Genomic DNA, 136569 nt, shown 5'->3' with positions numbered 1-136569 from the left:
CAAACTGGTTCTAATAGACAAAGAGAAGTTGTTTTGTGATGTGATAAACTTATAGTAACCTCCAACATACCAGTGTTATCTTAAGATATGGGCTTGTGTAAGGAAGTGAACCTAGCTTTAAGATCCATAAATTTAAGATAATTTGAAAGAAAGAGGCCTCACTGTCATATCTTGTTTCAGCCAAGGCCAAGAAAGAGGTCAACCACAAACTGGCCAAAACCTGTTTTTTGTAAAGGTCATTAAGACATCACTTGTTTGTTACACTGTATAAAAGAACCAGGCTTGCTAGGAGTATTTATCAGATTCTTTCTGATACGCTGGAGCAAGCCAGGATAAGAGGGTTATCTCTGGGACTTATCCTTTTGTGAGTATTCTGATCAAATGCTTATGAATGTTTGTTACTGTTTGGGTGTAGTAACTGCTTATTATTTAGGCTTTTAGACATGTTCAGAGCAAGTGTATAAATACCATTGGGCCTTTGGATTTAATAAAGGAATTGATGGTTACATTTATGTCTGGTGGTATCCTATATTACTATTATCTATAACAATAATTCCAACAGCCATATATTGTCATTATATAGCGCTTTTAATGCAGAAGGATCCCACAGTGCTATATAAACATTACCAATAGATTTACAAACTATATACAGGATTTTTTTCACCCAGCACTGAAGTGGAGCAACTGTTTAACATTGCACAGCAACATTACATAACAGTTTAAGAAGTCCTTGAAGGAGAGGAAACTGAAACTGCAGTTGATATCAATGGGAGTTGTGTGTATATCTTGAATGCCATAGATCAGTGTTTCCCAAACTTGGGACGCCGCTTGTGTAGGGAAAGCCCCTGGCGGGCTGGGCCGGTTTGTTTACCTACCGCGTCTGCAGGTCCGGCCAATCGCGGCTTCCACTGGTTCACTGCTCCAGGCCAATGGGGGCTGCTGGAAGCGGCGTGGGCTGAGGGACGTACTGGCTGCCGCTTCCAGCAGCTCCCATTAGCCTGGAGCAGTGAACTGCGGCCAGTGGGAGCCGCGATTGGCCAGACGTGTGGATGTGGCAGTAAACAAACCAGCCCAGCCCGCCAGGGGCTTTCCCTACACAAGTGGGTTCCCAAGTTTGGGAAACACTGCCATAGATCAATGGTTTTCAAACTTTTTTTCTGGCGACTCAGTTGAAGAAAATTGTTAATGCCCGTGACCCAACAGAGCTGGGGATGAGGGGTTTAGGGTGTGGGAGGGGGTTAGGGCTGGGGCAGAGGGTTGGGGTGAGGGCTGCGAGTTGGGGCTGGGAATGAGTGGTTCAGGGTGTGGGAGGGGACTCTGGGCTGGGGCAGGGGGTTGGGGTGTGGGAGGGGGTCAAGGCTCTGGGCTGAGGGTGCAGGCTCTGGGGTGGGGCCAGGGATGAGGGGTTTGGGGTGCAGGAGGGGACTCTGGGTTTGGGGGGGGGACCTCAGGACTCAGGCAGGGGATTGGGGCGTGAGCTTACCTCGGGCAGCTCCTGGTCAGCGGCGCAGCAGGGGTGCTAAGGCAGGCTTCCTGCCTGTCCTGGCACCGCAGACAGCGCTGCACCCCAGAAGTGGCCAGCAGCAGGTCCAACTCCTAGGCAGAGGCACGCATGCAGCTCTCACCTGCAGGCCCGATTCTCCCAGCTCCCATTGGCTGGTTCCCGGCCAATGGGAGTGCAGAGCCAGTGCTAGGGGCGGGGGCAGCACGCAGAACCCTATGGACCTTCCTCCCCCACCCCGCCTAGGAGCTGGACCTGCTGCTGGCTGCTTCCGTGGCACAGCGTGGTGTCAGAACAGGTAGGAACTTGCCTGCCTTAGATGGGCAGAACCACCAATGGGACTTTTAACAGTGCAGTCGGCGGTGCTGACCAGAGCCGCCGCGACCCAGTGCCTTCCATTCTGTGACCCCGGTACTGGGTCGCGACCTGCACTTTGAAAATCACTGCCATAGATGGCTCTAATTTGAGGAACTTTATATATTACCCTGAAATATACTTGTTACAGGGGACCAGGACATAAAGTCCAAAAACTGAACAGTGTCCTGATCAGTGAAAAAAAATTACAGAACAAAGCCAGTGGACAGTAATTTATTTATCAGATGCTTTTCTTTTATTTTCTCTGGATAGCTAGAAGACTTGGTGATATCTTTTCCTTTGGGTCTTGCTGTCTAATTAAGGGCCTCTGCATACAGTCTCATTAAAGACAATGGGACTACTCACATGCATATATGTTGGCAGAGCTTTTCTAAAATGCTCATCATCATGGCTGTAGCCCATAGCCACAGAAATAATATTCTGAGATAACTTTTGTCATCAGAAGGTATGTTACAGTTTCAGTGTTGTTTTGTTTTGAACTGTGCAGAGAAAAGTAGTTCTTAAATCTTCTACCAACTGCTCCTATAATGCAGTAGTTATAAATGTTTGAGTAACTTCTTACTAAACATTCTACTTCTAAATATTCAAATCACTATCCAGAATGTTATGGTTTATTAATATATCATTCGTAGTAACAGAATGCTGTCTTAATGTGTTTTTACTGCACTCGTCTTGTTAGGTTTTATTTGATAACAGATTTCCATGTCCTCCTGAGTTTAACTCTTTGTTTATTTTTCATAACTTAGTAGGTTACTGAACACAGATTTGCTTTCCTCTCACTAAAGGAAGAAAATTAAAATTAATTTACTCTGCAGTTGTGCACTCACGTGGTGTCTCAACTGCATTTCAAGCTGGACAGAAACTGCTTTGCTTTGGAAAGATTATGTACACAGCCTGTGCGCTCTGTTGTTTTATCTTGAAGTTTCAAGAAGGCTTTTTCTTTTCTTTGGGGTTTTAGGAAATGCATTTTCTGACCGTTTTCACAGATCAAATACCACATTTGTTCTTTTTCCCAAGAAATAAAATTAAAATAGAAATATCATGTGTTAATTAATTTAAAAATGCATCTGTACTGGAATACTGCATCCTGGCCCTGTTCCTAGAACTCAGGAAGTTTGAATTATGACCCTGGTCTATGAGTTGAATGTATCGCTACAATGAGTTAATTAGAACGCTGATTTCAAATATCATGATATAACTACATCCATACCAAGGGGATATAGTAATTATACTAGCATAGTTAAAGTGTCACAGTTTTTGTATGTAGACAAAGACTAAAGGAGAATCAGCCCCCCTGAATCTATCTCTAATTTAAATTAGTTTGTGGAAGTACTAAGTTCTTAGATCATTTACTTAATTGCATGTGTACTAGAAAAGCTTTTTCATTCTTTATTAAATATGTTAAATTTATATGTGTGTATTAATATTGTTTATTGATTATTTGTAAAATCATAATTAGGGCCGTACCAAATTCATGGTCCATTTTGGTCAATTTCATGGTCATGGGATTTTAAAAATCGCAAATGTAATGATTTCAGCTATTTAAATCTGAAATTTCATGGTGTTGTAACTGTAGGGGTCCTGACCCAAAAAGGAGTTGTGGGGTGGGGGGGTCGCAAGGTTATCGTAGAGGGGGTTGCAGTACTGCTACCCTTACTTCTGCACTGCTGCTGGCGGCGGCGCTACCTTCAGAGCTGGACAGCTGGAGAGCGGTGGCTGCTGGCCGGGAGTCCAGCCCTGAAAGCAGGGCCGCTGCCAGCAGCAGCAGCGCAGAAGTAAGGATGGCATGGTATTGTCGCCCTTACTTCTGCGCTGCTGCTTGCAGAGCTGGGCGCTCGGCCAACAGCCGCTGCTCTCCGGCCACCCAGCTCTGAAGGCAGCAGTGCAGAAGTAATGGTGGCATGGTATGGTATGTTATTGCCATCCTTCTGCGCTGCTGGTGGTGGGGCGCTGCTTAGAGCTGGGCACCCGGCCAACATCTGCCTTTCTTTAGCCGCCTAGCTCTGAAGGCAGTGCAGAAGAAAGGATGGCAATACCGTGACCCCTTGCAGCTCCCTTTTTGGTCAGGACCCCCAATTTGAGATACGCTGGTCTCTCCTGTGAAATCTGTAGGGGGAGACCAGATTTCACTGTCTGAGATGCATTTTTCATGGCCGTGAATTTGGTAGGACCTTAATCATAATGCTTTTTCAAAATAAGGAAGTTTGCCAGACGTGACTGGTTTAAAACATTCGTGTGTGTCACCTACTGGCTTCTTGAGAAAGTGCACCCTCACTCTGCATGATTGCATTTGACCTACTTTCATGTATATTTTGAATAACTGAAAGGCTGAAAATTAAATAAGGGATAAGGGGCCCAAGCCTACAGTCTTTTCTCAGACAAAACTCCCATTGACTTCAGATAGACTATTACCTGAGTAAGGAATGCAGGATTGGGTTCAAGGTACATGGGAACATGTAGGAATTAAAAAAGAAGGGGAAAGAGAGGTTCCAAGTGATGCCTATGCCTAATAAATTGTCAGACACTCACTACTCCATCTAAGGGGGTTTGTGTAATCCAGAACTCGATCTGAGTCAGCCACCATTTGAATTCTTATTTCCTGTTTCTTGAATAAGGAATACATGGTGGGGCCAATAGCCAGAAATCCGGTCAAATTCTGCATAAATAAGGGTCTGCTTCTGCAGTCATTCCATGGAAATTTTGTATGTGAAAAGACTTTGGCATTGGCTCCTCAAGATTAACAGTTTTCCGTTATATTTTAGTACCTTTAAAAAAAAATTACCTGAATTAAACGGTGACACCTTATTTAAATAAAAGAGGCAGGTGCTCAGCCTTTACAAAGATCAGGCCCCATAGACAAGTGTGTTTGTGAAGCTAAGATAATTGATGTTTGTAAGGCACTTTGAGATTCACAGATGGAAGCTGCTACAGAAGAGCAAAATATTATGTTAATTTATATTTTTCAGAGAAAAAATGATAGTATTTGAGAGTTTTGATCCCAATCTGACCCAAATTTTGACCCAGATCTGTTTACTTTATTCATACAGGTAATGCCACTGAAGGTAATGCAAGTTCTCTAATTACTAAAGTGATCATGATTTGTATCTTGATCATGATTTTTAATCACTCTAGCTAGGTTTAATTAGCACTGTGAATCAAGCAATATAGGTTTATGAGGGAGAGCAAAAATAACTAATTAACTAGTATATGTAAAAAAACCCCTCTAAAATTATCTACAACGGTTTCTAAAAAATAGTTAATGCCATGATTTTAAAATCCAGTATCTGACAGTCATCTAAGTCTAGAAAAAGAAGTTTCATTCCACTGAGACCAGTATTCCACTGGTATAAAAAAGCAGTTTCTAGGCTTTCTGGTTCAAAAGGTTTTGACTATAACGGTGACCCTGGTTCAGCACTGAATATTACTCATCTTCTCTATCTATGTCGGGTTTTGTATGGGTGCCCACCACTATATTAGTATCTAAGCACCGTCCAGCTTTACAGGTTGGTATTGTGAGCTTTCTAGTGGGTCCCATACTAAAGATATGAGAGGAACTGTGTGATGGAGTAAAGGGGCCAACACAGAGACAGGCAGGGAAGTAGTTAAAAGCCTTTCCCAAACAGTCATTAGCCTTTGAATTCTGTAAATAAGGATAGGTTACTTGCTCATTGCATGAATGGTGATTAATCTTATTGGAATCAGGCAGCTGATTTCCCTACAAGATGGGGAGGAATAAGAATAAGAAGGAAAGATTATATATAGTACCTGGGAATGAACTGAAAAAGGGTAGAAGTGAGCTTACAGAAGAGGTGAGGTGCTGGTTGTGATTGTGCCAGCAAGGATTACTGTGGACATGGCTGAGAGAAACTGTTGGTGTGTATATTTGGTCCCTAAAAGACAGGATACTTTTTGTTGTATTTTAGCTTTAAATGAAGTATGTGTTGAAGGTCCTTGAGCTCTAGCTGAGGTGTACATTGTGTAATTTGCTTTGATGTATTATTATCATTGTTCTTGGAGGCTCAGCTAATATCAAGACCCCATTGTGCTAGGCACGGTACAAACGCATAGTAAGAAACAGTTTTTGCTGTAAAGAATTAATTTGTAAACAAGACGGGGCAAAAAGATGTATTATTATTGCCATTTTAATGGACTTGCTCAAAGTCACACAGGAAGTGTATGGTAGAGCTGAAAATTGAACACACATCTAAATCCTAATCTAGTCCCATAGTCACAAAATAATCTGTTACAACTGTATTCATGGTGATTCTAAGTAATAGAACTTGGAACATGATTTGGTATCTGCTATTTTCTGTTTAAAGTATCCATATAGTTCAATTTTTGTTTGTGGATTCTTGAGTCTCTTCTGTTCATTATGAGCTTTTACCTTTAGCTCTCATGATGTTGGATTGCTGCTTTTGGCTTTGCAGTCCAAGAAAGCTTTTCTAAAAAGGAAGAAAATGCATTTTTGTGGTTGAGTACGTGGGTCCATGTTGAACTTTTGTTTCTTTCAGACGCTTTTTGTCTTTTAATGCCACAACTAAATAGTAATTCCTTCTCCATTGATTTCATTCCATGAATTGTCATATAAACAGTTTCTCAGAATTGTAGTAATGCACCCCCTAGTTGGTTGATGCAAGTCTGTCCCTTGATGCAGTGTTATTTCAAGTAGACCTCAAGTTGATTATGAAACACAGCAATGCAGATTTAAAGTCACATTCTGTTGTTCACCTTGTCTGTTCATTTATACTTGTGCAAAGTGAGTGTAAAAGACTACCACTCAGAGTTGGTAGGGTTTTGCACCAGGATAAAGGACTATAGAAGGGGCATGATGAATCCAGTCCCTTGTTATCAGAATTCATGTCCCTGGGAAGTGCGATTTCCCTGTTCAATAAATAGCTGTTTCAATCAAGTGAAAAGCCTGGCTAGGTAAAGGAGTTCAAGTAGGATTCTCATCTTTCATTGGGACCAAATTCCAGTGATTATATCCAATTTATCTGAAGAAGTACTTCCACCACCCCTTGCCAGTCAGCTCTTATTACATGTATTTTTACATGTAGTTAGTACTTAAAACAAAATATATATTTACCAATATAGTCTTCTCCACAGTGAGCATGTTCAGAAGACAAAATGGAACCAGAGTACTACTTTCATTTTTTTTTTTAAATATCTGGCATAAAAATACTAGTAAGTATTGCAGTCCAACCCACCAATACTGTAGGTCAGTCTACATTAGAAGAATTTTCATCAATGTCGCTACTGATGCATACCTCTACCATGGCTGTGCTGCACTGCCGCAAACCAGGGCTTGCATTGCAGTGGTTCAACATGTCTACATCCGAGATTTGCACTGGTGCAATGTAGACAGATCCTATTATTTACATAGCATTATATCTTTTTTTTTTTCTACACCTGTATACCAAACCTACTGTTACCTGAAAAAAGTTTTTAAAAGCCCATTGCCAAATATATATATATTTGTTAAAATTTTAGCGAGCATAATGAAAGAACATTCAATAAAATTAATGTTTTTTTTTAAATAGCAGAGTCATATGATCTTCAATCTAGTGGGTGGGACAATTATACAACTAGCTGCTTTGTAAACCCTCATGATTCAGGTCATAAGCCAACCTCTAATTAGTGGTGGTCAGAATGAAACTTTTCTTGTGGATGCTTTATTCAGCAATTGCTTGCTTCTTGCACCTGTCTCTGAAGCAGCTGGTACTGGCTGCTGTGGGAGACAGAATACAAGACTAGATGGACCTCTGGTCATTTGTTATGGCAATTCCTATGTTAATTAACAAGAGCTATGAAAGGCAACCTATTTAGAGACAAACTGTCTTGTCTGTCTTGATCTTGCTGTTAGAGTTCTTCTGTTCCTGCTGTTTTTTTCTTTGGTTAAATTAATCATGTTAGTGACATTTTCATTGAGCTCAATTGCCATGTAAAACAGATGAATAACACCTTCTAGTGGGAAATAAGCGGCAAGAGGTTTTTTGTTTTTTTTTTTTAAATGTATACAGAGTGCCACATTTATTATAAACCAAGTCACTTTGAGAGAAACAGCCTTGAAATGATGTCCTGCAGGAAGTTTGATGTAAGCTAATGAGTGTATCGGATCAGTTTGGGCTGTTCCCTAGATCCCTGCAAATCTGCGGATATCTGCTGACCATGTTTGTGGATCAGACGTGGATACAAATTTTTGATCTGTGCATGGCTCTTCTGCCCCCTGTGCCTTGATAGCATGTAGCTGTAGGGATTTGGGCCTTCATCCTGCACATACCGGTGCCAAGTTGTGCCTGTATGATGGACCTGCTGCTCCCCTGAGTATAGCTACGCCTGGTTCCAAGCCCTTCAGGTGATGGTGTTACTGCTTTGCTGTAAGGGTGCACAAGTCAGCAAGAGACCAACTTGCGTGAACACAGGTGCGGGTGTAGGGTGACCAGATGTCCCGATTTTATAGAGACGGTCCTGAAATTTGAGGCTTTTTCTTATATAGAAGCCTATTACCTCCCACCCCATCCCGATTTTTCACACTTGCTGTCTGGTCACCCTAACCTAAGGCAACTTTGACCGAACTTTGTCCTGTAGGCCTGCCACTTTGTGGGCCCAGGGCCTGTGGTGAATGGGGGTGCGCGTTTGGAGCCTGGGTTCCAGCTCGGAGCTGGCGCCGCAGAGGCTAGTGGGGAGATGTGTGCGGTACCCCGCTGGTCCGTGCAGCCGGGCTCGGAGGCCCGGCCGCGGGGCTGTGGGTTTAGTTTCCCGACGCTGAACTTGGCTCAGGGCGGAAAACCCCGGCACGGCTGACAAGGCCAGAAACCACTGTCCGCCCGGCTGAGGGCAGAGCGCAGCAGCGCCCCGCCGCCCCCCGGAGCTGCTGCCGCCGCCTGCTCCCCGCAGAGCTGCCCCGGGAGGGAAGGACGGACGGAGGGAGGGAGGCTGCCACGCCGGGCGGGCGGGAAGTGAGCTCAGCGCGCAGGAAATCCCGCCCGCCTGGCCTGTGTTGTGCTGCCGAGGGGCAGAGAAAGGAGCCTAGCGACCGAGCGGGGCTGGCGCCGGAGACCACGGGCAAAGCCATGTCTGACCAGGTAGGGGCCCCCCGCGGCCGGCTGGCCGGGCTCAGGGGCCCGTGGCGGAGGGCGCGAGACTCCGGAGCCAGCCCGGCGGCCTCCCCGCCGCTTCTCCATAGCCCGCAATGGAGACTGGAGGAGGAGGGGGGGGGAAGAGGCGCCGGGGTAGGGGGGCCCTGCAGGCTCTTGAGCGGCGGGGTTTGGCCCCGTCTAGTGCACGGGCGCAGCCCCCCCCTACCCCGCGCCTCCTCAGCGGGGCTCCGCCTCGCACCCCCGGGAGAAGGGCCCGGACAGCGCCCCCCCCCACACTCCGCGATGCCCCCACACTCCACTGCTCCCTCTCCGGCTGGGGCTGGGAATCCCCTCCCGTGACTGCTTGGCCCGGCCTCCCACCCTGCCTAGGCCCCAGGTCATACAATGGAAGCCTTCCTTGGCCTGCTTTAAGGGGGGTCGTTCGCTGGTGCCCCCGGCTCTGGCCTGCCCCATGAGCCCCCTGCTCGGGGCCGGAGGAGGGAGAGGCAGCCCCAGGGTTTGCAACCTGGCTCGGATCTGACAGCAGGAGATGAGGGCTGATAGCTGCAGCCAGGGTTTAAGCTTCTTTCCTGTTCAGGCCTATCCTCATGCTGGGGTGTTTTGATTGTGTTTAGTGCCCCTAATTCAGATCACATCCTGGCTACGTTATTTCATTACCAAGATTTGTTCAGGAAATATTAATGACGTTCATTAAATTGTAGTGTGTGTGTATATATTCTATCTTTAGATGACATTCTCAACTAGTATTGGCATGAAAAATGTGAATTTTTCATAGAAGTTTTTTGAAACCTAACGAACAATGTGTGGTGGGTTTTTTTTGTTTTTGTTTTTAAATTTGGAAATGCTCTAAAATGCTTCTGTAGTGTTGAGAAATCAAGCACTGTTGGTATATGAGAATCAGTAAGTAAAACTGGCTAGAAGGGAAAGTGAAAATTAGGCCCTGACATATCCCCAGTATGGACCCCATTACAGCTATTAATGTAGCTAAGGTATAAGAAATCCTTAGTGTGGACAAGAAAAGTCACTATTTACACTGGTGGACTTTAACCCTGAGTTCAAGCAGAAGTAGACTTAACTAGTGCAAATAATGGCATTGCCTGTTGCTGCTAAGGGTTTACACTAGTGAAGCTCTGCAGGTGTCTGGCAACCGATGGCTGTCATCAGAATAAGTCCCCCAACAAGTAGACAAGGCTTAAATAAAATACAGAAAGTAAACTAGCAGTATCAATGGAGGAGGGGGAGAGGAAACTTTGGACCAGATCCTGCAGATCTTTGCTCACATAATTGCCCTTATTGATGTAAGTAGTGCTCTTTGTCATAAATTGAACTACTTGCCTGGGTAAGGACTATTCAAGTTGTTAATAGTTTGCAATATAATGCCCTTTTTCTAAGAACTCTTTCCATTTGAATCTAATGTGATGACAGTAATAGAGATAAGGAGAAGTTGTTCAATGAGGTGACCGTGTTCCATAATAACTAATCAGATTCCAACTAAATCTGTTCAGAATGGCAGTCCTGGGATAAGAGGGAATGTCCTCTCATGGATCAGTAACTTGTTGTAAGACAGGAAACAAAGGGTAGGAATAAACGGTCTGTTTTCACAATAGAGAGAGGTAAATAACGTGGTTGTCCAAGGATCTGTACTGATACCAGTGCTGTTCAACATATTCATAAATGACCTGGAAAAAGGGGTGAGCACTGCAGTGACAAAGTTTGCAGATGACATAAAATTACGCATGATAGTTCAATCCAAAGCAGACTGTGTAGAGTTACAAAGGGATCTCATGAAACTGGGTGATTGGGCAAGAAAATGGCACACAAAATTCAGTGTTGATAAATGCAAAGTAATGCACATTGGAAAATATAATCCCAACAATACCTATAAAATGATGGGGTCTAAATTAGCTGTTAGCACTCAAGAAAGAGATCTTGAAGTCATTGTGGATAGTTCTCTGAAAACATCTGTTGAATGTGTAGCAGCAGTCAAAAAAGCTAACAATGTTAGGAACTATTAGGAAAGCATAGATAATAAACAGTAAATGTCATAATCCCACAATATAAATCCCTGGTACACCTACACTGTGAATACCGCGTGCAGTTCTGGTCACCCCATCTCAAAAAAGATATATTAGAATTGGAAAACATACCGAGAAAGGCAACAAAAATTATTGGGGATGTGGAACAGCTTCCATACCAGGAGAGATTTAAAAAGTCGGGGACTGTGCAGCTTGGAAAAGAGATGACTAAGGGGGAGTATGATGGAGGTCTATAAAATCATGAATGGTTCAGAAAAAAATGAATATGGAAGCATTATTTACCCTGTCCCATAACAGAAAAACCAGGGGTCACCTCATGAAATTAATAGGCAGCAGGTTTAAAACAAACAACACACAATGCACAGTCAACCTGGGGAACTTGTGGCCAGGGGATGTAGCAAAGGCCAAAAGTATAACTGGGTTCAAAAAAGAATTAGGTAAGTTCATGGAGGATAGGTCCATCAATGGGTATTAGCCAAGATGGTCAGGATTATTCATAGATTCATAGATTCTAGGACTGGAAGTGACCTCGAGAGGTCATCTAGTCCAGTCCCCTGCCCCCAAATACTGTCTAGGATGCAACCCCACGGTGTGGGTGTCCCTGACCCTCTGACTGCCAGATGCTGGGACTGGACAATGGGATGCACTTCTCAATGATTGCCCTGTTTTGTTCATCTCCTCTGAAGCAGGGGTTCTTAAACTGGGGGTTGGGACCCCTCGGGGGGGTCGCAAAGTTATTACATGGGGGGGTCGTGAGCTCTCAGACCTCCACCCCAAACCCCGCTTGCCTCCAGTATTTATAATGGTGTTAAATATATAAAAAAGTGTTTTTAATGTATAAGGTGGGTCGTACTCAGAGGCTTGCTGTGTGGAAGGGGTCACTAGTATAAAAGTCGGAGAACGTCTGTAGCATCTGGCATTGGCCACTGTCGGAAGCTAGGATACTGTGCTAGGTGGACCATTGCTCTGACCCAATATGGCCATTCTTATGTTGAATTAAGCCACATGTCTCTTACAAAAAGCAGCCTTCAATAAGTAATCCTTTGTTATGCCTCAAATCTGCAAAGATTTATGCATATGCTTAACGTTATGCACTTTGAGTAATCTCATTGACTTGAGTGGGAGCTCTTGCGACCCATAAAGTGTAGCATGCATGTAAGCTCTTGAAGATAAGGGCCTTACAGTGAAACAAACGTAAACACATGCTTAACTTTTACTTCCACAGTTAGTTCCATTGAAGTCAATGACTAGTTGACTAGAGTTAAACATTCATAAATGATAGTGGGAATGGGATCTAAGATGATATTAGTGCTCATCTTTCTATGCAAATAAATTTTCTTGGAGTTAGCCATGTTGCATGGAAAAACTACAGATTCTTTTTCTCCTATCTTGTGCTGGAAATAGTTGTTTCAGAGGACATTGTTCTCCAGGGATATAATCATTTGTTGTTGATGGCAATTACAGCTGTTTTAATATAAACAGTGAACATAAGAACAGCCATACGGAGTCAGACCAAAGGTCCATCTAGCCTAGTATCCTGTCTTCCGACAATGGGCAATGCCAGGTGCCCCAGAGGGAATGAACAGAAAAGGTAATCATCAGTTGATCCATCCCCTGTCGCCCATTCCCAAAGTGGGATATAATCAGTTTAGTTTTCATTAGGATGAGATAAAAAAACATCTTACTGATAATAAAGAAAAAAAGGAGGGGAATACAAAAAGGTCATGGGTCCTAGGTAACAATCCCAGAATATGGGGAACAGACAAAGTCACAGGAGGGGTAGGTGTCTAGATTGGTTTAATAAAGGGGGAAATTGTAGAATCTAATAAAGCAAATTTAACTTCTAATTAAATATAGAAGAATGAATCAGCATAATATTGGCTTCATGTAGCATTTCTTTTAGCTAAAATATTGCAAACTGTTAGGCGAATAGGCAGAATACATAAATTAGCACCACTTGTTTGCTAAATGTCAGCACTGGTCGTTTGTGTACCAATCATCTTATAATCATGATTCTAAAATCTTATTGCATATTATGTTCTTGAAAATTGAAGCTCAAAATCTATAAAAAATTAGGTAACTAATTTATTGTTATAAGCAAATTACAATGCAGCATTTGGAGTGTTTTGTTTTGTGGTTCTGTTAATTGCAGTAATAAATACTTGGCCCTTTCAGCACCTTTCATCCAAGGACTTCAAAGTGTTTTACAAGCACTAATTAATTAAACCTCATGACATAAGTGTGAGGTAGGTATTGGAGAACATGTTTTATGCTGCTTAGGAGCTCTTTCTGTAAAACAGTGGCTGTAGGAACTTTTTATGGCCCAATGAAAAGTCAGAATCTGATTCAGAAGCGGTTTTATTTAAAATTTTTCTTTTTAACCGCTAAGTAAAAAAACGTTCTTTTCCGAGTATGATAGTAAATACCAGTCTTTTAACTGCATGTTAAGTGGTAGGGACTTGCACATGATCTGTTTGTGAAATGTTTAATTTACAAATGAGTGATTGTAACTTAGGTGCCATCAAGTCTACCTAACTCTGTGCATTTGTTCTTTAACTTCTTCTGGTGGCTTTCCCATCCATCCATCCATATTTTTTTCCCCCTTAAACCTGCAATAGGGGGATCTCTTTCAGTTTTGCCTGCCTTGTTTGGAGCCAGATTACTGGGATTTTACTTTTTAAACTTCAGTTGTTGGCAATGCCATTCTTGACTCTAACCCATTTCAGTCCCTCTCCCCCTCCCCCCTCAAAAACAAATTCCAGCTCTGCTTTTGCTCCAGTTTGGTGTATAGTGGGGTTACCTAAGGCTTTGTCTCAAAGATGAAGATTATACTGATATTTTGATCCCAGTAATTCCCTTTTTATCTTCCTACTATCCCCCTTTCTCATTGCATTTGGCTTGCACTGCCTGAGTTTCCTGGAATTGAGGACAGGAATCAAGCCCCCTATGGGTCATTGCTTTCCACTCCTATCAACCAAGGAGGGCTGTCATAGTAGTGATGCTCTGCTTTAGACTCAAGAGCATGAACTCTGTGATACCCCACACAAGCTCAGAAACTCTGGTGAGGACAGCTAGATGGATAGAACAATGACAAGAGTTAATCGGAATCCTCTGCATGGTAGTGAAGTCTTCTCTTATTAGGACAGCAGGCTGGCTTGCAAATTGGTTCTCTTGCATAGTGAACAGAGATGGTGACTACATACACTTAGAATTTAAATACCTCTTGTAGTGATGGCTTGCGCATGTGTTAGCAAAGCAAATGACTAATCAGCATGAAGTTATGTTATACTTCAGTGGGTGTGCAGAAATTAGTCTCTCTCCTCTTTTGGAGAATTAGTCTATCCAGTGCGCAAATGCTAAAAATGTTGTTTCTGCAAACCCTTTCTATACTCACAGGAGAGCAATCGGCCATTAGATGAAAGAGGTCCATGATCTAGGTCTCCAGAAAATGTCTGTTTTTTGGTCCTTTTCTAGCCAAGAATGTGATCCAAACTATCCTCTCACTCCTACAAGTGGTCCCTTGAGATTTGGGCTGAGGCATGTTAATATGGCAGGACAGTGGAGGGGGAATGGCAGGGAGGGTGGAAGTCTTTATTGTCAAGAAGAAATTCTGGCATTGGGGAGCTATAACAGCTTTGATGATCTTGTTCATCTTGCTGGGCAACAGCATGCTGAAGAAAGGTGATGGAAACATGACCTGTAGTTTGGTGAGATCCTCCTCTCTGAAGACTTTTTTTTTTAAAGATTTCTCTATCCAGCATCTGCTTAAATGTATGCAGTGACTAGAGATGTAGGTGTAACCTTGTTCAATGCCATAATACACCACATCCATCAAAATGTACAAAACTGTAAGTCTAACCCAAAATATGCAATGACAGGTAGGATGGGGCTAGATGTAACCAAATCTTTGACTTGTGTCTAATCTATCAGTAATTAATATGAAAGCTCTTCTGTTTAATGCTCTCAGTTCATGTATTATTCAGCGTATTTCACTCCTGTAGAAGACCTTATTGCTCAAGAGTTCATACATCAAACTTGCCTATAAAATGTATCCTGATCTAGTTAAGGTAGACATTACAATTCTTAACTATAACATATTTATACAATGGTTTTAAAATTGTAAAAGTTACTTAGATACTTAGTCCCACACAGTGTTTTATAAAATGGTTTATATCTAAGGCAACGTTTTAGTCACAGGTATTTTTAGTAAAAGTCACGGACCGGGGATGGGCAGTAAACAAAAATTCACGGCCCGTGACCTGTCCATGACTTTTACTAAAAATACCAGTGAATAAAACTTGGGGGGAGGGGGACTTCCTGGGGGCCCCGCTGGTGCTGGGGGAGGGCGACCCGCCTGCTTGGAGGGCGGGCGTGGGCGGCAGTACGCAGCCCGGGACCCCCGCTGGTGCTGGGGGGAGGGGGGAGGTTGGTGGGGCCAGGAAGCTCTCTACCTGGCTCCGTGCCTCCCCCGCAGGCAGCAGCAGAGTTTGGATGTGGGAGAGTGCAGGGGGTCGGGGCATGGGACGGGGTGAGGCGGGCTCTGCGTGGTGCTTACCTGAGGGGCTCCCCCGGAAGCGGTGACAGCAGCAGAATTTGGGTGTGGGAGGGGGTAGGAGCACCAGATAGGGTTGCGCTTACCTGGGGATCTCCCCAGAAGCAGCGATATCCCCTTCACTCAGCTGCTAGGCAGAGGTGTGGCCAGGCAGCTCTGCGAGCTGCCTCCGCCTGCAGGCACCGCCCCCGCAGCTTCCATTGGCCGTAGTTTCCAGCCAATGAGAGCTGCAAAGCCAGTGCTCTGGGCGAAGGCAGCCCGCAGAGCTGCCTGGCCATGCTTCCGCCTAGCAGCCGAGTGAGGGGGATGTCACTGCTTCTGGGGAGAGCACCAGGTAAGCGCCACCCCGTCTGGTGCCCCTACCCCCTCCCACACCCAAACTCTGCTGCTGGGGTGGGAGGGTGTGGGGGCCCAAGAGACTGCCCCAGCAGCAGCCTGGCACAGGGGCTGCCTGAGTTGCCCCTGAGCCAGGCGACCGGCCGCTGCAGAAGTCGCGGAAAGTCACGGAATCCGTGACCTCTGTGACAAACTCGCAGCCTTACTTATAACAAACATACCATGACGCAAGCTATTAATTGGGGATGCTATTTACACATGGGAGTGAGGGGTCTGCTCATTCTTTGAAAGTGGTAGTGACTTGTGGTGCATCTTTACACACTGATGCTATTACACACAACAAAATCGGTTTACTTCTGCCGCTATTCTACCATCTAGGACAGCGTAAGATCTAGTACTGCTTTCTCCATATTTCTATTTTTGAGCTTATTTCAATGGAGTTAAACTGGTGTAAAACAAAGAATGCAATGTTTATATCTATCTTCTAATACATCCCTTCTCTCATCTGTTCCTCTTTCGAAGATGCTGTTAGTCACTGGTATAGTGCCGAATCACTGGTGTAGTGCTGATTCATTGTAATAAGGGAGAAGTTGTTGTACTGTCCAATGAAAGTTAAGAAGTGGGATTTATCAATATCCCTGTGGAATGTTTTTCTTTCAGGAAGCAAAACCTTCAGCTGAGGACTTGGGAGATAAGAAAGAGGGAGAATACATTAAACTCAAAGTCATTGGGCAGGTGAGTTCTTTTACATAATCAGTTACTGGTGGATATTTCATAGTTGTCCATATATATAGCTTGCAGATGGATCATTTCTCTTAATTACACACATGAACAGTTGAATTCTGGTACCCTAACAATTCTTTGATCTGGATTTCCCCCCCCCCCCCCCAATTACCCTCCTACTTACCAGTTGCCAATGGTGGTTCTCAGTACAGCTCTAGGTGTCTCAAAACATTAATTGTTATCCTTTCAACTCCTTTGTGAGTGAATGGATTAGTAGTATCCCTGTGTTACAGATGAGGGATTGATGAACAGAGAGACTAAGTGACTTGCTTGCGGTCATACCGGAAGTCTGTAGCAGCTGGTTTTAGATAGCCTGAGTCCCTATCCAGCATTAAGCAAAAGACCATCTTTCCTCCTAGACAGGAATGGGGTGAAGGTGCCATTGGTTGTTTACTTAACAATTTGTGGAGGGGAGCCCAATTCAGACTGTAGCCATCAACTTCTCTTTGGCGATAAAGGCTATAATTTTCAGTAGTGCAGGGAATGAGAACTTCAAGGCCTTCCTTCATGAGCTGAAGTAATTCTGTGTAGAACCACAGAGTACTGCAGGAGCTACTGGTTCACTTGCACTCTCTTAATATTAGGAATGTTAAGACTTTATTAGCCTGGCAATTTGGTGCTGGTTGGAATCTGGGGACCAAATTCAGTCTAGGCATAAGATGGTGCAGTTCCAATTAGCTTCAGTAGATATTGTAATCACTTAGATAAGGGCTGAATGTGGCCCAGTGACACAGAAGATATTTCAAACACTTGCATTTCTAATCATTTTGTCACCTCTTGCAGTAATGTACCTTTTTGTAGGACAAGGGACAAGTCCTTTACAGCTTCACTTTAACTTACTATTGTATTGCTGAGACAGCATGTCTACAATGATAGACACTCTCTAAATGAGCAGGGTTTTATTATGTATTTTGAAGTGCGAGCTTAACTTGCCTCTTCTGGAACTTGAAACCAGAGATCTGCTGGGTATGATGATATTTTTATTAGGCAGATAAGAGGATAAAGATGGAGAGACAGACTATTAATATTTTTTTAAATTCAAAATGTCTTTAGCAAACCATATCATACCATCTATTTTTAAGCAGAACTCCCCATGGAATTGAATGGTGAGTTCTGCTTAATGTGTTGTAATATGAATCTCTAGTAGGATTACTTATCAGACGTTACTGTAAGCACATCGATGGTCCAGCTGTCCGGTAAAGCTGGTGTTGGATACACTTTGTAATAATAAAGTCTAAAAATTAAAACCTGCTTCAAACAAAACAAATAGTTATTACAAAGAGGGGTAACTTCTTCCTGTTCTGTTCTTAGGACAGCAGTGAAATTCACTTCAAGGTGAAAATGACGACACATCTCAAGAAACTCAAAGAATCATACTGTCAAAGACAGGTTTGTGAAACAATGGCACTATCCTATTGCAAAAGCACTTTAACCTCTTCTTCCTCCCTTCCTCAAGTAAAGCGATCTGCTTGGACAGGTGAACTCATGTCAAATCTCTGTTCACCAGAGGGATAGACCCAACAACCACAGAACAAGTACAGTGGACCTCCTAATTGAGTTTGACAGTCATTAGCATTTATGCTGGATTGCATGGTGTGGACCTTGTCCTGTTATAATGTGTTCAAATTATTGGTTGAAATTACAAGGTAGCTGTTAAAAGCAACTGCTCCCTTTTTTAATATGCTCATGCATGTACTTATGGGTACTGTAAAAGACGCTTTACCTCTTACAGCTCAAAGTGAAATGCACTTAGAATTGTGGAATACTTTCACTACTATGTGGGAGCAGAATTAGACTTACAACTGCCAATACTGTTAATATGGTGGTAAATTGACAATATGTGACTACTAAATTCATTGCATTAACACTTTGGTAGAAGGGGTAAACAGTGAGGTGGCAAAGTTGGGGATGATGCAAAATTACTCAAGGTAGTTAAGTCCAAAGCAGACTGCAGAGAGTTACAAAGGGATCTCACAAAACTGGGTGACTGGCAAGAAAATGGCAGATGAAATTCAGTGTTGATAAATGCAAAGTAATACACATTGGAAAACATAGTCACAGTGTTACATACAAAATGATGGGGTCTAAATTAGCTTTTACCATTCAAGAAAGAGATCTTGGAGTCATCGTGGATAATTTTCTGAAAACATCCACGCAATGTGCAGTGGCAGTCAAAAAAAAAGCTAACAATGTTAGAAACCATTAGGAAAGAGACAATAAGACAGTAAATATCATAATGCTGCTATATAAATCCATGCTACACACACACTTTGAATACTGCATGCATTTCTGGTCACCTCATCTCAAAAAAGATACATTAGAAATGGAAAAGGTACCAAGAAGGGCAATAAAAGTGACTGCTCAGCTTAGAAAAGAGGTGACTAAACGGGGATATGATAGAGGTCTATAAAATCATGAATGATATGGAGAGAAAGTGAATAAGGAAGTGTTCTACCCCTTCACATAACACAAGAAAAATGAAGTTAATAGGCAGCAGGTTTAAAATAAATAAAAGGAGGTACTTCTTCACATGATACACAGTCAATGGGTGGAACTTGTTGCCTGGGGGATGTTGTGAAGGTCACAAGGTTAAAAACTGGGTTAAAAAATGAATTGGATAAGTTCATGGAGGATAGGTCCAGCAGTGGCTGTTAGCGAAGATGGTCATGGATGCAACCCCGTGATCTGGCTGTCCCTAAGCCTCGGACTTCAACATGCTGGGACTGGACAATTGCAGATGGATCGCTCAATAATTGCCCGGCTCTGTTCACTCCCTCTGTAGCATCTGGCATTGGCCACTATCGGGAGACAGGATATTGGGCAAGATGGAACATTGGTCTGCCCAATATGGCCATTTTTTGTGCTCTAAATACTAACTGCTGATGCAAGGGATCAAATTTATCTTCCACATCAAATTCTGTTAAAACTACCAATGAACACTTCTCTTGTTTGCCTGTTCTGTGTTGGATCAGTAGCGGCCTTTTATGTGGCCCTTCCTTCAGGGTTTCTTCAGATTCACCCTACCAACTGTGACCATAAGCAACGATGGCTAACATATTTGTTTTTATAGAGACAAACTAAACTTGTCGACAAATAGCTTTGTAGTGAAGCTTTTTTTATTCTTTGGTCATATGATGTCTTCATTTTTCTGTGTCCTTGTCATTGTGTGATTTGCTGCTGTGTACAGAAAGAAAGTATTAGTGTTTATTGCTTACATCGCATTGAATGTATGCTGGGTCTTTTTCAGATGAATGAGAGAACACTGCCATGATGAGCTTAAAATCTTAGGGCCTGATGCTGTGAACCTTTTCACACAAGTTTTGTGTGTGTGTGATACATACATCTATAGGTTACTCTGTATATCTAAGGGCTTGTCTACACTGGGGGCGGGGTCGATCTAAGATATGCAACTTCAGCTATGCTATTCGTGTAGCTGAAGTTGAAGTATCTTAGTTCGACTTACCTGTCCGTCCTCATGGCGGCAAGTCGACCGCCGCGGCTCCCCCATTGACTCCGCTTACTCCTCCTGTCGAGGTGGAGTACGGGTGTCGATTCGGGGATTGATTTATCGCGTCTAGACGAGACGCGATAATTTGATTCCCCGATAGATCGATTACTACCTGCCAATCCGGCAGGTAGTTTAGATCTGGCCTAAATAACAAAAGCTCATTCTATAGCAGTTTGAATGGATACCGCTGTAGTATGTGTCTACTATAGAATGAAGGTTTGTTTGTTTTTTTTTATTTCTTACCTGGGCTATAACTTGGTGAACAAAGTAACCATGCTTCTATGTCACATTAATCTTCTTCTGGGAGAGGGGTCTTAAGGTGGCTTCTTCCAGGGCCATAAAAAATCCCTCTTACAGTTGGGAAGCATTACTAGAGGACAGTGCAAGAAGGTCTTCCTTTTTCCTATGGATTTGCCTGCCTGGTTAACTTGCAAGCCATTTGTCTTTGAGGTGCAATACACTACAGATTTTGGGTGCTTCAGAATAACTCATCTTAAAAATGACACTGCAAGTTATTTAGTTTAGAAGAGTTTACTGTAAGTGACAGTAGCTGTGTATGCAGACAATTTAATATGGATTTAATAACCTGGAACTACTTACCTTTTGCTGATGGCATAAAACAAGATGAGAGTATGGGTTTGGTTATCTGGTGTAGCTATATTGGCATATTTAGAGAGCAGCAGTATTAACTGCACAATTAAGATTGGGTCTTATTTTGCACTTGAAGTGGGAGTTGAACCTGTAATGTATGAAAGATACAGTACATCTGGCCCAAATTTTCAAGCAGATTATCAAATATATCTGTTAATTAGACTGAATTCTAATCACTTTAAATTGGCATTTAAAAGTTCTTATTCTGTTTCTTGGTGGTTGCTGTGGGGTGGTGTTTTTTTCCACCCCCCCACCTTTTCTAGCTTAACTCCAAACTATAGAATGTCAAAAACACATACATAGTGAGTGTTTGAGGTCTCTTTGGAGTAATGTAATTCTTTTTTTTTCTTTTAAATATTAGTATTATTCACCATAACTGATCCCATGTGTGCTGCAGGTAGCAGATGAATAACATTTATGTCAGCTACTTCCATTCTTCAACATGGGGTGCAAAAGCCTTTTTGAATGGTTCAGGAAAGAATACAACACGGCCTTCTAATGTATGCCCCCAGTAATTTCCTTACATCCATAATTGTGGCTAACGTGGTACATAGGGAATGAATTTTGCTAATCTCAGGTCTGGTCTATACTACCCGCCTGAATCGGCGGGTAGAAATCGACCTCTCGGGGATCAATTTATCGCGTCCCGACGGGACGTGACAATCGATCCCCGAATCGGCGCTCTAACTCCACCAGGGGAGGTGGTAGTAAGCGCCGCCGACAAAAAGCCGCAGAAGTCGATTTTGCCGCCGTCCTCACAACGGGGTAAGTCGGCTGTGATACGTCGAATTCAGCTACGCTATTCACGTAGCTGAATTTGCGTATCTTAAATCGACTCCCCCCTGTAGTGTAGATGTAGCCTAAGTGTGTTTGGGGAGTCGGAGAAGATCTTTGACAAAGGACATTGTCACTTTGTTGAAGACTGGCTCTTGGCGAAGCTGTTCAGTTGATTCAGGAGTAAAGTTGAACAGTTTAGTGAAAAAAACAGGATCTTCAACAAAGCAACGAGTGTTTGAGGAGCCTGTTTTTTGAACCCAGTCAGCTGGGTTAGGAGTTCTGCCACTCAACTGGTGGAACAATTCATGGAGATTCTGGTCTGTGAGAAAATTCAGTAGGTTCAGGAGTGGCACTCTTGAACCAGTGGAATAGTTTCACAAAGAATATAGCACCTTTGACAAATCAACGGCTTCTGACAAATATCAAGGTCTTTGTGCATGGAGCTGTTGTATTGGAGATCTCTTCTTAGGCTTTTAGTGTTGTTTGTCATTACTGAATGCTTTTGAGCAATGGTTAGCTGATGAAAAGCCAAAAAGTCTGTTGAAAAGGAAAATATAGTTCTGACCAGCCCTACTTTAGGGGAGCAGTACATTGCCTATTGTCACGTGCCCCCACTTATGTCCCAAAGTGGTCCTAATGGACGAGCAGCAGGTTTTTCTAGTACAAGCAGCATTTATGTTGTGTAGTAGATGAATACCTCTGGCAAAGCAGTGGCTATGAAATACATCTTTGTGAAGCATGGCTGGATAGGTCTTCTGTGAAAGCCCTCGGTAAAATTCCTGAGCCAGCAGGACTCTTTCACAAAAATCCTGTTCTTAATTAAGTCAGACATTGCTGTGTCAGAGATCCTTTTTAATCTGAAAAAACCCGGGAAATTAATACACAAAACCACCGTGTTGTGTTTCAGTTAAAGCAGGCCCACGCACATACCTAACCCAAATCCACAAAACAAGGAAAAGAAAAGTTAAGGTGTCGAACTGTTCATATCCTCTTTCTCCCCTCAGGCACGTACCTAACCACTAGCACAACCACCATACACCATAGACAAAGCATCACCATTTTCTCATCCCCATTAGAGATGCCAACCTTCCAGCACCCCTTTTCCCAGACATGAGTGATTCCCCTGCCCCTCCAACTTGTGCAGAAAGGATAGTGGGGGAAGGAGTCTGGTCAGTTTATGGTGATGCTAGGTGTGGGAGTGTTGGGAAAGCGGGTGCCGGAATACATATCATTGACAGAAACACTACCCAATTTCTGAGAACAAAAATCTTATTACTGTCGATTTGCAAGTCAGAAAGAACCCAGCTTGACTTTCAGATACTAGGTAGAGTTTGCAGGGTGGAGAGGAGTCAAAAAAACAAACTCTTTTCTTGTAAACTGAACAGACTTCATGTGGTGGTGGTTGACGACAAATACATAACTACAGTCTGCTTTCAGAATAAAAATTGTAGTTTAAGGTTAAAATTTGCTTAACTATTTTAGTGCACTAGGTGCGTAATAAAATACACACAGCTTAGATGCCTGCACATCAGGGGCTAGTACCTAATCTTCAGTTTTCAAATTCTTTGCTTATATTGAAAATGTAATATTATTTGTGTATCAATTTTTAAAAGCTTACATGTGCTTTACTAAACATTTCTGTGGCTTGTTTTTAGGGAGTTCCAATGAATTCGCTCAGGTTCCTCTTCGAGGGTCAGAGAATTACTGATAATCATACCCCCAAAGAGGTGAGTTTCTTTCCTTAATAGAAGGCAAGTGGCAGCTTAAACAATGCACCCTGGGACAACTAAAAAAATAGTCAGACTGTGCTTCGCATGTTAGGGATTCACTGTTCAGTCAAAACCTCCATTATCTGCTTGAAAACGTTTTTTTATACAAGTATATGTACTCATCTTTACCAGAGAGAGGTGGGAAAACACAAGTAGCTTGTTTTCTGTTTACTATCCATATCATGATTATACTTAACTGTTGCATAAATTTCTTCCTGGTATTGCAGAAGTTATAAAGACTGGCCTTTTGGACTCAGGATGTGAATTATGCAGTGTTGATGTAATCATCTTTTGGTCTTAAACTTTCAGCTGTCTAGAATAACCTGCGTAAGGGGAGAATTGAAAACTTTAGATATCAGTTGTAGTTTCTGAGATGAAAGTCCTTTGTTATAACCAAGTAAGCTACATGATCTATAATTTGCATAGTTATTATGCCATTGGTACACAATTGCATGACAATCATGCAACAGCTGCACAAGAATAAAGTTAGAGAAGTTTTTTTTAAAATAGCCAATGATTTTTTTGAGATCTGGAAAAGGATTTGGACTCTTCACAGAATATTGCCAGTTCTGAACTAGATGTGCTGCAAAGATGAAACAAGTGACTTGGGGGGTGGGAGAGCGGACTAAATAAAGTTGTTAGTGTTGGCTAATAAGGCAGTGACAGAGGATTATTTTTCCACCGCTTTGACCTTTTGAGGAAATATGGCTGGGGAGAGGAAGAAAACCTTTAGCTCCCTTGCTTGTCCAGGAGCTGCTGTACATTCAAAACATCTGATTTATAACAATTTTGTGTGTTTTGTTTTGTTTTTTTCCCTGTTCTCACAGCTGGGGATGGAGGAGGAAGATGTGATTGAAGTTTATCAGGAACAGACAGGGGGTCACTCGACAGTTTAGATCCTTCCGTTTGTTTTTTCTTTCCCCTTAATCCTTTTTTATTTTTAAATAATAGTTCTTTTGTAATGTGGCGTTCAACACTGAACTGAAACTGGCACCCCATCTCTGGGAACTTATTTTCAAACATTTGGTATCTTGAATTCTCGTGCTCATTATACACTATAATTTCTGTTTTCATTGTGCTGAACTCTTGTGATCCAGCTGCAGCCCTGCTCCTTTTCCCCCTCCCCTTTAAAATTACATGTACACACATGCATTTGTATGTTCACTAGGATCGTGCATTTCAGGCACGAAGGTTGTAAGATCTGCCAGGTGGGCAAGTGTTCCTAATGACTTCCAAATCAGCCCTGAAGTTTTGATGTGTGACTGTTTCACTCCTGGACTATAACTTTCAGTGGGAGATGAAGTTTTTCAGAGAACTAAACAATGGAGAAATTGTGTGTCCATAATTGAGAGCTGTTTTCCTTAAATTGTGCTGGGGGCCCGGGAAAGAAGATTGTCCAGTTGCAAATGAAAAAGATAGAACTGGTGTCATCTGTACTTTCCTCCAGAGATGGCTACACAGAAGACATAAAATTGAAAACCCTGTTGATTCTTAAATTTTGGCAGAAGAGCCCAGAAAAGTTCTTTCATATAGCAATTAATACACAGATATTCATGCAAGAATGTACACAGCAGACACTTGTAGTATTCTGACATTCTTGTTTGTACTTTTTGGCCTGGGACATGGGTTTTGAATGGACGTTGTCTGTACCAGCTTCATTAAAATAAACAAGAAAAACAATTTTATAAACATTAACAATTTGTATTTTCTTTTCAAATATTTGGAGATGAAAGAGCAAGAGATGTGCTTATTTAGTAAATATTGATCAGAGCCAGCAAATATTATACTCTTAAAATATACTCTGTAAACTAGAATTCTATTGTTCCCTGCTTACTCCAAGTATTGAATACTCATTGATTTTTATTTTTTTAATATAGTAATGTGCATTCCTTTCTCTTGAAACTATCAACAGTTTCCGGTACTTGTTGAATGATGATATGTACTTGGAGCTTCAGTTTGGATTCTAAAACTAGAGGTTAGATTGAAACCTGTAACTTGGAAGGGAGAGTTGGAAGGAAATAGGTTTTTTGTTTTTTTTAATCCCCCTGCCCCTCACCCTCCCCCCCCCAAAAGTTAACCTTTTCCCTCTAGATCAGGGGTGGGCAAACTTTTTGGGCAGAGGGCCACATCTGGGTGGGGAAATTGTATGCAGGGCAGGGGGTGGGGGGCTGGAGGTAGTGCGGGGTGTGTGGTGGGGTGCGGTGTGCTGGAAGGGACTCAGGGCAAGGGACTGGGGCAGAGGAGGGGTGCAGGCTGTATGAGGGGGCTTAGGGAAGAGGGTTGGGGTGCAGGAGGGGTGTGGACTGCACGAGGGGGCTCAGGGCAGGGAGTTGGGGTGCAAGGTGCAGGCAGGTGGCTTAGGGCAGGGAGTTGGGGTGTGGGGTGCAGGCAGGGTTCGGGGCTCGGCACTGCTTACCTAAAGCGGCTCTGGGGTGGCGCCAGGGCAGGCTCCCTGCACGCCTGTCCTGTCCCTGGCCCCGCGCCGCTCCAGGAAGCGCTGCGGCCCCTGTGGGGGAGGTGGGCTCTGTGTGCGCTGCCCTTGTCGCGCCTCCAGGTACCTCCCCCGAAGCTCCCATTGGCCGCAGTTCCCTGTTCCCGTCCAAAGGGAGCTGTGGGGGGCGGTGTCTGGAGGCAAGGGCAACGCATGGAGCCCTTCCCCCCCCCCCCCCCCCCCCCCCGGGGACTGCAGGGACGTGGTGCCGGCTGCTTCTGAGAGTGGTGCGGGGCCCACGGCACCATGGGGGGCAATCCCATGGGCTGGATTCAAAACCCTGAGGGGCCAGATCCGGCCCGCGGGCCAAAGTTTGCCCACCCCTGCTCTAGATCACTGCATCACATATGGTCCAGGTCAGTAGTGCCCCAAAGAAATTACCATCTGATGATTGAATGGTGTCCTATCTAAAATGAGTTGTGGGCTCATTGCAATTCCTAACCAGGTATCCACATCTCAAGAGGTACCACCATTGTGGGTACCTGCCTGGGCCATCTCAACAGTGCATCACACAATTATGAATGGGTCATACTCAATGTCACACTCAAATGGGTCTTACAGCTCAGGTAGCAGATGGATTGGGAGGATGGTGTAGAAAAATGCATTGCTCTGCCTTTGCTTCACGTGATGTGCAAATAAACAGGACTTGAGTTTGCAGGTTTTTACATCAAGCACTTCTCATGAAAACTCAATTTACATTGCCATTTTGCTAAAATATGTTTTATGCTTTCACAGATAGGTTTTGAGCGTTTTTTATGGAGCTCACTGTACAGTTATAAATGCATTTCCTTTCATGCTTGTGGTTTGTGTCCCCTTTCTGATCTGGTAGTACACTTCTTTTGTACTCCTAGCTGCACTAAACAATTCTTTTAAAATTATTAAAATTTTGATTTAAAAGTGTCAGAGAATATGGAATTTTTTAAGTGTTATGTTTAACGAAATGATTCCTAGAAGAAAAATGCCCTTCAAAAGAACAAATCACCAATATAACACATGGTGGAGCAAAATACTGTTTCCTTGAGGTGTTCCCTATATGCTTTCCAAAATACCAAAGATTGCTATATCTTAGGTACTCACGCCTCTGTAACAGCAGTATCTGAGCACCTCTCCATCTTTCTAATAAATACATGCTCACAACATCTCAGTGTGGTAGGAAATTACCACTATTCCTGCTTTACAGAGGAGGAACTGAGGCAGAGAGAGACTGTAGCACAGCTGGGAATTGTACCCAGATCTCTTGACTTCCAGGCTAGCATACCAACTGCTGGACCTTTTTCCTCCCAATCTACGTTTTATATGCTGATTTACTTTAACTTCTCAGGTGAGGAGGGACTGCATAGAACCCTCTTTTGAGACTACTAGAGAGTTTTAGCTAGGTGGAGAGCTTGCTACACATGGCCTTCTCTCACCCCAGTGAAGATGAAATGGTGAGGTCTTTTCTATACTAGACTTTTTTTTTGCTCTTCTTTCAGCTGCATACATATGATGCTGTTGGGCAGCCATGTTTTATCTGGACTTGCTGTGAGCAGTTAAATAACCTATAGTTAACACTCCTCTACCATTGTGACCATCAGTGGAGCTGCACTGTTGGGAAGATTTAGGGGAGTGTATGCTATAGTCTTTCTCACCCCCCTCCCGAAGACTAATCTTGGAAACTCAACCCAGGCTTCATGTAGGAAGATTGACACCGGAACAGTGTTTAGTATCTATGATTCTTAGTATCTAGCAAAGTTACAAATCAAAAGTCCCAGGCTCATCTGTGCTAAACAATCTGTTACACCTTGGATTTAGCTGTGACACCGAGTACGTTTCACAGAGCTCTCTGTAAGCTCAAACGTTCGTCCCTCTCACCAACAGAAGTTGATCCAAAAAAGATAATCACCCATCTTGTCTCTCCCACATAATCACATGCAGATACCTGTTTTGTGGTTTTGACATGTTTTTCCACAGTCCCTTGCTCCCTGGAAGGAGTTAAGGGGCGTGTGGAAGGAGCATTTCTGGCTGAAAATGGAGTTCTGTAGGAACAGAATTCATAAGTTCTTATGCAAGCTGCATCCAGGTCTCTTTTACCCAGAGAGGTGGACTGGACTTTGCTTGCATGTTGCTGGTAAGGGGAGGAATCAAAGTGAAAAGAAATCGCCTAAATTCTGCCCTTCCACTCAAAATCTCTCTTGATATTGTATACCAGGGGTCGGCAACCTTTCAGAAGTGGTGTGCCGAGTCTTCATTTAGTCACTCTCATTTAAGGTTTCGTGTGCCAGTAATACATTTTAATGTTTATAGAAGGTCTCTTTCTATAAGTCTATAATATATAACTAAACTGTTGTTGTATGTAAAGTAAATAAGGTTTTTAAAATGTTTAAGAAGCTTCATTAAAAATTAAATTAAAATGCAGAGCCCCCTGAACCGGTGGCCAGGACCCGGGCAGTGTGAGTGCCACTGAAAATCAACTTGCGTGCCGCCTTCAGCACCCGTGCCATAGGTTGCCTACCCCTGTTGTATACCATGCACAAAATGTAATACATTGTTTTTAAAAGCCTATAACATACACTGCATCTATGTAAAATAAGGATATTATTCATTAAGAGGTCTTCTAACATTCAGATATGATGAAAAAGCTTGCAGCTCGATACTGTTTCATTATAAGACTGCAGAAAGGGAAAGTTATTTTTGTATATGGAATATTTTTAAAAATCTGTGCTGTGTATGTCCAGCGAGTGCAAACTCTGAATTGCTGGTGCACAGCCAGACATGCTTATTAAGGATCAGCCACAGGCAATATATACAGAGGGCTAAAGGAGCTACATACATTAAGACACCACTCAGTACCATTTTTTTATTATTATTATTTTTTTTTTACAGGAAAGCTCAAGTACTGTAAATCAATTTATTTTGCTTCTAGCACTAGTAGTTAATGCACATTTAATTCAAATGAAGTCCAGCTCCAATTCAGCAAGAGCATAAAAATATTTCTGATGACAGTTTCAAATCTATTGAAAATGTGCAGTATGGTTTGCACATATAAATTTAACTTCGTTACATGCTATAAAAGAAAACAATGCAGAAGAAAACACGATTAACCTGATTTTGGGAAACAAGAATTGTTCTCTTGGTGGTAGCCGTCTTTATTTGACATCTTTGTTGGCTTCTTGGGATTGCATGATGCTAATATGCATAAAATCTAGGTGTTTCTGGATCTGATGAGCATAGGTAAGTCAGTTGGCCGGAGCATCCTTCTGCAAGTCAGAGAGGCCCTTATACCCTCCACAAGATTGTGGAAAGCTACTGCCCTGCTTCTACAGAATGGTCCTGAGAATCTGGGAGGGGGGCACAGGGTAGGAGAAGTCTGCTCTTATAAGGTCCACAAGAGACTGTATGGCTAACTCAGGCTGTTAATTAGGTTGTCTATTGGTTAACTATAGCATCTTGAATGCTTGATTTCCCACCGATTGGATGAGCATATAAAGTGTACTTATCTACTGGGAAAGTGGATTTAGAAGAGAAAATGTCTCCCCAAGAAGGAATAAAGAAGTCTTAGGCCATGTTTTGTACTTCCCATTGGGTCAGACGAGTTCAAGGGAACTCTTAATTGGATTCAATGAATTGGAAGAGTCCACTGCAATAACCCCGATCCGTTCGGTATCCTCGCATTTATTTGTTTTCATTTGCTGTCTCCAGGCCTAGCATTTGGAGCAGCTGAAAATAAGAATAAACCCATGGCCGTGAAATTTGCTGTGTATGTTCCAGTCCACTGGCTTCCACTAGCAACTCCTGCTGGAATCGCAGGTGCTGCTCCAGAACTTCTCTTTGCCTGCAAACAAACAGTGCTAATTAAAATATTTAGAGATAAATGAAAGGAAGGCAGCTAGTATTCCTCGATTCATTAGGAGTGGGCTAGGTCAATATTTTTTTGGTAATAATTATACACCAGCAATGAATTTAAATTGCTGAGTTTAACTTTTTACTTCAGCCATACTATAAATTTCAGCTGTATTGGGAAACCTGGGCATTATGCAGCATTTTGTAGTATAGATGGGATATTAGCTGTGTCCCTGAACTATTCAAAAACCTGGGATCCCTGTAAAGCTTTAGCACACAGTTTGGGGATGTAATGAAAACATGGTTGAGTTTTGTCTACACCACAAAGAATCATTTTGTAATTTGGAGTTCTAGAATATACAGGACCAAACGTTAGAATTTGAGGCTCGTTACTGGAATTCCAGTAGTGTGAACCAGTGAAGATATTTTCACTGAAATAGTTCCAGCCCTAGTAGTGTTTTTGTTTAGGTTGGCCCCAAGTGACTGATGTTAACTACTGATGTGTTACTATTCAGCAGGAATAATTTCTTTTTGTGAATAAGACTGTTTACCTGGCTAGAAGTTGTGCTTGTGTCTTTGCTTCCTCCAAAGCTAATCTAGCTGCCTCTTCCGCTTTCTTCCTCCTTTCCTCGGCCTCACGCCTTGCCTGTTCCTCCTCCTCCAGTTTCCTTCTCTCATACTCCAGGCGTTCTTCTTCTGCCATCTCTGCTAGCCGTTGTCGTTCCACCTCTAGCCACATTTCCCTTTCTTTCTGTCTGTGTTTTTCTGCCTCTAGGGGGTGGATGACCAGATAATTAGTAGCTGCCAAGATTTCCTATTTAGGAAATGGTTGTTTAACTGTATTGAAAACACAAAATGATATTGCTGTTGCAGTATTGTCAACCCCAAGTGTTTAAAAACCCCAGGCCCCTAAAATTGAGTTTTTTTTTTTTTTAAATTTAACTTCTCATTCAGCACATTTTCAAGTATTTGTTTTCAACTATTAGTGCTAAACTATTACTTACATTTTTAAGGCAAACTGAGATTCTCATGAAGTTATATGGCTCCAGGGAGCGTGGGCTGGCAGGAGGCATCAGTGGCGGTGGCAAGGCTGAAGTAGCCCCAGCCCATAGCTTCCCGGGTGGCAAGGGGACTTGAGTCCCGAGCCCCACCCTGCGCCGGGCTGCAAGCCGGAGCCCTGCATTGCACCTTGAGGGGGGGATGAAGCCCCGTGCCCTAAGAGCATCTGAAGCCCTGAGCAGGACTGAAACCCAGAACCCCCAGCCCTGACCCTATATATAGAACCCCCCCCAAATATTTAAATAAATGGTATTCTAATATTGTTTAACAGTGTGATTAAAACAGCAATTAATCACAACTTTTTAAATCTCATGATTAATTTATTTTAATTGCTTGACAGCTCTATTTTTTCATTCTCTGCTCTTGCCTGAGGGCCAGGGCATCAAACCCAACTTTTGTATGTCTATAGGGCCTTTCTTCCAAGCATCTCACAGTGCTTTACAAACTTTAATTGACATATTAATTATCACAAGACACCTGTGAGTAATGAAGTATTAATTTCCCCCATCGGTAAAATAGGGGTAATGAGGCACATTGAGGTTAAGTGACTTGCATAAGGTTATGGGGGCAAATCACTGGCAAAGCTGTGAATAGAACCTAGAAACTAACCACTCCCTCTCACAGTAGCGCTAATATCAAGCAAATGGACTGGAGTGCATCATGGTTGATTTTGTTTAATTAAACAAGATACGATGTTTCCAGAAAATTTCCTATAAGCTGAATTTCACTGTAACCGGAGAGGGCCAATATGGCAAAGCTCCCCTTTTCAGCTGTGGCTGGGGGGGTCTGTCTTCCATCCACCCCCCTGCCAGAGGGGGCACTAGCAGCTACACAAGTGCCTCTCAAAAGCCATGTCTTTACTTCCAGCAGCTGCAGCCAAAGCAGAAGGTAAGGATTCCTTTGCCTCTCACCCACTCACACAGTAGTGGCAGCAGAGATGGGGGATGGTAAGTGTGTCCTTGGAATGAAATATTCCTAGAGGAATTAGAACAATGGACCCCACCACTGGTGGCATGAAATTCACTCCAATTGCGCTGATGCAATTTGGGATTTTCACTCTACTATAAGCAGGTTCTCCTGTATTATGATCAAAGGGGACTGCTTGAGAAACCTCTCTGCTGCCTCATTAGATACTAGGCCACCTGTGGTGAATTTCTCTGGATCTCTTATTACTAGAGCCATGGAGGAATTTAATAAAGAAGCTCCTATCTAGGTACTTACATAGATGGCCCCTATCATTGTAGTATCTGGGTGCCTTACAGACATTAATTAATTCACTCTTTCAACACTCCATGAAGAAGGGGAGTATTATTATCATCACCATTGTACAGATGATGAGTAACTAAGAGACTTGCCAAAGGTGTTTCAGGAATTCCAGGGCAGAGCCAGGAGCTCCTGAGTCTGAGTCCAGTGCCTTCACCAGAAAACCACCCTTCTGGGTGAATTATCTGCAGATACAGTAAGTTTTAGTCCTTCTTTAGAGCACCTGCACGTTCTTGTTCCTCCTGCTGTCTCTTCTTCTGCAGCTCCAGAAGTTTTCTGCGATATTCCTCCTGCTGCTGTCGGATACGTTCCTGTGCTGCTTTCTCGTGTTGTAGCTTCCTCGCTGCCTCTTCCTCCTGGCGCTGGTGCTGTTCTTCCAGCTCCTGTTTTCGTAAACTGAAACATGAATTAATTGATGGAGTACAGAGGGCCTGCTGAGCACTCTTTACAGATCGTAAGAAAAGCAGGTTCCTGGCCCAAAGATCTACAGATCAATACAATGTAGAAGAAGGGATGGTTAAAACAGGACAAAGTGGCTGATTAGTGATGTGTCATTTTGGTTCCACAAATTTGTTTGTATTTTTTAAAAATACATAGTTTCTACTGTCTCATTTAATCTTCCTTTGAGGAGTGGACGAGGGTTTTTAAGCCTCCTAGAAGAAGTCTCTTTTAAAGAGGGATATGAGGGAGACAAGACCAAGGAGTGAGGGGTTCCAAGTGCCTGGGCCACATGGAATGAAAGAAGGCATGGAGACAAGAGTGGGAGGAGGACACCAAGGGAGGGCTAGCATGGAAAAAGTAAAGGGAGCAAGAGGTGGGGAGCAAATGGAAATGAACAAAGAGGAGACAACTAAGTTGTGCAGGGTCTTGGAGGTGGGGACAAGGGCTTTAAATGTGATGTGGAAGGCAGTGCAGGGATTTGAAGAAGGTTTGAACATGGTCAGAGTGGTGGGCAAGGTAGGCAGTTGTTGCAACAGGATTTGGGTGAACGTGAGAAGACTGAGAAGAAAGTCCAGGAGGCAGTAGAAGAAGAAGAAAAAAATGCAACAGTCAAGGTGACAGGTGATCAGGACTTGAGCAAGGGCTTTTGAAGTAGGAGTGGACATGGAGACAAATGGTTAGGGGCCAAAGAAAACTATGAGAAACCAATAGCAATTCCCCCTAGGGAAGAGAGCAGTGGTCTAGTTAGTCTGGTACTGTATCATGTTTCTGACAATGGTCAGTTCTACATTCTTGAGGAAGGGATAGAACCCATACTAATACACCTAGCTGTGCAGAAATGTATTATTGGGACTAGGGGAAGGTAGCAGAAGGGGCTTTCTTCTTGAACTCAACTGATAATCAGCTTATGTTCTGATGTATAAAGATTGATAGCTCTGTAGTTTTCACCTTGCTTCCTATAATAGTAGATGTTACTTTAATTCAAGCATCTAATCAATGTAAACTTATTTGCCTCCAAAATATCCTACTGCAGTGAGTTCCAAGGGTTAATCATATAGTGAATTTAAAAGGTTCCCTTTTTTCTGCTTTAATGTAATTGTGTTCTCTTGTTCTTGTATTACAATTTTTGGGAACAGGTGAACTGGGGGAACAAATTGCAAGGCCTTGCGTACAGTTATTTCTCACCGTGCCTCCTCCCCCGTTGCTTATGGAGACCCTATTTTTTCCTCTAACATCCTTGTCGGGCCCCATGCTGCAGTTGAGGGTCAGAGAAAGTTGGCTTTGGAGCACAGTAGCAATGCAGAGCAGGACCCATTTACATGTCTGACAACCGACCATGTTTAAATATGGTTTAAAAGTGACTGTGACCAAACTAGATAGTAAAATTCAGTGTGGGACCAAGCACTGTTAGAATTAGAATAGCTCAGGCCCAAGTTGAGACCTTGGCTGGACCATGTCTTTTAAACCAGATTTTAACACAGCCGTACCTCTTCCACACTGGCCAGCTCGACCAGGTTAGAACACTGTACAACCACAAACAAGTTGAAACTGTGCAAAGCAATCTAAGGCGTTCAGATTTGATAGCATTTTTACCCTATTAGCACTCATTTTGCACTGGTGAGAATGACTATGTGGCGGGGCAAGGCAGTGGCGAATCAGACATGCTGTTTCTTTGGCTAACAACTGAGATTTCCAGTTTAGGCTCACCTATGTTATCAGAGCTTACTCCTGTCTGTCAGTAGGCCCTTTCAATGTGGGAGAGAGAGACAGCTGCAGGCCATGCTGTAGCTGACTGCTGTAGGTTGCCTGTCTTTCCCTTCTAAGTGGTATTGTGCCTCTTGAATTTCCCCTTCATTCCTGAGGTCTAGGACACATAGTTTGTATGATATTTACTAAACATATGAAACAGCTGTAAAACACCCAGCTCAAGTATCTTCCCTCTCCAATAACCCAGAGTCTTCCCAATCCTCCCGCACCTATAGCTTCTGAAGTGAGTCAGGGGAAGGAATTATTTCCCTTTTATCAACTGTTTAAAAGAAGGGAGTAACTTCAGGCTTCCTCTGGCCCTTCCAAAATGCCACCATATCAGTCTCTCTACCACCATCTATATTATTTAAGTATGTGTCTACATAGGGATAAAAGACCTGGGGCATGGCTGTGGCTGGCCTGGGTCAGCTGACTCACGCTGGTGGGGCGTGGACTGTGGGGCTGAAAAATCGCTGTGTAGACCTTTCGGCTGGAGCCTGAGCTCTGGGACCCTCCTCCCTCTCAAGGTACCAGCCTGGGCCTGACTGTCTACTCAGCAATTTTTCAGCCCCAGACCCTGAGCCCTTCAACCTGAGCTAGTTGACCCGAGCCAGCTGCAGGTGTTTTTATCCCTTGTCCTCATGGGAAAACCTATGGAGAAGTGCTGGGAGGTGTTCCACTAGCAATAAGTGATACAGCAAGCAGGCAGAATTGAATGAAATGGGGCTGGGGGTGTGGGCTCTGGAGTGGAGATGAGGGGGTTGGGGTGCAGGAGGGGGCTCAGGCTGGGAGGTGGGGCTGAGGAATGTGGGAGGAGGCTGTGAGTTGAGGCAGGGAGTTGGGGTGTGGGAGGGGGTACAGGCTCTGGGTTGGGGATGAGGGATTTTCGGGTGCAGAAGGGGGCTCTGGGTTGGGGGGAGTGGGGCCGAGGCATTCGGAGTGCGGGAGGGGGCTGTAGGTTGAGGCAGAGGGTTGGGGTGCAGGAGGGGGTACGGGCTCTGGGCTGGGGATGAGGGGTTTGGGGTGCAGGAGGGGGCTTGAGGGTTGGGGGGACTCAGGGTGGCTCCCGGTCAGCAGTGCAGCGGGGCTAAGGCAGGCTCCCTGCCTGTTCTGGCTCCACACTGTGCCCCAGAATCAGCTAGCAAGTCCGGCTCCTAGGCAGGGAGGGCCAGGAGGCTGCGCGTGCTGCTTTCAGTGCTATTAATTGCAATTAATTTCTTTAATCATGTGATTAATCGTGAATAATTTTTTTAATTGCTTGACAGCCCTACTTTTTATTTATATACTTTATATATATATATATATATTAAAAAAAATAAGTATATAAATAAAAAAGTGTGTGTGTGTGTGTGTATGTATGTGTGTGTGTGTATATATATATATATATATATATATATATAAAAAAGAAGGTTCCAGAATATATCTGTGCTGCCTTGTTCTACTGTTTGGAAATGCAGTCGGAGTATTGGTATAAGAGGACGCCCAACCCTGAGATGTCTTACTGAGTTCCTGGTGTGAGTGGTGGGATATTTGGAGAGGTGTATTTCCCGATGTATGGGTAGATGGAGTTTGGGGGTTTAAGTGCTTGATGTGTTCCTTAAATGGCAAAGAACAATCATGCTTTTTATGTTGCCATTCAACCCAAATATTTCCTTTCCCATCCGGAACCTTATCCCCACTAACCGCATCTCCTCTGCCCTTCTCTTCTGCTCCTGTTCCAGTTCTTCTTTCATTTTTTCCATACGCTCCTGCTGCTCTTGCTGTTTCCATTTCTGTTCCTCCTGTTCCCTTCTTTTCCTCTCTACCTCTAGCCGTCTTCTCTCTGCCTTCTCTGCTCGCATTCTGTCCCGTGATAATTTCTCCTCCTGCTGATTTCCAGGGAGATCCTGAATGGATATAAGGAAAAGACACCTACTAAATAAAGTTTGCACTCTGCTAATTGCTGATTGGTTCATTTGTTCTATTGTTAATGATGGGATTCACAGTCCCGGAAATGGATGCACTTTATAAGAGATTTACATATCCTAGGGTACATTTGCCTTACCTGGGACACTCATTGTTAATGTGATTGACTTTATCTGCGCCGTTTACTCGGTACAGTAAATATACCTCTCGTTCCATGGATGACTCCTAGCAGGTGCCTTGCATGATGACATCTGATAACTATCACAAAGCTCCCCCATAGTTTACATTCCCCTGATTTTTCACTATTGTAAACCCAATTCTACGAAGCCCCGCTCAAGTTCAGATTTCTGCCACCTCCAGTCTATTTCTTTGGAAACGCTTTGCCTGTCCAAAAATCTGTTGGGGAGGAGGAGGAAAAAGGGCTGGGTTTACTCCAAAACACTGAAGCCAGTTGTCTTGCATTGTCGGGAAATTGATATGAATGATCTGTCTCATATTTGCAAGGCAAAATACTGGTTATAATGAAAACAAGTCTAAAAATACTACAACAGAAATGGAAGGATATGAAAGGTCTCAGCACTGAAGTCTGAGGATACAGAGTTTCTAAACTGGGACTCAGGCTCTGAGTAAATTGAACACTCATCAATAACACAGGATTATAAGATTTGCAATGCCAGATTGGACCACTGGCGTATCAAGTCCACTATCCAATTTCTGGCAGTAGCATCAGCTAAAGCTGATGATTTAGGAAGACTCCATTGTCTCCATAAGGCACCGGTGCAGCACTGTACATGGGTTAGGGAAAGGGAATCTTTTCTGACCCTATGATGATCAAGATGATATCTTCAACATGGGTGTAAACTGGGGTGGGCAAACTTTTTGGCCCGAGGGCCACATTGGGGAATAGAAATTGTATGGTGAGCCATGAATGCTCACAAAATTGGGGTTGGGGTGGGGCTAGGGATGAGGAGTTTGGGGATGGGATTGAGGGGTTTGGAGAGCAGGAGGGGGATCAGGGCTGGGGGTTGGGGCATGGGGAGAGGCTCAGGGGGCGCAGGCTCCAAGCAGCGCTTACCTCAAGCTGCTCCCAGAAGCAGTGGTATGTCCCTTCTCCGGCTCCTATGCGAAGGCGCGGCCAGGCGGCTCTGCACGCTGCCCCATCTGCAGGCACTGCCCCTGCAGCTCCCATTAGAGCACATAGGAGCCAGAGCAGGGCCATGCCATGGCTTCTGGGAGCTGCGTGGTGTGCGCCCCGGCTGGAGCACCGGAGTAGCCCCCAACCCCGCACCCCCACCAGAGCGGGGCTGAGCCATGTGGTGTGGCCCCTGACCCAGTACCTTGGCCTGAGTGGGGCCGAGCTGTGTGGTGCGGCCCCATCCCAGAGCCCCGGCCGGAGTGCCAGACCGGGGCCGAGCAGCATGGTGTGGCTTGCAGGCCGGCTTAAAATGGCTTGCCGGCCGGATCTGGCCCACGGGCCATAGTTTGCCCACCCCTGGTGTAGACAGCTGGGGGTTCAGTGCGGCTTTGCCTCCCCATAAATATTAGGGATTGCATTAATAAATAAAGGAAACACTGAATTTGGAACAGAAGCTTGTTCATCTCTCTCTGTTAAAAGTGGACAGATTTAGTTATGGTACAAACTACTCATTGAAGTGATAGATAACAGCTATTATTTTTTAACTCTAGCCTCTCCAAATAAAAAATGTTGTCTGCACCCCTGTTGAAGCACAAGATTCAGTTATTCTTCACAATCACATGATCTACTATCCCTTTAAGGACAGGCCTGGGCCTGCCCATCCCCTCTCTGAGTTCTGGCTCTTGAAAGACTGGCATTCTGAAAACTCTAGTGTCTCCCTAGGATTATAGGACTGTAGGCTACTACAAAGCATGCTAGGAAGTGGGAAGGAGAGCCAAGGAACGTAAGCAACACTCAGACGTGTGAGTTAGTGAGGTTGATCGATAGATATCGGACGTGAAACCTAGTGCGGGGTTTTCCACTAAGAGAGCCTGGGGGGCTGTGGGAAAGGCCCATCAAGAAACAGAAAATAGAAGAAGCTGGGAGGGGTGAAACAAGAGAAGGAGAAAGCCTGGGACAATACAGTCTGGGCTAGGCTCAAGGCTCAGTGTTGACCTGTTTAGAGGTCCCATGGCAGGGCTTCCAGAGAGGGTAGAACTCTCATCAAGGGGGCAGATCACAGGTGACACTGGGGAAAGGACAAATGAGTCTGCTTGACCCAGAAGGAGAGGATTAATTGATTTCATATCCTTCCATTTTCTCTCCTACCAAACTGGGGATGACTGTTTTTGAAGAGCAGCCGAGGCAGTGCTCTCCTCCCCATAGCAGGAGGGTAAAGTATCTGTTATATTTACTGCAGCAAACAATTACACATTATTGGTCATCTGCCTTTTGAATTCCTTAGTTACAGTATTTAATGCTCTGGTGGCAGTGAGGCCCACAAAGTTGACTATGCTGCTAGATTTCCTTTTGTTTGTTCTAAGTTCACTAGCCATAAATCTCATCAAGTGATGGCTCGTTCCTGTAATAGACAGGGATTGCCGTGAGTGAATAACCTGCTGGCCTGCAATAACCAAAAGCTAGCAATGAGCTGTCTCTTTAAGGGGTTTGGGCTGAGGAGCACGGTGCTAGAGAGCTGGCCTCTCCAAGTAGAGGAATGAGCAAAGTCACATCATGGGGCAGCCTGTGGCTAAGAGCAGGCCTGCAGGAAAATGAGCAGCTGGCTGTTCAGTCAAATGGGGAGCCAAACAGGGAAAACAGCCTTGGGAGTCAGCTCTCTATCAGGAGCGGGTGGGCAGGAGGGTTGGCTGTCAGAAATAAGCCTTTGGAAGGAGAGTCAGAGTAGCTGAGGTGATGGACAGGCAGTTAGCCCAGTTGTTTTGGGTTCCCAGACCAGGGAGCCTGTAGAAGAGGATGGGTGTGATTGTGGGTTCCCTCAGCTACTACAGAGGACTAAGAAACAGTCTGCACTGCCACCTAGTGAGGTGACACTGTGATCAAGGGGAAGCTGGAGGGACTCAGCAGAGCCCCAGAGGGCTGGAGCTGAGCTCAGAGTTGGAATAGAAGAGCAATTGTGGAAGAGAAGACAGGTGTTCTGTAAGGCAGGGCTGGGTCCACCTTGAGACTGGGGCAGAAGATTTTTGTTTTGTGTCTGGACTTGACACACAGGAAGGGGTGGGCTTGTTGTGATCTGGCCAGAGGGCTAAGTCACCTCAGTAGCCGAACCGCGTTGAGGGCGAGAGAACCATGGAAGATGAAGCGGGCCCTGAGCCAGACCAGGTAGGTCCCTTTTGCAATCCTAGAATGTAAGATGCAGTTCAGTGAATCATTCTTCCCTATCTCTGACCATAAAGGAAAACCCCAGTTCTTACCTCTGAGACCTCATTGCTTATGCCTGCGTCCAATTCAGTGCCACTAACTGTGGTGATTAGTGGGTGAGCCTGAGTAAGTTTTTCGTGAACGGGAACTGGACTAGACCCAGAAGGACTGTCATAATGTTCAAAACAAAACTGAGGGCTCTCAGGAGGGAGCAAATGGTCCTTAATAGGAGAGCTGGAGGGAGAAGGGCTCCTGTCATCATGTAACTCCTCATCTCCAGCAGCCGCACTGCTCTGATCTGCTTCTTCTGCTTCCTGCCCTCCTTCCTTATGCTTTGGTTCTTGGATGGTCTCTGGTCTTTTGACTCCAGTAGTCTTTTTCCTGAGAGAGGATGTTCTTTTCTCATCAGCCTTTTTCTTTTTTGGTTTTCCTGTAAGAACACAATTAATTCCAAATCTTGATTTGTGTCAGCCAAGGGCATGCACAAGGGGGGGGGGGGCAAGCAGGTGCATGGGCCCCTCCAATAATCAGCAGGGGCCCAGAACTGCTCCAGCCCTGAGGCCATGGCAGGGGCCCAGAACGTGCCCAGGGCCCAGAACATGCCCCTCCAAAAGCGGTCAAATTTTTATTCCCACGCACATCCCCTGGTGTCAGCTGATATAGCCAACCCACTGTAACCTGATCTCTAATCAAGATGCAGAATGTTTTCCAGATGTCTTCAGTATTGCAGTTAGTTGTCTATGTGCCCATCTACAATGCAAGTACTTAAATCCATAGGCAAATCTATTCCATATTTTTATTATAGGGAGCTGGTGTTAGTTTATTGGCAGGCAGTGTAAATATTAGGTATGATACATAACTTTTTTCTAAACACTCATTTTAGACATGAACATTTTCCTCTTGCACAGAATTTAGTGATTTTGAAAAGAAGAATTTGGTGCTCGTGTTTTTCTGGTTTTGTCATGTTTCCTGCTCAGCTTAGGTCAATTTAAAGAGCCAAATCATTATACCTTTTCTGACTACTGTGATGAAATTAAAAATAAGGAAGTTAGCTCTGTCAATGTTTAGAGATGAATATTAGAACAATTATCCAGAAGTTCTTCATTAGATTTGAGACAGCCAACTGTAATTTACTATCTAATGATTATTCTTATATCAAACAGCAATCATAATTACTGCATTAGTTGTATTTCTCTCTTCTTATGGTGTTGCTTGAGGCCTTCTCTCTCTAGACAAAAATGATTATGAAATGCTGATGTTGACATTTTTAGGTGTATTCTCTCTTGTTGTGAACAAATGGTAAAAGACAGTGTGATCTAATGGATGGGGTATCGGACTGGGATCCAGTAGACCTGGCTTCTATTCCTAGCTCTGCCACTGACCTGTTATATAACTTTGGACAAGTCACTTCCTCTTTCTGTCCCGCCCCCACTCCTTTGTCTATTTGCAGTGTAAGACCTTTAAGGCAGGAGGCTAATCTGTGTACAGTGAATAGCAAAATGGGAACCTCAGTCCCTAGGTGCTACTGCAATACAAATAAGTAATCATGTGGAAATAACATGAAAAAGGAAGAGCAGTTACTAGGTATGTGCACCTCTCAGTATGCATGTTTCTTTTCTGCTATACTGCAAACACCCTTGGAGGAAAAACCTAGCTACAAACACTGTCTATTTGCATAACTACATACAGTTATTTTGCTTCTGGCAAAACAGAAGATATTTCCTTCTAGGTATGCATGGTTACAACACAGCTATTTGCTGCTGCAGTGACTGCTAGCCTGAGCTGATTCAATGCTAAATAGCAAGAATTAATCTTAATAAAAACTGATCACACATCTAAAAATAAGAACTGAATGCCAGAATCTCCCTTGGACCTCTTGAGCTACAGGGCAGAGAGCAAAACAAAAACACCATAAAAAATATTATCTTTTCAGTTCTGCATGGCAGATCTTGATTCTAATATTCTGCTCCTGGTGATATTTCTTCCAGATTTTGTGTGTGTGTGTGTGTGTGTGTAACTTTTTCTTTTCATGTGTGTTCTTACCTACAACAAATTCTTCTCTGCTGTGTCGTTTGTCTGTGTTACTGCTTTTTTTCTGTGCTTTGGATACTGGGTCCATCTTGGTCAATTCATTTCTCTGCCTTCTCATGGTTTTGTTTTCTGCAACTTCTGTGTTCTGGAACTAGAATTGACAGTAATAGTGTTTATCTGAAACATACTGATAAGTTATATTGATTTAGTTAAGAACAAGAATATACGTTTTTTTGTACCAAGCAGCCCAGCCTCAAACACTGTTCAAAATGAAATGATAAAGAAGAGTATCTTTTTTTCATAGGCACAATGGAACTTCACCACACCTGCAGCAATAACATGTATTGTTTTCAGAGCATCCCATGTTAAAGGCTTTCCTATGGTACCACTTCTGAAAAATCACACTTTGGAATCAGTCTAGAAATTGCCTTGGCACTTTGGAATTACCCATATTGTCAGGACCACTGACAAGTGACTTTCAGGCATATAGAGGGAAATAGCTTTCCTCTATAAGAGGTTTTGTACCTGGGCTACAAGAAAAGCTTATGTTTATTACTCAGGGGTCAAAGCTGTAAAACAAAATGGAGGGCAGCTTTCTTCTTGATAGGTCACTCACTGTGCCCACAATCACTCATAATGTACCATCCATCATTTCCATTCCCTCTGTTCCCACTGCTCCACCTCACCCTGAATCAATCCACAGGTTTCTGGACCAAAAACAGACCGCAAGGAAGGATGGGATTGTCCTTGGAAACATTGGTTCATAGCATTCCTCTTCTATTCTCTGTTGCTGGTGTGTCCATCAGGGCTGCTGGCCCCAAAGAGGCAGCGCAGCTGGTGGAGTACCATTCTATCATGCCCACTTGGTGTCAGTCCTGTACAGTATTTATTATTTGGCCTTTGGTAGCACTAGACTTATTCTGTGCTTTCCTAATTCTCTCCTTTTGGTATAGAACTGAGTCTGACTTGGTAACATGAACCAAAGGCTACTTCCTTATTGCACTGTGTTCTGTGTCTGAGGTAGGCTGAAAGTGATGAAGTCAGTATCTGTTTCGTTCTAATGTAAATAATCAGTACGAATAATGTTAACTCTCTTCTCAAACCCCTTCCAGGAGGAGGACACAATAGGCATTTTGCTACTGGAAATGTGTCCTGTGATACTTACAGCATTGATGCTGGCAGTAATTTGCTTGCAGAGCTCCTTTGGCAGGGTGGCCTTTTCTCCCTCGGTCACATGCTGCTTTTCAGAATCACTCATGGCTACTGCAACATTCTCTTGTAACATCGCCCTGTGACTGGAAGGTCCCAGGAGATAGTTACCAGATTCAGAGTCTTGACCCCTTTAAAATTAAAGCAATACAAATAACTAGACCAAGATTTTGGTGAAGTCTTAGAGCTCCAGAGATAGTCTCTCCTTATGAAGGAGTAGGGAAAGCTGATGTGTTTTCTTTTTTCCCTTGCAAGTCCTGAAACATTTTGGAGTAATCTGTCAGTATCATACAGTGAACAACTTATGTAATTGTAATGGCCCCAGCAGGTAGCTGCTTTTTCTGCTTGGAGGTCTCTTGTCTCCTCATTACTGAGGAAAGCGAGTACTGTAACATTCTCTCTTGTGCTGTAAAAAAGATCCAAAGACTGATTGGCGGGTGCCTTGGCCATTTAATAACAAAATCATATATATTAAAATACTTTTCACTCCTGTAAAACTTGTCATCTTAAGATCTAGAAAATGTTACAAAATTCAATGTCCTGGCTCTCAGAAGTGCTGAGTACTCACAGCTTCCACTGAAGTTAATGGGAACTACAAGTGCTCAGGTGATGAAATCTCGCACCACCTCTGATAAGCAGGTATTGTACATATTTTTGAGTATGAAACCTTGTTGTATTCAGTGCATCTGTCTGCCATGCAGGTAAGTAATGCTGTATACAAATTAATAAAATAACTGATTATAATAAACTGAGACAGAGAATAAGAATTTTGCTGAAAGTCTCACAGTGAGTCAGTATCAGAGCTGGGAATAGAATCCAAAAGGCGTGACCTCAATCCATGCTCTAAATTAAACACCTTCATTTAATGCAAGTTACTGCTCTTCTAGCAGTCAAAGCAATACCAGAGCTAAGGGACATAATACCACATTATACTCAAAGAAATAAATAATGATAATTCCTAGCAGGGGGTATAGCAGTTCTAGCTCAAGCTGGAACTTCCATATAACAAATCAGTTTAATAAAAGTGAGGGGCTGTGATTTATCTGATGATAAACTATAGTACTAACAGGAAAAAAAATTATTGATAAGGACAAATTCTGTCCTGATGTACACCCAACGCAATCTCATTGAGGTCTGTTCCTTCAACTAGACACTGTGACTTCTCATACCTCTGTTAGTCTAAGATCTTATCTTTACCTTTTCCTTTTGGAGCAGATTCTCTAGTAGCTTCCAGGTACTTTGCACCACTTCACTGATGCAAAGCACCCACAGATTTGGCTTAAATGGCTGGCTGCTGTGTGTCACCAGCTGCTTTGCATCACTGGAGCAGTGCAAAGCGGACAGAACATACTGAAGAATTTAGCTCAGTGTTATCCAAACCTCTTAGTTAGTTTTCAGTAATGGATTTTCTGCATAATGCACGACTGTTTGTTTTCCTTCTTACTTTGGGGTTTGTCTAGACAAGAGTCTGTGGTTCTGTTTTAACTCAAGTTAATTGATTGCCTCTGGGCAAAAGTGACTGGTCTGGATAGGGGAAAGATGAGAGGTGCAGAGACCAGAGAGGAAGAGGAGGCTACAGTAGTCCATTTCCCTGCCTATAATTTAATTTACAGTAGGAAACAATATTTTTGTCCAGAAAGATCTGTTATTCTCTGACTGCGCTGCTTAAGAGAGTTAGAGTGCCTCAAAGGCATTTTTCCAAAGTGTGCTCATTATCAACGGATCAGTTTGCTCCTTGCTTTCTGGGACACACAGTTTGCTCCTTGCTTGATTTGAAGCTCTAGCACTGTGTGTGTGTGTGGGGAGGAGGGGCATTTATTTTAAATTAATGAAAGCAAGGGAGTTTGCACCACTGTGATGTAACCTTGGTTGTCCATTAGTTTTACAGGTGTGTCACAGGGGCGAGGGGTAAGATAAGTAGGAGAGAGAGGTGATTCCATCTGAAGTATTTCCAAATCTCCTATCACTTTAGTATCAAAGTGCCTAAACACTACTACTATCTGGCGGTCTTGGGTTTCCTCTTGTGCCCAATACTGTACCATCTAAGCACTTCTGAGTTAAATAAGATCTTCACAGGGAGGTCCTCAGCAGACTTCGCGGAGTCGCCTCCTCTTCTCCCAACCCTGGTTATAGGAGAGTCTTGCATCATGCCCTAAAGATGATTAGACTCTGGAGCATGATGCACGACTCGTCCTCATAGTTCTACAGTCATATCCCCTCATCCGAGGAGAACTGTATTTCTGACTCTGTATAACATGCCCTCTATCCTTTTGTAATGTAGTTCTCACTACCTAATATGCTTAAGTAAGTCACAATCACTCAGAGAGAAATCCTACTCTGATGTTTCAGTGCTCACGAGAAAGTAATTCAACCAAGATTCAAAGCCCCTGGCTCCAGATCAATTTCAGCTTCCTGCATTTCTACTTTCCAATAGAAATGAAATGTAATTGAAAACCAAAGTAGGATGCAAAAAAGGAAACTTTTTAATTAAAAGAAAAAAGCACCTATTACTCACATTTCTTCAGTAGGGCTCACTGTATGGCCCCCATAGGATCCCAGGTGTGAAATACTATGGGATCCAGGTGCTCCATCCATTTGCTTACCTGGATCTGTAAAAGTAAAAACATTATTCTTATTCTCCAAGTCAGGGTTATAACTGGTGAAACTACTCAGTATCATTGCTATACCTGTATCTGTGCTTTTGTTTTAAAGCCAGGCTTAACATAGTTTAAAGTGAGCAGCATTAGTGGCATGTGACCATTCCCTGTGGACAAGTGTCCGAAAACAAGATGTGAGAGAAATAATTTTTGCCAGATTTAGAACCCACTTAAATAACCTGGAATCTAGATTTAGACTAGAGCTAGAACAGAACTCAGTTTTGGAGGCTGAGGTCCCGTTTCATTCTCAGATGTTATTCCCTGTCCATTCTAGAAACAGGCCAAGAATGTAGTTCAGATGAAAACCGTTATTGTGTAAATTACACATTTCATTTAATTAGAAAGTGAGGGTTACATTCTGCTCTCGTTCACAGACAGTAGTATAACTCGAAAGTAACGCCACTGACTTTGGTTTGGAACTGAGGGTTTTTGTCTTGGCCAGAAGCAAAATTCATATCAAAATTTTGAATTCCCCCAATGTTGGGGGTGTGTGTGTGTGTGTGTGTGTTGGGGTAGGAGGAGGATGGTTTGGATACGAGGGTTTTGGATCAGACCCATCTCTAGATTTTATTAAATATTTTTGAGTTTTGAAACTCTAAAAGGTTTCATGAAATCTAGAGGCCAGTAATCTGGGATCAGCCCCAATCTTTGAGGTGGGTATTGTTTTCAAAAATAGATATGAATTTTGCAGGTGACCCTTGTTGCTCTCTAACAGGCTGAACCCAAAGCACAGGATCCACATTGTGAATTCTGAGGCCAGTTCTAATGAAATCCAGAATGTTTATAAAAAATAAACATGAAGGGACTTCACAGCACTAGGATCTTCTCCCGCTGCCAAAAACTACCACTTCTTTTGGCAGGTTTGATGGTATCTCAGCAGAAAGCCCAAGGAATGAATGGGATATAGAGATGAAAGTAACCTTTGTGCCTAGAGGTGGGCCCTCCACTTCGGGGTTGACGCCCATAAACAGGATAGTGTTGGGAAGCATTCACTGCAGGGGGGGCTCTGAATCTGCAGAGGAGGGTGTAAGATTTACTCTTAAAGGAATAAGCTGTCATGTCAGACCACTACTTTTCTCTGTAGAGTTGGCCTGTGATACAGGATGTTAAGGCACCAGTAGAGAGAGCCCTTGTTCCAAGCATGCATAAAAAGTCAGACAGTGTTGACTGCTTTCAGTGATTTATACCATTCCAAGAGGCTGTGTTATTGCAAAAACTCACTTGTTTTTAAATTAAATAAAGTCTTTTATGGAAGGACCCTTTCCTGTTACTTTGTACAGAAATACCTGGACAAAGTCACATGAGGAGCCAAGAAAGCAGGTATGGTTTCTGTAGCTCTGTGCCTTTGCTTTTCTACACTTGTTTTTGCAACATGTGGCCTTTAAGTAACATATTTTTTTTACATAAATAGACAGCTTCTGGGAGGGTGGACAGTACACGGCCAGTCTCAAAATAGTCCAGTGGGCCAATCTCACATGTCACAAATGATGGCATAAATGATATATTGGGTATAAAAAGGTTGTAAATGGCTAAGTTGCTTAAACTTTTATCAATCTGACATTCAGTAAGAGTGTGTCTTGTATAACTTGCATCAGAATCTGTGGGAAGCAAATTCAGCCTTAGTGTCAGTAGGTGCAGTGCCCACTGAACTTAACCCACTCGTGCCAAGGTCACTATGTCCCCAGGAGTGCCGGGGATGGTGCAGTTGAGTCTAAACTAAAGTAGAAAATCTGGCCTGGTTTAATTTATACCTTCCTGTTACTCCTCCCTCTTCAACTGTTTCAGCATGTAAGTTACACTCATTTTGGACACCCAACCCACTAAATGCCAAATGGGAGCAAGTTATGCTTTGGCACTTACACGAGTCTTCTGATCGGTTTACACTCCAAGTGTAACTTACAGGAGTGACAGAAAGAATGGAGTATGTGGCACAGAAACTTGCATGGGAGTTGCACTGCTTACTCTAAGCTGCATTTGGCTAAATTTGCCCTTGAGTCTGCTGAAGATGAAAGTGTCAAGTTCCCAGCTCTCCTGTACCTTGTGCCCATCTCTAGGACTGAAAACTGTGATGGTTTCATTTTGCTGGGGTCTGGAGTGTCATTTCTCTGATTTGGTTTTGTGAGCTTGAATGAACTAAAAATCCCAAACCAGAATTCAGCCAAACCTGAGTCTCCCCTCACTTTACATTGAAAACTTCCAAACCATGAATGTGTCATGACCAGTACTGGGTTTACAATGGCGCCATGGAGCTGGGGCCCTGGCCTGCTCCACTTGCACTGCAACCCGAGACCCCGCCTGCCCGCTGGCTCCCCCCCGCCCATCACTTGTTCCTCTCCGCCTGCCAGCCGAGGGTTCCCTGGCCCCACCTGCCGGCTCCTCCCTGCCCCCTGGCTAGACCACAGTGCACCTCTGGCTGTGGGCAGTCTCTGTTTCCCAGTACCTGTGGGGCCCCGCCTGTCTCCCCAGAGCTGAACTGTCTGGGACAGATGCAGAAGCTTGGCCAGTTGGGAGGTGGGGGACAGTGTGGGGGGCTTGGTTGGGCCCCTCCAGTTCTGAGGGAGCCAGTCCTGGCTGCGCTGCTGGTTCAGCCCGGCAGGCAGTCGCCTCCCAGCGGGGGGGGTGAGGGTGGGGGGGGGCTGGGCAGGGGTGGTGTTGTGCAGGTCGCTGTGCATTTGTAGGGGTGGTCAGAGGGGGTGCTGGGTATAGCTGGTCCAGGGGGTCTCTGGCCATAGGGAGTTGAGGGAGTGTGGCAGAGGTGTCGACTTTCTGATTTCCCCAGGGGTGCTTGACTCCCGCTCCACCCCAGGCCCCACCCCCACTCCACCCTTTTTAAAGACCCCACCCTGGCCCCGCCTCTTCCTGCCCCGTTCCGCACCCTCCCCCAATCAGCCCCCACCCTCACTCTGCCTCTTCCTGCCCCTGCTCTTCCCCACCCAGCGCCTCCTGCCCACCGCTGATCAGCAGCGGGCGGGAGGCGCTGGGGGAGAGTGGGAGGAACTGAATAGTGGGGCTGCTGGTGGGTGCTCAGCACACACTATTTTTAGCACCCACAGAGTCAGCGCCTATGGGGTGTTGGGTGGGGGGGGCTGTGTGGTGTGGCATGGGCCCGCCCCCGAGGGGAAGGGGCAGGCTGGTAGCACAGGGCTGGGCGGCCAGTGTGCGTCTGGCAACTGCCAGTTTGTAAATAGTGCCTTTGCACTGGGCTGCCCCGCCCCTGCCATGCCATGCCCCATTGCCCCTGGCTGGCCCCTCGCTCTGAGGACTGACTTCCCCATGGCATGCTCCACTGCCTCCATGGGGGCCCACAAATATGTTTGGGGCCAGGCCCACAAAAGGTTAATCTGGCCCTGCCCATGACTCTGATACAAAACCATCAGCTGGGCCCTGTTCTCTCTCACCTTAGCTAACCTTCCAGTTAGCTTGGTGATGAAATGTGAAACCAAATAAGATTTGCACATGTTAAGATTTCATCATACGCATTTCACACAGCCTTAGAGAGGTAAACTCCCATTGACTTTCTGCCTGTAAGGAAAGGCAACACCTGCACAGCTCCCTCCTGTTGGCTGAGGTATTGATTTAGGTCTACACAGCAAAAACTGCATAGGCGAGGCTACCTAAGCTGGCTTGAATCGAGATAGCACAGGTAACAGTAGCAGCGAAGACAGCGCAGGTAATACAAGGCTGGCACGGACTCTGGCTGCATACTTGGCTCACCCAGCCCATGCTGTGCTGTCTGCACACTGCTATTGTGACCTGTGCTGCGCTAGCTGGATTCAAGCTAACGTAGGTAGGCTAGCCTGTACACGGCTTTTGCTGTTTAGACATGCCCTTAGTCACAGGTGAGGAGTGAGCCGCATAGCACCCCATCTGTATGTGATACTTGTGTAATACCCAGCCAAACCTAGGGACAGCCCTGAGGAGACGTGATGCCAGCAGACAAAGCACACTTTTACTGACAACAGTCACAGCTTTCACTATCAAAGCTTCAAACAAAAAATCCAGGTACAGAGTGAGAGAAATCCACCCTGCCAAACACAGCCCTGCTTATCAAATAATAACAAAGTGCTGATTTTAGAAGATGCAAGTGAGGCATCTGGGAGTAGCAGGAAAGCCTGAATCACTTGACTTAAGGGGTGGGGGGAGCTTAGAAGGAAGGGATACCACATGTCTATTTGCACTAACTCTTCCAGAGCACTTCTGTTTTTTCCCAAAATTCTGAGAGAAGTCCCAGAACAGTAAAAAGACCAAGTCTCAAAGGCCTGGGCTACGCTAGCGGGGGCTCGAACTAAGATACGCAACTTCAGCTATGCTATTCACATAACTGAAGTCGAAGTATCTTAGTTCGACTTACCTGGCCGTCCTCACAGCGGCAAGTCAACTGCCGTGGCTGCCCCGTCAACTCCACTTACTCCTCCTGCCGAGGTGGAGTACGGGGGTCGATTTGTGGATCGATTTATTGCGTCCAAATGAGATGCGATAAATCGATCCCCGATACATCGAACACTACCCGCCGATCCGGTGGGTAGTATAGACGTACCCTCAGTAATGTTCAATACTTTGCATATCTATAAGACCATCCTTCAGAGGATCTCAAAACACTTTACAAACATTAAGAAATTCTCACATCACCTCTGTGCAGTAGGCAGGCATCCCCATTTGATAGTTTGAGACACAGAGAGCTTAAGTGATTTAATATAAATTACTGCAAACTAGTTACAGAGCCACATGAATAAAACCAAGAAGTCCTGATACTCCACTCCCCTGCTCTAACTGCTAGAGTGCTACACGGCTCTTGCCTTAGAATCATAGAATATCAGGGTTGGAAGGGACCTCAGCAGGTCATCTAGTCCAACCCCCTGCTCAATGCAGGATCAATCCCCAACTAAATCATCCCAGCCAGGGCTTCGTCAAGCCTGACCTTAAAAACCTCTAAGGAAGGAGATTCCACCACCCTCCTAGTGAAAAAGTTTTTCCTAATATCCAACCTAAACCTCCCCCACTGCAACTTGAGACCATTACTCCTTGTTCTGTCATCAGGTATCACTGAGAACAGTCTAGCTCCATCCTCTTTGGAACCCCCTTTCAGGTAGTTGAAGGCAGCTATCAAATCCCCCCTCATTCTTCTCTTCTGCAGACTAAACAATCCCAGTTCCCTCAGCCTCTCCTCATAAGTCATGTGCTCCAGACCCCTAATCATTTTTGTTGCCCTCCGCTGGACTCTTTCCAATTTTTCCACATCCTTCTTGTAGTGTGGGGCCCAAAACTGGACACAGTACTCCAGAGGAGGCCTCACCAATGTCGAATAGAGGGGAATGATCACGTCCCTCGATCTGCTGGCAATGCCCCTACTTATACAGCCCAAAATGCCGTTAGCCTTCTTGGCAATAAGGGCACATGGTTGACTCATATCCAGCTTCTCGTCCACTGTAACCCCTAGGTCCTTTTCTGCAGAACTGCTTCCTAACCATTCGGTCCCTAGTCTGTAACAGTGAATGGGATTCTTCCTTCCTAAGTGCAGGACTCTGCACTTGTCCTTGTTGAACCTCATCAAGTTTCTTTTGGCCCAATCCTCTAATTTGTGCAGGTCCCTCTGTATCCTATCCCTACCCTCCAGCGTATCTACCACTCCTCCCAGATTAGTGTCATCTGCAAACTTGCTGAGAGTGCAGTCCACGCCATCCTCCAGATCATTAATGAAGATATTGAACAAAACCGGCCCCAGGACCAACCCTTGGGGCACTCCGCTTGACACCGGCTGCCAACTAGACATGGAGCCATTGATCACTACCCGTTGAGCCCGACGATCTAGCCAGCTTTCTATCGACCTTATAGTCCATTCATCCAGCCCATACTTCTTTAGCTTGCTGGCAAGAATACTGTGGGAGACGGTATCAAAAGCTTTGCTAAAGTCATGAAATAACACATCCACTGCTTTCCCCTCATCACAGACCCAGTTATCTTCTCATAGAAGGCAATTAGGTTAGTCAGGCATGATTTGCCCTTCGTGAATCCATGCTGACTGTTCCTGATCACTTTCCTCTCCTCTAAGTGCTTCAGAATTGATTCCTTGAGGACCTGCTCTATGATTTTTCCAGGGACTGAGGTGAGGCTGACTGGCCTGTAGTTCCCCGGATCCTCCTCCTTCCCTTTTTTAAAGATGAGCACTACATTAGCCTTTTTCCAATCATCCGGGACCTCCCCCGATCGCCATGAGTTTTCAAAGATAATGGCCAATGGCTCTGCAATCACATCCGCCAACTCCTTTAGCACCCTCGGATGCAGCGCATCCGGCCCCATGGACTTGTGCTCGTCCAGTTTTTCTAAATAGTCCCAAACCACTTCTTTCTCCACAGAGGGCTGGTCACCTCCTCCCCATACTGTGCTGCCCAGTGCAGCAGTCTGGGAGATGACCTTGTTTGTGAAGACAGAGGCAAAAAAAGCATTGCTTACATTAGCTTTTTCCACATCCTCTGCCAATGCCTCCCTCATTCAGTAAGGGGCCCACACTTTCCTTGACTTTCTTCTTGTTGCTGACATCCCTGAAGAAACCCTTCTTGTTACTCTTAACATCTCTTGCTAGCTGCAACTCCAAGCGTGATTTGGCCTTCCTGATTTCACTCTTGCATGCCTGAGCAATATTTTTATACTCCTCCCTGATCATTTGTCCAATCTTCCACTTCGTGTAAGCTTCTTTTTTGCGTTTAAAATCAGCAAGGATTTCACTGTTTAGCCAAGCTGGTCGCCTGCCATATTTACTATTCTTTCTACACATCGGGATGTTTTTTTCCTGCAACCTCAATAAAGATTCTTTAAAATACAGCCAACTTTCCTGGACTCCTTTCCCCCTCATGTTATTCTCCCAGGGGATCCTGCCCATCAGTTCCCTGAGGGAGTCAAAGTCTGCTTTTCTGAAGTCCAGGGTCCGTATTCTGCTGCTCTCCTTTCTTCCTTGTGTCAGGATCCTGAACTTGACCATCTCATGGTCACTGCCGCCCAGGTTCCCATCCACTTTTGCTTCCCCTACTAATTCTTCCTGGTTTGTGAGCAGCAGGTCTAGAAGAGCTCTGCCGCTAGTTGGTTCCTCCAGCACTTGCACCAGGAAATTGTCCCCTACACTTTCCAAAAACTTCCTGGATTGTCTGTGCACCGCTGTATTGCTTTCCCAGCAGATATCAGGGTGATTAAAGTCTCCCATGAGAACCAGGGCCTGCGATCTAGTAACTTTTGCTAGTTGTTAGCTGCTGCTTCTCCCCACTTTGCCCATTCTGTTTCTCTCCCTTACCAAACAATACAATTTTTTTAAAAGGCCTGTGATAGCTTTATTTAAAACGAGAAGCTAATTAACTTGTAATTGATGTTTAAGGCCAGTTGGCATTCTCCTCCCCAACTAACCTTGCTGATAATGTTGTCTTGGCAGCTTCCACCACTGGGCCTGTACCGCCTGATCTGCACACATCACTCCCTGCTGCACATGTGTGGTGTGCAGATCACACGCAGCACTGTGGGGCAATCCTGGTACTTGAGGAGTGCCGGGGGTGCTTGCAATGCTAAAGCTGTATTAAGCGTAGTGCGGAGTACACTATAGTTGTGTCTACATTGAACTTTTTTGGGGAAGTCTCCCACCATTGCAATTCAGCGACAGTAACAGCAAGAGCGCTAGTGCAGAGAGGAGACCAGCATCCTTAATACTTGGTCATCTAGCCCTGATTAAAGCAGTGGTTCAACCTTTTTTTACCCAGAGACCCCTAAAGTAAAATAGACAAACCTGTGGACTCCCAACGAGAGGTGATCCATGTGGGGAGCACAGAGAGGGTCATGTGACCCCCAGATTTCTGCCTTCCATTTGGTCCTGCTCCACGAAGTGCTGATTTAGCAGGGCAGAGCAGTGGAGTGTCTCCAGGGCTAGCTGCTGCCTGCTTGTGGAGTCAATGGCTGTGAGGGAACCCCTTCTGATGATGGGGAGATCTCTCTTCTGCAGTGACGCTACCATTTTTGGTTCCCCCCGAACCCAGACAGGCTGAGTAGCCAACTGAGGTGAGTCAGAGGGTGGAGGTGACACTCCCTCCCCCCACCCCACCACCTGGAACTGAAGACTGAGCCCGAGCCCTAGCCCTGCCACCCCAGGCTGAAACCCAGTCCTTGGTGAACCTCCTGAAACCTGCTTGTGGCTCCCTGAGAACCAGTGGCTTAGAGCATTCTGGTAAAAACTTGGCAGCCAGTCGTCGCTAGTGCTTTTGCTGTTGCTAACAATGGTGGACCAGCACCAATGGTATTATGATGGGAACTTTCCCCAAGGTAAGACAATGGGTCACAACGAACCAGGCAAAAATATAGGGATATTTGAAGGAAAAAAAAAAAAACAATGCCACACCTTCATTTAATCACAGGAAGCTTGAGACATACTACAGTACCTAAGACCTGAGATATATCCACATCTTCTCCCCTCTTCCCCTCCCCTCTCAGTGGCCTTTGAAAATGATTTCACCTAGACCGTCCTGTATGACCATATTGATTTGAGATTTAAAACCTCCAACAAATTCAGCTTCTTGTCTTTGCATCCGCGCTGCAGGAAGCACCACTATGCAGTGAAAGATCTAGGGATTTTTGGTGGCTTGTTGTCTGGAGGAGAAAAGAAACTAACCTTAAAAAATGAGTTCTTTGGATACAGCTCTAGAGGGAGTCTTCAGAAGTGGGATTGTATAGCCGTTATGGGCTTACTAACAAGAAATTCCATGTGTGTGGAGTTCAGAAGGAGAAATCAACTAAGAGATAAAACTCATGCTGTGTGAAAAGGTGTGCTTTAAGAACTTCCCTGGTGTGAGTAATGGATAGCTGGGGGAGTTAAGAGGTTTAGCTAACAAATGCTAGAGAATCACAGATAAGAGAATGAAACTCCCCTGCTTATGCACTGCCCTGTTTTCTTTAATGTTATAGACAGCAGGAGAGAAGTGAGATTACTCAGTTGTAGTGGTTATAGTCTGATATATGTATGGAAGTCCTGTATCTGTAAAATACGGGAAAGAAAATCAATGTCAATTCACTTCTCCTCCTAAACCTGTTCACTTTTCCCCAAGAGTATTCCATATCCCTAATAGAGTCCTAAGGATCTCCTTCATTTCCCTCTGCTTTATTCCACTCAGACTTCAGACCCAATATCGCAGTCACTATCTTTCTGGCTTTGAAGGACTGGGCAAGACACCCACAAGATACTGTTAGGTTGGAGGAATTGCTATAAAGTAACACATCAAGCATCCGTTCCCTCCAGGTGCTGAATTCGCTACCTTTTGTAGCACTCCCAGCCTTTTCTGGCTTAGGGCCTGAAGGAATGGACCAGTGCATGGAGCTTCCCAATGTCTGTGCTTGCAATGTGACATACTAAGTACAAGATTATGTCCTGTAACTTTCCAACATGGGTGGCCACAGTCAATGGGAGCTGCAGCTGCTGAGCACCTGTGAAAAGCAGGACACTTCCGTGCCTAAATATAGATTTAGGGGCCCAATTTGAGGCTTTCAGGTATGAAAATTTGACTTAAGTTACTTGGGCCAGCTCCTGGGTTTTAGCTACTAGCCCCATTATAGGGGCTGAGAAAGAATCCTACCACAATGCAGGTCACTGGAAGAAATTTGTCTGACTGCCAGAATTCCTCCAAAGGCTCAGGGAAAGCAGGTGCTCTACTGAAGTGTTACGGTGGCACTATAGTATGTCTACACTGGAATAAAAGACCCCCGGCATGGTTGTGGCTGGCCCGGGTCAGCTGACTCAGGCTTGCAGAGCTAGGCTGCAGGGCTAAAAATTACCGTGTAGACATTTGGGACCCTTGTGGAGTCTCAGAGCTTAGGCCCAAGCCTGAACATCTACACAGCAATTTTACAGCCCCGTAGCCTAAGCCCAGCGAGCCTGAGTCAGCTGACCCTGGCCAGCCACAGGTGTTTAATTGCAGTGTAGACATACCTTTAGTGCTGTCCACTGTACCAGCTTGGCTCTGCTTGACAATGCAAAGGAGAAATAGGGCCCTGGCTCTGGTTACATCCTACCACTTTTGGGGAGGCTACAGTCACCAGTGACACCAGTCTAATGCAATCCTTGCACTCTGCATCCTGAGTGCGACTGGCCCTTGTATTTGTGGGACTGCTCCTTGTGGCCTCTCACTCCCTTGTAACCCATGCAGAGCCAGCTGGCACTTTAATAACCTGAATCAGTCTCATTCACTTAATCTTCTGCCCGATTATCATTAACCTGTCAAGCCCCTGATATCTTTTTCTCCCTGCCCTGAGTCTCTACTGGCTGGTGTAGTCACTGAAACCTGTGCCAAGTGTGTGTAAAGCACTCCCACATCAGAAGGGTAGCTCTTTACATTCCCTTTGCACATGATTAAAGGGCTCCACAAGCTGGAGACCAGTGAAAAATCAGGCCCAGATTTCCTTGCCACACTTCCCATTGATGAACTGTGAACAAATGACAAGTCATAAGTGCCTCCCAGCAGGGCATATCTGTAATGCCTCTACTCTGTGCCTAGTGATAGGTTCCATACTACAATCCTGGATCTGTTCCAGAGAAAAATAATGGTACCTGACAGTTCCTCAGTTTTCATGACTGGGAAACATTGAAAGGGTGATGAGGAAGGAAATTTCCAGATTTCAGTTCACTCCTGCTATGTGCTCAGTCTAAAAGCAGCTGGCAATCTAACAACCCCCCATAGTGAACTTGGACAACTAGTAGAAGTACAGCTCCAGTCAGATTTGCCCATGTAATGTTTGCCACATTCTCCAATTGCTTTCTCCAGCCAACCATCGTCACCTCATTCTTATCCAGACTGAGCTTTCACAAACTTGTCCCCATGCAAGACCTGATCTCTACCAGACACAGACACTTGAAGCATCCTCTCTGTTGGATGAAATGGCGATATAAAGCTGTCTGTGATGAAGTGGAAATTTTCTGTAATATTTTTATGATGCCGGTGCATGCTTCAGTTTCCGTCTGTACTCTGCATTGCTACCCAGAGAGTGAAAAAGAGTTAAAGCCACTCTTGGGGCAGAGAAAGAGTTACGAGGTGTTGTGTCATAACTGTCTGGGGTGAATGAATGGGTCAGGTTATTAAAGGACTGACTGAAATTGACCATATCAATGGAGGATCCAGAAAAGAAAATGGGAACTCCAAGGACTGAACAATGAACACCTAACAATGGGAAACTCCAGCAGATGGAGCATGGGAGCTCAGCGTGCCTCTGCAGCAAAGCAGTGGAAGAGGAAGTGTCAGGATACTGGGATAAGAGTTGGCTTTTGGAGGGACTCAGCAGCTCTCACCTTGGACTGAAAAAGAGATAACAGGAGACGGCCAAAAGTGGATTCAATGGCAGCTTGGCAGGGTGGGGAGAGTTGGCTTGGCCAGACTGGACTATGTCTTCACCTTTATTTCTCTATGTTAACCTAACGGCTAGTCTACACTAGAAGCGCTACATCGGCGCAGCCACAGTGCGTCTGGTGAAGATGCTCTATGCCGATGGCAGAGAGCTCTCCCGTTGGCATAATTACTCCACCTCTGCAAGAGGCAGAAGGTATGTCAGTGGGAGAGCGTCTCCCACCAACATAGCGCTGGTGTGGACAGAACTTAGGTCACTGTACCTTGCGTCGCTCAGGGGGGTGGCTTTTTCACACCCCTGAGCTACATAAATTAGCTCAACTTAAGCAGCAGTGTAAGCCCTAAGGATTTCCCGATGCTGTGTTCAGGGGTGGCTCTAGCTTTTTTGCTGCCCCAAGCACGGCAGGCAGGCCTGCGGGAGGTCCGCCATTGCCGTCGAATCCGTGGGACCGGCGGACCTCCCACAGACATGCCGCCGAAGGCTGCCTGACTGCCGCCCTCGCAGGGACCGGCAGGGCGCCCCCCGTGGCTTGCCGCCCCAGGCACGTGCTTGGAGCGCTGGTGCCTGGAGCCGCCGCTGGCTGTGTTCCAGTTGACTAATAAATCCAACTCTTTTGGAGAGGCTGCCTGGTGTCACTGTGAAAACTCGCTGAGGTGCATTGGTCCCTGAAGAATATAAAAGTCTCGGACCAGGTGTGTATCTCAGTTGGACCCATTGGACAGAGCCCACGGTGTGAAGCAAGAGTGCTAGAGCCTGGAGGCTCAGTCTTGGAGGCACTGAGGCTGCGTAGCCTACCCTTAGGGAAGAGTGAGACCACTTGGGGGACTGCCACATCGAAGCAGTTCCTCCAAGGGACTGTTTAAAAGCTGGGGCCCTGTCACATAGCCGTAACAACTTAATAAGGGTCAGGACAGAACATTTCCTAATGTTTATTGAAACAGTTGGCAGGGCCAGTTCAGACCGGCTGCAGAAACTGCAGTTGCAATAGTCATTCTGTTCCCTCCTCCTCCAAACTGTGTAAAGAAGAGAGCAGGCTGTGCTGCTGGCTGCCTTTTGGAGACGGAAAGTGTCCCAGTGCTTGGTCACTCCAGCCTCCATCAACCAGCCAGGATGTTCAAGAGCTGCTAGGTGGCAACATGTAAACCCTGCCTCCCAACCTTGCGAGATACCACTTCTGATGAAGACACTCTAAGCCGATGAGAGAGAGCTCTCCGTCGGCTTAATAACTCCACCTCCGCAGGAGCTTCTCCCGCTGACATAGCACTGTCTACGCCAGCGCTTAGGTCAGTGTAACTACGTCGCTCAGGGGGTGTGGATTATTATACAGGGCCTCTCCTAACACTGCCATCACCTACTCTCTCTAACCTGCGGCTGTTCCAGGACTACATGCCCCTGGCTGATGCCCACTTGAATGGTGCTGTTTTTTCCTCTTGCTTCCTGTTCTGACTCAGCACTCCTTTCAATTGAATAATTACAGAGTGGGCTCAAATTAATGGGTCTGCAGGGGCTTGGACCAGTTCTTATTACTGATTCTTTACTGTTAACCAGTGGTGCTTCGAATCAGACTTCAGTCTAATCAGAGTCCATTTTTGACAATGGGGACATCAGGACCTGCTAGCAGAAAATGCTTTATAAGGAAAAACTCTGTGGTTGTGTACTGAAAATTGTGGCATGCTGGTAATGTTGGTCCTATCTGTGAGTGTATATCTAGAAAGAGGACAAGCAGGCGGGAGTGGTAGGGTTCTAGGCAGAAGCACTCCACTGAAATAGTGAGAGACAGAGTAGCTTGAAGTGTAATACCATTTTCCTTATTTCTAAAATAAATTCCTTCTTTGTTAGAGGACAGTTCACATTCTTTTGGGAGTCTTTACTGTTGTCACATGACAGATAGGCTTTATATTATAAGGCTGCACAGTTATGAGACTCAGGTTACTGGCACTGAACAATTAAGAGTAAAGCACTGTGCCGCATCTGAGGCCAGGACTACACTACAAACTTACGTTGGTATAACTACATGGCCCAGGGGTGTGAAAAATCCCCATCCCTGAGTGACGTAGTTATACTGACCTAACACCTGGTGTAGACAGTGCTACGTTGATGGGAGGCCTTCTCCCATGGACATAGCTACCGCCTCTCATGGAGGTGGATTAACTACCCCTAAGCGTAGCAGTGTCTTCACTGAAGCACGACAGTGGCGCATAGCTGCGCCGGTGCAGCTGCACTGCTGCAGTATTTTAAGTGTAGACCTGCCCTTAGTTAAGTATCTCCCCTTAAAGTAAATGGGAATTAATTCCCGTGTAACACCAAAAAAGCTTTCTAGGAATTTTGCTAGGCTCCTGCCTATGGTTTGTCTTTTCAATCCAGTCCACAACAGTCCAGAAATGGGGAGAATGAAGCAGCTTTCTCTGGCTTGTCTATAAAACCTGAGATAGTAAATGGAGACTGGGACCAAAATCAGACCTGGTGTAAGTGTGTGGTAATCCAGTGACTAAAGGGAAGCTGCACCTACCTACTCCAGGTCTGAATTTTTGAGCTGGGCCTATGAAATTCAAGGAATCTAGGGGGGAAAGATGAGAGAGAATTAGAAGGTACTGTTTTGAAAGGGTCATATGTAGAGGGGATAAACTACACTCCCTTATGATCCAAGATCTAAGAAGCAGGGAAATGATTCAAGTATTAAAATAGACCTGTAATGTCAGTCTCTTCAGACATACATGAGTGTTACTAGGCTCGAGAAGAAAAAGCACAGGAGCAGAGTGACAGTTCCTCACTGACTCAACAGGACCTGTCAGGCTATTTCCACATTTCTTGCACTTGCTCATTAATGACCTCCTGCTCTATAAAAAGAACACCCCAAATATTCTAAGCCCTTAGGAAAACATTTCATATGGTCTATCAGATATTAAATGGTCTGTTAGCAGCAAGGAAAGAATTTCATGAAACTCTGGTCAGCATTTCCACCTCACCTACACGCCTTAACAAGAAGTTATGCATGATTAAATTGGCCATTACAAGATAAAACAAATGCAGGTGACATACTTAGCCCCAATCATTGACATCTACACTTCATGTCAGACCAAACCCCAAATCAGTTTCAAAGCAATGAAGTCATAGGTGTAAGTAACTCAGAAAGAAGATAAAGCTGTCAAACTCTCCATGAATGCCCCCAGAAGTGAGTGAACTGTCTGGAAGGAAAACATCTTTGTCATTGACTGACCCATGGTTTTGAAAAATAAAATAAAACTGTACTGGAAGTTAAACAAAGCAATGTGGACCAAACAATTCTTTCTTTCATGTGCAGGCTACAAACTAGTCAAGGGAAAAATGCATTCTTTTGAGTGGGAAACTGAACAACTTCTGGCATACAAAACCAATTGGCAAATGACATCAAAGTCCACTTTGTTAGCTTGGGGCTCAATTCTGCAACCTTTATGCTGAATTGTACCAAGTAGTAGCAATGGCACTATTCATGTAAATGCTGCTCAGTATAATAAGAGTTGCAAAACCAGGTCCTCTGCTTTTAACACAATGGTTTAAGTTTAATCCAAGTGTAACTTCACTGAGTTCAATGGAGTCACACCAGGGATGAACCGGCCCCATGGCTATCATACATGAGATCTGGGTTCAAGAGTAACTTTGGGATTAGAGCTGTGTGAAATGTTTGTAGTGAAATCCCAGAACCATATACAACTCTCTCTTGTTCTGGCATTTAATTTGAAATTCAAAACTTGGTAAATTTTACTGAAAGGATCATCAAGACTCCCAAACTTCTGAGTTGGACCTTGGCTCTGTTTTAAGTTGGCTCAGATTCACATATGGTAGTGCCTCTGTTTTGAGTGTATTTTGCTTTAAGTTTTTGGCTTGTTTGAACCTGGAATGCAAGGGGCCAAATTCTGCTGTTATACCTTGAAAACTCCTTTGGGCCAAGTGGTGTAAACCCATCCAGATTGAAACCAAAGTAAATGTCCACACAACCCCTCCTCTGAAATGAAATCAATGACTCAGCTTGAGTCAGAATCCCCGTCTCCTAACATGGAAAGTTTGAATATGTAAGGGAAATTGTGCTTAATAATATTAGGCCAAATCCTGATTTAACTGGGAGTGTCATCTGAATAAGGGCTGAGTTAGAACATTAGGCCTTGATTCCAGAGCAATAATAAACAAATATATAATTTTTAGTTATTGTGCACCCAAACCTGAAGACTCCCAGATGCCTATTAGTCTAAAGGATGGTTGCTGATTAATAAGGTACCAACTCACTGTTGGCTAAATAGATGACGAAGTTCCCACGCACGATAAAATAAAAAAAAAATACAGAGGAGTAAAATTTTCAGAAGCTTCTATATCCCATTTTCAAAAGTCCCTATGGCACTTAGGATCCTAAATCTCATTGGGAGTCCAATGGGACTTAGGAATTCTGTGTAAAATTTTCAAGAGTTCCTGTTATGCAAACTTTGTGTTTTCCCAGAGACCTGAATAGTGGAGAAGCTTTGAATATGGACTATTACCTAGGAAGAAAATAGCACAGCAATGATTCTCAAACAATCACGTCCCAGAAATTATTGGTTTCCAATCCAATGCATTTTCAAACGATAGAAAAATCCTTCTCTCACATTGCTGTAAACAGGTATCAGCCTTGTATGAAAAAGAGATGATCATGGATTTCTCACCTTTCACAAAGTTACTGTCCTCCTGCTGCTTTGCTCCTGGTGTCTGTGTTACACCGTTGGAATGCATCGGTGAGTCAGAGCACAACTCAGTGTGTTGACCCTGAGTCTCTCTGGACACCTCAGGTTCACAATCTTGGCTCTTCTCTTTGAATTCAGGAACAGAGCCTCCATTTCCTACTGGCAAAATGGAGGAAGAATTAGCAATAGTATTTGCTCGTAGATCAAATGATGCAGTAAAAATTAAAATGAATGAGCAAGCACCAACTAACTGTACCTTTATGTTCGTTTTCTATGCAGTGTCTATATCCTTGCTGTGTTCTAATTTCCTGTTTTTTTAAAAAAAAAAAAAAAGAGAAGCACCTTTTTAATATGAACAGTCAGTGTAGACGAGGGCAAGTAAAATGCAACATTGTGGCAGCTGGTCATAAAAATCCTGGCCCCGATAAGGTTTACGCAAGACCATCTGACACAAGGAACTTGACTTGTCCTTGTCTATGGTGACTGCAAAGTTCTGGTCAACAATCTGTTGGTTAACTCCTGCTTAGGGTCATGTTCTAACTCACTGTCCAGCGAAGAGCAGCCCCATTGCTCCTGCCACAGCTGCAGAATAGGTTGCTGCAATAGTATTCATAGAGCAGTCTGGGAGAAGGATTCCTTCTATCCCCTGGAACCTTCCCTGTGCTGAACCTGGCTACTTGGGATTAGTGCAGAAGGGAGGAAGATTTTGCTTTCAGAAAATCATGGAGGGAGTTTGTGTCAGACTGAGTTCCTGGCTCCCAATTCTGTCACTAAACCAGGTCTCTCCACTGAAGTTGAATTAATTTTCATATTGCATCACATGTCCTCCCTCAAGTAATAATGTCTATGAAAAGAAAATGAACAAACAAGGTAGTGACAGACAAGGCAGTGAGAGACACTGGAAAGTGAAGACAGAAATGTCTGGGAGCAACAGTAGCACTGCTCCCATATTAATGATGATTAATACGTTACTTATTCAAGAGCGGATCCCCTTCTGACTGCTGGAGCTGCACATAGTGAAGGTGGTTGTAGACTACAAAAACTGAGACAGTGCAGGAAAGTATAAACTGAACAATAGCATGAGATGTATTGTTGTCTGTGGCACATGAGTCTCAATGCTACGAAGTGCAGTCCAGTGAGAAGCAGAGTGCCCTCAACTCCCACCTTGCAGGTTTGAGCCTATCTGAAACCTTCATATCTAGGGCAGCTGGGCAAAGAGAGCTTAACAAATTCCAAAGAGAGTGATTTTCCAGACCATAGACAGGCAAAATTCCCATTAATTTCAATAGGTTTGCCTATGACAGGACAGCAGAATCAGGCCCTTAGCTTCTAATTTAACTTAAAATCTGCTGTTCTTTACACCCAAGCAAATCTGGAGCAAACTCCACTGACTTCAGTGGCCCTATTAATCTTCTCATATTTGTTTTCTTCAGATTTTGTCTCTGTTTGTTAGTTCCCTCTTACCTCAGTTGCTCTTCCTCAGTTGTGAGGTTAATTGGTGTCCATAACCAACACCATGTTCTATCTGGCACAGGCAATTGACGGTGACTGATTGGTACATAGGGTTAATTAGCTTGCTTCCTTTTTCCGCATCACTAGTCATTGAACAGATCTAGCCTCAGGTAGAATTCCTGAGTTCTCGTGCCACTGTTGTCACTATTGTGCAAGATAGAGCTCTAGTCTTGCCATGGTAAATTTGAGAGAAAATCAGAGATTTGTCATGGCAAAATTCATGGGTTTTGGTTAAAGCTAGTAAAAAGTCACACCCAAGTGCTTTTTTAAATGTGTGTAATGTACATTGCACAAAAGAGAAGTGTGGGTGGTACCACATGCCTCCTTTGAGCCTTGCTTAGTTTTATCTGGTTTAATTATTTTTAAACTTCTTTAGTGGAGAAGAAGGGGTCACCTCTTTTCACCTCCCCTCTGACTTGCTTATAAATTCACACACCCGCCTTCTTCATCCTAAATTGCCACTAGAATTCTTTATATTTTGGGGTTTTATATCCATTAACTTTACGCACATTTAAACAGTGATGTGACAGAGCAAGCAGCATGGAGAAAAGGAAGGTGCCTCAGTAGGGAGACAGTCGATGCTATTTAAGAAGCTGGGATAAATCTCCCTGATTGTTGGGGCTCCCGTTTTCCCCACTGTTACCTGGCTTTTTTGTCAGGGGGAGGGCGGGAAAGTAGGGCCTGGGAAGTTTGTCCCTACCTCAGAAGTAAACTCAGGGCATGCTGTAGAGCAGTCTTGGTCCATGAAAGAGTAGGGGGAGAGGAGACCTGTCTGCGAATATCCTTTTAACAGGGCACACTGGGAAGGAGAGGAGTCTGTGTTGCTACCCCAGTGCAGGCACTCCTACCTCTTGGTCAGTGCTAGAGAAGGAGTTGTTCCGAGAGCTTGAGATATAGTTTATTGGAGACCTACAGGCAAAGGTTCTGTGGAACTAGTAATATTCTGACTATTGTGTATTCTTGGATTTTGTATGTGTACGGAACTTTGTGTTTCTATTGCTGCTATTCAGTGCTTTTGTGTCTGCAGTGGCCTAAGCGTATAACCTGGTGTCTGCCTGTGAGCAGTTCAGCACGCTGTCTCCACAGTGTACGAGACACGCTAACCACGTTTGTCTAACTGGTTTGGCCAATCCTCCCTTCTCCCAGCTCTGTGAGAAATAGGACATCCCAGAGTGCATTGCCCCATGTGCTGCTTATGCCATGCTAATGCTATGTGCTTTAGGCACTCTGTTCCCTACTGCCCAGAATACTGATACAAATATGGCTGTGATGGTGGAAGAGCTTCTGGGCGGGATGGACACAAACTGAACCATATTACTTGTAACTGGTTAAAGTGGCCATGCTGCTAACTGCTTCCAAATCACAGTTTAAAAACTCTAGAGAGAGACTAAGAAAACAAAACTAACTTGACGCAGGCTACAGAACAGCAGTTGGGTGGTAAAGGCTTCCTCCAATATCTAAACGTTTCATTTTCATGGCAAATTTCAAACCTTAGGCATAGTGGGCCAAGTCTTTTGGCCCCATTTGTGGATGCTCCAAGGCTTAAATGCAGCATTTGGACTATGTTCAGGTAAGGGGCACAAAGTAGGGTTCTGTGCAGGAGGATTCTGCAACTCCGCTTCTTCCCCCCACATGATAGGGAGCTGAATTGTTCTGCAGCTGAGGAGGGTGGATTGTGTAGCTTTGGTGACTGGCAGTGTAGCCAGGGAGTTCATACACAGCTAAAATCCACAGGATGATTACCCCACTAGGGTACAGCAGGCTACATCACTGTTCCTCTCCACAGCTGCTAGTTCAGGCTGTGGGGCCACTTTCCTCAGCTCTACGTGCATTTTCCTGAATGTACAGCCCATTCACTTGGGTTGCGTGTTCTGTCCAAGGGTTTCCTTCCATCCATTTAAATACATTTGGTGAATTTCTATTTTGAACATACCAGCCCTTTAGCTGTACAAGCCCCAGAATCTCCTTTCTTCAGGGCAACTGCTTCCAAGGGCAGGGTGACTTCCTGTGAAGATAAATCCCATCAGAGGCATGACAATTATAGTTAGTACTACTTAAACAACTCACATATCTATTGATTTCATGCCTCATGATATCAACCGCTGAAATAAGAACAAACACTAAAGAAAGGAAAAGCTATCCTATAGTATATGAGATTAGGGACATCTGTTGTTTGCTTACACAGCATCACAAATATGCATTGTGTCTTACAGACAAGTAAATTCTGCCACAAAGAAGTTATAGGCAAAGGCCACAATGGTGAAACCGGATCAGCATGGGCAGGTCTCTGCACCATGTAGAGCCCCAAGTGAAAGACTGCAGCCAAAGTTTCATGGCAAGCAGCTATTATAAATGCTAAGGGATTGTGAGGAAAGGAGGCTGAGGGAAACAGCAATAAAATCATTGGGTTGTTTTGGCTGGTAATGTGAGTGTCATGGAGGTTCTGAGAGCTCTCTTTAATCTGTGTGGCTGTGCAGTACTGCGTATTTCAGGGAAGGGCATGGTTTGTACTGTTCATGGAAGAGGGTGTTATAGGAGGAAAGAGCAGAGCCATGATGGACCAGGTCAGGAAGATGGGTCCAGAGCATGTTGTCGATGCTTAATAAACAATGAAAAGGAAACATTATTTATTATGGTCAAACTCAAAGGACAGTAGGTGTAACATCTTGTAGAGTAACCTGGCTGCAGAATTTACCCCTTTGCCACAGAATTATGCTCCAGAATCAGATGTAATGATTTAAAAATGTTTCTAGACTTCATGGTTGTGAAGAAAATCTTAGCAATGTGAACCAGGTGTAAAGTGTAACAAGATGAAGTGATGTCTCTGTTAATCTGGCAGACAGCCTGAAACCAAAACTTGTAAACTGCCCCATTCCTCTCAATGGTGTGTTAATTTTGTAACCTATTTATTAACCAATTTAAATGTAAACGCTGATCACGTCAGCCAAAACATCCCATGGACAGGACTGGACTGGGACTCTGAAGTGGTGCAGGGACTTGAGAGATCAGACTCGCCTCACTGTGACTCTGTTTCCCCACCTGTAAATCAGGAATACTGATCAGGTGCTTGGACTAGATAATCTAGTGGTTGGTCCCTGTTGGCCTTAAAAACTATGATACCTTTTGCAAAGCACTTTGAGATGCAAAGCACTGACTGTACAATTGAAAAACATTGTTTTGGGTCAAACAAAATGCTTTAGTTTCTGGGCATTTAGAACTTTATTTTAAAAGAAGCAAAGGAAATGAAAGGTGACAGTTTTGTGACTAAAGGGCAGGTTGTGGTCCAAACCCTCAGCTGGTGTAAGGTGTTGTAGCTCTGTTAAAGCCAATGGAGAGAGACTGTTTCATCCCAGCTAAGCATCTGACTGAATGTCTGTGGATTATAAACTTTAGAGGTGATTTAAAATTAGTATTTCTGGTTTTAGATTTTAACCAATAAAACTGCCCCAAGGCCATCTTTTACCATTCCATTTTTAAATGCGCACTGAAAATACCTGGTTTAGCTATTTTGAAATGTCTTTTTTTTAAACTTTGTCTCCTTTGCTGGATTCTATTCCCAATTTTGTTACTGAGAAGTTAAATAATCTAGAAGATATTCTTTGCAATGTAACTAAAATCTTTTTTAAAATGTTAGTCCTACGTGTGGCATAAAGGGCTGTAATGACATATTATACATTACTTATGTAATTTTTTCCTGTTTTAACATACCAGCTTTTTATTTATAAAACTCTGAGGCTCTCCTTTCTTCAGGACAGCTGCTCCCAAGGACTCTGAGCCTTTCTGTGAAGATAAACAAGAACTGCAGAGGTTTGACTTACAATGAATGCTATTTAATATCACAAATATTTTCAGAAATAGCTTTCATAACAGAAAATATTAACTCCTGAGAGCAGCCTGAAACTAGCACAAACTGATTTATGGTTAACACATCTCCCTGCTCTAAATAGCTGTGCAGTGTTGCTGCACACTGTTAAACAGCTGCTGTGTTACAGAGCAGAGGTGGGCGTATTTCAGTGGTGGGCGAAGTGATTCCTCTACATTCTATTTTCTACCAGGGTGTTGTCCTAAGCAATGTTTATAAAGTGTTCCTGAGACCTTTGAATGAAATGTGTTACAAAAAGCAAATTATTGTTAAGATGTTAACCTCTGAGGACATACACAGCTTGTCTGTGCTGGAGAATTGAACGGGTCAGATTGCACCACTGTGTGCCCATAGTGTGGTGTGTCCACACTAGATTGTAGTTAACTAAAAGAGCCTGCTGCTGTTTTCTCTCTCATCACACTAGCTCTGCAGTACACCACTAGTGCAATGTCAACTGGATATTTATCCCATTGATCCTGGCACAGCCCCTAGAAGCAGTAGATTCTGGGAAATTTTGAAAGGCCTTGTGGGATACTTCAGGAAGTGTTTTACAGGAGTGCTGAAGGATGTGGTTAGTATGCTTGTCTAGTGTCAATGAGGCCACAGAAGAAGCTTCATGTCTTCTGTTATGCTTCACCCTGTGCTTGGACCAGCCTCCCACTTCTTAGTCACTATGTGCTCTTTTTCTTCAGCTCTAATCAACCTGCACTGTTTTCCTCATCATTGTTGTATCCGCATTCTCTCATTCCTGAGCTGTTGCCCTGAACTAGTGTAAGCTCTTCTAACTTGCAGAGAGATACTGTCTCTATTTTGTGTGTTATAAAATGCTGGGTACATTTATGGTGTTGTATAAATAATTAACTATAAATACAGTGGTGCTCACTTGGATTACATATTGTTAAGTGGATCATAGTGGATAGGCAGTAACTTGCAGAAAGGTAATTTTGCTGCCAGTTGATGCTTTCACATAACAATCATCACTATTTATCAGTGTTTAAAAACGCTTAATCACAAAACCATCAATCAATTTTGAGGCATAGTTCATTCACATTGACTGGCAGCCTTTGCTCTAAACAGGCCCAGGACTGGAATAGCTAGGTTGTTGCAGGTCAGGATTGAGCCTGAATTGGCATAGATGTGTGGGAAGCTTGTTTAATACAAGTTGCAGCTGGTGGTATCGGTACCTCATTTTCATGAGCACACAGGTCAATTTATCTGCCAGTTGGCAACTTCCCATTGTGTTACTGGGATCATGCAATAGAACTGCAAGATTGCATTGACTATGCATTTATTTCCCATACCTTTTATAGCCTATCTCTTGTCTTTTCTTTGTCCAGTCATAAAATACTTTTTAACACTTGTCCTGCTTTTAAGAGCTAGTAAGGGCATAGCAGTTGATAGCCAGTACCCTCCCAAAACAGCACTTCTCAGCTGTGAAATGTGTTGCCTACTTGAGAATTTCAGGAACTGATTCCTGACTTTTATAACATGAAACAAGATGAATCAGATACCAGGAGACTGACCAAGTAACAATTGTTTAGTCTCTGGTGTTGATTAGTTAAACTACAGCCAAGAACTTCAGAAGTGACTAGTGACTTAGGGTGCCCAACTTGAGACGCTGTTAAGGTTCCTGATTTAAGAGAAAGTGCTGAGCACCTGCCATCTGAAAACAAGGCCCCATCAAGGTGTATGTAATTTGGTCTTCAGAGAGTTCTAAATGCCCAATATAGCCTCTGAGCCTTGATTTGACCTGGTCAGCTGTTCCAGTCATGTAATCATAGTATCAGTTGTGGTACAATAAGATCTGTTTGTATGTTGTAAATAATACTTCTAATAAAAAGGGTTCAGTCTGTAAATGTCTTTTTCCCCAGCCCCTCATTACAGCGCCTGAATAGCCGCAATCCTACCACAAGTACAAATAATATAAAACTTGAACCCAGGCCTTTTCCTTCTATCACAGGGTAAAATCTAGAAGACTTTACTTGTTTTTTAATCAGTCCTCACTAAGGCAAAACTTTCACTGAAGGCAGTGAGATAATTGTCTGAGTAAGGATTGAGTGGAGAGAGGCCTAAGAATTGGGCCCAGCAGACTGTGCAATTCCACTGTCACAGAGCTTGCAGCAGAATTCACCCCACCCCCCGCCTCCGCCCCAGAATTGTGCTCTAGAATCTTGTCTTAAATGTTAATTTTTAAAAAATGATTCTTACAGTCGTGGAGAAAACCACAAATCTGAACAGAGTGTAAACTGAGGCAGCATCTAATGCCTGTGTCTGCAAAGAGGCTGAAACAATAGCTCCAAGTGATGTGAATTGCTCCGTTTATCTCCTATTGATGTGTTCCATGTTTTATTATGGTGGGTGGGCCAGGGTACAGACTTTGAGGACTCCATACTCCCCTCAATCCCCAGCAACCTCCCACTGATGTCACTGTCTTGCGGAGGTGGAGTGCCTATGCTGATGGGAGAAGCCCTCCCATCGCTGTAGGTAGAGTCTTTGCTGCAGCAGTGCAGCTACGCCAGTTAGGGTGACCAGACGTCCCGATAAAATCGGGACTGTCCCGATTTTTCGGTGTTTGTCCCGCGTCCCGACCGATCTCTGGTCAGGATGCAATTTGTCTCGATATTTTGCTCCGCTGACGGGTTTTTTTCCCTCCGCCGGCAGCACTCGGCTTTTTTTTTTTTTCTCCGCCGGTGACCCCCTCCCCCGTGTCCCGATATTTTCTTCCTCTCATCTGGTCACCCTAACGCCAGTGCACCGTTTAAGTGTAGACCTGTCCTGAGGCGTAGCTGTGCTGAGTACCAGAACTCAGTACTGCCAACACCAAGTGTTCAAAAACCATGTCAGGCCTTTCAAAAAGGCTTAAAAATAATGTTTTAAAAATGTGGGGTTCTTTCTATTTGCCTTCTGCTTTCTGAGCCTTTGGGTCACAGGCCTGTCACGCTTTCAAGCTTTTCTCTGCAACCATGAGGCCTAGAAATCAACCTCTTTTTAAAAAACAATCAAAGCTGAGATTCTCATGTTGTAACCAGATGATTCCTGAATCTGGGCCTTTAATATAAGAGCTGGGATAAAATCATGAGATTAAAACACTGCTCCTGAATTTCTCCTGTTTGCCCCCATTTTTCTCCAGGGCAAAGCTCCCAGGGGCTGCCCTGTTATATCTGCTTATTTAAGCAGAGCTGAATCCCTGAAACAAACAGACCTTTATATCAGGACTGATAGGGCTCGGTGACGAGTAAAATGCATTTCAAAATGACAGACCTCTCCTCTCTTGGTCTTCATGGCACTGGATGTGTTGTGCAGTCCGTGCGTTCATTCCCTGGGGTCAAGGGTGTAGCTTGTGTTACACTCTAGTCTAGTGACTATTTCAGCTGATTGACAGAGTCTCAGAACAGAGTCCCATTCAGCCCTCTTCGATTCTAAGGAAGGTGGCCCTGATCTGGGCCCTTATGGAAAGGGGAGCAAGCTATGGGTGAAATGAAGGGCACAGGGAGGGACCTTAAAAAGGAATCAAAACTCCCACACTTGATATGCTCCATATGATTATTAATAAACAAAAATGCATTCATAAATACTTAGAATCATAGGACTGGAAGGGCCCTCGAGAGGTCATCTAGTCCAGTCCCCTGCACTCATGGTAGGACCAAGTATTATCTAGATGAGGGGTGGGCAAACTATGGCCCGTGGGCCGGATCCGGCCTGTGAGTCATTTTAAGCCAGCCCGGGAGCTCCTGCTGGGGAGTGGGTTCTAGGGCTTGCCCCGCTCTGGTGCTCCAGCCAGGGCACTGGGTCAGGGGCCACACCACGTGGCTCGGCCCCGCTCCAGCCGGGGCACTGAGTCTGGGGCCGCACCACATGGCTCGGTCCTTCTCCGGCACTCCAGCTGGGGCGCAGGTTTGGGGGCTGCTCCACGCAGCTCCCGGAAGCCGTGGCATGGTCCCATTCTGGCTCCTACATGCTCCAATGACCCCCTCTGGCACTCCAATGGGAGCTGCAGGGGTGGTGCCTGCAGATGGGGAAGCGTGCAGAGCCGCCTGGCCACGCCTCCGTGTAGGTGCCGGAGAAGGGACATGCCACTGCTTCAGGGAGCCGCTTGGGTAAGCGCCACTCAGAGCCTGCACCCCAAGCCTCTCCCCACGCCTTGCCCCAGCCCTGATCCCCCTCCCGCTCTCCAAACCCCTCTATCCCAGCCCGGAACATCCTCCTGCACCCCAAACCTCTCATCCCCAGCCCACCCCAGAACCTGCACCCCCAGCCAGAACCTGCACCCTTCTAGGGTGACCAGACAGCAAATGTGAAAAATCAGGACGGGGGTATGGGGTAATAGGAGCCTATATAAGAAAAAGACCCCAAAATCGGGACTGTCCCTATAAAATCGGGACATCTGGTCACCCTAACCCCTTCTTGCACCCCTGCCCCAGCCCTGATCCCCCCTTCCACCCTCTGAACCCCTCGGTCTCAGTCCAGAGCACCCTCCTACACCCCAAACTCCTCATCCCCAGCTCCACCCCAGAGCCCTCATCCCCTCCTGCACCCCAACCCCAATTTTGTGAGCATTCATGGCCCGCCATACAATTTCTATTCCCCAATGTAGTCCTCAGGCCAAAAAGTTTGCCCACCCCTGCTCTACCACTTAATTTAGCATCTGGGAGGCCAATCAAGTAACTGCTTTTTTCCCTTCCTGCTGGTGATCCAGCTAAAATGCGATTTGCTGAATTGGATACAGTACTTGCTATCAGCCCTCATACACCTGAGTTCTCTACTTTGCCAAAAGACCAGTATTCCTAAAATCAGTGTCTTGCTGTCTTTCTAGCCTTCAGGATTTATGGTTTGCTTCTCTTTATGCTAGAGATGGGTTGAACCAAAACCCTAGATTTTGGTGTTTAAAATCTGGATCCAAATTCTGCAACTCTTACCCCATTCTGGGTTTCCCGGGACTTAAAATAAAAGGTAGCTAATCGAAATGCACTTTCCTCTGTTAACATCATCCTTTAGTTTACTAAGCAGTCAAGAAGAGGACAAGTGAGGTACAACAGGGAAAGGATGTGGTTTAAAAGCTGAGAGTGAAAAAGCTTCCTTTTTTTAAATGTCTACTAGTAGTGTCCCACCTTTACATTGTAGGTCAGAGGATCGATGGATTAGAAAGTCTACAGTAAAACAGAGGTAGCCCAGTTGATTTTCAAAGCTCGATATATTAAAAAAATCTTTTCTGTTGAAAATATGTGAGGGAGAGGGAAGTAAATGCAAAATGAGGCTGGGAGATAGCTCCAGTATGCTCCAGTTAGAGTTTATCTGTTAGCCACACAGTAAATTAAAGGACCAGTCTCTTTTCAGACTTGCCTAAGGCAGAGAGACCCTCGGTCTTGACGTTTCCACTTAAACGACATCATCAATTTTTATTCCTGTATTTTCAAATGACGTTGATAATTTTTCAGATCAACTTCTTTCTTTCTAATATTTACTCTTCCTAAATACTGTTCCACGGGTTACCTAAGAAAGGGTTGCTCTACCAGATTAGATCACTGCTCCATCTAGTCCTGCCTCCAGCGATGGCCAGTATGGGATTTTTCAGAAGAAGGTGAACCCCCAGACAAATTATAGGTATACTTAACCTGAATAGCTGCCCAAATTGTGGAGAAAATCACCAAGGGATGCTAGAAAGAAACACATCTAATTCTTTCCTCACTTGATGCAAAGCAAGCTTATACTGGGCCTTTCCATAAATATTTTATGTGCACTACTTCCATCTTGCCTCTGTATTGAAATTACAAAACATTGTCATATATCGCACCTTGTCGTTCATCTCTTGACTCAAAGGGGAGGTTTCATGTGGATTTATATGAAGGCTGGTTCCTGTTTCAAGGGGTAATCCACAGTCTCCTGCAATGAAAATGAGAAAATCTGGATCAGGATATATATAACACTTTCTATATATTTTTATAGAGTGATTTTAATGCTCTTCTAAAACGTGCTAGATCGACAGTCCTGGAGACTGAAGTTGTCTCTCTGTTACAGAAATGTTACAACATAAGCAGTGCAAGTTTCCCCACAAGACCCTGCAAATATGTCCCTATCTGAACCCTTTAGTGGTGAGAGGATGCAATAGGCTCCATGCACATCCAATCCTGGGTTTCACCGATAAAAGTGCTGTAAAGGTGCCAACTGTGTCGGTAGATTCAATGATGCAAAATGCCTGAATACTGGAAAATTGGCTAATTTAGCACTGGAGGATTAAAAACTGCATAGCAGGAGTTTACTCTGTTTAGGGTCTCCCCCAGCGTTGGTCCCGTGTGTTTCAGCAGCATGGTGAGGTAGGATTTTTGTCCTTTGAGTGTCAGTGTTGGGAGGCAGAACCAAGGAATCGAGTTATCAGGTGAATGAAAGCAGCTGTCTCTTGTCCTGACTTCTGTCAGTGCCTGTGTAAATGGGCTTAGATAGGGACACTCCAGGGTTAAAACACTGTGCTGCATCCAGAGCAGGGTCACAGTCACGGCCTCTTGTAGAAATGACCTAAAAATGTAAAGGACCAATCTGAATGTGACATTCCACAGTCGAGAGCTGACCCTCTCCTCTGAGAACTCCTCACTTCTCAACTTCTTGCTTAACCTCATCTGTGGGATCTTGTGCGATAAACTTGAAGGGCCACTGTGAAATCCCAGAAACAACTCAAAAAACACACTGTTTGCTTTCTTGCCAGTAAATAGCTCCACATAGGCATGGCAGCTTTTCAAGGAGTAGACAGAGGCAGTCTGGCTTTCTACTACTTGCTCTTCCAAACAGGATGCTGTAGGGTTTTTATACCAATTAAGTTCAAATAACATCAAATATAGTTGGGATCTTTTCATGTGATTACTTTTCCACAATCTCTTTTTGTGGGACCATTTTGTGTGTTTTTTCCTTTCTCATTTATATCAAAAGACCCCCTCCAATCCAATTATAAACATCTTTTTACCTTGAAATCTCCATGAAGAGAATGACTGACTGCTAGAAATACTTTCTTATGTGCTTTTGCTCAAACATCCAAGAGGGTCCTATAGGATCTTGTCCTCTAACAGTAAAGCGCAAGCCTTTACCCCCATGCTATAGGAGAGAAATCTTTTATGATGTTCTTGTAGACCAGTAGTGTTTAGATTTTTTGCAACAGAGGGACCAACTTGACCTTCGTGATCTCATGTGTTTTAAAACTTCTCTTGAATCCCTTTGGCTAGAATGGAAAATAGCTATAGTTAGATGTAATGAAGTCCGTGTCTGAATGCTTAAAAAGTTTTGTGTAGAGGCCTTTCTAGTCCAACCTAATAAAGACTTATTAGACTGAGTAGCTTGCAGACCAGTTGGCACACAAGCCATGAACTCATCCCAGTCTGTCACTAATCCTTGGTGAACGTGTGGTGACTCAGTTGTTCCTGCTGAAATCCTGACACAAGTATTACTTTATCAAAAACAACAATTTTACATCTCTTTTAAACTGAATGTGAATTTTAAAAAAATTGATTCCCCTCCCTATCCCCCACATATTTAACAAAAGTGTCAAGGAACCATCTCATGCATGAAAGTCTTCTCAGAGCTGGGATATGTTCAGAGATATTTTCTGTGTGGAAAAACTCCTCTCTGTGGCTGGATCTTAGAATGAGAAAATGCCACCTGTCCAAGTGTACTAATTCTTAAATTAGTGTACTGATGTGCCTTCCCTTTAGGGAATGATGTTCCTCCTCCCTGTGGAACCTTTCCAGTAGAAAAGTCTTCTCCAATTGAAGGAGCTTTGCACCCTTGGAAAAATAATATCACTTTTTTGCAGATGAGTTGATGGATCCTATTATTCAAATAGCCTCTTACTGCAGAACACAGTATGGGAGAACTTCAACTTTACCCGCCAGAATGTGCCAAACACCTGATGACTGATATCTGAATACAAAGACAAGGTGGATGAGGTAATATCTTAAGAATGGCCATACTGGGTCAGACCAAATGATCCATCTAGCCCAGTATCCTGTCTTCCAATGGTAGCCAGTGCCAGATATTTCAGAGGAAATTAACAGAACAGCGCAATTATCCATCGCTTGTTATCCAGGCTCAGCTTCTGGCAGTTAAAGATATATGGATACCCAGAGCACTGAGTTGCCAGTTGTGTCCCGGACCATGTCAGCTAATAACTATTGATTGATCTATTCTCCATGAACATCTCCTGGCAATGAGTTCCACAGGTTGACTGTATGTTATGTGAAGTAGTATTTCCTTTCGTTTGTTTTAAATCTGCTCCTATTAATTGTGACCTCCTTGTTCTTGTATTATGTGAAGAGTTAAATAATACTTTCCTATTCACTTTCTCCACACCAGTCATGATTTTCTAGACCTCTCTCATATCCCCCCTTAGTTGTCTCTTTTCTAAACTGAAGAGACTGTCTTTTAAATCTCTCCTTATATGGAAGCTGTTCCATACTCCTAATTTTGTTGCCCTTCTCTGTACCTTTTCCGTTTCTAATAGATCTTTCTTTTTCAGTTGGAGCAACCGGAACTTCATGTAGTATTCAAGGTTTTATATAGTGACATTATGATAGTTTGTGTCTTATTATCTACCCTCTTCCTAGTGGTTCCTAACTTTGTTAGGTTTTTTGACTGCTGCTGCGTTTTGAACAGACATTCTCAGAGAACTGTTCACAATGATTTCAAGATCTCTTTCTTGAGTGGTAACCGCTAATTTAGACCCCATCATTTTGTATGTATAGTTGCAATTATGTTTTCCAGTGTGCATCACTTTCCACTTAGCAACATTTGAATTTCATTTGCCAGTTTGTTGCCCAGTCACCCAGTTTGTGAGATCCCTTGGTAAATCTTCGCAGTCAGCTTTGGACTTAACAATTTTGAGTAATTTTGTATCATCTGCAAACTTTGCCACCTCACTGTTTACTCCCTTTTCAAGATCACTTATGAATAGGCTCAACAGCACTGGTCCAAGTACAGATCCTTGGAGAATCTCACTATTTACCACTTTCAGATGGAGCAAGAACATTAAAATGACAGATGCTGGAGTCTAGGTGTGGGGTGGTGTACAGAGTATTAGTGATGACTAGAGGTTATGTCTTGTAGGCAGCTTGATAGCTGCCTATCAGTGTTATAATTTGAACAGAGTAAGTGTGTACAGATTGAAAATATACATTGGCTGATTAGTCTAGAGGTGGAAAGAGGCTGATTTGTGCATATTGTAGCACCTAAATTACATCTCGGTTACAGCTAGAGCTGGGCTGGAAATGTTTTTCCAGTCCTGTGAGAGTTTTGGAGATTTCAACATTTTTCCTGATCCCAAATCATGATGAAGAGTCAATCTTGAATTTTCACAAACCAATAAACTGAAAAAATTCCTGGGCAGATCAATGAAAACATTTAGTTTTGATGTCTACCTTTTATATTTTTAAACTTTTAAAATAATAATATGGAAATATGGTCACCCTGCAGCTTCCAGCTGCCGTGGGTAGAGGGGGAACCCCACAGCTCCCAGCCACGACGGTGGTGGGGGAAACCAGAGAGCTGCAGACAGGTCACAGCTTCTCTGAATTTTTGTTTATTGCCTGTGGCCTGCCCATGACTTTTACTTAAAATAACCATGACAAAATCTTAGCCTTAATCATGAATACCAGCCCATGTGCCCATTGCACCCTGTGAGTACCAGGCTCCCCTCTCCACAGCCCACTGGCTTTCATTTTTATTGATTTTTTTCCCCACCCATTTTGTAAATTTTGGAATAAACATCAATAAATTCCTGGGAAATTAAAATAATAATAATTAATAATAAATAAACCCTTGAAAACAAAGGGCCTTACCAATACTATAGTTATAGGCAGTATAGGTAACAATACCTTCAGTTAGGGTCTTTTAATGCACAGTGCCAGGCAACCTAGTTTTTACTTGCTTATAACTTTGCCAAGCTTGAATTGTTTGGGATTAAATTTTCCACCCTGAGTCTCTGCCTCAGGCTGAGTGTATGGTTCTGTTTTTGCTTTAATTTCTTTGAAAGGTTCAGCCATCTCCAAGAATGAGGTTAGGGAAAAATATGTCCTTTGCCCATGTTAAAAATAAAATACAAAAATTCTTAAAACCAGTTAGTCGGGAAGCTCTAGCGTCTACGTGCTTTGGAGCAGGGTCTCGGAATTCGGCAGGAGGATGGCTGTTGTGTCAGGGATGTGCTTGTGGCTATTCCTGTGAAATTTCCCCCCACGTTAAGCTAAGTTATAAGCCTTTAAAAAAAATCTGTTTGCATGGTCCAAATAGTCCAGTGAACCTTGTAAGGTTGGGGGTAGGGGGGAGGGAATATCTAATAAACATAAATGCCTTTTTTTCTGCGGTTCTGAATATGTCACTTTCCCTGTTCTGTCTGGTCTTAGTAGGAATTATTTCTCATAGAAAGATACTTTAGTAACTCTGCCCTCTGACCCCGCACAAGATTTTTTTAAAAATGAACAATAAGCCACTCCAGGGTGTGCATGAGCAGGCTACCTGTGAGGGTATTCTACTTCTTGTGCCTGAGTGGGCACCCCAGGCTTGACACAGTGCCCACTGAAGTCCACAGGAGTCCTTCCACTGGGGATCATGCTAGTCATGTAGATTTTCTTGTGGCTTATTTGGTAGCCTCTATCATTGTCCTGTAGTGTAAAGGGTCATTGGCTGTAAAGCATGGGATATTATCAAAGAAGTAACATATATTCAGACAACTACCATTCTGAAGCATGGTTTAAAAGCCAGTGCAGATGGGGCCTTAGGGGAGTTAACTATCCCTGAAACTATTTTTTAAACACGCTTTAAAAAAAAAAAGAGTATCATGATTAACACAGTTTGCATCCATAGTTAACACGATTATAAAATGTGTCACACATGATAAGGGCTTCTTCAGGGGGATACTTTAGCACTGCTTGGGCTAGAACAGTTCTTAAAATTAAATGAATATATAATGAACAGGAATAACTGGAAAAAAGGCTATTGCCTGCACAATTCTGGAGATGTGCTTGACAATCATTTCTGTACAGAGCTATTTCTAGCCAGGTTAAAATTAGAGTTTATAGAAGGCCCTATTCATTCTACAAAAATGATCAAATTCAAACATGGTTCTGAAACATGACCATGCTCCTAAGTCTCTTGACCTAGGCTAAAACCCTTTCCCCAACACCATTTTGAAACAATATTTTTTCATCCCACGCTGCCAAGAGGAAGGCTGGCTGGGTTCTATGATCAGGCAGAGGTACAAGCACGTTTCCCAACTGTGTGTGTCACTGCTGTTGTGTAGGTATGATAAGGTAGGTTAAGAACAAGGTCTTAGCCTTTATTCTGAACTCCCTTGCTCTAGTGGGTTTAAATGGGATCCTTGATATCATCAGAAAATGTCTCTGTGGGTTTATATGGATTAAGGTTAATTTTGTGTCTGACATCGAGCACCCAGACCGAATGTCAGGAAGGCTCAGTTCATCCCAGACCATAGAAAAAACCCACAGGAGGAGGTGCTGGGGGAGGAAACATTAGCAATGGTTCTCTCACAGAGATCCCTCCATGTCCTCCTGTTTGCAGCTGGAGGGTGTATTGTCTTCTCCGGGGATCTCTGTAGGACCAGAGGGGGAATGATGGGCATTGCACCTGCCTGCCAAGCCCCCATGCCCTGCCTCTGCAAAGATCCAGGACCCTGTGGAGAGGCCTACACAGGATCCAAAGGGGATGTAGGAAGGTACCATGGAGGTGACAGTCTCCCTTGCATATGGGAGGACAGATCTGGGCATAGCTGGCACTTTCCATGTACAGTTCTAGGGGGCATAAATCCTGGGTGCTGATCAGTTAATGGCAATAGGTGACCTTAGATTCTGCCACTGGCTGCAGAACTTTGTTTGAAGATAGTAAAGATAGTTAGAAAACTAACTTTTGAAAGATGAAATCTAGATGTTCTACATCTCTTCTTCATCAGTAAAACAGGTTAAAGCAATCTAATTGCAAGCTCACCCTGAGCTCTGAAAGTTAAGCTGTGCACTTCTTTCATCATCAGCCACCACCAAGATTATGGAATCAAATCTCCAAGTGCAGCTGTGCTCTCAAGCGAGACTGTTAAAAAGGCATCTTTGTAATCAGCAGTCCTATCTCCTGTGTACAGCCATAGCTTACTTCAGTGATCCAGTCTGTGCTGCTCATAGACTTTAAGGGGGGGAGGGATAGCTCAGTGGTTTGAGCATTGGCCTGCTAAACCCAGGGTTGTAAATTCAATTCAGTCCAATCCTTGAGGGGGCCATTTAGGGATCTGGGGCAAAAATCTGTCTGGGGATTGGTCCTGCTTTGAGCAGGGGGTTGGACTAGATGACCTCCTGAGGTCCCTTCCAACCCTGATGTTCTATGATTCTATGAAGGCCAGCAGGGACCATTGTGATCATCTACTCTGGCCTCCTGCACATCTCAGGTCACAGAACCTCGGCCACCCACTCCTGCAATAGACCCATAACCTAGGGCTGAGTTTTACTGAAGTCTCAAATCATGATTTAAAGACTTCAGGTTACACAGACTCTACCATTTACTCTAGTTCAAACCAGCAAGTGACCCATGCCCCAGGCTGCAGAGGAAGGTGAAAAACCCTCAGGGTTTCTGCCAATCTGACTGTGGGATGGGGGAGTGGGATTCCTTCTTGACCCCAAATATGGCAGTCTTGCTCATGGAAAACTCAGCCTAGCTAAGAAGAATGAGCTGGATTCTATTCCTTCTTGCGTATCAACATAATGGTCTACCTGTTACATCTGTCCAAAGCCACTGAAGACAATGGGGTTTGCACAGGTGTCGCTGAGGGCAGACTCTGAACATACTGGAGCAGCACAGGTGTAACTGAACCCCTAACTTGGCCTTCAGGATCTCTGTTACCAGTGGTGATGCCAGAGAATGAAAACCCATCTCTCTGACACCAGAGTGAGTTGGGCACTTAGAAGAAGCATCCACTTACTTACAAGCTGGCAGCAGTATTGACTCTGGGGTGCTGTCAGTAACAAACACTTGCTTTAACCAGTAAACTATGTAAATAATGCAAAGAAAACACTTAGATACAGTAACAAGATGGTGCAAATGGGGTGTGTGTGGGGGGGAATATGGTGCAAAGAGGGTGGAGGATGGAGTAAGGTGGCTTTGTGTCACCTTTGCTCTTTCCCTGATCTGGTCTGAGCAGGAGTTGCTTTGGCTCCTGACACTACTTAGGGCCACGTGTGTCCAGCTGCCTATAGCCACGCGTGGGAAGAGCTGGAGTGCAGTAGTGCTCTGAGAATGCCCTGACTTCTGTGGACAGTGGTGCAGAACTAGTTGGGGAGGGATACTGTGTCTGGGGAATTCCCAATTCCTGGCCGGCCCCTTCACTCCAGTGGAGCTGGCACAAAGGGACCATAGTTGCAGTGATGAATTAAATCATTACTGTAAAATACTGTGGTACGTTCAGTGAGAGATAATGTCTTCACTGGGGAGCAGAAGCATCTCTCCCCTTTGAAAAGATCTGGGTTTTGAGCCAGACATTAAAGCAGCAGACCAAAAGCTGCTGTGCTGTGGGCTTCTTTGGTCAAATGGCTTGGCCATTCTCTAATGATACAAGCCAGCTGCTTCTGTAGTAACCCATCATTTAAACCTCCTCATGCAAATTGTATTGACCTTCTTATCATGAATCACACCTTCCTTGCAGCAGCTCTCTAGCTCATCAGCACACATCTTGGTTATTCTTGGGGAAACAAACCCTACTGTCTATTGGCTGCTTGGCACTAGCCACTCTCGGGCTTCTTTTCTTGTGAGATGGCCCTTTCTCAGAACAAACCATTTTCTATTCCCACCAGCTCGTATCCCTGTCGGTTTTTGGAGATTGCATGACATGTCTGTCAGAAGATGACTCACACTGGCTGTCTGAGGCACATATACCTGAGCAGATTATAAATTAGCCATCTCCTCTTTTTGAGGTTCACCTTAAAGGAGAGAAGGACATTGTTTATACTGGGCAAATTCCACAGCAGTTTTGTAACCCCTTTTTAAACTCAGCTACACAATCCAGCATCCCTTTTAATAGCCATTCCATGATCTTGCCTATCCTAGAGCACAAGTAAACTTGCTGTGCAAACATTAGCTGTGGTGGCTGAGTTGGCAGAAGTTACCCTGTCTCAGTGAAAAGAGCAACACTGATCTGGGTCTGATTTTTATTTATTCAGTTTGTCTGAAACTTTGGAGAGCCATGCATGCCATTTCTTCCTCTTGGAAAGGAAACTTCTTCAAATTATGTGTCCTTACCTTTATCTGGAACAAAGCTAAACTGAGCAGGAACTTCTGCATCTTGGACAGATCCCAAGAGGGACAGACAGACAATTTCTCCATCAGGGCCCATTATGAGGCTGCCTAGTGAAGTACCATTATAACATTCTTGAAAACATAAAGATGAACATTGTTACTAATACACACCATCAACAAGGATACCTGGAGACCTACTGCACTGCTATTCATTGCATGAAAATATCCTTCTCAGTAGCTCTGTGCATGCATCCACATTATCATGTCATAATTAAAAACAGGGTTACTCTAAGAAAGCTCTGTACATTACAGGAGATGGGTTGGAACACAACATTCAGTAGCAGATTTTGAAACCCACCCCCAAAGCTCATGAGTGTTTTATTTGAGATTTTGGTTCTGTCCAGTATGACCTTCAGATCAGGTCAGGTTTTGAGTTCTGAACCCCATTCCTCCTAAGCTTGAGGGGCCTGGAAATCCAGCACTTTTGTTACAGTTTTCTTATTTCTAAACATGACTCTTCTGAGCCTATTATGACATGAAAAGCGCACTTCATGTCATGCAAGTATTTGGCATTTTCCTTTCCATCTCCCCCTCATGCCACTCCCCACCCACAATCTGCAAATGAAGTTCCAGTTTGGTAATTACCCATTATCTTTTTTTTCTTTCTTATACAGTGGCAACTTCAGGTGCTGACACTAACTAATCACTGCTTTTGGCTGGCTGATGTTATCTGGCATAGAGGCGGAACTGTGGATTTGCAAGAGCACATGTTTAATAAACATGGGACGAAATAAGTCCCTGGTGTAAATGGGCACAATTCCATTGACTTTAACTGAATTATACTTTCTTATTGTAGGCTTTTGGAGTTTAGTTCCATCACTGGCTTCTCCCTGTGAATTACTGACTTTGTATTTAACCGGCATGCCTGTGTGCATGCCAGTGGTATGTGCTGGCTTTGTCATGTCTGTTTGCAGCATAGGGTAGCTATCTCCTTCCTGCTGGAAGTATTGCCCCTGCCCCTTCTCAGGTCCTAAGAATCCATGTAATGGGCATGTTTTTTCAGTAGCATCTTATATCAGGAACTAACTTTTCTAGAAACATGCACACACTGAATATTAAACAATTCCTGGAATTCCCAGGGCTGCTGTCAAAACCAGCATGTTAGTTTCTCCTGAAGTTCTGGAGCTTTAAAAACAAAAGTATTGTGTCCCTCCAGCATGTACAGTACAAACAGATAAACATAATTACAGACTCCATGCACAGTACAAACATGTTACCTCTCAGCTCTTCTGGTAGGGTGCCACGAGTGATTCCTACAGGGAGAGTCTTAGAAGTGCTGCTGCTCAACGTTTTGAAGTTTGTCTTGCTACTCTGGTTCCCTGGACCCTTCTTTCCATATATAGGGGGCAGCAGATCTAATCCTGGGACTGCATTCTGAGTGAATAAATCACCATCTTGGAAAAAGCATATAAGGAACAATACTAAAGAGGTGCATAAAACAATAAATTTCTGAGGGGGAAATAGAGACCTAGGCAGAAGGAGTGAATGCACAAAAGGGTCACAATTAATCAGTGACTTACTGGTGTGTGGTTTGTCTATCCTGCTAAACTACCCCATCTAATTAATCTTTATTCTCACTGCCAGTGTTATAAAGTGCTGCGTGGTCTACAAACTGCTGCGCAAAACTGATGAGCAATTGTATCAACCTAAAGAAAACATGAAATGTTCCATCAACATATTGTTGTTATTGAACTATGAGCTGTGGTACAGAATTAGAGTGATGGGTCTGATACCAGAATTACAGTAGTTGCCTTTGAAAAAAAGACTCATTTTCCTATAGTAACTCTATGATATCTGAGATACAACAGTTTCTCCCTCTACTTGGAATAGAAAATAACTGCTGTATCTTAGATTCCACTGGGTAATTGTGGGTAATGTGTAAATGTTGAATTTTTATTGGCGATCACTATAGTTTATAGAAAATAACTGCTGCCTTGTTGACTTTAATACCCTTAAGATATTAAGTGCACAGCAGTGGTTTCTGTTCTGTACAATTATTTGCAGCCAGTGCTTGGGTTCCAAGAACTCCAAGGAAAATCTAGCTGCTGCGGGAAGGTGGTGGTGATAATTCATGGGGAACATTCTTGAGACAGGCTCTGTATTGATGCTAGAGTGGTGCTGTTGCTGCTGGAGGTGCCATCTTTCAAATGACATGTAAGGTGTAGGTTATGACGAAGTGTAGTTATTAAAGATCCCACTTTCATTACTTTGGTATTCAGGCTAAATTCCAGTTTAATCAATGAATTCCGTCTACCTAAAATTCCCCTGTAGTTTCGACTGACATAGATGTTCTTTAATTTCTCTACTGGACTATTGTGTAGTGGACTGTCTGATATCTTCCATAGCAAAAGCGGCTGCATTTCAATAACAAATGAAGTAAAACCTAATATGTCTTGTAACTGGTTTATAAAATTTGTTAAACCTCTTTGGGTCTTTGGATGAAAAGTGTTATAGAATGTCAGTTGTTATGAATTAACAAAATTCCATTATAACAGGCCCCTTAGAGTGTTATCTTAATGCAAAGCTTAGATGCAACACGTACTCCTGACACAATTCAATGTGAAATAAATTCCTTTAGAGTGACCATCGGATTGGCTAATGTGGCCAAGATGAGCGGTAGTAGGTGAATAGCTAGAAGCTGAATTAGTTTTATAGCGGAGATGGTGTTAGTCTAGCTACAACTGAGGCAAAAGCTGAATCTCTGATTTGTATGGACTGACCTCTTTTATAGTGGCCCTCCTTTCCAGCATTCACCCCTCTTATTCCTGCCTTCCTCCCCTCCAGAGTGAACTTTCGATTGGTTATTGGAGGTAGGAAGAAGCTACCTTGATGTATCTCTGGGTTTTCGCCAATGACCATTTGGTGCTGTTCACTTGGACCTTCTGGCCCAGAAATGAGATCATTTGGTGAAGGAGCCAACAACTTCTCACAGTCATCATCAGCCTCTGATCTGGATTTGTCACAAGAAGCTGCTGGAATGAAAGAGGAACATGAAATGGAGATACTAGCCACCGCTTCTTTTCCAATAAACTGGTGAAAGTTTATTGGAAAAGAAGTTTCTGAACCTCTATGTGTTTTCCTGTTGTTTGTCTTGTATTGTGAAATCAGACTTGGTGAAATCACAACAGCCACAAGCAGCATCTTTAAACTCTTATTCATGTCAAGAAATTGACGAACTGACTAACATAACTTGCTGTCTCAGCCAGAAAGAGTGGTGCAATCCTGGAATGGGAGAAATCAAACTACGTGGTGGGTGAACCAGATTAGTGTTCCTAACCGGAGCACATTTGATAGTTGAGCTTAACAGCTTCTTCGTTCAACACCTGGCCTTGAAGAAACATGGAATCCACCTCCATGATGCAAATATTCTCCTATAATTCAATATCGGGGTTCTACACACGGGTTCTCTTAACTTTTTTGAACAACCTCTGTTTAGTGCACAGTTCTGAGTATCTCACTGAAGCCAGACTCTAGATTTGTGGGACTGATGTTACATTCTGTTCTACGCTCAGATACTGGTATAATTATGCAACTACCAGTGACTTCATTGGGAGTTACATGCATATATCTGAGGGCAGAACTTGGCCCTAAATGGTTACTGGCATGCTGCTTTTTTGAATAAAATAATGTACCTCTAATCATTCTGGCAGTTGTTCTGGGATACAGTTTAGTTTTACCCATGTGGTTTCTCATGAAGATCTATTGACTGCAGTAGCAATATTTTTATATGTAGTACTATAACAATTTTGTTACCGTGATTATTGGGTTTCCCATTTTATTTAACATTTGCAAATATTGAGAAGAGCAGGAGCATCTGAACCATTTCCCCCCCCCCCCAGTTCATGTTGAGCTGTAGCTGTAGCAAAGTTCCTTCTGTGTGGAGGGAATACAATCAGTAGCCAGACAGAAAGGAGTTGCTGCTTCCTAGAGTGCTGAGTCAGCTTGAGCAAATATGTGCTCCCTGGGTGACGGCTGGATGATGCTGAAAAGGGCAGGGGAAGAGGAGCTGTGGGGAGATACCAAAATCCTATGGCTTGTGTTATGCAGGAGTCAGACTAGATGGTCATAGCATCCCTTCTGGCCCTAAAATCTATGGAAGTAGCGCTATGAAAAATGGGAGAGAAAGAGGTGGGTAGAGGATGAAGGGAGGGGAAATGTGGGGGAAAAGAAGAGAACACTAATGTAGAGGGAGAAGGGAACAGTGGGGAAAAGGGGAGGGAAAGAAGAGAATGAGGTAGAATGGGAAAAGGTGTCCAGAGAAGGAGAAAATTGGGAAAGAGGCATAACTACTGTTATAAGTGGCAACATAGTTCTATGTGAAAGTCTTCAGATTGCTTGCTTACAGAAAGCTGGGGCCTCTGACGGAATATCCGCACCCCTCCCACCCCATCCATATCATCACCCAGTTTCTAGTTTCTGGACATGTTGAAATATATCCGTCCATGTAGCACATCAGTGTGGGTTGATAATACTGTACAGAAAGTGGTGTTGCCCTTGTCCCTTTGTTCTGGATTTGCAGAGTCTGTTGATTCTGCCCAGTCTGACAGCAGTGGTTCAAGAGTCACCTTGGTGAGAGAAGATCACTGCTCAAAGCTGCTTCCTTGTCAAATACATGACAAATGGAAAAGTTGCTGAACTTCCTTTCCATTTATAATGCACATAAACACAGAAACAGCTATAGTGCATTAGCAACTTCAGACAAACCTTTTTCATACATTTCTGTAATTCTTTGATATTTTTAAAAAATACTCGTCATCTGAAGCAGGGTTTTCCAAAGGTTCTGACAATGTCGTCCTGTTTGCAGTGTTGCTGTAGCTGTGTCAGTCCCAGGACATTAGAGAGACAATGTGGGTGAGGTAGTATCTTTTATTGGACCAACTTCCTTTGGTGAGAGAGACGAGCTTTCGAGCTTACACGGAGCTCTTCTGCAGGTCTGGGAAACTAACTCAGTGTCACAGCTAAATACAAGGTGGGATGTAATCCTGAGCATTTAATATTTAGATTAATTCTTTAAGGGACCAGTCCTCAAATCTTACTCCTGCAACAGTCCCACTGAAGTCAGAGGGGCTATTTAGCATGTGAGTAACAGTTGCAGGAGTTCCTTTAACTAGGACATTGCCAGTTGAAGACTGTTATGGAACATGATGTCAGACTTAGGATCTTACATGCCCCTTGTTTTATTTTCTGGAAGGGAGAAATCAAATCAAATCATGTGTCCTCTTTCCTCACTCTACCCCAAGGATTCTCAAACCGGGGGTCGGGACCCCTCAGGGGATCGTGAGGTTATTACATGGGGGGTCGCGAGCTGTCAACCTCCACCCCAAACCCCGCTTTGCATCCAGCATTTATAATGGTGTTAAATATATAAAAAAGTGTTTTTAATTCATAAGGGGGGTCGCACTCAGAGACTTATGTCAAAGGGTCACCAGTAAAAAAGTTTGAGAGCCACTGCTTTACCCATTCCTCTCTCTCTCTCTCTCTCTCTCTCTCTCTCTCTCTCTGCCTTTCTCTCTGCACTGTGGTGACTCTCTTTCCAGTGGAAAATGGTGGACTCAGTTATTTCTGGGACCCAGCAGCACTGCTCTTTGCATGTTTCAAGGGAGCTTCAGTATTTATCTGAGGCAATTTCTTTCTCTGCTCACTAAGACTAGAGCGTTCTCTGTCTTTAGCATTCCCAGCCCTTGTTGCTTGGACAGTGCAGGTTCCAAATTTGATTTCCCCCACAGGCAGTATGTCGTGCTGCAGACAAACCATGAAAGGGCCATATGTGATCTGTGAAGTTCTGCAATGCATCCTGTGGCCAGCTTCATCTATAATAAGGAGATGTAGCCTTCAGAGACTACAGGTCCCAGCATGCAGGGCTCTGTCTTGATCTGATAAGCAGGCCACTCAAATCTAGATGGTGCATTGCATGTTAGGACCTGCAGTCTATGTGAGGCACACCTCTGTGTTCAAGATAAAGGAGGCTGCAATCTGCTCCATCTAAGGCAAATCAGGTGCAGCTCTTCGGCCCCCAGCCAATTCCTCCCTGTGCCTCAATTTAATGAACTGTCTTTATTTCACAGCCAATGTTCCTTGTCCTCGACTGATATTGAAATACCAGTCAATCTCCAGCCCACCTTTTTCATGCCAAAAATGTTTGGCTTATTCAGATAAACTTTGGAAAAACAATTTGAGTTTGGGGGTGTTTTATCTGATCTGAATCTCCTGAAGTTTGCCCAATATTAGCAGAAACTCTGCTGCTTTTACACAGTATTGAGGCGCAGAGCTCTGACTCATCTTTGGGATATAAACCATGTGGAATCCAAAATAAACCTGCTCTGAATATCTTCAAGAACACAAGAGCTAACACTGAAATGACGCAGTCCAGGATGGGAGAGTTCCCTTTTTCTGCAGTCCCAATCTAATCATTGTGTAACTTACAAATACCTTGAATTTAGAGAATCTTTTGTCTACAGCTGATGGTACCTGTTTGATTCTTTGCTTTGGTCTCGGGCTGGGTTTGCAACTGAATAAGCAAAGGCAGGATCAGAAGCTCCTTTGGGGGATCACTGGATCTAAATTGTTTCTTGTGGGACACTTGGGCTCTGGGTGATTCTTCTGAGATGGAAGGGAACTTCAAAGTCTCTGGCACCTGCTGTAAGATATAAATCAAAGTGTCAGAAACCCCAAATACTCCCATTACTTTTGACTTATATTTTTATTCCTCACTCTATAGACTTGCTAAAGCACAACCTACTAGTGCAACAAAGCCAGGCTGGTTTCACTCTTTCATTCCCCATCTCCGCTGGGCATCTTCTGTGGAACATGGGATGTTTGACCCTCCCCAATTCTGTCCCAGTCCTGGCCACTGCATCAAAGCCTTGGACTTCTCCAGAACACAGTGGAAGAAGAAGCTGGATTAGGCCCAGGATGCTTAACTTGATGGTTCTGAATTGTTTAAAGTCTTTGTTTTTCTAAAACATACATACACGTACACAGTGCAGTTAACAGGAATCTTTCTCTTGACTCCAATGGGAGTTGGATCAGATTTTAACTTAGGGCTGGTCTACATTGAAAAGTTACACTGGCATAGCTATGTAAAAAATCCACAGATATGAAGTTAAACTGATCTAACCCCCAGTGCAAATAGAGCTAGGTCAACAGAATAATTCTTCCATCGACCTAGCTATCACCTCTCGGGGAGGTGGATTGCCTACAACCCCTCCCATCCCTGTAGTAATCATCTGCACTAAAACACTACAGTGGCACAGCTGCAACTGTGTCATGTTTTAAGTGTAGACATATACTCATAAAAATGAGGCTATGATGACAGGCATGCTTAAGGGGAGAAAGATTTGCCTCCATGTTTTGGTTTTTTAAGTGTCAAGCAACTGGGGCATTTGAAGAACCAGCATGCTTGGATACCCCAGACCCTCCCTGCAGAGGGGCACATGCATGTGTTCATGCACACGCACAGGAGCATTCAGTCTCTCCAGGCACAGACCTATTTATTGAGGCTTTGTGGTGGGTACCAGCATTTGGCCTTCAGACTCGCAGCTCTTTACCTGTTGGACACTCTCTTGCTCCATTTTGAACCTGACTACCCTATAAATATAGTTGTATCATGAGGCCTGGTTGCCATGTTGTGGTCCCCTGATGCAGTTACAACATGATTAAAATGTGTATTGTGGATGGTACCTGATCATGTGGTAACAAGAACTATAACCCATGACATATAACCTGTTACAATGTTGTAACCATGCCAAGGAACAACCATGCTTGTCTTTGTAGTGCTGATGTGGCTGTAAGTATTTCAGTGTCTTTTGTTGCATCACCTGCTACTTTCACACTTCAAATGCCCTTATCCCTGAGGTATAGAGTAGCCTCAGGACTGACCTCAAGAACACTCATGTATCAGCGTCTCCAGCATTCTCTTGCATTCTCCAGTTCAAAGAGGGCAGTAGCACTTTGTTTCCCTTTATAGCTTCACTTTCACTATTTTGTATCTACTGAAATGGATAAAACTCCATTTTCACAATTACAGAAAGGGGCAGACACTTAAATAGATAAATATTTAAAAATAAATGTGTTTTGGAGGGGATAGAAACCCATAAGCCAACCTCTAACTATTGGTGATCAAGAAGGAACTTTCCATAGGGGCAGGCTGCCCAATAACTATCCACTACTGAGTTTCTTGCACCTTCCTCTAAAGCATCTGATCCTGGCACTGTAGGACGCAGGATACTAGATTAGATGGGTCACTGGTCTGATCCAATATGGCAATTTGTATGTGCACAAAATTGCTTATATTCATGTTATGAGCCTTGAGAGGAGACCACTTCATACGTTATTCCCAACAACTGCATATTTGTTTTTAAAAATCTGACCTTTCTGTGTTCCACCCTGACCACACCTTGCTCTGAGTCCATGGCAGACTGAATAGGAGGAAAAAAACCTGTTTCAATAAGGTGCCCTTCTTCTTTGCCATCCTGGTTATTCAGATGTCCTTGTTTAACTGAGGGGGGGAAATGGAGACGAGATGAAAAGGAGATGAAATTTTAATATGTATTAATGGCATCAGATAAGGGTCAGTATTTACTCTATCATTGAACCTGTCAAGGACAGGAGGAGGAATAAATTTACCAGTCCCTGCACCCATGGTAATAAGGAGAAGGAAAGTTTCCTCATACAACTCTTTGCCCTCTTCCCAATGAGCACTGCAACATATGACCACAGTCATTAATTAAAATACAACCTTAGAGATTCTTGCTGTGCTCATAATCCAGAGGTGACTGTTATAACAGTACACATAAAATTTACTGGACTCTCCTCATTCTTCAGAAGTCCAGTAAATTCATTACAAACACAACTATGACAAGAAATAAAGCTAAGGAGGTGTATTTCTTACCGCAGTAGGGCTTTTTTCTTCCAGGGAAATAGCCTCCATAGAAAGTCATGTAGGATCTCTCACTCAAAAGCTTAGAAGTATCAATAGTGGCATTCCCAACAGAGCTCTTGACAGTTTGGTTCAGCTTTTCACGGTGCTCTTGTCTCTCTGTCTGGTGTGGCTTTTCCCCAGGCCATTGGCCCTCCATTGCACGCTCCACATCTTGGTGATCTTCCACCTCTGTGCCCTAGGAGATGGCAGAATGACTGGCTTTACAATAGAGCTAGATAGAAAATGGTTTTCCCCTGCAGCTAACTTCAATGAAAATGGGGGTTGGGGAGGAATCATTTTTGTCAATTTTCCACAGAAAATCTTAAAGTTTTATCAGAAAACTGAAAAATGTCTTCAGTTTTAATGCAAAAACTCAACACTTTCTTTGGAAAGCAGACTTTTTTTCACAGAATTTTAGTCAAAAACCAATTTTCCATTAAACCATTTTTTCAACAGAAAATTTTCAACCATCTATTGAAGCCCACATTCATGAATACCATTTCAGCCTGACTTATAATGCAAGTATTTCTCTTCTCAGTTGTCACAGGTTTCATTCTATGTAGGGTATCAACTGTTTAAATATACAACCACTTCTTTTTTGTTACATATATTATGTTTTTGTATATATACCGTATAGTCCAAGGGACTATGCTTGCTTGCATTGAAATCAATGGCAAAACTCCCACTGATCTCAGTGGTTCAAGACTGGGGCCCCAAAAGATTGAGAACTTCTAACGGGTATATGCTGCTGGGTATTACTCTTCTGCTGTCTCTCTGAATATGTACTAATTTATGACCATTTGCATGGCAGCTCCTGTTTTGTACGTAAATTTTATCTTTTATTGTCTATTCAGCAATTCTTAAATCAGATGTTGAAAAAGATACAGTGTTGAGGAAGAGACGAATGCTAAGAGTATAACAGCTTCACTTCTGTTCTTTACAACAGTTCAGTATACTCAGTCAGTGCTGCCAAGGCATGCTTTGGGGCTATTTATACTGCCCTCCTTTGAGATCTACTGACGAAAAGCGTTATAGAAGAGTAAGGATATGTCTACACTGGCAGAGTTACATCGCCGGCAGTTACAGCGCCACTCAGAGAGCGCTGAAGAGAAACCGCTGTTGTGTGTTCACGCTGTCAGCTGCCTGCACAATAGCGTGTTCACACTTGTGGCACTTGCAGAGGTATTCGGAGCGGTGCACTCTGGGCAGTTATCCCACAGAGCATCTCTTCCTCTTCTGCCGCTAAGAGTTGTGGGAAGACGGAGGGGGTCGCAGGGCATCCTGGGTCCTGTCCCAATGCCCCATGATGCATTGCTTTGCATCCCAGCAATCCCTGTGCTTCCATCCGCATTTGGTGCCATCTTTCAACAGTTTGTGTACTGCGTGCTCTGCCTCTTCAGTCTACAGGAATGGATCCCGCACTGTTGACCAATGTGCTGCTCGCTCTGACCAATGTGCTGCTCGCTCCACCGTGGCAGTGGAGTTATTCCTTAAACTACAAAAGCAAGAGGAGTTCAACATTGATCTCACCACGCGTAGTAGCCATGACATGAGATTGCTTGTGGCATTCACTGAGGTGCTGACCACAGTGGAACGCCACTTTTGGGCTCGGGAAACAAGCACTGAGTCGTAGGATCACATCGTCATGCACGTCTGGGATGATGAGCAGTGGCTGCAGAACTTTCGGATGAGGAAAGCCACATTCCTGGAACTGTGTAATGAGCTCACCCCAGCCCTGCGGCGCAAGAACACGAGAATGAGAGCTGCCCTGTCATTGGAGAAGCACGTGGCAATTGCACTGTGGAAGCTGCTACTCCAGACTGCTACCGATCGGTCACTAACCAGTTCGGAGTGGGAAAGTCGACCGTTGGACTCATGTTGATGGAAGTGTGCAGGGCCATTAATTGCATCCTGCTCCGAAAGACCGTGACTCTGGGCAACGTGCGTGACATTGTGGATGGCTTTGCACAAATGGGCTTCCTTAACTGCAGCAATTTGAAGCTGAAAGCCACTAATATTTGTTGCTATGCTCAGGAGTGCTGTGCTTGTAATTCTAGGAGGTGATTGTGATTGGTGCAGATGATGCACTGTGAAGGTTTAAGAAAATTGCCTGTTGCTTTGTAGGGCTCTCTTTGCTTTCGATTAATGGAATAACGATTGCTTTCAAACCAAAACAATTCTTTTGTTAGAAAACAACAACCGGAGGAGAGAGACAAACAAAAAACCACATCAGCACTGTGGGAGGTGGGGGAAGGGAGGGTCTCAGGAGGAGGTGGGGTCTTGGGACGGTTAAAGATTTGTGTATGTCCAGCTATCATATGCAACTAGTATCTGCTGCATGTTGAAGCCAGAGCTCATACTAGCAAAACTTTGCTGTAAGAATAACCACCCTGCTAGTCCAGCACCAAGGGGAACTGAGGGGATTCTGATCTGTATGAAGACAGAGATCATCTTTGATAATGAAGAAGTGGTACCTGTGGGACCTTTGTGCATGCTGCATTCTGGCTCCAGGTGGCCTCCTTTGCAGGTGGAGGTCTGAGTTCTAGACTCAATCTTCTCACTGAAACCCGAACAGGTACTCGAGCTCTCCTCCGGCCACGTGTTTCTACTTCATCTCCTTCCACCCGGTTTTCTCTGTTCTCGGCCTCCTTCTGAACTGAGTAACTTTGGCCTGCAAGACAGGTGTGTCAGGACTGGATCACAAAGTGAACTGTTACACTTTAGAGAGGTTCTAAGTTATTTAGGGCCAAATTGTGGCATTTAGTCACTGATCCCTGTTGGGAGCTGTACCACCCCAGCAGGAGAGCCGGGCCAGGTTGTGCCACAGGGACATGCTCCTTTCCTGAATAGCCTGGGGACATGTGATTAATGCAGGTGGAACCATCCTTTAGGAACGGGCTGATGTGGAGGAGGGTAGGGCCACGGCCACCTGAGCTCAGGGACCGCAATTGTGAGCGGCCCTTCTACAGGGCATGAAAAGGGGAGAAAGCTCCTTGCGTGCTCTCCCATGTACCTGGGAACAGGTGAATCACAATGTGTCTCAGAATTGATACTATATTCAAGAAAGTGGGGGTTCACTTCAATGATTGGATTTCCGTAGGGTGTTTCCCAGTGCTTTGGAAATTAAAACTATGCATCCCGAAGAAAGGATTGAAACGTAACTTGAATGCAACCTGCATTAATAATTCACATCCTGTATCCTAACAGGGGAGGTATTCATTGAACCAAGAGCAAAGCAACATCAAGTTGAAAAGGAAATTACTATGGAAATTAACTTTCAAGCCTCAGGCAGATGTGGGAGAGGTTCATTGTACAGGGGATTTTCCTTGTACTGTATTTTATATGGGGTTTCCACTCTACTTTGACAGCTGCATGCTCCAAGCCTGCTCTGTGGTCAGCAAGGCCTTGGCTTGCAACAAATTTTTCAGCAGCATTATGGTCTGTTCAGTACATTTATTCTGTTGGAATTTTCTTATTAGCAAAGGGTTTGCATCAACACATGTCTTCTGCAAAGTTAACAAATCTTTCAGTAATGTTTTAGAGCAGTCACAGCCAACCTGTGCCCTGAGGCCACTTGTGGTTTCAGAGGATGAATGCGTTAAGAAAAAAACTGTGCATTTTATTATGAATTGAAAATGTGTCCCCTGAGCTGCTCCCTGCAATTTTTAAACTGACGTGTTTGAGTCATGTCTGTTGCGGTGGAGGAGTTGGGGGTTCACTTCTTCTCACATCTTGCCCTGCAGCTGCGGTGTGGCCAGGAACACTGGGACCCTTTACTATTCCTAGCCTCAATATGTGCTCAGCAGCTCTACCCTCCTTCCCACACCCTCCAGTGGCCACCTGCTGCCTCACAGGGGAGAAAGAGCAGAGTAGTCTTGGTTGCTCCGTAACTGTTGGCCCATTGTAATAGCTTTCAGTGGGGCCAACAGACTAGGTACACACTGATCTGGATTTGCTCATGTAGCTCCTTGAAGCAGTCTGGCTGCACTGGAAGTATATTTAATTTGTTTTAGATTCATAATGCTTCCTTCACATAATCCTTGGGGGCAAATTCAAAATTACTGAAACAATGCACTGACCAGTCAACAGACAGAAAGCAACGGAACTGGTGCAATATAAAAGGTGGGTGGTTTATTTATTATTACTCCGCACAGAACAAACTGTGTATACAGGGCTGGTTCCAGCTTTTTTGCCGCCCCAAGCGGCGAAGAAAAAAAAAAAAAGAAAAAAAGGAAAAACCCGATTGAGCTGCCACTGAAGTGCCGCCGAAGAGGAAGACAGGGAGTGAAGGACTTGCCGCTGAAGACCTGGACGTGCCGCCCCAATAACAGACGGTCGTGCCGCCCCTTTCTATTGGCCGCCCCAGGCACCTACTTCCTTCGCTGGTGCCTGGAGCCAGCCCTGTGTGTCACCTCCCTGCAAGCAAAAGCTCGAGAGGAGATGAGAGTCTGACACCATGCCCTGAAATGATTATTCTGGCTTTGTTGGATCAGGGGTTCCTCTGCTGAGGAACAATCTTTCTTAGATGTCCAAATCTAATGACTGCTGGTTAGAGTACATCTCGTGGTCTCAGCTTTTCCTGCTGGTGTATAAGGAATATGGAGATCTCTCTGATAGCCAGGGCTCAAACTGTGGTCTGGGCTGGCCTAGAAGGATCCACATATGCTTTTATTGCACGGAAGGGAAGGGAGCTGGGTTACTAAACAGTACCATCCCACCCTTTCCATGTAGCAGGCTTCATGGGCTCCAGAATCCTTGTATCAGAAAGGGAAAGGTACACGCCATTTCCCTCCTTCCCCCAACCCCAAGGGGAATCCACTCAGAGTTCATGCAGCCTGAGGCTGTACAGTATAACTTTTCTGAGGGGAACTTCTTCCATGTAGCGGAAACCTCACCTCCTTAAAGGGAGGCTCCAGGAGCAGTAACTGTCTAAGCCTAGAGTTGTGTAGAGAAAGCAGCAGGGGACTGGGAAGCAAAGTGAAACCACAGGGCCTGCAGCAGATCCCCCAGTTTGGGGAGGTTAGACAAACTCCTGCCTACCCCCGGGAAACAATTAGAGGGTAACTCAGCACGGGGACCTGTGACAATTCCGACTCTCTCCCAGACACCTCTTGTGTGGCTTTTTTGAAGGGGATTTTGACTGATCTATAGGGGCTTCTGACACTGATCTATTTTTGTAGTGGAAACACATAGGAAATCAGTGCAGTCATTGGAGAACTGGGCCTAGATCCTGGGATGTATCAAACCTGTGCCCAGCTGCCCACCACCCCAAGGGTTCACTCTGGCCGTCAGGAATCACCAAGGTATATCGATGCCCCATTTATACCTCCTATGCTGGGGACTAGGTAGAGAGATGGTACAGGACCAGCAGCTATGTAGATGTTTTGTATTCCTGGAGCAGAGGCCAGGGCGTGGCTCTTGGCATGATGTGCTCGTTTCAGCTAACATCCCCAAGCAGGCAGGCAGCTAGCCGTATTTGGAACCAGCTGTGTGGTTCTTGAGTGATCTTCATGGATAGCCCCATATAGAGGTCAGTAGGTATGTCTACACTGCAGCAGGGAGCATGCCTCCCAGCGTGGGTAGACAGAGTTGCGCTAGCAGGGCTCGAGCTAGCACACTCCAAATAGCTGTGTGGGTGTTGCTGCACCAGCAGAGGCTTGGGCTAGCTGTTCAACCTCCTGGGTCTAGCTCGGGTGCCTAGCCCTGAGCCTCCACTGGTGCAGCCACGTCTCCATTTTTAGTGTGCTACCTCAAGCCCCGCTAGTGTGAATCTGTCTACCTGGGCTGGGAGGGTTACTCCCAGCTGCAGTGGAAACACACCCATTGTGACCTCCAGATGGGATTACAGGTCTGTCGCATCTTACGCGCATTTAACATGCGCGAATTCAGCTTTACGCGGCCGGCAAAAACAAAAAAAAGAGAGAAAAATAACAATTTAAATTCTGTACCTGCCTGTTTGTTTGTTTGTTTGTTTGTTTGTTTCGCCGACGACTTTCAGTGCGCCACTGTAGGGGGCGGCGGCATGGAGGAGGGGAGCGGCTGCGCCCTGCTGGGAGCGGGCTGCATGCTCCGTCTGCCCCCCCAGCCGGTGCCAGGTCTGCAGCAAGCCCAGCAGCCCGCGTCCTTCCTTCCCCGCCGACCGACTTTCAATTCACCTGCAGGCGGGAGCGGCACAGAGCCCTCCCAGCAGGCGGCGCAGCGGGAGGGCCCGAGTGGCAAGCGCCCTGGCTGAAGGAAGCCCTGGCCGCCCCCCTTCTCTCTCTCCCCCCCGCTAGCTGGGGCGCGCACTCCGCTGCCCGGGGCATGTCTGCAGCTCAGGGAGTCCCGCTAGGCAGAGTGCAGCCGCCGCCCGCCCAGAGGCTCGCCAGCGTGGCTGGGGGAGGCAGCCATGAGCTGCCAAGTAAGTGGCACCAAAAGTTTGCACCCTGGTTTTTTTTGTTTTTTGTTTTTTTTGGTTCCCTGCTCCGGCCGCTCTGCACCCTGTTTTTTGTTTGTTTGTTTGTTTTGTTGTTGTTGCTTCGTCGCTCTGGCTGCCTGTTTGTTTGTTTTTTGCTTGGGGCGGCAAAAAAGCCAGAGCCGGCCCTGCCTGTCGTGCAGGAGATTCCGCCCGCCATTGCACTCAGTGTAATTTTGACTATATGTGATTTTCGCTTTACGCACTGACTGCAGAACGTAACCCCAGCGTAAGATGAGACAGACCTGTAATGCAAAGACAGCAGGTAACTGAGACAAGGTCCACATCAGAGAGCAATGGTCACAGCTGCCTTCCCAGGTGTGCATGAGAAACGATGCTTTTGGCTATTGACACCACTTGGAAATACATGTATGAACGTGTGTCCTGGAGTAGCAACAATGAACCCATTAAATAGGCTAAAGGAGAGCTGGGAAGGCTGGTAATGGGATGCAGAGCTCTTCACCTAGGTCCCTGGGTTTGAATCCAGACCGTTCAGTAATGAGTTCTTACCGTCTGAGGGCTGTTCAGTCACCTATGTAAAATGACTTGGTAGTCCAGTTTCCAGTGGACAAGTATTCACACAATCAAATGTACCTGACAGGTTTGTGGCGAAGCTTGCTCTGCTGCTGCTCACGCTGTTCCTGTGGATAAAGGCAGCACTCCACTCTTCGTGCATGCACCCTTTTGAAGCACTACATTCACTTCAAAAATCCGCTTTTTACAAAAAGATGTTTACATTTATGGAATTGTCAGTCCTGGCTCCAGAGCTGAGGGTGACCATTGTGCACAAACCAGGGAATGGCTGGGCCAATGCATGAGCAGGCAGAGTACAGGGTTACCTTTGAAATGTTCTCAGCACCTCCTGTGACGTGCTGAGGATCTCAGCCCCCACTGCCTGCGATGGGAGTTGAGGGCACTGTAGCGCCTCTTGGGATCAGACCTAAATGAGTTTTGGAGGCATTGGTCATGTCTCAGAGTGGTGCCAGCAGCATCACAGATAACCTTGGAGGCAGTCTTATGGAAGAAAGAGCAATATCATGGCGCTTCTCTACACCTACTGTAAAATGAAGGACATGCTAAGTAGAGAAATGCTGGGTTCTTGTGTTTGCAGTTTGTGGCTGTGGGGCAGGAATAATGGCATGAAGTAGAAACCTAAGGATGTAAACTATTAGTGCACAACTCCTTTAACTTTAACAGAGGATTGTACATGTGTAGATCCTCGTTCCTTGCCCTTAGCTGTACTGCTTACTCACTCTTTTATCTTATCTGGAGATCTCACTGAAGGTTTCAATAGGTTTTGTTCTAATCCCAAACATTCCCTTACTAATTTTTGAAGTACACCTTTTCTATGAAATGTTTCCTTTATTGAGAGCTATCTCATAAGATGATAACTTAGTAATAATACATTCCTTCAAAGAAGACTTTATTATGCACATGATCTGCCTGCAGGCATAAACACTGAATCAAATATTAAATCTTACCCAGGGTGGATTTTTTTCTATTAAAAAATAACTACCTGCTACTATACCTGGATGGATGTGTTGGCTCAGCTCAGCCCAGAAAGATGGGAACACAGGTAGGAGGTGATATTTTTTGGGTACAGCTGACAGGTCCTGTTGTCCTATTCTGTGATTTGGTGTGTTTAGGGAATTCTCCTGAAGCAATAAAGGGTCCCTGATATATCCTGGAAAGCGCATATTGCAAAGCAAAGATATGTTACTTGAGATAGGACAGGAGAGAATGTTACATGTATTGGCTAGACTTAATTGAAAAATGGAGGGAAGGGGAAATACTGAAAAATCTTGAAGCCATTTTTCTTCCATGGGTTTTGAAAAGGATGAGTTTCTGTCTATTCAACAATTTTGGTTGTGAAACTTCTAATGTTTTCTGTTTTCAATTTGGCTTTCCCTTCCCCCCCCGCCCGCCATTCTCATTTTCTTTTTGTTCTCTCACTAAAAAAGGGGAGGGAGAAAGGAAAGGGGGAAAAAACCCAATAAAATAAAAACTGGAAAAGATAATTTTTTAAATTTCCAATAATGTTGAAAAATAAAGTTTGAAAAATGGAAATAAAAACATGGCCTTATTTAACAAAATTGAAAATTTTCATGAATATTCATTTTTCAAAAAAAATTTTTTTTTCAACCAGTTCTGATATTGACAGGAATGTGTCTAGTACAGTATATTGGCTCAGATTGTAAACTACACCATATATTGCCTGTAGTTTGCAGGTTATTCAATTGTGTACAGACTGAAGAATTAAAAATACATATGGACCATGAATAAACCTTCATCTATGAAAGATGCTGAAAGTTAGAGATTGGCCCAAACCAAAACCTCAGAGCTGAACTCCCCTGAAGTCCGGTAACATTTGGATCCAGATCCAAACTTTGTGATTGTCCTCTGTTGCTATAGTGGACTAAACCAACACCCCCAAATTTGGGGGAAGTTTAGGTCTGACTCAGGATACAAATTTTGCAGCTTGGGCCCACCTTCGTTTTGATAGATTTGGAGAGTTTGAGAAGGGAAACTTCCACATCAGTAAGTACAGAACATGGAACTTTTCCATGTTACATCTCACTTGTATTTAAATTATGAGCATATCAGATTCTAGTATTCAGTACTGTAGCTTTCATAAACATTAAGTAAACATAACAAGGGGGTCCAATGCAAATCTTGTTGAAATCTATGTGTCTTTCCATTGATTTCAAAGGAAATTGGATTAGGCATCTAGAATTGAAGTCTATTCCTTCTGTTTATCATCAAGAAAGGGCTTGGTTTTTTAATTCCTCTTGTAACACACAATCACCCAAATGTTAGCTTAGAAATAGCTGCACGAACCTTGCATAACTTTAGGTTCTACTGACCTGCACACTGGAGCCTGTATATAATGCTAGGATCCCAGGTCTGAGAGAGTCTGAAGAGGTACCTCTTGGCTGAATAGCCGGGGCGAATCTGTCGGTCAATCTGGTTATCCGGCTTTTTCAGGAAATGGAGGTGTGGATGCCAAGCTGTCCCTTTCTGATCCTTCTGCAGCAATAATATGCATGGCAAGACTTCAGTTGCTTTAAATTTTGTTTCTCACTGCAGCTGGTAAGTTGACGTTAACAGATTCTAATCAATAACTCAGGGGAAAAAACCCTGAAGTTGCCTGCAGGCATAGTAGAACAGGCATCTCACAACAGTAGACTATGATGGGGAAATCACATGATGGTGAGTTTAAAGCAAACAGGTTGGGAGTGCGAGTCTGGAAATTGCCAAAAAAAACAACAACCCAGGGAACAATTCAGATCTTCAGCTAAAGTTAAATACCAGTGAAGGCTAAAGATAATCTGTCAAGAAAATAAGTGTTATACTCTGGACATCAGGGACTTAATCCTACTACTTTTGATGTTCATGGCTATGCTCCAACTGGTTTTATCGAGAGCAGGACCAGGCCATGGATTTTTTATTTTTTTTAATCTCTCTACCCATGTAGAAAATGAGAGTGGATTAAATAAATATTGATCTGGACCTTAACTGAAATTCCCAACCAAACCCAAACCCTGACAGGATGCTGAAGCTTGAAAAAGTTTAGTTCGCTTTCTGATGCTTTAAAATTTTATCAGAGCTCTCATTAATATCATTAATGCAACCAACTCACTGGGCTTCAAGAACTACCGTATTTTCCAATCAAATCTAGTTAAATCAAAGTGTAAGAATGGTTGAAACAAATACCTTTGTTAAAGTCCCGAAATGCAGACTTAGTTTAAATTTAAATGAGACCACACTGTTCAATAGAATTAGATACTGATTGTTTAAAAGTGTCTTTATGGGTCTAGACCAGAGACCAAGCTGCACTATATGCTGCCATGTGGGAAACCCAGGTTTAATTCTCTTTTGTTGGGTTGTGCACCTATCTAGACTAGTCAGATGGGATGAACTCCACTCTCGTAATGTTTGTAAAGTTTATGCTGTGATGCTGGGACTTGGTGTCCTTGTGCTATGGCTCAGTGTAGCGAAGTTGCTTTCAAAGATCGTGATGTTGTATTATGGTGTTTTGACACCACACTGCAAAGTGATGCTTCACATGCCCTGGAAATGATTCTGAGAACTTTTTGTTCCTTGCAAGCATGATACTATGAATAGCAGGCCTACAGAATCCCTAGGGGGCATCACACTTAGTCCCTGATTAGGCAGGGAAGGAGCTCTTCATACTGCCCTACAGTAACTTTTCTGGCTAGTTAGGAGTAGCATTGAGACAGTCCACCAAAGGGAGACCTGTGACTCTTCTTCAGCTAGAAAGACTTGGATCCTGCACATCACAGCCAGCAGGAGTGAAAGTGCTCAAAACAGAGGAGCAACTCAGTGACACACTTGGGAGAGAAAAGCAGTTCTATAACAGATACACTAGAACCTCAGAGTTATGAACACCAGAGTTATGAACTGTCCAGTCAACCACACACCGCATTTGGAAGCAGAAGTGCGCAATCAGGTAGCAGCAGAGACAGACAAAAACAAAAAGAAAGAAAAGCAATTACAGTACGGTAGTGTGTTAAATGTAAACTACTAAAAAAAAAGGGAAAGTAGCATTTTTCTTCTGCATAGTAAAGTTTCAAAGCTGTATTAAGTCAGTGTTCAGTTGCAAACTTTTGAAAGAACAACCATTACGTCTTGTTCAGAGTTACGAACATTTCAGAGTTATGAACAACTTCCATTCCTGAGCTGTTCGTAACTCTGAGGTTCTACTGTACATATTAATCTTAGTAACATTAAGGATGAAATCCTGGTCCTGTTGAAGTCAATGGCAAAACTCCCATTGACTTAAATAAAGCTGGATTCCACTCACGTTTATATATTTTAAAATATAATTATTTAATGGATTTATCATCTACATTAAGGTAAACTAAATCATCGTTTTCTAATCTTATTTTAAAGCTTTAACAAATCTACCATTCAGATGCCACTAGGGTGGGCAAATTAAAAATACCCAGAAACGTATCTTTCCCGTTAAGCCATCAGGAGGATACAGTACTTGGGTTTTATAAGAAAATCGTTGTTTCTATTGGAAGAAAGAAATGGAAAGTAAATATAGGAAATTATAATAACTCCACAAAGGGCAAGTGCAATGTTGGGAGCGGGGATGAGAGGGGAAGGGCAGCATGAGAGGGAAATGACTTAAGGGGCCCATAGCTGCAGTGTAAGAGCCCAGGATATAGGGTGATAATTGAACAGATTAAAATACAATATGCTGCTGCTATTCACGGGTGTGGCAGATGTAATGTAACTATCCCAAACTATGGGATACAGGAATCTTCAGCTTCCTCTAAAGCATCACCATAGATGTGGAATATTATTTTTGTGTTGGAGGGATGAGGTATGACAAGTTTGTATGTGAGCTCCCTAGAGCTTTGTCTCTCTTGACAATCCTAAATTGCAAGGAACCAGTCTGTCAGATCTGGAAGACTGTAAAACTGTGACAGGAGCCTAGAAAGGAGAGACACAACTAGAACCTTGATCCTGCTCCCATTTAAAGGCTATGTTAAAATTCCCATTAGCTTCAGGGAGGCAGGGTTGGGTTCTAATTCAGAAGAATTGACATCTAATACTGCTATAGCAAAATTTGCCAGTTAGCCTCAGTTTCTAGTTGACTTGGATTCCATTGAGCTGAATTATTAGCATGTACAGAGTGCCCTGTTAATGAAAATTGCCACAGTGCTTCATATAATAGCAGCAGGCATGTTGAGACTCGTCCATTTTCTTTGGTGCCACAGCCAATTACTGTATGTAATCACTCTGCTCCTAGGTCCCCGTTTACACTTTTCTCATCGACTACTTGTGTAGGCATTTCTGGCTTCAGTAAATTTCTTCTACCAAGAGTTTTTTTTTCAAATAGGACCTGTTTTGTATTGAAGAATCACACCGCGCCCAGTTGCCTCGCTTAATAAAATATTTAAGCCTAAATTTTCAAGTGTCCATTAATTTTGAGTGTCTCAAATTGAAGGCCCTTCTTGATGCACTTAGAGTCTGACTTTCACCCACAACTCCAGTTGAAGTCAGGTCCTGTGTTGGGCATCTGGAAACTGAGGCACCTGCGTGTATGAATCGTTGAAAATGTGAACCTTAGCTTTTACTGAACACAGGGAAAGTTTCCGATTTAAAGAGAGAGAAAAACCAGTCTAACTCTCCCTTTGGAAACTGCTCCCTTGCACAGATCTACCTCTAGGCTAAATAAACTAAATGCATTTGCAGGCTAGAACCTCACTTGTAGCATTTTGAAATTTCACAGTGTTGTAATTGTAGGGGTCCTGACCCAACAAGGAGTTGTGTGGGGAGTGAGGGGGGCTGCAAGGTTTATGTAGGGGAAGTTGCACTACTGCTACTCTTACTTCTGTGCTGTTGCTGAGAGCGGTGGCTGCTGGCCAGGAGCCTAGCTCTGAAGGCAGAGCTGCTGCCAGCAGCAGTGCAGAAGTAAGGATGGCATGGTATGGTATTGCCACCCTTACTTCTGCACTGCTGCCTGCACAGTAGTCACCACTCTCTGGCTGCCCAGCTCTGCAAACAGCAATGCAGAAGTAAGGGTGGCATGGTATGGTATTGCCACTCTCCAGCCACCCAGCTCTGAAGGCAGCGCAGAAGTGAGGGTGGCAATACTGTAATGCCCCTAAAATAACCTTGTGACCCCCCTGCAACTCTGTTTTGGGTCAGGACCCCCAATTTGAGAAATGCTGGTCTCCCCCATGAAATCTGTATAGTATAGGGTAAAAGCACACAAAAGCCCAGATTTCACGGGGAGAGACCAGATTTCACGGTCCGTGACCCATTTTTCATGGCTGTGAATTTGGTAGGGTCCTAGTTATAGTAAGTGCTGGTTGGGAATGTCTTGATGAAATGTTTTTTGTTGGAAAATGCCAGTTCATCAAAACCAAAACTTTTGTGAAAACGTGTCAGTTGGGAGACCCCAGAATAGCCAGTAACGTGATGTTTGAGGGCACTCACCTGGGATGTGGGAGATCTAGGTTTAAGTCCCTGCTCTGCCTGATTCAGTTTGCACAGGAATTCTCCACGTGCTCCTAGAGCTCTGAGGACCACTATTAACCACCCATCACCCACAAACACTGTTCCCAAACTCTACTTTTTTGGTGACCTACCTTCTGGATAAAGAGGGCAGGATGGACCTCCCTTTGGAGTCCAACAGTACTGTCTCCTTCAACACCACTCCTACGTTGTCCAGAAGGGTTGTGGCAGACTGATATGAGGTGCCCCCTTCCTCAAAGGGACTAAACATGTGGCCTGCACACTGTTCTTATCTCTTGCTGGTTTGGTGAAGGAAAGATTTTACCCATGTCTCCCATATTATAGAGCAAAGCATTAACCACAAGATGCTGGCTGGCTCCTTAATTTACAACAGAAAAAAATTAAATCTGTCTCAAGGGTAGTTACAAAAATGAGCAATTTTTACTACTAGGATGGCTCATAACTCTGTTTCAATAGCAGAGCATTGTTATGGCTGAAGATAGCATAATGGGTTAATCCCAGCCCCATTTCCTCGGACCTCCTGTGGCCACATGATTTGCAAATGCCTGAAAATATCTCTGCTCAATTCTAATTGTTTGCGGCAGTCAGCACATGATTTCACATGTTTGGTCACAGCAGTATTCGTTTTCTCTTCTTTTAATCTTTGAATGTCGTGCCTGGTTTCACTGATGTAGATCATGATGACACAGTAGGCAGTGATTTCATTTAAGATGTTTTGCCTTGACTCCAGAAGTGTGGATTCCTTGTGGGATGGCCAATATTTATTAATGGTATCCTAGGGTTTTTAAAGGGAAAGCTATATCACAGACCATTACAACCAGTTTAATCTATTCCAAAATGCTGGATGCATTAGGCAAGAGCTACCTCGATTGGACTGAGGTCTTCCTCATTAGTTCAGATGCTGGTTCAGAAGATTTATTGAAGGCTGTCTCTTTTAAAGAGCTCACTTTTGATCCCTAAAGGATATCTTCACTCTGATGTGATGGAGCTGAGATAGGGCTGCTCTTCTGACATAAATGCTGCTACTGAAGTAATTTAAAAAAAAAACAGTCCCATAATTAGGAGTGTGCAAAATGTTCATTCCTGAATATGCATGGGTTGAATTTCTTGGGACTTTTCCAAATATTTAATTGGGATCATCAGTATGCACTCTTATATCTAAAGTTAAATTCTCATATCATAAGCAGAGAAGTTGGATTAATATTTTAACTGTAAATTTGGAGCTGGAGGGGTCATTACTTGGGATTATTTCCAGGGTTCTGAACGTATTTTGTACAGAATTCTTTGTATCTGAGATCATTTTAATATTTTAATCAGACAAATTGTTTAAATAATTGTTCTTACTATTTACACTTTGCTACTGCAGTAGAGCTGAAGTATTTGGGGTGTCTCCTAAAGTTTTACTTACTTAAGTTATTAAGCTTTGGCATTTGGCTTTTTAGAGACTATGTGTATGTGTGTTGCATATAGTGAAAATGACAATTTCATAAATACCTGTTATATAAAACTAGATTATACGAGCATACAGTCTTTGGAGGGCAGAGACTGTGTTTTTATCATGTGTTTGTACAATGCCTTTACAATGGGAATACAGACTCTAAATGCTACTGCAATTCAGATAATTAATAAAGCAGGATTTGTCAAAAACAAATTCTAGACGTCCATGAAGCAACTATTGAAGGAACTAAACATTTTTTGCAAAACGTGATTAATAATTTGGAGCCTACACTTTTTTCTCTTTGTACATTATAATTACGTTAACATTGGAATGGCTGTACACATTTGTTGTATATTTGTGGTAGCTATAGATTTAAAATGGAATGTAATAGTGGACTGGATGGCAGTCATGATACTGGTAAATGGGATCTGGATCTCCCCACATGTAGGTTGCTGGTTCGAATCTGAGTCAGAAAGATAGTGACTGAAAGTTGCTACTAACTGATGGCTATTCAGTTGTGTGTGTGAAATGAATTGGTGTTCTTGGTCCAGTTCCTAGTGTACAGTAGATCATTTGCATAATTGTTGACAGACACAGCAGAGAGTTCAAGCTTGGAATAAGAGTGAACACTAAACACTACTCTCTCCAGAGCTAGCCTGCAAGCCCCGGCATTGACTTTTTTGGGGGAAGAGGGATGGGGAGCAGGAGCAGGAGATACTTTAAATGGCAAGGCTAATAATCTCCGATTTAATTTTGCAACTGAGAAGTTTCTAGCTGTTCTAACCATGAAAATCTCATGGCTGAAACGTTAGTGGCAGTGATCTTTCCTGTTCATGACTATCCTCACCATAACTGCCATGAGGTGCTTGTTGGGGTCTACAAAGCCAGTGGCCATGGATCCCCTGGAATTTTGGGAGAATTCCTGGGCTGGTGTTTGTTTGGGGATAGGGGCGCCTGGGTTGCCACAAATGATACTAGAACTTCTGTGAGTTCCCTCCTGCTTCCTCCTGAGCTGCTGGCGCGACTCTGGCTATAAACTGGAGGGAAAGATTGGATTTGTGCTTAAGACACTTGATTGGGACTCGGGAGGTCTGGGTTTAATGCCCAGCTCTGCCACTGACTCCCTGTGTGACCTTGGGCAAGCCACTTGGTCTTTCTGGGCCATCTATTCCTCATCTGTATAAAATGACAATAACACTTCCTTTCTCTCTGTCTTGACTGTTTAGACTGGAAGATTTTTGGGGCAGAGACAGTCTCAGTTTGGGTTTGTACCAGGGCCGGCTCCAGGGTTTTGGCCGCCCCAAGCAGCCAAAACCAAAAAAAAAAAAAAAAAAGCCGCGATCGCGATCTAAAAAAAGACGCGATCGCGATCTGCGGCGGCAATTCGGCTGGAGGTCCTTCACTCCCAGGCGGAGTGAGGAACCGTCCGCCGAATTGCCGCCGAATACCTGGAACTGCCGCCCCTGTCCGGAACGGCCGCCCCAAGCACCTGCTTGAGAAGCTGGTGCCTGGAGCCGGCCCTGGTTTGTACAGTGCCTGGCAGAGCTGGGCCCTGATTTTGGTTGGGGCTTCTAGGTGCTACCTAATACAAACGATAATAGACAGTGGGGTAGGCCGCAGGCACAGAAAGGCTGAAGACAAGACTCTGGCCCCTTATGTATGGCCTATACACACTCATTTGTGTCTTGCTTTGTGAGTGCTCCAAGGACTTCTGTCATTCACCTCCTGAGGCCTGTCCTTACCCTCTTGCTCCTGGTTGCTTGCAGGGTCAGTGCTAGGCGGTTGCCTAGGGCGCCAAGATTTGGGGGTGCCAAAAAGCAGTGCCCCCAATTTTATTTTACAGCGTTCCTACACCCCCTCCCCGAGCGCGTGGTCGCTGCTCCACTTCTCCCACCTCCCAGGCTTGCAGCGCCAATCAGCTGTTTGGTGCCACAAGCCTGGGAGGGGAGGAGAATTAGAGCGGGGGCGGCATGCTCGGGGAGGAGGCGGAGCAGAGGTGAGCTGGGGTGGGGAGCTGCTGCACAGCTCCCCGGGGGGAGGAGCTGCTGTGGGGGGGCGCCTCAGGGCAGAGGGAGGGCGGGGAGCTGCCGCAGGGCTGGGGAGGGGCGCAAGGTGGAAGTTTCGCCTAGGATGCGAAACTTCCTTGCACCGGCCCTGGTTGCTTGACAACAATGTTGAGGGATATTAGTGGCAATGGAGTGGTGTGAGGAAGCTTTCTCCACTGACCAACATGTGCTTTATTTGCAGATACACAGAGAATTATGTTTTTCAGTGCTGTCCAGTTGCCACCTTTCCATTAGCACTAAGTTCATGTTATTAAAAGGTACAAGTTATTGTAAAACAAAAGTCAATAAATCTGTGGGTAGACTGAAAATCAGGGAGGAAAGGGCTCAGAAGAACAACTTGAGGATACTGGGTCTGACACACCGGCTAGGTAAATGCAGTGACATAGTCTTCATGGAGAAGTAGTTCTCTTAAGTATTTCATTTCCCAACTAAGGATTAAATGCTGCCTTCTGATGCTGTTTTGCAGGAAATATTTACTAATCAGAGCCTGATTTTTTTCAGAAGTGCGGAATACCTGCAGCTCCCATTGACTTTTTAGAGGGAGAAGCGAGAACTCAACACTTCTTAACATCAGGCCTAACTGCGTGGTAGCCATTGTGAAGGCTGGATTCTGTGCTGTTATTACTGATGGTAGATGGAATGTATGGAACTGGCTCTGCAAGGTGCTGTCTCTTCTTTTTCCTCCCCACTATTCTTGACACTCAGGGCACCCTTCCAAAATCTATTCAACAAGCCTCCACCCACACATCATTCCTGTCTCCCTAAAAATGCACTTCTGCAGCATTGTCTACTGACACTTTATTAAACGGATTGTGAACTAGATCTCTCGCCCCACTCTGGCCTGTTTGCACCCAGCAGCAGAAAGGGGTGCAAAGCCAGTTTAATAGGCCTCCTGCGGATTCTCCCACTAGAGGGGAAGGCCCTGATGGTATAGAGCCAGACTAGGGTTTAATGGGAATAGGCAGGGAAAAGAGGCCATGGCTAGAGAGCTCCTTCACTCCAACCCCATATATGAAACTTTCAGTCTCTGACACTGATCTTTATAGTAGAATATATGACAGTGACATGCACAACCACTGCATGGGCTTGGCTCTTAAAACATTTAGTCAGCTCTGACTCTTCTTATAATGATATTTATGTATTTGACAAACAGTATGAGAATACATGATGTTGGGTGAAAATCCCTCATGTTTGATATTCACCTTCACTTACTAGGAAGCTGTGTCATCAGCAAAGTAATACATCAGATGTGAGTTAAATTTGAGGACTTACTGTCATACACACACATCTCTCCATATACAGATCATTGTGTGTGTATATATATGGAATATGTGGTGATGAGGGATGTTGTAAAAAAAATTGCTACAAATCTGGGATGAGCTCATTACTTCATGAGCTGTGGAGCCAAGATAGAGTTATGCAAGTCTTCCCAGACAAGTGGCAGCAACAACTATATGGTACCTCACACCATCATGTGTTTTGTTGTGGTTAGATACTATGTCTTTGTCTTCTTAAAAATCTCACTCCATGTTTTCCCTTTTGAAGTAGGGTTTTAGTTACTACAACATAGAAAGAATCATGTCATGGGTATGGGTGGAGCTTAGTGACAAGTAGAGTATAAAATAATATCATATAATGGTTTGAGATTTATACCATAGCTTGGGAAACATAAGAGTTTATGTGATTATGATCATGTGGCATGAGAATGGTTGGCTGACAGATGAGCAACAGTTTCTTTTTTGAGGTCAAGGATGAAAAATGTCATTTTAGCATGAAAATTCCCCCACTTTTATATAAACAGGGGAGACTTGACCAACCCCAGGAGTGAAATCCTGTCTCCATTGAAGTCCAATGGCAAAACTCCAGTTGACTTTAATCAGGGCCGGCTCTGGCTTTTTTGCCGGGGGGGGCGGCCGGAGCCCCTGGGGGAGGGCGGCGAGCCCCGGCGGCGGCTCCGGTCTCCCCCCCGGCGGCCAGAGCTCCGGGGGCAGGGCGGCGAGAGGGCGGCGAGCCCCGGCTGGGGCTCGGCTCGGCTCTCCCCCCGGCGGCCAGAGCGCCACGCCGCCCCCCTCCAGGTGCCGCCTCAAGCACCAGCTTGGGTGCTTGGTGCCTGGAGCCGGCCCTGACTTTAATGGAGCCAGGATTTCACCCCATGTTGGCTGCAGGGAAAGGGCTACCGCTGCCTTCTATATTGAGTTACAGAAGGGTGAGATTCACCCTGTATAGAGGGCCCACACAGGGCCTAGAGATCACTTAAGCCCCTTTTAAGCCCTCAAAACTGGAGCACGTAAAATTGCAACCCATATGTAAATATACCAGAAAGCGCTTAAAGGGAAGAGGAGAAGAACAAGATGTTGCTTGTGTGTTTGCTAGAATACAGAATCAGGTTTTATCTAATTAGGAGCTTGCTTTCTTCAGTAAAAAAATACATTATCAGGACTCCCGAATTCCATGGTGTTCAAGTCCAGAAGAGCAGGATTAGCATTTTTAAGAGATCTCACGCAGTCTCAATTCTGGTAGTGAAAGAACCATCCTGTGTGCTCTTACCTGTCTGCCTCCGTATGCCAAAATGGCTCTTGTCAAATCTTGGAGCGTGTGCAATTCAATCTGTAGCTTATTCCTTCTGTGTCTGAGGCCTTGCTGGCCACTCCTTCCTCCTCTTTGTTTCCATGATGGCTCTGCTAAATCTTCAGAGTAGAGAACCAGCGCACCAGTTTTTGTGCTGTAGGTTTTAGGAAGATACAGATCCCAGCAGCCCTTCATAAGCTGCCTCTCATTCAGTAATCTGCTGACATGGCAATAACCTTCATGAGACTTCCAGTTCAGATAGTCCTAGCATGGAAAAAATCAAAACATAGGATAGACTTTGGGGGAGGGGGGGATAATCTTTCTCAGCCTGGGGTTGAGAGTATGTGGCTTACCAGATACACAGGAAATTATTCTTTGCTTATATGCTTACACCACTCTGGCCTTACTTAGTGAATTTAGGATTTGACCCAATGTGAACACTGAATTGTTTGCTAAGGTTTTACTCTATTCTTAAGGTACCTATACACTTACAGCAATGTGTAGTGTACAGACACTGCACGCCCAGCTAGTTTGGGTATAAATAGCAGTGCAGACAGTGAGTCATAGCTTAGGCAAGTAGAGTAGAATAGAGTGCCCTATATGCCTGAACCTCCAGGTCATATACCCTACACAGCTCTCTACATGCCCAAGCAGTGCCTCCCACGTCTACACTGTTATTTTTAGCAGCGTAGTGTCCTGCTGTCTCCTTGCTGCTGGAGCCTTTCACTGCCGTGTGTAGCTACACATGCTCTACACACCGCTGCAAGCATAGACAAGGCTTTATTGGGGCTGGACTATCACTGACATTAGTGAGCACTTTCATTGACTTCTCATTGCCTGTATGAGGATTTGAGGACCAAAGCCCAGACTTTTGTAGATGAAAAGTTAATAGAAATTTCCCTTTAGAAATGCGTGGGAACATTTTATGACACTTATCTTAGGACAAATCTTTAGGTGATAAATCTGAGGAACTGTCCCAGATTGAGGTGTCATTAGAGGAGTTTTGGAACAAATTGATAAATTAAACAATAATAAATCACCAGGAATAGATGGTATTCACCCAAGAGTTCTGAAATAATTCAAATGTGAAATTGCAGAACTACTAACTGTGATCTGTAACCTATCATTTAAATCAGCTTCTGTACCAAAAGACTGGAGAATAGTTAATGTGATGCCAATTTTTAAAAACGGCTCCAGAGGTGATCCTGGCAATTACAGGCCAGTAAGCCTGACTTCAGTACCAGCAAACTGGTTGAAATCATAGTAAAGAACAGAATTGTCAGACACATAGATGAACATAATTTGTTGGGGAAGAGTCAACATGGTTTTTGTAAAGGGAAATCATGCCTCACCAATCTAGTAGAATTATTTGAGGGGTCAACAAGCATGTGGACAAGGGGGATCCAGTGGATATAGTGTACTTAGATTTTCAGAAACTCTTTGACAAGGTCCCTCACCCAAAGGCTTTTAAGCAAAGTAAGATGTCATGGGATAAGAGGGAAGGTCCTCTCATGGATTGGTAACTGGTTAAAAGATAGGAAATAAAGGTTAGGAATAAATGGTCAGTTTTCAGAATGGAGAGAGGTAAATAGTGGTGTCCCCCAGGGGTCTGTACTGGGACCAGTGCTGTTCAACATATTCATAAATGATCTGGAAGAAGGGGTAAACAGTGAGGTGGCAAAATTTGCAGATGATACAAAACTACTAAGATAATTAAATCCAAAGCAGACTGCAAAGAGCTATAAAGGGATCTCTCAAAACTGGGTGACTGGACAACAAAATGGCAGATGAAATTCAGTGTTGATAAATGCAAAGTCCTTCACGTTGGAAAACATAATCCCAACTATACATATGAAATGATGGGGTCTAAATTAGCTGTTACCACTCAAGAGAGCGATCTTGAAGTCATTGTGAATAGTTCTCTGAAAACATCCACCCAATGTGCAGCAGCCATCAAAAAAGTTAACAGAATGTTGGGAATCATTAAGAAAAGAATAGATAATAAGACAGAAAATATCATATTCCCTCTATATAAATCCATGGTACGCCCACATCTTGAATACTGTGTGCAGATGTGGTCATCCCATCTCAAAAAAGATATATTGGAATTGGAAAAGTTTCAGAAAAGGGCAACAAAAATGATTAGGGGTATGGAACAGCTTCCGTATGAAGAGAGATTAATAAGATTGGGACTTTTTACCTTAGAAAAGAGAAAACTAAGAAGGGATATAATAGAGGTCTATAAAATCATGGAGAAAGTAAATAAAGAAGTATTATTTACTCCTCATAACACAAGAACTAGGGGTCACCAAATGAAATTAAGAGGCAGCAGGTTTAATACAAACAACGCACAGGTCACACAATGCACAGTCAACCTGTGGAACTCCTTGCCCGAGCGTGTTGTGAAGGCCAAGACTATAACAGGGTTCAAAAAAGAACTAGATAATTTAATGGAAGATAGGTCCATCAATGGCTATTAGTGTCCCTAGCCTCTGTTTGCCAGAAGCTGGGAATGGGAGACAGGGAATGGAATCTCTTGATGATTACCTGTTCTGTTCATTCCCTCTGGGGTATCTGGCATTGGCCACTGTTGGAAGACAGGATACTGGGCTGGATGGACCTTTGATCTGACCCAGTATGGCCGTTCCTATGTTCTTATGACCAACAGATCTAGTGGGCTGTGGAATGGGCTCAAGCAATGGTAATCCATAGCTTCAGATATTTCATACCAGATTAGACACTAACCCTAGCAAATGTAGAGGACTATCCTGTATTGGCAAGGAGCTTGGGCTGGATGAACTATTATCACTTTTTCATCTCTAATTTCTATGATTCAGCACAAAAAGTTTTTCTTAGAGCGTTTACATACCTTAAACAGTGATATTTATAGCACAGTACTTATTGTGCTAAGAAAAGTGATGGGTGTCAGTTGATAATCCTAAATTCTAAAGTCAGTGTTCACATTGATCCTTAATATATCATACCATCTCATTTTTTAAAGACGCTCCAAAATGGGAGTCTGGATTAAAACCATATTGTGAACTATGTTAATTTTACTAGATTAGAACTCCAAATCCATTAGGATGAGAGGGCAGTTTGTTATACTAAAACAGTTTTTTTCCAGTAGTAAATTAATGGTTTTGAAATGTAAAAACTAACTTACCAGTAATTAAAAACAATTGCAATTCATTATCTATTTATGTTCTTAATGCCTTCCCTTTCTGTATTATCATTAAAATAATAACATCATTTCTTTGGGAGTATGGGCTGTTTTAGCATTTTGTGTGTCTAGCATTCTTAATGTCTAGCACAATGGGGCTCTGATCCCAGATTGGGGCCTATTATTGCTATCATAATAGAAATAATAATAATAATTAATATTGCCTAACATCAGAGGCCCAAATCAGGATCAGGGCCCCATTGTGTTGGATGCTCTATGAACAGATCTGAAGACCTTGTTCCTGCCCCAAACAGCTTCCTCTTTTTTAAAATCTCTTTTAAATCTTCTGTTACTCTTAGACAGGGGTGAAAGTAAGTCAGGACATTTACCGGTACAAGGCTGGAGCGGGGGCATCCCTCAACCAGCCCTTCCAGGCTGCCTGGCCCACGCTGCCTGGGGCTCCTGTGTTGATTTAAAGGGCCCAGGGCGCCGGACGCCACTGCTGCGCTAGCAGCAGCAGCGTCCAGAGCCCTGGGCCCTTTTAAATCGCCGGCCCCAGGGCAACTGCTCCTTTTGCCCCCCCTCCCCCCGCCCGTCGGCAAAAGGGGCAGGGACATTAAAGTGTTGCAGGATCCTTTGCTGCAGCAGCACTTTAACGTTGCTGCCCCCGCCCTCCCCTGTCGGCAGTCCTGCCAATACGGACCCTACCAGCAGGGCTGCCGACAGGAGAGGCAAAAGGGGCTGGGTATGGCTGGGCAGTGCGGGTTCTTACCGATACGCCGTACCGGCTCACTTTCACCCCTGCTCTTAGAAGCCCTTATTGATCAGTTTGTAAAGTAGAGTAGTACTGTGCACAGCAACCGTAAGCTGGTCTGATAAGGGTTTCTTCAATCATGGGATCTGTCTCAAGTACTTTTTGAGTCTTTTCAGTGTGCTGGATGGCAATGCAGAACATTTTATAACAAAGAGTATGATAATCTACCTTGGAGGAAGCTTCAGACGCTACTCTTTTTATCCTGAGATACTATCCACTGCACTCAAATAATACCATGATGGGTGTCTTAGAAATAGCATAGGCAAGTAAGGTAGACAGACTTGGTATGCCTTTGAATGAGGTACTTAGAGTGGGCTCTGATGTATCAGTGGTCATAGACCATGAAGAGAGTCATGGAACATAGCCATGTAAGTCTCCCTAGTAAAAATACTGACCTGGTGGGTGAGATTCATTAGAGAATCTCAAATTAGTCAGAAGTTTCCAAATTGTTCTATTAATAGATACATTCACATACTCTTCTTGACTTAAAGCTACAGTACCATTGTTTGCTTCTCAACTACATAAAATTTCATTGCATGATGATAATTACTCTCACTAATAACTACGCTTGGTTCCCATGGTTTGTACTGTAGAGAATTGAAATGGCATGCCCCAGCTACTCCATGCTAGTAAGATGACTTAACATACAAACAAGGCCAATTCTCCCCTCCAACACTCTGGTCCAAATCTACTGATGTAAATGGAATTGTGCTGATGTAAATGAGATGAGAATTTGGGACAGATTTTGATTTCCATTACACTGGTGCAAACCTTGAGTAACTCAACTGCTTTCAGTGGAATTACCCCACTGTAACTGAAATTAGATTATGACCCACACTCCTTAAAAAAATAATTTTCTGATTTGCAGTTGGTCACACTAAGGTAATTCTGAAGTCCAAGTGGCATAAGATCGGTGATAGGAATTCACTGTTTTAACTATAACTTTAATGTATATATTTTTAGCAAAGTGAATCTATGATTTTAGCTGCTGTAAAATTGCTTTGGACTGTGCAATTTCTGTAAGTTAAACAAAATATTATTTAAAAGCAGCACAGTAAACTTCAGCTATATGATTCTGATTCAGAACAACTCCATGCAGATCCCAGAATTGACGTGTATGCCTAGTAACCGATTAGTCTAATATTCAACAAAAAAACAAAAACAAACAATAAGGATATTCCCTAAAGAATCTATTTCTTTATATTTAGGTTTCTTCCTCTGGATTTCTCAGTGCAAGTTTCTGTTTCTTTAACTTGCTTGCCAAGCATTCTGGTTCAGGATTCTCCAATTTTAATTACAGCAGGCATACATACTTCTTAGGTTACTAAGGCATTTTAATTTCAACAACAAATAAGACATCACTGAAAAAAATCTGTCTCGTTAACAGTTATTTCAATATTAGTTAAAATCACAGAACAGAAAATTACCATACAATCCATAATGGTTTGTTTGCTGCACTTTTGTAACCAGGACTCACCTCTGGTTCATAGTGCACCTCCAATTTCTCCTGGGTTTTTTTGACCACCTGTCCAGTACCACGGCTTAATAGGGAGAGATTGGGCATTTTTCCTTAGTGACCTTTCATCTTGCCTCTAAAACTGTAAACTTGTTATCAGAGCAGTCTGCAAGAGAGCTTTGTAAACAAGATCTTTGTTATGAAATATGGTAATTTATAGATCAGCTCTTCCTTAATGTGCAGCTCCGAATAGCAAAAAAGCTTCCCTGGGTTTCCGGAGTCCTCAGTCTCCTTCACAGTTCTAAGTGGAGTCAAGTTACTTTTCTCCTGCCTGTTCTGTGCACTTGTTGTTCCTTCTGTGCTGGTTGCTTTGGTACATCTAGGGATTTGTGAAACACAACCATCCTTTTTATTGTGATCAGAGGTTGTTTGTCTGTCGCTATGGCAGCAAAAGGAAATTAAGTTCCTTAAACCAGCAAGAGAGAGAGTGTGAAAGAGCAGAGATATTCAAAGGGCCAGGCTCGGATTTCAAGGATGTGCTGCCGTGCAGTAATCACCCCTAGCTGAAGGAATGACATTATCCTTCCAACAGCTTCTTTATTTTTTCTTCCCAGCAACCCCCAAACCTCCATTATTTGTAACCCTGGTGTTAATAGAGACACAGAATTGTTAGAGCTGAAAGAGACCAATACCTGGGTCATTTAGTGTAACACTCATTACCCCCATACTTGTGTCTGTGCAGGGCTCTGATGACTCTACACATCTCTGGTTCTCAGCCTTTTCCATACAGTGATCCTGTATTACAACAGGAAAAGGTTTCAGGATCAACCTCCCAACTAGCCATAAAACAGAGAGGAGTTATGTGCCTCCCAGATCTGTTCATGACCCCAGGCTGAGAATCCAATCTCTCAATCAAAACTGAGATGACATTTTCCCTGCTTTGAGGTGTGTGTGTGTGTGTGTGTGCGCGTGAATCCTTAACCTCTTTATCTTTCATACAGGTGCAAGTTTCTGTTTCTTTAACTTGCTTGCTAAACTACCTAATTTGCCGTGAGCATTCAGGAGGAACAAGAGGGAAGGGAGTAACCATTTGATAAAAACATTTTCTGTTTGTACTAATGGGACATGCACTCTGGATAATCCAGTTAGTCCTGAAACCAGTATATTCTGTCAACTGCACTTCAGCATCAGTCTTGTAGAAGTGCTCCCTGCTGCCATGTGCAAAGATTTACAGCTGGCTACAGCCCGTCTACTTTCACCTTCATTTTATATAGTGCCTTTCATGCAACATATGGTCAAAGTGCTTTACACTATACAAACAGCAATAGAAAGTGTATAAATCAAATAAGCCTTCAAACAGAAGATCAGCTTTCCTGAACAGGCAGAAGTGGACCATTCCATGGCAGAATGGTAATAGACACAAGTCTGCACTGGAACACCAGATCCAAATCCTCCCAAACTTGAGGTAATTTTGGTTCTAGATCCAGATGTGGTTCCATACTTCAGGACACAAAATATGTTGGGAAAATTCAGAGTTGGATCAGAATCTGTATCTGAATTCAAATCCAAACCTTGTGATTAATTTCCTACTTTGTCCTTCTATAGTAGTTTTCATCCATGGTTCTCCCAAGTGCTTTATAAATATCAATTAATGAAGTAAGATGGGTCTATATTTACCTAACCTCTGGTATCAAAAGTCTTTGTGTCTGTGATTGGAATTTTTCTAATAGACATTGATGGTCACCTTAAATCTAAAAGGAATTTTTTTTTTAAATTAAAGATGGGATTCTCCAATGTGTTATACCAGTTTTATGCCAGTGTAATTCCATTTATTTAAACTCTATTAAGTTACAGCAATAGAGATTCAGAGTAATGCAATGGTGTAGCAGATTCACAATCTGTAGCTCTACAGAGCTCTGAGTATCTTTTCAATTTATACCTGATTGCCTCTATCTCACTGAGGGTATGTCTACACTACGGGATTACTCTGAATTTACAGAGTTCTATTTTGGGCAACTGATTGTGTAAAGTCGAGTGCATGCGGCCACACAAAGCACATTAATTCAGCGGTGTGCGTCCATATACCGAGGCTAGCATCGACTTCCGGAGCGTTGCACTGTGGGTAGCTATCCCATAGTTCCTGCAGTCTCCCCCGCCCATTGGAATTCTGGGTTGAGATCCCAATGCCTGATGGGGCAAAAAACATTCTCGCTGATGGTTCTGGGTACAGCCTCACTCCTCCCTCCGTGAAAGTAACGGCAGACAACCGTTTCGCACCTTTTTTCCTGGGTGAACTGTGTGGACGCCATACCATGGCAAGCATGGAGCCCGCTCAGCTCAAGACAGCAGTCATGAACATTGTAAACACCTCGTGCATTATCGTGCAGTTTATGCTGAACCAGAACCTGAAACACCAGGCGAGGAGGAGGCTGCGACTGCAGCGCGGCGACGAGAGTGATGAGGACATGGACATGGACACAGAATTCTCTCAAACCGCGGGCCCCGGTGCTTTGGAGATCATGCTGTTAATGGGACAGGTTATAGCTGTGGAATGCTGATTCTGGGCCCAGGAAACAAGCACAGACTAGTGGGACCGCATAGTGTTGCAGGTGTGGGACGATTCCCAGTGGCTGCGAAACTTTCACATGTGTAAGGGCACTTTCATGGAACTTTGTGACTTGCTTTCCCCTGCCCTGAAGCACCAGAATACCAAGATGAGAGCAGCCCTCACAGTTGAGAAGTGCGTAGTGATAGCCCTGTGGAAGCTTGCAACGCTCCTCTCCTCACGTTTGTCCCTCATGGCCTCACGTTCACTGGTAGCTTTCCTGTACTGGGATAGGGTGTCCTTCCACTCATTCAGATGAGCTCTTTCATCGCGGGTCAATTGCATGATTTCCGAGAACATTTCGTCTCACCTGCGTTTTTTTCACCGTCTTATCTGAGATAGCCTTCGGGAAGGAGGAGGGAGGCTTGAAAAATGTGCAGCTGCGCGAGGGGAAAAAAGGGAGAGAAGTATTTAAAAAGATACATTTTACAGAACAATGCTTATACTCTTTCACGATGAAAAACACTATTCACATTACATAGCACATGTGATTTCGGTACAAGGTCGCATTTTGCATCTTAATATTGAGTGCCTGTGGCTTTGGTGTTAGAGATCACAGACACAGATCCGGGCAACAGAATTCGGCTTGCATGCGGCCATGGTAAGCCATTGTCTTTCGGCTTCTGCAACCTTCCTAAAAGCAGCGCCCTCCTTTCCCACATACCAAGCAAAGTCCATTGAGTGCTGCGGTTTTCCTGTTAACGTGCAGCAGCAGAAACCAAACTAACCCCCGCCCCCCCATCCAATTCTCTGGGATGATCGCTTTATCCCTCCCCTCACCACGTGGCTGGTATCAGGGAAGATCCCTGCAGAAACCAAACTAACCCCCGCCCCCCCATCCAATTCTCTGGGATGATCGCTTTATCCCTCCCCCCACCGCGTGGCTGGTATCAGGGAAGATCCCTGCTAGCCAAACGCGAAAAGCTCAGCGCCAATGCCCCTCCCGCCCGCTTGGCTAACTGCAGGGAAGGATTTCTTTTCAGCCATAGGCAAACAGCCCAGTAGGAACAGTCACCTCTGTCCCCTTAATTAAATTCCCATATTTCAACCAGTTTGATCACGCAGCAGCCCCAGCATTGCATTGCATGAACGATATCACTCTCCTGAGGATAACACAGTGAGATAAAGAACGGATGTTGCTTGAATGCCAGCAAACACCAGGACCATACGCTGCCAGGCTTTGTCATGCAATGATACCAGATTACTTGCTACTAGCATGGCGTGGTCAAGTGTCCTACCATGGAGGATGGAATAAGGCTGCACGGCCCAGAAACCTTCTGCAAAGGCTTTTGGAGTACCTCCAGGAGAGCTTCATGGAGATGTCCCTGGAGGATTTCCGTTCCATCCCCAGACACGTTAACAGACTTTCAGTAGCTGTACTGGCCGCGAATGCATCCCAAGTCCTCAGGGCAAATTAATCATTAAAAAACGCTTCCTTTTAAACCATGTTTTATATTTACAAAGGTACACTCACCAGAGGTCCCTTCCATGGCTTCATGGTCTGGGATAATGCCTTGGAGGGTACTTCAGTCAGGCTGAGAAAATGATCCTGGCTGTTGGGGAGAACGGAGTGCTGTGTGCTCTCCGCAAGCTCGTCCTCATCCTCATCCTCCTCATCTTCCCCGTCCGCAGAATCCTTAGGCATGGCTGAGATTACCCCCTCCTCGGAATCCACGGTCAGAGGTGGGGTAGTGGTGGCGGCCCCCCCTAGAATTGCATGCAGCTCAGCGTAGAGGCGGCATGTCTGCGGCTCTGCCCCAGACCTTCCGTTTGCTTCTTTGGTTTTCTGAGCTCCTTAACTTTCACGCAGCACTGATCTGAGTCCCTATTGTGGCCCCTCTCCATCATGCCCTTGGAGATTTTTTTCAAATGTTTTTGCATTTCGTCTTTTGGAACGTAGTTCTACTAGCATGGAATCCTCTCCCCATATAGTGATCAGATCCAGTACCTCCCGTACGGTCCATGCTGATGCTCTTTTTCGATTCTTGGACTGCATGGTTACCTGTGCTGATGAGCTCTGCGTGGTCACCTGTGCTCTCCACGCTGGGCAAACAGGAAATGAAATTCAAAAGTTCGCGGGGCTTTTCCTGTCTACCTGGCCAGTGCATCCGAGTTCAGATTGCTGTCCAGAGCGGTCACAATGGTGCACTGTGGGATAGCTCCCGGAGGCCAATACCGTTGAATTGCAGCCACGCTAATCCTAATTTGAAATGGCAATGTCGATTTCGGTGCTACTCCCCTTGTCGGGGAGGAGTACAGAAATCGATTTTAAGAGCCCTTTATGTCAAAGTAAATGGCTTCGTTGTGTGGACGGGTGCAGGGTTAATTCGGTTTAACGCCACTAAATTCGACCTAAACTCGTAGTGTAGACCAGGTCTGAGATAATGATTTTCCCAAGAGATTTGCTTGGAAAAAACAACTATCTTGTCCTTCATTGAAGCTAATGTATCTGCGGTATTCAAAGCATATACTTAGAATGACACACTTGATTCTGACTGGATGAAGCTGTATCTTTCAAAAAGGAAGCATGGCCTGATAGTGCTGCCTATGAAGGTTGGTCACCACTTTCCATTATAAGAGACTGTTTTCATTGCTTATACATTTCACAAACTAACCATTTGAGCTGAAATTTTGCTCACTGGATTTCTGCCTCAGGCTGGGTTATTATTTATTTATTTTTTCTAATTTCGGCCAAAACAGTTGAGCTGTTTCAGAGAATGAGGCTACTGAAAAATGTTCTTTGAGAGTCTCTAGAGCCTGTTACTTTGGAATGGGTACTTCAGATTTGACAGAAGGGTGGCATTTGTGTCAGGGATGAGCCTTTTGCAATTCTTGTGAAAATCTGCCCAATATAGCCTTTGAAAAATTGTAGTTGAGATCAAGTGAGGAGCCCAGGGACAGACTGGGACTAGAAGGGGAAGGAGACTGGGACCCTGGGGACAGGGGAAAGGAGCCAGCAAGTTAGGGGAGAAAGGTTAGATGGGGAGCCAGATGTGGGGAGAGGATTGAGAGAGTGGGACAAGGAGTCAGCAGACGACTCTGAGGCTGGACGAGGAGACCGAGGAGGAGATTGGGATTGGAAGCCTGTGGGGATAGTGAATGTAGCTGGGAGAGAGGCTACTGGTGGGCCATGGTGGGGGAGAGAGACAGATTGAATGAAAAGCGGGGTGGGGGGGAGGCGCTAACTAACTGAGCAAAGAGAGGTGACTGGGATGAGAAGCCTAAGGAGTGGAGACAGGAACTGGTTAGGTGAGGGGAACAGGACTGGAACTGAGAGCCAAGGGTGGGAAGGAGACAGGCCTGGAACAGGGACAGATTGGATGGGTTGAGGCTAGCATGACCAGACATCCCAATATTATTAGGATGGTCCTGATATTAGGGGCTTTGTCTAATATACACAGCTACACCCACACACAAAAAAGGGCCCCAATTTTTCACACTTGCTATCTGGTCACCGTAGTTGAGGTAGAAGCTTGCGGGGAATGGGAATATGAGTCTGTGTTCACTAATGAACAGCCCCCTCCAGAGCCTGGAATGGAATGCAAGCTTCCTGAGTCTCACAGTTCCTCTGCTGTCAGCAAATATCTGTGAAATCCACTCGCAAAGTGTCCCTCCCTCTCTTGGACCAGCCCACATAGAGGATGACAACCTACTACTGCTATCAGTTACCCTGTTAGCTCTAGTGGCAGAGGTCTGGGCAGTGGATTTAAGGATTCCAACCAGGGCCGGCTCCAGGCACCAGTTTGGCAAGCAGGTGCTTGGGGCGGCCACTCCGGAGAGAGGCGGCAGGTCCAGCTATTCGGCGGCAATTCGGCGGATGGTCCCTCACTCCCGCTCGGAGCGAAGGACCTTCTGCCGAATTGCCACCGCAGATCGCGATTGCGGCTTTTTTTTTTTTTTTTTTTTTTTGGCTGCTTGGGGCGGCCAAAACCCTGGAGCCGGCCCTGATTCCAACTCTGCTGATTACCCATGTGGATGTCAAGATGATGCCACATGATGGAATTTTTGTTTTTTCAGTTTGCCTTTTTACAAGCCTAGGAAATTATACGCAAAAAGACTATGTGAAAAGAACATTATTCAAGTTGCAAAGTCAAGCACTCGAAAGTTAAGAAATGACAAAATTAAAGTTGCCTGTACAATGTTAATTCCGACCCCTTGCATGTATATGTTATGATACAGTCTTTTAATTACACAATCACATGCTGTTTTTTCCACAGGACCACTGCCTTATACCGTTCAGAGAATGGATGGTGCTCACTTAATGAGAAGCTATGCAATATTTTGTTTCCTTATTGTTCAGTGTGAGGTCTCAGGCCTTATTTACTGAACACTGTTGAACCCTGATCTGAAGGCAGAATTTTTAATGTTCAAATGGGCTTTTCTATGGGTCTCATCACTTTAATGTGTGAGTGCTACGCAACACCTCTGTGAGGTGAGGGGATAGTATTATCACCATTTTACAGATGAGGAACCGAGGCACACAGAGATTAAGGTCAAAAGCATTCACTGATTTTTGGGTGCCCAATTTGAGACTCGTAAGACCTGATTTTTCAGAGTAGTTAGCATTTTATAGCACTTTCGATGTTCAAATCACAGCTCCTCTTGACTTCACTTGCAGCAGTGATTGCTCAGCACTTCTGCAAATCAGCCCCCCACGGCCTCAAGTCAGGCACCCAGAAACACAAACAATTATTGACCATCTGTAAAAAGTCTGCTGTAAGTGACTTGCCCAGCTTCACATAGGAAGCAGGGATAGAATCCAGTTCACCAAGGCAGCATTCAACTGCCTTACCCACGAGACCATTCCTTTGTCCTGCAATCCCTGCCTCTTTCTCTACACACCTTCCAACTTCTGCACCAAACAAAGCAGAGATCCTGCAGGTAAGTCTCCTTCACCGCACAACCCTGATTCATCCCCAGAGCAGTTCCATCCTGTGGCATTGCATACCCAGAAGGGGGCTGAATTAAGATTGCACAGGGAACCTTAATTCTGGCATTTGTTAACTTTTGAGAGCTTGACTTTGCCAACTTAGGGTTCGTTTAACATCATTTTTGATGTGTGATTATGTATAATTTGGGGCGATGTGTCTGTAGTCTTTGACCGGGGCAGATTAGAATATTGTGGAAGGTTGATAGCCATGCTCAAACTTTCATCTCACTCTCTGACCTGATACTATAATGCATCTGTAATGTCTTTGTGACACTAGGGCCAAGTTCCACACTACAAACTTACTTTGGTATAACTATGGCCTTGGCTACACTGGCGCTGTACAGCGCTGCACCTTGCTGTGCTCAGGGGTATGAAAAAACACCCCCCTGAGCGCAGCAAGTACAGCGCTGTAAAGCGCCAGTGTAATCAGAGCCTGCAGCGCTGCACGCTCGCTCGCAGCGCTGCAAGCTATTCCCCTCGGAGAGGTGGAGTACGTACAGCGCTGCAAGAGCTCTCTCGCAGCGCTGGTGGCGCGACTACACTCACACTTCACAGCACTGTGAAGTCCCGAGTGTAGCCAAGGCCTATGTCACTAGGGGATGTGAAAAATCCCTCCCTCCCTCTGAGCAATACTGCCCTAACCCTCGGTCAACATAGCTACTGCCTCTCGTGTCAGTGGATTAACTATGCCCACCAGAGAATCTCTCCTGTCTCCTGCTGCAGCTTTTTAGGCGTAGACCTGCCCTGAGACTGGATTAGTGGCCTGCAACCATATCGTCTCATCCTGTGATTCTGTCAGAGCTCACAAACAAAGCAGCAGCTCAATACCCTTGATGAGAGATCTCCAAAGGAGGCTTATATGCTACCAGAAGTCGTGGTGTTGATGCAGTAATTGGCACTTTCCTTCCAAGTCCCTGCTAAACTAGTGTACCAGAATGGCTTCCTGGGTCGCTGTGCTCTCTTTGGAATGACATATAGACCACATGTAATCACTGAAGATCGTATGGGATTTTTTATGAGACAGTTTTTAGCTGTGACATGCTGCCAAATTCTTACTTGGATAATTATATTCTGCCTATTGAAATTCAAGTAGATATGGTATTCTTCACTTCCTAACCTAAATGGTTGTGCACTGTTGCTGTTCACCGTTAGTTTTTAAATGCTTTATTTAAAAACAAGGATTACATAGCTATTTAAAACACTGTAAAACAGTTGTATTCCACCATACAGATGATGTGCAGTACGGATCGGTGTAACGATCCTTGTACATGTATGTATATGTGTTCATACATATAATATCTCAAATCTTGAGGTCTTTACGCAGAATTTAGTTAGACCTTACTCAGGTATCTCCCACGACAGGGACCTTTTCTAAATCAGGACAGAACAGCAACTGAATTAGGACCTCAGGGTTTGGCCCATAGCTGATAAAGCACTTGGGAATCCTTTGGGATGTAAAAGTGCTATATAAATGCAAAGTGTACTTTTTAGTACTGCAATATGCTTTATGTATACTGCTGCTTAAAAAGCTGCTCTATCCCTACAACAGATGTACAATGTGGCCATGCAATAGTTATTAATAGGAAGTGAAGGGGATTCTGCTTCCCTGTGTGATGAATGACAGAGTTAATATTGTAGGCCTCACTAAACCCACAAGCAATGCTGACTGTTGTACAGGTCTGTCGCATCTTACGCGCATTTAACATGCGCAATTTCAACTTTACGCGGTCGGCAAAAAACCAAAAAAAAAAGAGAAAAACAACAGTTTTAATACTATACCTATAGTGCGGGCGATTTTGCCCACCATTGAACTCAATGGGGTTTTGGCTATACGCGGTTTTCGCTTTACGCGCTAACCGCGGAACGGAACCCCCGCGTAAGATGAGACAGACCTGTATGTTTAGCTATCCCTAATGAAGTATTTACCACTCTTGAAACCACACATGCCTTTTTGTGGTCTTTGCTCTTGCAAAACAAACTATTGCTTCATTCACTACACTGACTGCCTCTTGGTTTGTGGCTTGAGTTTAAGATGTTGGAGCCAAATTCATCCCAAGTCTAACTCGGTCATCTTCATGGGAGTTAAACCAGGGATGTGTTTGGACCTCTGTGTTTAATGTTCAGTACCCTCAAGAGAATAGGCCTGATGCTTCACTAACGTAGTCATTTACCCTTGTACAAAGTCAATGCAAAACAGGGGTGAAATGTTACCATGCTGATCTAGTAGTGTTTTATCCCCATTTGTGCCAGTGTAAATTACCACACATTCACAAGGTGTAAGGCAGTAAAGAATCAGAACCAATGTGTGTAGTTTCTTGAATTCTGTGGGTTCTTCTGTTCTTAGTCCAGTGAGAGTAGGATTTCTAGTCTTGAGGGGCTTGTAGCAACCAAATGGATGGTGCCATATATTTCCTTCTATGCCCAAATTATATGCAATTTCTCCCCTCCGGACCGTGGTTATTGCACAGTTAGCCACCTTTTCATTTCTTTAATCAAGTTTTATTTCTTTCAAGTGAATTGCAGTTTGCAGTGTTATTGTAGCCATGTTGGTGCCAGGATATTAGGGAGACAAGGTGGGTGAGGTAATAATCTTTTGTTGGTGAAAGAGAGAAGCTTTGGAGCTTGCACAGAGCTCTTCTTCAGGTCTGGGAAAGATGTCTCAGCTAAACACAAGATGGAACAGATAAGGAGTTAACACATGTTTCAAGAGACCATGCAAGGTGAAGTGGGCAGTTAACATCTCTGCCCCTTGTAGGAGAAAGGAGGGTTAGTGAGTTACAGCTTGTTGTGATGAGTCATAAATCCAGTGTCTTTATTAAGTCCATGATTTTTGGTGTCTAGCACAGTTATGAATTTAAGTTCCCAGGCTCTCTAATATCCTGGGACCAACACGGCTACAACAACACTGCATACATAGGTAATAGCACAGGCAACCATAGGGAAAGTTTCCCCACCAATTTCTAGGGGTGAGACGGTAACAAAGTTATTATACCCATGCACTCCTTGGTCTCTCTGATGAGACTGCCAACAAGAGGGATGCTTAGCGTCAGTTACAGTGGTGAGTTGTGAATATGTAGGGCTTGATTCTCTGTTCCTGCCAAACTGTGCTAGGTGCAGGAATGGGAGTGAACTTTAAACCACTTTTGTTTTGCTCTCTTTTTCTTGGGCCAACCAAGGTCATGCTGAAACCCTGGAGTAAGTTAGTGTGGTCCAAGGGCTACTTCAGATGGCTATGGTCATGAAGGGTGCTTTCCAGCAGGTGGAGCGTAATGTGGATATAACTATGCCCCTCGTCCCCAAGCCACAGGCACCTACGCTGGGGACTGAGTAGAGCTGTCATGCTGCTGCTTTGCAGTTGAGGATCCTCCTGCACCAGTTCTCCAGTAGCTCCCGGTGTCCAAAATCTTTGCTGCCCTTTTGTGCTGCTGAAGCAATATGACGAGGCAATAATGCAGTCAGGCCCGTGCCCTTTGAAAATGTCTGTGTCCAATCATTGCCACACTCAGAACTATCCAGTCTTCGAAATGTAACTGCTTCAAAATGGGGCAGAAGGTTCCCATGTTTGAAAAAGCTTTGGTTTCCGAACCATGATGTTAGTTTAGTATTAGTACTTACGGTTTGACATATGGTAGGCATGATTTTTAATTAAAGCCTTCAGCTGTGTTTTACTGTGCAAGCAGCAGAGCACCGTGGAATTTACATTAAGAAAAATATACTATCAATATCATACAGGATTGTCTAGTAATCAGAGTGGAAAACCAGCTTAGAAACAAACTGGCAGCTGATCAGATAAAAATTCAAATTGGTAACATTTGTGTTGGAAACCAAGCCAGATCTGGGAAAAGCTGAATCCAAGCTATTCTATTCCTCTTGCAGAGGAACTGAGTTGTGAACACTGTAACATCAGAGCTAATGTGGAACACCTTTTACATAAAGAAGGTTAGTAATGGGATAGGGTTATCTCTAGATTTATTTGATTGTTCCCCCTACTGTTTATATCTGTTTAAAATTAAATGTTGTTTTGAAGAGAAGTTGCCTAATCATGTATGGTTTACTTTTGTTTTTTAAACTCTCTGTCAGTCAGATACTGGAGGTGTTAAGTTTTTCCCTTTTTGTTCTTTTGGCTCAGTATGGTCAAATAGGGAGATACTGGCAAATGCTTGGGCCCTTCACACAGTTTTCTAACAGACTACCACCTTCCTGATCCATTGTGTGAGCTCTGCCAGGTACTGAAAGAGTTAACGGTATCTTTCAGGCCTCAACCACCAAATGCACTCAGTCCAGCACTCACATGGTTTGTATTCTTACACTGCTGGAGTGGTGTGTTCATAGCATCTGGTTCCTTGGCAACAGCTTTCATTGGCTCAATCAAAGCCTTTTCTTCTTAAGAAAGCTCCCACTGTGACACCCCACCACCACCACTAATCACCATCTTAACTGAGAGTTTAAGAGGCAGCTGGTATGAAAAATAGTGCTTGTGAATGTGAGAAGATTAAGAGGCTATCTTTATATAGTACACCTGCCCCAGACAGTGCATTTACTGGTTTGTACTGGGTACACTGGAAGGTATCTGGTTTTCTACTGGAAGAGGTATAGGGTCAACACCTAAAGAGTCCCCTTAGGAATAATCTGTTAGGCACAAATCCATAAGCCTTTGTGTTTAGTGAATAGTCATTTCCTGTTTTTAGCTCGCGTGGTGTCAGGCCTCTCTGCTATTGACAAGGGGCAGTAGTGGGATGCAGGGGAGTGCACAATAAAATCCATATTGGCAAAGTCTTGTCCCCTGACAAGAAGGAAGCAGGAAGATGAAATCTCGCAACATGTGAACTGGAGAACAATGGGAATAAATAGTTCACATTAAGCCACTTCAAGGGCTTCATGTAATGGGATTTCTGGCACTTCAGAGATTGCATAGAAGTTGAAAAAGCCTCTATTGGAGGCACAGACATACTCCCTATACTTTCTAGTGTTTGGCGTTCATACTGGAGCCCTGATTAATAAACATGGCAATTAACACTCCCTTCACCAGGCTTCCCTGGGAAGAATTATTTCGGCCTAATTGACTAGAAGTTTAAAAGGAAAATTTCCCTTATTTTCCCAGGCCTTATTCCACAGCCTTGGAGACTGCCTCATCCTCCACGACCCTCGGAGACAGTTGCACTCCACAGATATGATGCAGCTGGAGACACCTGGTATCAGACTTAAAACCTGGGCTGTGGAAGAGCGGAGCATTTTCAGCATTGGGACCCCTGTTATGAAACTCCCTGCCAGAGAAGAGAAGACTGAAACTAAACCTGCTTTGATTGGATCTAAATATAAACCCCACCCTCTCAATACAGCCTTTCCCTAGGAACATCACCCACTTAAAAGATAAAATGAATCCACATGTTCCATTGAATATGGGGAAAGAAGGGAGGAAAACTCCTTTTGGGACAAGTTATGCTTTGTATTTATTACTGCTCTTTGGCACTGAGATGCTAGGGCGATAGGTACCTTAGAAAGAAAAAAGGAAGAACAGTCTGGGGACTAAATTACTGAACTGGGGCTTGGGAATCTGGGTTCAAGTCCCTGCTCAGCCACAGACATTCTATGTGATTTGGGGGAAGCCACTTAACCTCTGTGGCCTCAATTCGCCCTTTAGTTCAATTGTAAAATCTTTAGGCAGGGACTATCATTTTGTTCTATGTGGGGACAGTGCTGAAGACAGTGGGGTCCAGTTCCCTGATTGGGGCTTCTAGATACATGGGAATACAAACCATTAAGTGTAGTAATAATAATAATAATCTGTAAAATGAGGATAATGCTCCCTGAACTCACAGGCACGTTGTGAGGATAAACTTAGTAATATATGAGAGATATTCAGATACTACAGAGCCGAGAGCTACAGAAAAGCCTGTACATATTTTAAAGTATATTTTAGAGAAAGAAATTCAAAAGCTATAAACAACTGGCAATAGCAGCAATGAATTAAGTTATGCACGTGACAGGTATGTTGTTTTTAGTCACTTCTAACTTTGTGAACCAAATTTCTTCACACACATTGAAGGTGTGTGTCCTCCCTGGGAGATGAGCTCATGGCAAGTACTGGAAGTTTAAAAACTAACCTGTTTTGACCATAACATTTTTTTAATTTAGTGCACTTGCTTTTGAGGCAGTGAGCTATTCTTTTCTGAAGGTTTTATCAAAACGTTTGAACTGTTTTCAAGCATGGAAGGAGTGTGAGTATAGGGGGAGGAATACAGCTTTTCTTCTGAGAAAAAAATATTGACCTTTTTTGACCAGCTCTAGGGCCTCAGGAGAAAGTGATGACAACTTGGAATTCAGCAAGGGTCCTATTCCCTGGATTGTAGATGTGCCTTTCACTGGTCCAGTGAAAATCAGATTTGGTTTGCCTAAGTTTTATAAGAGTTCAGGAAACAGACTTTATGTTTGCACACTGGATTATGGAATGTTGGGAGAGCCTATGCATATAGAAAATGAGTAGTGCCCTACCAAATTCACGGCCGTGAAAAATGCATCACAGACCGTGAAATCTGTTTTTTTGTGTATTTTTACCCTATACTATACAGATTTCATGGGGGAGACCAGCATTTCTCAAACTGGGGGTCCTGACCCAAAAAGAGGTTGTGGGGGAGTTGCAAAGTTATTGTAGGGGGGTCATGGTATTGCCACCCTTACTTCTGCACTGCTTTCAGAGCTGGGTGGCCGGAGAGCAGCGGCTGCTGGCCAGGCGCCCAGCTCTGAAGGCAGCGCCCCGCCAGCCGCAGCGCAGAGGGGTGGCAATTCATACCATGCCACACTTACTTCTGTGTTGCTGCCTTCAGAGCTGGGTGGTCCAAGAGTGGCGCCTGCTGGCTGAGGGCCCAGCTCTGAAGAAAGTAGTGCAGAAGTAAGGGTGGCAATACCATACCATGCCATCCTTACTTCTGTGCTGTTGCTGGTGTTCAGAGCCGGGCTCCCGCTGCTCTCCAGCAGCAGCACAGAAGTCAGGGTGGCAATACCAAGACTCCCCTACAATAACCTTGTGACCACCCCCCAACTCCCTTTTGGGTCAGGACCCCTACAGTTACAACACCATGACATTTCAGATTTAAATATCTGAAATTGTGAAATTTATTATTTTTAAATCCTATGACCGTGAAATTGACCAAAATGGACCGTGAATTTGGGAGGGCCCTAAAAATGAGCGAAAATTTCCACTGGAGAGATTGTCTCAAGATTCTGTTGAATGTGCAGATGTGTGCTTAACAAAGTGCAATGTGCAAATGGTCTGTGAACAGGGCCGGCTCTGGCTTTTTTGCCGCCCCAGGCAAAAAAGCCTCCGGCCGGAGCCGGGGGGGGGGGGGGGGGGGGGGGGGGGCCGGGGGGGGGGGCGGCGAGCCCCGGCGGGGGCTCGGCTCTCCCCCCGACCCCGGCAGCCAGAGCGCCAGGGGCAGGGCGGCGAGCCCCGGCTGGGGCTCGGCTCTCCCTCCGACCCCGGCGGCCAGAGCACCGGGGGCAGGGCGGCGAGCCCCGGCGGGGGCTCGGCTCTCCCCCGGCGGCCGGGGCGAGGGCGGGGGGGCGGCCAGAGCGCCGGGGGGAGGGCGGCGAGCCCTGCTGTGGCCCCGCTCTCCCCGGCAGCCGGAGCGCCGCGCCGCCCCCCTCCAGGTGCCGCCCCAAGCACCAGCTTGGGTGCCTGGTGCCTGGAGCCGGCCCTGTCTGTGAAGGTGTGTATGGACAAGATAGCTGAAGATACATATGGAGTCCTGCCTCCTTCCTACACAATAGCTGGGGATATATATGGAGGGAGGCAGGGCTCTGAAAAATCTGAGGCTTTCTTCCATGTGATATAGAAAGATATGTATGGATTGAAGCAAGGGCTTTTGCCTCACTAATTGCACATAATATGCAATACAGAGCTGTGACAGTGTACCCCATAAGGCTTTATGGGGAGGGGGTGCTTATAAATGTATGTATGACATAACTGGAATATGTTTTGTGCTGCCTGTGCCATGTAACATATCTCCGTAAAGGTTATGGTCTACTATATCTATTCATCCTATTTGTACATATATATCATTTTCTACTTGAGGTTAAGAATATGGGCTGTATGCTTGCTTGGTTTCTAAGTAAGCTTTGTGAGGCATTTGGTCAGCTTCTTTAGGAAGGAATTCGCCAGGTTAAGTACCTGATCAGGAAACACTTGGGGAACAATGCATCTTGGAATGCTCCAATCCACATGAGAAGTCTTCCTGGACATGCAAGATACCATGTGGACAATGGCGTCGGCCTGTAAAGACTGAGTCATGCAGGGGCATGTGACTTGCCCAGGTGACTCCAGAACTCCATCTTGGAGCTGGACTTTGCATAGGAGGGAGGAGGGGGGTCTCCACCCACAAGAGTCTATTTAAACCCATGGGAGACCCCTCCATTTTGTCTTCAGATGGCTAAAGAAGGAGCCTCTCCACCCCCCCAGGATACTTGAAGGAGACTGAAACAAAGGACAGGTTGTAACTACAGGGGGTGTGAGAGATTGCTGGACCCAGACTAAAAGGAGATTAGCCTGTAAAAAAGAGTGCTCTGGAACTGGTGAGGAAATTATCTGTATTTAGTTTGATTAGACATAGATTTGTGCATTTTATTTTATTTGGCTTGGTAACTTACTTTGTTCTGTCTGTTACTACTTGGAACCACTTGAATGCTCTGTATTAGATACAGACAGTAGGATTTTAGTGCTGTGTAATAAATGGTTAAATATGGTGGAATTTCTTTGTTTAAAAAGTAGGAAATACTAAACAAAAAAGCTATTTTAAAAGAACTTTATGGTTACAAAATGAAGCACTCAAAAGCACTCATAAAAGCCTGTGTAACCTTAACTCCTCTCCCTTTTAATCACAGTGCATACACACAAATATTTAATTACTTGATCCAATGTGTACTGTTTATCTGCTGGACCCTCTGCTTCTTCTAGGGGTGAAATTCAGAAAACCAGCAAAAGCACTGCTTAAGTCCCACTTATGCCCTGTTTTGAAGGCTGAAGTAGGATCTAAGTGGTGCATATGCTTTGGGCTGGCCTTCTGCAAAAGGTTGAATTCCACATTCAGTGCACCCATGGCAGGGTTGTGTAGAGTACAGAGCAATCCAGCCTTGTTCAGTGCACTAGTTTTATGGCATGTCATGAATGAGGCTTGTATCTGTAGCACCCTTGCTCAACTCATTGAAGAAGCTGTGGTATGAATAAAGGCAGAAGTCTCCTGGAAGAACAGTCCTAGGACTGGATTCTTTTCCTGCCTCTTCCACAGGCTTTCTATTTGGCTTTAGGCAAGTCACTTAATCTCTCTCTCTGTGAAATGAGGATAATACTCCCTCACATCACAGCCATGTTGTGAGAATAAATGTATCAATTTTTGTGAGGCATTCAGATACTGATGATGAGCACTACAGAAAAGTCAATAAAGAACAGGAAAATTCCCTTATTCTGAGCATGGTTTGTGTGGTTTGCAATAATTGAGGCATGGGCTACATACTGAACAATTTGAACTAAAAGAAATATTGAGCAGCTGCCTTATTCCTTGACTATGGTCTATCCCGTGCACTGAATAAGTGGCTCCTGTCCAAGAAATATTCTGCAACACGTGATCATATAATTAAAGACGGCATTATAATACTTACACACAAGGAGCAGAGTTAAGTTATATGCAGGGCCGGTGCAAGGAAGTTTCGCGCCCTAGGCGAAACTTCCACCTTGCGCCCCTCCCCCCCCCCGGGGAGCCGTGCAGCAGCTCTCCAACCCAGCTCACCGCTGCTCCGCCTCCTCCCCGAGCACGCCGCCCCCGCTCTAATTCTCCTCCCCTCCCAGGCTTGTGGCTCCAAACAGCTGATTGGCGCCGCAAGCCTGGGAGGCGGGAGAAATGGAGCAGCGACCGCACACTCGGGGAGGGGGTGTAGGAACGCTGTAAAAAAAAAATTGGGGGCACCGCTTTTTGGCGCCCCCAAATCTTGGCGCCCTAGGCAACCGCCTAGTTTGCCTTAATGGTTGCACCAGCCCTGGTTATATGGGAATTTTTGTCACTTCCCAACTCTTGACATTTTTCAACCTTAACTTTTTTTTATAATGTAGTTTGTTGTATAGAACACATTATATAGATCAAACATTGTTCCTGAAGGTTTAAATACAAGTATGAAGACAAGGTCCCTGCCTCACAGACTTTACAATCAAAGGGTCTGTTCCCATTCCCATGAATTTAATTAATGTCTGATTAGGTCTTAAATAATGTAATGACAGTTTTGACAGCAGTGACTCAAGCCAGTAATGATTTAGGATATAAATCAATAATCTGGCTTCTATGGGGCTTAAAACTGCAAAAATATTTTTTCTGCACTTTCTCGGCTTTGCATAATCTTCTACCCTGTGGGAAATACTTTGCCTTTCTGCTGAATTTGGTCTTTAGTACATCACGCACCTGACAAATTAGTAATCAATATAGGAAGGAGGCAGTCACCACCCCTACTTCTAAAAGCACTGGCATGTCTTTATATTACTGGCAGTGGTGTTAGAACAATTTTTATAATGAGGGTGCTGAAAGCCATTGAACAAAACTGTGAACCCTGTGTATGATGGAAACCATTTCTAGCAAGGGGGTGCTGCTGCACCCCCAGCATGCCTAATTCCAGCACCCCTGATTACTGATAAACATATGGACCGTGGCCCTGATGGAAAAGCAAAATCAATTTCCACCCCGTTCTTGGGCAAGAACTTCTGAATTAAATCTAGTTAAGTAAAAATCTGCATCTCTTTTTTCTAAGACTTTGGAATATCTCAGACCCCATCCCCAGAGACTGTTTGGTTTTCTGAATTTTTCTTTTTAAAACATTTCCTGTCCAAAATACCAAATCTGTTCTTCTTTCCACTGCTGTAGAAAAAATATATTTCAATCCCGCCAACGTTATTTAGAGAATATCATCAGTTCTGCATTAGAATTCTCAATAAGCCCATTGGCACTGCAAAATGGCTAAGTTCCAGCATATCACTGTGCTGCATACAGCCAAACCATGAGAATTGATAGGACTGAAATCAAGCCGAGATCACAGACATAGGCGGCAGTGGAAAATGGACTCCTTGAGTTGCCTCCGGAATTTGAGTTCTTGCCTGAACTTTTCCACCCTTCATTTTAGAAAACAGCAGGAATCAACGCTTTCACAGTAGGAGTCAATTAGAGAAACCCAAATTATTGCCATTCGAAAAAACAATTATTTCTTTTTCACTCTCACAGAAACTTATCATGAACTAAAAGCCAGAACTAATTAAATGATCTGATAGTATAAATCCTATTAGAAGTGTTTCATCTGCCTTAATTAATTCCTGTCTGAAATCATAGCTGCTTTTAGTAAATTCTGAATCTTTTTTTTTTTAAACAGCTTCAATTTATATCTCTCTCCAAGACTGATAAGATTCTCACTCTCAGCAGATAATGTGAACATGTTTACAGAACTATTTATTTCTAGGAGGAATGTCCACACTAGAATGGGCCTAAGGTTTAATGTATGAAAGATCCTTCACAGGTCAGAAAAAGGACATTGTAGCTGCTTCTGAAGAAGTTCAACAGTTAGACAAACCAAACCAGGCAAATGCATTGTAATCCCTTAAAACAGTGTTCCCCAAACTTGGGACGCCGCTTGTTTAGGGAAAGCCCCTGGCGGGCCGGGTCAGTTTGTTTACCTACCGCGTCCACAGGTCCGGCCGATTGCGGCTCCCATTGGCCTGGAGCAGTGAACCGCGGCCAGTGGGAGCCACGATCGAACCTGCGGATGCAGCAGGTAAACAAACCGCCAGGGGCTTTCCCTACACAAGCGGCGTCCCAAGTTTGGGAAACACTGCCTTAAAACATGGTAGAGCCACAGTGGGTTTGACCCACTGAGTCAAAACTCTTCAAGATAGTTCCATCTCAGGCAGACTGTGAAGAGCTATAAAAGAATCTCTCAAAACTGGGTGATTGGGCAACAAAATGGCAGATGAAATTCAGTGTTGATAAATGCAAAGTAATGCATGTTGGAAAACATAATCCCAACTATACATATAAAATGATGGGGTCTGAATTAGCTGTTACCACTCAAGAAAGAAATCTTGGAGTCATTGTGGATAGTTCTCTGAAAACATCCACTCAATGTGCAGCAGCAGTCAAAAAGGCGAACAGAACGTTGGGCATCATTAAGAAAGGGATCGATAATAAGACAGAAAATATCATATTGCCTCTGTATAAATCCATAGTACGTCCACATTGTGAATACGGCATGCAGATGTGGTCACCCCATCTCAAAAAACGTGTATTGGAATTGGAAAAGGTTCAGAAAATGGCCAAAAAAATTATCAAGGGTATGGAACAGCTTCTGTATGAGGAGAGATTAATAAGACTGGCACTTTTCAGTGTGGAAAAGAGACAACTAAGGGGGGATGTGATTGAGGTCTATAAAATCATGACTGGTGTGGAGAAAGTAAATAAGGAAATGTTATTCACTCCTTCTCATAACGCAAGAACTAGGGGTCACCAAATGAAATGAATGGGCAGCAGGGTTAAAATAAACAAAAGGAAGTATTTCTTCACACAACGCACAGTCAACCTGTGGAACTCTTTGCCAGAGGATGTTGTGAAGGCCAAGACTATAACCGGGTTCAAAAAAAGAACTAGATATATTCATGGAGGATAGGTCCATCAATGGCTATTAGCCAGGATGGGCAGGGATGGTGTTCCTAGCCTCTGTTTGCCAGAAGCTGGGAATGGGCGACAGGGGATGGATCACTTGGTGATTACCTGTTCTGTTCATTCCCTCTGGGGCACCTGGCATGGGCCACTGTCAGAAGACAGGATACTGGGCTAGATGGACCTTTGGTCTGACATAGTATGGCTGTTCTTTTGTTCTTATGACCCTCTTGGGTAACACTTGCATTGCTGGTCACAAATGCATTTATGTGAAATGCAATGGTTATTACTAGAGAGGTGCCAAGAAGGCAGTATTTGGATACTGATTACATTTGGGCTAGGATTTGAAGTCTGAGACTAAGGATATGTCTGTACTTACTGCGCCGCTGCAGCTCATCTGGTGAAGATGCTCTATGCCTACAGGAGAGAGCTCTCCCGTTGGCATAAAAACACCACCGCCGAGAGTGGCAGAAGCTGGGTCAGCAGGAGAAGCTCTCTTGCCGAAATAGCTCTGTGCCCACGAGTGCTTATGTCAGTGTAACTAATGTCCCTCAGGGGGTAGAACATTCACACCCCTGAGTGACATAAGTTTTGTCGACATAGGCTATAGTTATCACGTAGATTTGTAGTTGAGGCAATACTGTGCCTAGCTAAAGGTAAAGAATGTTATGTGATTCCTAGGTGGTCCTTCCCCTGGCTGTATGCTTTGTTTCAATGGAATTTTGTCATTGGTCATGCTTTGAAATATCTGGAGGATTGAGTTGCTAACAGGGCACGGAGAGAAACCAGACATGGTCTGTGTCCCAAAGTCTGGACAGCAGTGGTGGATTAGCCACTGGGCTCACGAGGCCTGTGCCCAAGGGCCCCAGCCAACAGCGGGGCCCCAGAAAAAATCTGCCACTGGGGGCAGAACCCCGGCCAATGGGTGGGTGGGGCAGGGCAAGCCCCTAAGCCCTGACCCTGGTCACCTGCAGAAGCATGGGGGATGGCAGGGGAAACCCAAGCACTGAGACCCCCACTGTGGCCCTGGGACTGGAGGAGCTCTCACTCCCCGCTGTGCCCCAGGGCTGTGGTGTGGAAACAGAGCTTCTCTGGTCTTGGGGCCACAGTGGTGGGGAGCAGAAAGGAGCAAAAGGGGATGTGGGGCTGCAGTGGGGGATGGAATAGGAGTGGGCCCTGGGGAAGGGGCAGAAAGGGGTGGGGCTGCAGTGGAAGGGGGGGAACAGGAGCAGGACCATAGGGGGAAGGGACAGGAAGGGGGCCCCCACTTGCTCTGGCCCAGGGTCCCAGTAAACCTTAATCCGCCTCTGCTTGACAGTATTATTCCATTTTGGTTACAGTAACTTCAGCTCATGTGAAAAGACTGGTGTGTCTTTTCC

At 44.2% G+C, this 136569-nt stretch overlaps 2 protein-coding genes across 2 annotated transcripts; one reads left to right on the top strand and one right to left on the bottom strand.

Annotated features, from left to right (window-relative positions):
• Positions 1-8786: 8786 nt before the first annotated feature.
• Positions 8787-25083, top strand: SUMO1 (small ubiquitin like modifier 1). Its single transcript, XM_024196483.3, has 5 exons — positions 8787-8961; positions 16561-16635; positions 17995-18072; positions 23275-23346; positions 24216-25083. The coding sequence occupies exons 1-5, from the start codon at positions 8950-8952 to the stop codon at positions 24282-24284; spliced, it is 306 nt and encodes a 101-aa protein (XP_024052251.1). The 5' UTR covers positions 8787-8949; the 3' UTR covers positions 24285-25083.
• A 4329-nt stretch (positions 25084-29412) lies between these two features.
• On the bottom strand, positions 29413-115086 carry KIAA2012 (KIAA2012 ortholog). The gene is made up of 24 exons (XM_024196485.2): positions 115000-115086; positions 109528-109812; positions 99327-99489; positions 97991-98146; positions 92483-92679; positions 89979-90204; positions 89458-89585; positions 87557-87725; positions 83809-84060; positions 82306-82482; positions 81032-81160; positions 72558-72646; positions 66613-66684; positions 64838-64909; positions 61649-61700; positions 61375-61548; positions 45202-45295; positions 42643-42817; positions 41490-41628; positions 39500-39876; positions 35891-36093; positions 32244-32416; positions 30250-30469; positions 29413-29690 (listed from the first exon to the last, which is right to left on the bottom strand). Exons 1-24 carry the CDS (start codon positions 115084-115086, stop codon positions 29531-29533), a joined length of 3969 nt encoding a protein of 1322 aa, XP_024052253.2. The 3' UTR covers positions 29413-29530.
• Between the last annotated feature and the right edge of the window lie 21483 nt (positions 115087-136569).

The sequence above is a fragment of the Terrapene carolina genome, unplaced genomic scaffold, assembly GCF_002925995.2.
Source record: "Terrapene carolina triunguis isolate 2854851 unplaced genomic scaffold, T_m_triunguis-2.0 Scaffold62, whole genome shotgun sequence".
NCBI lineage: Eukaryota > Metazoa > Chordata > Testudines > Emydidae > Terrapene > Terrapene triunguis.
This window is presented reverse-complemented; position numbering and strand designations above follow the sequence as displayed.

What these genes read in the sequence shown, in the direction of transcription:
- SUMO1 (XM_024196483.3), top strand. An exon ending in AACTCAAAGTCATTGGGCAG is followed by an intron (nt 16,636 to 17,994) that starts GTGAGTTCTTTT and finishes TTCTGTTCTTAG; the next exon opens with GACAGCAGTGAAATTCACTT. An exon ending in ATAATCATACCCCCAAAGAG is followed by an intron (nt 23,347 to 24,215) that starts GTGAGTTTCTTT and finishes CTGTTCTCACAG; the next exon opens with CTGGGGATGGAGGAGGAAGA.
- KIAA2012 (XM_024196485.2), bottom strand. Translation starts at nt 115,086, where the DNA reads ATGCCCAATCTCTCCCTATTAAGCCGTGGTACTGGACAGGTGGTCAAA. An exon ending in GTTTTATAAATAAAAAGCTG is followed by an intron (nt 64,910 to 66,612) that starts GTATGTTAAAAC and finishes TTATCTTCACAG; the next exon opens with GAAGTCACCCTGCCCTTGGA. An exon ending in GGACAGTAACTTTGTGAAAG is followed by an intron (nt 45,296 to 61,374) that starts GTGAGAAATCCA and finishes TTACTTTTACAG; the next exon opens with ATCCAGGTAAGCAAATGGAT.